Here is a 103,238-nt window from a genome sequence, read left to right as displayed (position 1 = left end):
ATTAATAATTCACATTCCCTAGCTGTCAACTGATAATCCTTCATGGAAATCGAGGCATCTAAAAAATGTCTGAGTTACATTGATAAGTCATCTTGATTTGCCAATTTCCAAGAAGCTACTGTTACAAAGTAAAGCATTTGATAAAGTAGACCATAACCTACTACTAGATAAAGTAGAAAAATGTGGGTTAGACAGCACCACCATCAGATGGATTCGTAACTGGCTGACCAACCGCACTCAACGTGTAGTCCTCAACGGAACTACATCCACATGGAGGGAAGTATGCAGTGGAGTACCCCAAGGCTCTGTTTTAGGCCCAGTACTCTTCAACATCTTCATCAATGACTTGGACGAGGGGATAGATGGGGAACTCATCAAATTTGCAGATGACACCAAGCTGGCAGGAATAGCCAACACTCCAGAAGATAGGCTCAAGTTACAGAAAGATCTTGACAGACTTGAACATTGGGCGCTATCTAACAAAATGAAATTCAACAGTGAAAAAGTAAGGTTCTACATTTAGGCCAAAAACAAAATGCACCAGTACCGTATATGTGGTACCTTGCTCAATAGTAGTACCTGTGAGAGGGATCTTGGAGTCCTAGTGGATAACCATTTAGATATGAGCCAGCAGTGTGCAGCAGCTGTTAAAAAAGCCAACACAGTTCTGGGCTGCATAAACAGGGGGATAGAATCAAGATCACGTGAAGTGTTAGTACCACTTTATAATGCCTTGGTAAGGCCACACTTGGAATATTGCATCCAGTTTTGGTCGCCACGATGTAAAAAAGATGTTGAGACTCTAGAAAGAGTGCAGAGAAGAGCAACAAAGATGATTAGGGGACTGGAGGCTAAAACATATGAAGAACGGTTGCAGGAACTGGGTATGTCTAGTTTAACAAAAAGAAGGACTAGGGGAGACATGATAGCTGTGTTCCAATATCTCAGGGGCTGCCACAAAGAAGAGGGAGTCGGGCTGTTCTCCAAAGCACCTGAGGGTAGAACAAGAAGCAATGGGTGGAAACTGATCAAAGAAAGAAGCAACTTAGAACTAAGGAGAAATTTCCTGACAGTTAGAACAATTAACAAGTGGAACGACTTGCCTTCAGAAGTTGTGAATGCTCCAACACTGGAAATTTTTAAGAAAATGTTGGATAACCATCTGACTGAGATGGTGTAAGGTTTCCTGCCTGGGCAGGGGGTTGGACTAGAAGGCCTCCAAGGTCCCTTCCAACTCTGATGTTATGTTATGTTATGTTAAAGTCATTTAATCAAAGAGAATAAAAGTTGCAAGCACAAAATTAAAAGAAATTAGAATAACTTGGCTTATTTGCAAGTGAAGGGAACTGGCATCTGACTCAGCCTCATTATATTTGCCACCTGCTTTCTCAATAACTCTTAAAGAGAAGCAGAAGATGCAATTTGGGAATACAGTCTATTTTAACTATTTGAAATATAGTCTATTTCAACTCCAAATTAAATAAATGCTTAGAAATCAATATCAAGTTAAGTATATTTGCCATTTACTTTACCTGTACCTTATGAGTCAGAAAGCATGATCATTAGCACATATTGATAAAAATAAATATTGTATTATTATATTCTGAAACGATCGAGATGCTGATGGGATTGGTATTCTTGGCTGCTATTCTAGAGCTCAGAAGTTGGTGTCAAGAAAAAGATAAGGACTCCCACTGATGAAGTGTTGAGCTTCTGGCCTGCTGCTATTAAGATTCCTTGCCAGGTCTCCATAGCAGTAACTGGTGAGCACCAACAACTGTTCAAAGCAGAAAGGCCAATCCATTGGAGGAAGGGGATGGATTTGCCATCAACTTCATGACAGTAAGAATTAAGTGATTAACACCAGCTAATTCTTTTATCATCAGAATGAGCCATTTAGAAACTATGTTCAAGTATCTGATTATGGATGGGGAAAGAGCAGATAGGTGAGAATGACAGAACTGGGAAAAGAAGCAAATATTTTAATATCACTTGGATCTCTATTCATTTTGCAAACAATTTTTCATCATTTTACACTTTTCTAACATATTTAAATGAATTGTTTTAATTTTGGAGATAAGTACTTAGGGCTACCAACTTTATTTCTGTCAGGATAGTGTTCACCAAGAACATAACTGAATGGGCACTATTAGTTTCTACTTTAGATAGAAAACATTTTGTTCAGTCATCCATTGTAAGTGTTAGATATGTAGACCAGGATTCACAGAACTACACAGCAATTTCTTTACCACAAGGATTTTGTTTTTGGATCATAACTCCATTTTCCAATGGAATATGACAAATTACTTTGTAGTTAAGACTCTTCAAAAGATAATTATGAGGATTTCTCATTCAAAATAAAAATGTATAAAACTCATGATACCTGTGTTTTTAAATACATTTAAATTACTCCCTAGATTTAAATATAGAGATATCAGATGAGAAAATAGAAATAGTCCTATATTTATCACATTTCTACTTGTTCAGTTATATTGACGTGAAATTCTTGTACTTTATGGGGGCAATATTATCTCTTCATGTATCCATTTGGGTGGGTTTTTTTTTTCCAGATCTGGTCAATAAATGTGGTAAAACCATGGATTACTTCTGCAGCGCAAATAAATGTCCCCTTTTTATTAAAGTCAAAAGTGGGTTTCTAAGATTTTATTTTTAAAAAATCAAGTCTTAAATTGTCCTGAGGTAAAAGTTTCTAAAATCAACACAGGAAATAAATTTAAATATGGTATCTCCATCATATTGGAAAAGTATTTTTAAGAATAAATGTAGCTGAAAAACAGGATGTGAATATTCTCATTTTCCTAATTAGAAGGAAGAAAAATACAAAGAACAAGAAGAAATTGAAAAAATTATTCTACCTCTGTTGTGGCTTTTAAAAAGTGATCGTTTTTAATCAAGCAACCCTTTTCCAATACAACCTCAAAGAAATCTAGTTCACTCAGAAAGAATGTTGATTTAAATGCTATAGACAGGAAATAATACCATTCAGTGTGGAAATGGACTTCAAAGGGGAATCCACTTTCAAAATTTAGATGCACGTTATTTTTTAAAGCAAGGTGGACAAATGGGTGCCTGTGGATCCTAGTATGCCTGGAAACATTCTCTTTCCCATCTTCAGATTCTTGTCTCTGTTTTGCAAAAGACCCCTTGAATTTAAATAACTAAACATAGGAAGCTAACAGCACAAAGTAAAGATCCAGTCACTAGCATCAACTTCTTTCAACAGATATCCTCTGAGTGCCATTCATAGAAAACTGGGTATAGTCGCAGCAAAAGCCTCACTGACCTTCTCAACTAAAAAAAAAAAGTAGTGATAAGTGGGAAGGATCCTGCATTGTTAGAGAGAGTAACAAAGCAACTTCGCCAAACTGGCATCTGGTAAATGGATGTTTTGTGATCAGCCACAATACTATGGGAATCCTTTTGTGAGAACTCCAGTGACAAGCGTCGAAAATTCTAAACCCAAGTAGCTTTTTTATTCCTACTTTAAAGAGTACTTCTGTACTGAAGAGCCCATACATTTTTCTTTGCCACTCACTTATTTAACAGTTCAAAATCCTTTCTCCTTTGATAGGTAGTGTAAATCTACATATTCATTAATTCACTGGCATTTTCTGTTTAGTATAGGCTTTCCTATGTATGGTCTCTTTCAAATATGTTGGACCTTAGCTTCCATCACCCAGTATGGACTTAGCTAGGGACATTTTGAACATATGATTTTAACACAACTAAATGGCACCAGATTAAAGGAAGAACACTTTGGAAATGCTCCATATGAAGGCTATGTGTATTTCTCTTACAAGAAATGTCCATGATCAGCCTCATGGAAACATATTTTAAAAAGCTGCACGCTTGTAAACTTTTGTTTGCATTTTCTTTTAAAATCTATTTATGCACACACCAAGCTCTTCACTCAATTTGATTTTAATTTAGATATTTTTAATTTTAAAATAATAATCAGAAGCTGGGGTGCTGCAATATCAGCCTCTAATAAGAATGTCCTTAGGCCTTATGGGCATCCTATAAAAGTCCTTAGGAAATAAGGATTGGTGGGTAGCTACAACAATACTGAAAAAGGCCCACCTGCCTAGAAAGGTAGGCTGGGTAGTGGGGAGCAATCTCTCCAGTTGGCTTTCCGATAAATGGGTATTCGGGTATTTATCATGGGTCTCATTCCCAGATGCACCATTTTCTAAAAGTGCCCCAAAGCTTCCAAATGTGTCTCTGAGTCCTCAAAGGTTGTCCCATCTTTCTCTAAACACTTGATCATTAAATTATAGAGTCATTAATAGTATTGTAAGAAACTCCTTCATAACCATGCAACTAATTAGATGGAGAAAACATTGTCATACCACTTTGCCCTTTTCATAATTACATATCCTCTGTAGTATTTGTAAACTCTTAATGTTAATTGCATCTACTCAAAATGGGCTCTCAAAGTCGCAGTTTTGCATCACGGGACATCCTGAACAGAGAATTCAGGATCTATCTATATTCCATTTGAAATCAATGGCAAAATTCCCAGAAATATTCATTGTATTGTCTTGCAGCCTCAAGGCAATTAAGGATATTCCTTGATAATTCATGAGCAACCATTACATCAACTCAGCAAAAGAAACAAATATACAAATTATTTATTTTTCACGGAAAGAAGTATGTTAAAATACATGTCATTAATCTTTAACTTGGGATCCGTTAGGCTTCTTTCTTGTTTTTTTGTGTTCCATTTTGCACAGAAACCTGATATCTCCATTTGACATCACAATCTGTTAGGTTTTTTTTTTTTTGTCATGAGCATGATGTCAAAAAGAAAGGCACTGATGTCACAGGCTCTCTAGTGCAATAACAAGGGATGAAAAGAAATGACAGGGCACCATGTTCCTCCTGTAACTTATTTAAATTAAAATAAAGGTGATATATTCACTGGAAGCACCAAATTAGTCTAACACTGGCAACTGCTACAATAGCCAGTGTGTGAATTCATGCTACCTAAGGACCAAGAAACACACTCACACAAGAAACATGGTCTCTCTTAACAACCAAGATACATATATGTTTTTCCAACACTTAAAAAAATCCCATATATTGGAGATTCAAAGTTGACTTGCTGTCTTGTTTCTTAATGCTAGCAAGGCATGTTGTGTTTCATTCACTATGAGATCCAAATCAAAATCTGGAAATAGGATGTAGAGTAGGAGATGGGACATTAAATGCAAAAAAAGAAGTCATTGATCATAAAAACGTACTTTTTGCTAAAAATAGGGTGGGGAATAAAGCTCAAGAAAAGCCCACAAAAGATCTACCATTTAATGTTGCAAGTTCATGAGAATGTAGGAAGTTCTCACAGGGAAGGACGATTAATTTCAGAAAATGAGTGAAAACAACCCTCTTGGATGGAAAAAGCATTGTGAAGAGCTAGCGAAGCTAAAAGTGAAAAGGATAATGCCCCACAGTGTAGACTTCCTGAAGTAGCTTAGTAATTGTACTGGCGCTGGCATGGTTGGTAGACAAAGTGGCCTTGGGGTTTGGCCCGTTGTGGGCGGCACTCTCTGGCACGGTTCTGCCTCTTCATGACTTTCTGACTCAACTTGTGCTTCTCTGCCAACTGCTTTGCCCTCTGAATCCGACGCACTTGATTGACCTTCTCCAAGATGGCAGCCTTGGTAGCAAGAGAAGTGGAGTGGTGTGGGGGACGGCGCTGTAAACAGTTTTCAGGTATTTCACTGCAGAAAAAAAGGCATACAGGGTGAAGTGGACGCAGCACTTTTGATATGGCAAGCACCTACTTCGAAGGACCAAGGGAATATTATTTTCTCTACATAGCAAAAGAGCAATTCACAAAAAAATAATGTAAGCAACTCATCCATAAATGTGATAAGGAACACAAGCTACAACTCCCACAATCTACAACAAAATGCACAATAGCTGTATGTATAGACCAGGGGTGTCAAACTTGATTTCATTGAGGGCCACATCAGGGTTGTGTTTGACCTCAGGGGGGCAGGTGGACATGAACAGGGTGGGTGTGACCAGCTCGACATTTTGCAGTCCATGCGTGGCCCTCCTGGACTCCGTTTTTGGCTGCAACGGCATCCTTCAGCCCTCTGCCAGCGGAAACGGAGCCCGGGAGTACCACACGCAGCCCTCCCAAGCTCCTTTTTCATTGGCAGAGGCACCACGGGCCGGTCCTTCACTGTTTCCAGGGCAGCCCCATGGGCCGGATCCAGGGGTGAAATGCTCCCGGTTCAGACCAGATCACCTGATCCAGTAGCGATGATGGCAGGTGGTTCAGAGAACTGGCAGAAAAAATCCCTGCCCCCCCATACACAGCTGAGACTCATCATCAGAGGGTTTTTTTGTACTTTTAAAAACATTTGTACTTTTAAAAGCATTTTTTCTTTGGCCGAAAGTTGCCTGAATGTCAGAGGTTTTTCTTTTCTTTTAAAAGCCTCTTTGTTTTGCCTTTAAAAGTAAATAAAACCCTCTGACAATCCCAGCTGAGTTGCCTGATCACCAGAGCCTTTTAAAAGCATTTTTTAACAACTTCTTCGGCCGAAGAGGTTGTAGAAAAAATGCTTTTAAACGTAAAAAAAAAAAACAATTGGCCACGCCCACACAGTCACATTAGCCCCCTCCCACCAAGCCACGCCCACAGAACCCGTAGTAACAAATTTCACATTTTACCACTGGCAGGATCTAAGCACCCCATGGGCGGACCCAGCCTGTGGGCCTTGAGTTGACACCCCTGTTATAGACAATTCATGAAACGTCCCTTCCTCCTACTTTTTTGAGGGGTAAAGTTATGCATTTATGGATCTGTTCAGGCAGGCAATTCAACTATGCAATGAAAACCAAAGAAGAGTGAATGGGGACTGCTGATGGCCTCGTGCAGGCAGCAGGGGACATATCTGAGAATATATCTGCTGTAATGTACATTCACTGTCCTCTATAGGTAGCAAAATTCCTGGGTTATATCATTCCAGCAAGTAGGGAAAAGTACTGATATAAACAGCGTTAATAAGTGTGTCTTGCCTGTCTATATGATTCTATTCACAGAGAGGAATGAAACACCCAAATAGGAATACTGTCATGCTTGTAGGCACAGCTGGAGCTCAGAAATATGAACAGTACTCTATGAAAGTTGAGAATATCTGAATATATATATATATATATATATATATATATATATATATATATATATATATATATATATATATATATATATATATATATATATTTATATTTTCTGAGGTTTTCGCGGGTGTTTGTATGTAGGTCTTTGGTTATTCGGGTTTTCTCCTGCGTAAAATTGGAAGTGTCTTGGCGACATTTCGACGAAGTCTCATTCATCATCTTCAGGCTTCAGCTTCGTGCTTCTGGGAGCAATGTGTGATTGCAGCTGTTTCTTCCTTTTTAACTGCTAGTGGGGGTTTGAACTGATTGGGTGGGAGCTTGGCTGTGCTCTGATTGGATGGGGGGTTTTTTGTGCTCTGATTGGCCGGGACCAGAACTATCGCCAAAACTGAACATTTTAACAACAGAATAATCAGAGAAGCCATCGAGATAGAAAAACACCCACACAGCATGAACAAACGAGATGATACCTCCCGCCTACCAGCCATTTGGAAACCCGCCCTTATTGACAAACGAGTCCTTAACACGAGGAATGACACCAGACCCACACTCACGGGGTCCACACAGGATGTCACCACCACACATCCACCCAGAAAGCAGACCCAAACCCACACTGATCAGGAAGCACGACCAAGGACCAGAAGCCAGACCGCAGCTGCAACATCAGCCATTTCAAACCCCTCCAATCCATACATGCAGCAGACTGACACCCACTACGAAGATGTAGCACGACCACGAACACGAAGCCAAACAGCAGCAGTGCAGCTCACCAGCTCAAATCCCCCTGCAACTCAGACTAATCTGAGCACAACCAAGCCCCCACCCAAACAGGACACACCCCCAGCCAATCAGAGCACAAAAAAACCCCATCCAATCAGAGCACAGCCAAGCTCCCACCCAATCAGTTCAAACCCCCACTAGCAGTTAAAAAGGAAGAAACAGCTGCAATCACACATTGCTCCCAGAAGCACGAAGCTGAAGCCTGAAGATGACGAATGAGACTTTGTCGAAACGTCGCCAAGACACTTCCAATTTTACGCGGGAGAAAACCCGAATAACCAAAGACCTATATATATATATATATATATATATATATATATATATATATATATATATATATATATATATATATATATATATATATATATATATCTACATCAAAGAATCTATTTGGGGGGGTAAACACATTTAACTGGGAGAGTGACATTCCAGCCAGCCTAATAGAATAGGAAGTGATAGTCAAATCAGAAATTAGCAGCATTTGCAAAAATGGAATTCCTTAAGCATTCTTTTTACAACAAATAATATAACCCTGCTCACGTGTACTTTGAGGTAAGTCCCACAGATTTCACAAGCCTTCAAAGAAAGGGTGGAGGGGGGGAAAAGAAGTTTTCCCAAGTTGTTGCAATCCTCCCCTATTTAGCTCCTCTCGTATATTTTACCAGGACATACTTTTATATAAATTTAAATGTATACATACAATATTTTGCTTGTAATGCTGGGAGATATAATCTCAAAACTTTGAGAACCCGCCAGCTCTAGAAATATTGGGCTATATTATATTTAGTATATTTATTCCTAGCTGTGAAATCTCTGAAGGGGAACATAGGGGGCTCTTAGTAAACAATTAGTGAAACAATTAGGCCCTGCCCTGAACTTACTTCTCCTGGATGTTCTCCTCAGGATCCTCTCTTTCCACAATGATGCTGGTGGTGGTGGTGACATATACAGACATGCTGGGATGTTCAATCAAGAGGTCCTCCATGGGGCTGCTCTCCATACTGACAGGATCAGGACCTTCTGCAGTAAAACAGGGGGGAGGGGTAACAAACCAACTCTCATCCATCAAGCAGGGGTCAGGCTGAGAGGGCATGGACCTGCTGACACAGTCACTGAGGGAGTGGGGTGAAGACGTAGTAGGTGGAAGGGACCCATGGCGGCAACGGGAAGCGCAAACAGAATCCTTCTCACCTACCCACTGCTCAGTGCCAAGACTTGAAGCCAAACTATCTAATAAGAGATGGCAGCAATCACCGGCCACACAAAATGGGAACAGCCAGAACAGCAGCAACAATGACACAAACAAAATTCAAAATAAACATCATAGTGCAAAGCCATTCAACAGGAATGCATGGCAGTGCAGGGGGCATACAGAAAGGAAAACGGTGCACACATTCAATATATTCAATGGATGGGAAGGAAGAGGAGGGGAAGGGAGAAGGGAGGGAAGGAGAAGAGAAAGGAGGGGGATTATTAGTGAAAAAGATACCCCAAAAGGCATTGGTGTGACTCGTCCTGAAGTCTCTCCTGATGGCTCAGGACTGCCCCAAGATATTTTACTATCCTGTGACGCCAATACTCAGCGTCAGTTGAGATTGCGGCTGTGTGTCACTCGTGGTGTGCTTTCTGACATTTTTTTGCCACATTGTCAGGTGTTCCAGTTGGTATAAATCTCTCTGCGTGTGCTATTTTATTTGTGGCTGTAAAATAGGTCTACTTCAGTTGCCTGTATAAATAATTATCGAGCTGTGTAAAGGAGGAAGATAAATATCCTGAACAAATCAGACAGGAGGTTATGCTATTGGGTTATTAAACAACCAAACAGACACAAGAGTGAGAAGAACATTTGCAAATAATAAGAATGCCTAAATCTCTCCCAAAGAGTAAACATCAATTGCTGATGAGCTATAGATGCTAATGTCTTTAAATGTGTACTGTTCTAAATTCAAGGAGGTTACAGAAAGATTTTATTTTTGAAAAAAGGAACAAAAAATGATTCCATAAGGAAATTTGGGAACAGGGAGGATGATTTAAAATTAAATGAGTGGCATCTCCAGCAGACACGATTTTTTAAAAAGTGCCTTCCTCAGTAATACTAACCGTCTATCTTATCCTACTAAAATTGACCCACTCACCACGCACTGAGATATTTTTTTTAAAAAATTAAGCAATAATCCTATACATTTTTAGAGAGAGCTCAGCTGCATAATTTTAACAAATATTGCACCAAAAAATTTTGTATAATTTTCACTTGTTTGCAACTCTTGGAAGCAGTGCGGTCTTTTCTCAGGGTCACGTAGTAGCCTCATTGGCTTTACTTAACTTTTCCAGTTTCAGGGAGGGAAATGGGATTGTTTCAAAGAGCTGCCTCAGGTGCTGTGCTTGTATGCCACATCTTCAAGACACCTCTTTGGATTAAATGTAAAGTATTACACATTCTTATTAAGCATGTAAACCTCAAACACTAAAAGCTGGATGATCACCAAGTTTGCATTGCAATGACCTGATTCTCTTCCAGCTCCTGCATAATAACATTTGAGGTCTTTGTAGAATGGGAAAAAATGGCCTGACTATCTAGATGTCATCCTTCCTGCATATGAACTCATACAGAAAGCTGGGATGGTGGCACCCTAGTTATGCAGCTAGACAATTTTTTCTTCCAGCTTGCAACATCAATTGCGTCAATCATTGTATGTTTCAGGAGAGAGCCTTTACATAGGAGATTGGGGGTGTGGGGGGGAGAGAATGGCCCATTTTAGCCCAGAGACTGGGAAGGAAGATGAAGCCTGTTTATCACAGGCAGTTTATATAAGCAGAGAAAACCAAGCTGAACAGGTTTATTTTTAAAAAACTGACTTGAAAAATGGTGGTGAGGTTTGTTGATAAGGTTGCTTCTTAAAATTTACAGTACTAGAGTGTCCAATTCAGGCAGGAATTCCAATTCAGGGAGTGGAACTAGCCAAGAATTCCCACAAACAGGAAAGCAGGCCACGTCTAATCCCTCAGATTTGTCTATTGTCGCAAATTGCAAAACAGACCTTTTGCTATTTGAACGGTGCCACAGCTGAGCTGGAGGAAAATGTGTTTGGCTGTTAAGGAGGGTGATGTCATGGGAACATGGCAGAATGTTGCTATGTCAGAATTGATGTAAACATCACTTGTGGAGAACCCTTGGGAGTAGATTTTCAGGACACAAAGGAAGCTATGGCTGACAGATTTGGGACTGCGTCCCGCACTATATTTTTGCAGAAAGCCAATGCACACAGTGTTATGTATTAACAGTTGTGCCTTTAAATATTTGAGCGGGAAATCAGCACGTTGCTGATTGGACGAAGCCTCCAGCAGAACTGTATAAAAGGAGAGGTTTTTGCCCCAGCCTGTTGCTGGGTTCACCCTATATTAAAGAGCTGTTGTCACTACCCTGGTCTCCAGCCTCGTTACTTCCCGAACTTAACATTGGCGACGAAGGTGGGATTTCGAGGCTAAGGAGAACCAGAACCGAGCTGAAGCACGCTAGTCCCGAACCCAGCAAACTCAGGGCAGAAACGCGGAAATGGCAAACACGCCACCCGCACCGTACAACCCGGGCAAGGAGAAATGGGGAACATATATGACCCGTTTCGAAAGCTTTCTAGAAGCCAACGAACTACAGGGGATCCCTGATAACCGCAAGCGGGCTTACTTCCTAAGCCATTGCGGGCCGGAGGTAATCGAGATTGCGGAAGCCCTGGCAGAGCCAACGCCGATACAATCGGTATCATGGCCGACTCTGCAGACTTTGCTGAAGAACCATTTCGCACCGACGCCGTCCAAATACGTGCAGCGGTTTGAATTCGGAGAACGTAGACAGATGGAGGGCGAGTCCATCGGTGACTACATGGCCGCTTTAAGAAGAGCGTCCAAGGACTGCGGATACCGAGACTTAGGCAGTGCTACTCGAGCAACTCATCCGAGGTCAGGGACATCCGCCTCCGGCGCCGACTGCTAGCCAGGAGCAACCTGACACTAGCCACCGCTCTGGACGAGGCCAGAGCACACGAAATGTCTACTAAAGCAGCAGAGACTCTGCAAAAGCCTCTTCAATCCAAGGCGGCGCAAAGCCAACGCCAGTACACCAGGAGGAGATTCAGTCCGAATCCGAAGGTGAGGCGAGGATGAGGAAGGGTCTGCCGGACCGAGAAACGCGACACTGAGGACCGTGGCGAGTCACGGAAGCTGCGGAGGGCAGCATCAGCGCCAACGCTGCAGGTTTAAAGGCGCAACATGCCGGTGTGTGGGAAGAAAGGACACTTAGCTCAGGTTTGCAGAGCGGCCCAACCTTCCGCCGAAAATTCAAATCGGCCAATCAAAGCGGAACCGGAAAGGCGGCCCGCGATTGGTTCAAACAAGAAAGGCGAAGTCTAACCAAACGACTGTCATTATAGGCGCGCCTCAACCAAAGTGGAAAGAAGATTTTCACAAAGCCCAAGATCGAGGGAGTACGGTGCAGGCTTGAAGTGGACACGGGATCAGCGATCACCATCATGTCCTGGGACACCCTGGCGAAGTCGCTGCCGTCCGTCGCGGCGCCATCTGCAAGCACAGCGGCTACGAGTGCACGACTACCAGGGAATCGCATCCCTGTTCGAGGACCACCTCCGTCCGAGTCGAGTACGGCCCTCACAAAAGACCCTGCCCATCACGATCGTCGAAGGAACTCTGCCCAGTCTGTTGGGACTAGACTGGTTTCGTGCCCTGGGCATGGGAGTGACTGGCATCTACAGAAGTGACTGCAATTTGAAAGACATTCTCTTTAACGAGTTCAAGATGTCTTCAAGGACTGCCTGGGCAAGTACAAGGGACCCCTATTTCCTTCAACTTAGACCCCAGGTAGCCCCATTAGGCTTAAGGCGAGGAGAGTCCTTTGCCCTAAAACCAAAATTGATAAGGAGCTGGACAAGCTCATAAATCAGGGGTTTTGGTGCCAGTCGATCACGCAAAGTGGGAGACGCCAATCGTCACCCCATCAAATCGGACGGGTCAATTAGAATTTGCGCTGACTACAAGGCGACGCTTAACAAAGCCTTACAGAAAAGCGTGCCGGTTCCCGTAGTGCAACATTTATTGCACTCCTTGGGGCAAGGGCAAGTCTTTGCAAAGTTAGACTTGGCCCAAGCCTACCAACAACTGCCAGTAGACGCCCGCACAGCCGAAGCCCAAACGATTGTGACGCACAGGGGGGCATTCAAGTGCACCCGATTGCAATTTGGGGTTAGTGTGGCACCAGGGCTGTTCCAAAACCTGATGGAACGACTACTGCAAGGGATCCCAGGGGTAGTTCCCTACTTCGATGATGTCCTAATTTCAGGGGAAAACATGGAGGAATTGGGGGAGCGGTTAAGAAAGGTCTTGAGCATTTTCCGGACAGCCGGATTAAAAGTCAAGACAAATAAATGTCAGATAGGGGTCGAATCGGTCGATTTCTTGGGCTACCGGATAGACAAGAAAGGAATTCACCCTACTGAGAGCAAGGTTAAGGCAATTAGGAAGGCTCCAGCGCCCAAAAACAAAGCAGAGCTGCAGGCATTCCTGGGATTGGTTAATTTTTACGCGGTCTTTTGAAGAACAAAGCAACTGCTATGGAACCACTGCATAGGCTCTTAGGGAAAAATACTGTTTGGTCTTGGGGAAAGTCAGAAAATAGGGCTTTTGAAGCAGTAAAGAACCTGCTCTCAAGTGATAGCCTGCTCATCCAATATCACGACTCACTACCCCTAGTGCTGGTTTGCGATCGTCCCTTATGGGGTGGGGCTGTACTCAGCCATAGACTTCAAACGGCACAGAAGCCCCTATAGCGTTCTACTCTAGAACGATGTCCTCCCCAGAGAGGAACTACAGCCAATTAGACAAAGAAGCATTAGCCATTGTATCAGGGGTCAAAAAATTCCATGAGTATGTCTTTGGGCGGAATTTTGAAATCGTGACTGACCACAGACCGTTACTGGGATTACTGGCTGGCGACCGGCCAACGCCTGTGGCACTTTCGCCACGTTTGACTCGATGGACTATATTTTTAGCCGCTTACTCATACAAGCTGCAGCATCGACCGGGGAAAGAAGTGGGGCATGCAGACGCATTGAGCCGATGTCCACTGCCAGGGGCGACCGAAGACCCCACTCCGGGGACACCCATCCTCCTTATTGACTCGTTGGACTCTGGCCCAGTCACATCAAAGGAAGTGGCTCGGGCATCATACCGGGACATTGTGTTAAGGACTGTACTCGGTTGGGTACAGAGAGGGTGGCCCGCTGCGCCGGGCGAACGGTTCAAAGAATTTGTTAAGAAACGTGATGAGCTCTCGGCTCAAGGGGGGTGCCTGTTATGGGGTGATCGTGTAATAATTCCTGTTAAGTTAAGGGGCAAGGTATTGGACCTCCTCCACGAGGGTCACCCAGGCATCGTAAGGATGAAGGGGTTAGCTAGAAGCTATGTATGGTGGCCACTCATGGACGCAGAGATTGCTGAGAGGGTAGGGAAATGCCAAGCTTGCCAAGAGTCCAGACCGCTACCCCAACAGCCCCAGTCAGAGAATGGGAAAAGCCCCAAGGGCCTTGGTCAAGAATCCACATTGACTTTGCTGGCCCTTTCACGCCAAACGTTCCTAGTGGTGGTGGGCGCATTTTCCAAATGGTTAGAGATCATACTTATGAAGTCCACCACAGCCGAAGCAGTAATCGCAACCCTCGCCACCTATTCGCAACTCACGGGTTGCGGACACTCTGGTGTCCGACAATGAGCCCAATTCACGGCAGCCCAGTTTGAAGAGTACCTGGCAGAGGAAGGCATCCGACATGCCCTCTCTGCACCTTTCCACCCTGCGTCGAATGGCCTTGCAGGCGTTCCGTCCGGGCGCTAAGGAGGCATTGTCCAGGCTCAAGCCAGGTGACTGGCAAACAAAATAGACTTTTCCTAGCCGTCCAGCACAGAACCCCAAGCACAGCCACGGGAAAAGCCCAGCCGAATTGCTAATGGGACGAAAACTCCGGTGCCCACTTGACCGTTTGAACCCCATTACACACCGAGGGTTACAAGGGGAGCTAGAAAAACAAGGAAATGAGCATAGGCGACGGGTGTGGGCCGAAACTATGGGGACGGCCCGAGTTGGGTCGCCGGACAAGTAACAAAAGTAACAGGGCCAAAATCGTCGTGGTAGAGCTACCAGACAACCGAATGTGGCGGCGCCACATAGATCAGTTAAGGAAACGAATAACTGGCCAAACCAAACCAACAGAGACAGGTAATGACCAATACCACTTTGAATCCACAGCCGACAATGACCGGGAGGCGCAAGACTTAGCTGAGGTCCCAGAGTTCCAGCGACGCCATCAGGTCCCGAGGAAAACAGCAAGGAAAATTCCAAAATTAATCCAAGGCCGGATGGCCAAGAAAAAGAGTCGGCCAATAATCCAGAGCCCGATGGCCTAGAGAAAGAGCTGGGAGGAGAAAACAGCCCCTCCGACCAGCTCAAAACACCACCCAGAACTGAACCGCGCAGGTCAGAAAGAACTAGGAGACGCCCAGGTTATTTGCGTGACTACGTCGAAAAATAACATGTGAATAAATATGTAAATAAGACCAAGTGTTTTCTGGGAGGGGAGGAGTGTTATGTATTAACAGTTGTGCCTTTAAATATTTGAGCGGGAAATCAGCACGTTGCTGATTGGACGAAGCCTCCAGCAGAACTGTATAAAAGGAGAGGTTTTTGCCCCAGCCTGTTGCTGGGTTCACCCTATATTAAAGAGCTGTTGTCACTACCCTGGTCTCCAGCCTCGTTACTTCCCGAACTTAACACACAGTATTTGTTCTTTATTGTATTTGCCTTTATGTTGCCAGTTTCTTCTCTATTGCAGTCATTCCCAATGTGATATTCCAGAAATCTCTGCCACCTAAATCAGAATACTTATGTTGCAATGCCTTTTTCCTTGATTTGTTGGTTTCAAACGTAAGGTTTGGAAGCGTGTTTGCTGACTCGGATCATTGCAGAAAATAGAATATTTTAAAAGTCTGATTTTCACAGTGCTTCTATTAGAACCAAATTGGACTTTTGTATGGCTATCATTATCCAAGCCTATGGGCACAGCACTAAGGTTACGCATTTGCTTTAGTTACTGGGACACTGTGGGCATCCCAAATCAAGTCTCTGGTTAGATCTGCTGACCTTTGGGGAGGGGATTATCTAAAGAAAAATGAAGTGGCTTCTTGTTTTGATCAAACAACAGAGTTCTTTCCCTGTGCTGTTTTCCTAATTCTGAATCACCCTGCCTCAAAGCATCTCTAACTGCAGAAAGAAAAAAGCATTGGCTGCTGTAACAAGTCTTATTCTATCCTCCATAATAGGGAAGGAAAACTTGTTTCTTCCAAAGGGTAGCAGAAACTTCAGAACCACTCCAAAAGTAGCAGTGGAACATAATGTGTTACTGTGACGAAGGGGGAAAACAATTAAGAACATGTGGTGTAAGAAGATTAATCTCACTCAATGGAAGTTTCAATTTAAATTATATCAACTTTTGTTTTTGTCTTGTTTTGGGGAGTCTGCCTTCTAGTGCAGAGTTCACCAACTGTCTAGCTTTGCGGACTGGTTGGGTGGGGGGAATTGGATGATTCTGCATGAATGGCAGGCAAGCATGTGTGTGCGCTCAGCTCCATTCATGCAGGTGGCGGGCACATACACACACCGCTCATGCAAATGGAGCGCACACATCTGCACTTGCCCACTGCTCATGCAATTGGGGACGCATACGCGCGTTCGCCCACCACTTCCACAGCCCAGTTCCAAAGGATTCAAGGCCTCCTCTAGTGTGTTCCTGGGTTTGAAAGCTGGGCATCTCTGCCCTGGTGTAATGGTATGTGGGAGACAGGAGGAGGGAGAGCTGCAGACTGGACAACTGGTGTGTACCTTGGTATCTCACCCCACAAAAGGGGGAGAGTGTGGGAAACTTTTCAGAAGGAAAGTACGGAAGAAATACTTTCAGTCTTGTAAAATTCTGTTAATGTAACCTTATCATAAAGATACAGCTAGTACTCTTAAACGTGCTTCTTGTCTGGACTACTTCACTGTGCTAACATCCGGGCAATCACCACATCTTCTGGAACTCTATGCACCATTTTAGGGTCACTTGCACAAATACACCAACACAGTCTTACTTACACACCATTCTCACATTCCCCTATAAGGATTAATAACAGTCAGTAGGTAATTTAAAACAGGGGGAACATGGAATCCCATGCAGTCACTGTCAGAATTCTGATCAAAACCAAAACTCCCTGCAGCTTTTTCTAAAATTAAATGGAGAAGTCATGGCACCTCACCTGCCTGGCTTCCATTTCAAACAGCAGCAGCAATTCTGAATTCTCATGTATTTGGATACAGGATACAGGAATATAAAGTGTTTCATACATCAAGCATAAGCTCTTTTTCAAAGTATTTAAATTAGGAATTCTCATAGACAACCAGTTGCATACTGTGTGCCAGTGCACTGATCCAATTATCTCATAGAATTTAACCTAGATTATGATTACTTAATCCAGAGGTGTGTCTGCAAATTTTGAAGTACAGGAAATTATCCTAACTGCCTAAGGACAACAGTAGCATATTATTTATTAGCTTGCAAAATATATTGTTTGCAATCTGTCCCTGGAAAGAAACTTCACTGAACTAAATGGCGCTTACTTTCTGCTTCTAAAACAAATTAATTTTAATAAAAGGCCTTGATCTATTGTAATTCATGTTTAGAAACCTGGCCTTAAATTTAATTAGAAATCCAAATCATCTCAGAATTAAATATTACCATTTATTCTGCTTCATGAACTGAGATCTTCTGATAGAAAAAGATTCTTGGTTTCTGTTTAAAATTGTTTTTCTTTGTTCTCTCATTTTCTCTTGGTTAGCCTACCACTTACAATATTAAAAAAGGAAAACTTTAAATTCTTATGATAATCCAATTTATTTGCAAAAACAAAGAAACCTATCCACTAGTTTGGTGTTTAAGCAGATGACATCCTCCCTCTGTTGCAGAAAAATAATGTTTAACATCATTGGATTGCTCATCACAGCTGATGGATTTGAAGGTGGATACTCTGCTGATGTCTTAATAAGCCTTGTGCAATTCTAGTACCAGGAAGAAGGTGATCATAATTATATCCATGATTATCTAGAGGAACGTCTTTAGTTTTTTGTTTTTGTTTCCCCAACCCCCAAGCAACTAGCACTGCATTTTAATTAAGATGTATACAGACCATGGCTATTTTCATATAATCATTACATATAATGATTATTTTGATTTAAACCAATCTTCTCCAAATGATGCCCTCCAAACCGAATCAGTTTTAATTCCAATACCCCCTAGCAATGACTATGTTGGTTAGGAATATAGAAATGAAAGAAACACCAGATTATATAACTGGATGGCATATAAATTTAATAAAGTATTATGTTTTGTAATGGGGGGTGGGGGTGATGGCTCAGTGGTTAAAGACACTAAGCTTGTCAGTTGGAAAGCTGACAGCCTGGGTTCAAGACCTGAGTGCTGCATGATGGGATGAGCTCCCGTTATTTGCCCCAGCACCCGCCCACCAAGCAGTTTGAAAGCATGCAAATGCAAGTAGATAAATAGATATCACTTCAGTGGAAAGGTAACAGCGTTCCGTGCACCTTGGCATATAGCCATGCTGGCCACATAACCACAGAAATGTTTTTGGACAATGCTGACTCCCTCAGCTAGGAAACAGAGATAAGCATTGCCCCCTAGAGTTGAAAAGACTGGACAAGGGAAATCTTTATCTTTATGTACTGTTATTATTATTTATTTCAGGATATTTTTATGAAACATCTATCAGTCTCACCAATGTTAGTTCACATACTGCAATGTGTAGCGATTAAAAATGGAAAATCTGTGGGCCTTCAGGTTTTGCTAAGTTGCAACTGTCAGCATTCCCTAACATTGGCCATTTTGTCTAAGCCTACTGGGACTTATAATTCCAGCTACAAATTTTGGAGGGGAGTAGTGGATTTCAATTTAATATGCTACCAGTTTGCTTGTGCACATGTGCGTGCTCATGCTTGCGCCTGATGCTTCTGCGCATGCGCAGAAGCATCCAGGTGAGTGAGTGGAGCCTCCTGCCACTGCCGCTACCGGTTCGCCTGAACTGGGGCGAACTGATAGCAACCCACCACTGCTGAAGGGCTACAGGCCAGGAAACAGTTGAGGCAAGGAACTATATCCTTTCCTCCAGATGTCTTTCTCTCTTAATGCCACGTTTGTTAAGACCTGTGTCTCTCATGAAAAAAAGGCAACTCTACATTTTCCCTTAGTCAGAAATTGCTGGTTAATGAACATCCTCTACTGGTAGTTCACTTGGTTTCCATTCCTATCACTCAATGCATTCAGGTTTTTTGTGCTTCCTATCCTTCTCTAGGGAGAGGTTATGCGGTGTCCTCCAAAATGTTTTGAACAACAACTACTACAAATGCTCACCGTATGATCAAATGGTGGTATTGAGGGGAATTGTGGTTTGTTATTTTGTTAATTTACATTTATATCCCGCCCTTCTCCGAAGACTCAGGGCGGCTTACAGTGTATAAGGCAACAGTCTCATTCTATTTGTATATTTTTTTACAAAGTCAACTTATTGACTTTATAAATGTAAATTAACAATGGATATAAATGTAAATTAACAATAACAACAAAGAATTGTGGTTTAAAGAAATTTGAAAGAGACTGGTCTGACTCTCCCTGAGCCGTATTGTTTGGCTGCCTCTTTCCTGTTTCTCAACTGTTTCCCACAGTTCACCTAACTAACTTTGAGGCATTTTCATTTGAACTATATTGGGGAAGTTTAAATTCATGCATCTGTATTCTACAGCAAATAATTGATGAACAGTTGAACATTGGGAAGGAGTATTGGAGAAATAAGATTGTATGCTGCCTTGCCCCATTTTCTCAGCCACTCTGTGGGAGAATATGTTGCATCTGCTAATTCTCTATGCCTTATTCATGAGTGTAGCACTCATTGCTTAATGCTCCAGTTTCTGTTCAGAAGTGCAAAAGGCTCCTACTGCATGATGCACAGAAAGCCCAAGTCACAGGTCAAATGCAATCATGTTCTTAAGGAAACAACAGTACTTTTAATCTGAAACCTATTTTAAAGCATACTCCAGCATATGGGCAAAAGTAAAACAGGGAAGTATAATAATTTAGTTTCGTGTCAAGATATTAAAGTGTAATTTAATAAACTAAAGAGGATTGGTAAGGAGAAACAAATTTAAAACAAAGCTGTACACCGCCCTGAGTCCTTCGGGAGAAGGGCGGTATAAAAGTTTAATTAAAAAAAAAAATTAAAAAAAAACAAACATTGTTGACTCGGCTTCTTCACTTAATTTGCAAGCGAACGATTGCCATTGGAAATGGTTGAGTCATATAATTTCCACTTAGCAGCAAGGCAGAAGTCTGGCTGGCCTGAAAAAGTAGTCTGAGAAACACATAGAATTTCAAGCTAAAAATGTAATTGTAAACACATTATTTGGATTCTTGTCAGATTTCAGACATGGGTATGGGAACCAAGCTCTTATAGATGGCTAATAGGACCAGTGATCAAGGACTACCTGTGTATAAATTTAAGAACTGCTGCCTAAGTTTTACTCTTTTTCAATCTCTCCTTGTTTCTTTTTTTCCTCTATATCACTTTTTAAAAATGCAACTAGTCACTCCTTCCATTCTGCAATTTGAGAACGGTAATATGAGAATCCAATCATTTCCTCCAATGTTTCTCACCTGGCAGATCAATAATAAGCCATCCATCTTCTTCTTCCTCTTTAGAAACAAAAGGCTTAGGTTCCTCAACAACTTCAACTGTGCTGCTATCACTGAAGAAGAGGCTGGTGAAACGCTGGAACATGGTGGGAAAAGGATTTCTAATATGGACTTTGAAAGAAAAATGGAAGCACAGCTGTAGATGCTTGTTTCAGTGTGTGTAGCCAGAAGATGCTTCTGTGGTGTAAATTTGGGGAGAAATTGATGGACAAGTCTTCCAAAAAAGCAGGAGCTGTCTGATGCTAGAGTATTTTTCCCCTCTGAAGTCTTATCTGACTTGAGTTCTGTATAGTGCAATCATAAGGTTCTTCACTTGGCTTCAGTGCAAAGGCCTGCAAAGATTAGGGGGGTGGGGGTGGAGAGACAGAGAAGAGAGAAAATAAATTAAATTCTCTTTTAAAAAGCAAACATGCTTTGAATCACAAGGAACTCAGATGATCCTAAGAAAGAAGGCGAATAGAATTCCTGGCATGGATCATAAACTTAATTTGCTTTGATTATGACCTTTTCCTGATGTCTTTTAATTTCATCTCTCCCTTCCTTCTTTGGATCTTCTTTGAAGATCCGCTCAGCCTTGGTGAAGGACTTTTCCTACAGGCCCAGGCTCCTTGCATTAATGTTAATATGTTTTTCTTCATATAAGATGCTTCCTATTCCAAGTCCCTGAATTGGATTTGCTAAGAGGACAAATTCAGGATCTCTTTTGATACTCATATTGCAAGTAATGGTTGATAATTCAGAGTATCAGTCAATTACTTGTCTGTTTTCTCACCCCTTTCTTTCATTCTTTCCTTGTATTTTTTTACTTCAATCAATCCTTCCAATCTGAGGCCATCTCTTGGGATTAAAAAGTTAAAATCTCCCTTCAGTTGCACTCAACTCCAAGTAATTTTCCTTGCTATCAGTAAAGCACATACTGTATTTGTCATTACCACCTTCTGAGATATTTTATTTGGCTAACCCCAATCTAGTCACATCTATGGGATTTCTTGATGGCCTCTCACCCAAGCACCCTCTTAGTTTTTGAGAACTGGCAAGATTCAACGAGGTGTGCTACATGTCCCATATTTGACCATACTAGCTGGAGATTTTAGAAACTGCTGTTTCAACCCAGTGATGAAATCCAAATTTTTTTTACTACCGTTCTGTGGGCGTGGCTTGGTGGGCATGGGGTGGCTTGGGTGGGTGTGGCTTGGTCGGCGTGGCAGGGGAAGGATACTGCAAAATCTCTATTCCCACCCCACTCTGGGGCCAGCCAGAGGTGGTATTTGCCAGTTCTCCAAACTACTCAAAATTTCCGCTACCGGTTCTCCAGAATATGGCAGAACCTGCTGGAGTTCACCCTTGTTTCAACCCCTCTGTAAGGCACAATGTTGGGAACATTAGCTCAATATATCCTCACATCTGATCTTAACAATTCCAATATTATCATTGTCCACAATACGGAATTATAGCATGTTGCTGTTGTTTAACCCAGAACCCTCAATTATGTTACCTCTTTTTCGCCATCGATTACCTTCTTTAAAAATCCTTATTAGAAATCCTTTTCCCACCAATCTTTAAAAATCTTATGATTTATGTAGCTCAGTGATATAACTTTCTTATTACTTCATTCTACTGCATTAGGCTTTATAATATATATAACCACAAGTTTCTTTGTGTGGTTTTCTGACTTAGATCCTTTTATAACAGAAGTTTGGCAGATATTTTTACTAAAACAATTCGCAAAACACCTTAGCACATTTTACTTGCAGACATAGTATGCCACCACTAGTCTCTCTTGTATTTGTGTTTTTGCTTTTTCCCCAAAGTCTATCTTCCCAGCCACAAAAAGGCTTCCTGCAATTGCTATAAAGCACTAGGCATAGTTGCTAGCATTATTTTATTGTTGTTGCTGTTAACTATCAGCTTGCTATGCTAAGTCTAGAAGCCAAAAACAGACTAATAAAAGTTCATTAGGTCAATCTATTCCAATATTTTTTACTGAATGCCCCTAAGTGAGTTGGACTACAAAACCAATGACATTCCAGTCATCTTGCCCATAGGACATGATCAGCTTTGCAGTCCAATTTACTAGTGGGTTTTAGGTTGGGGAAAATAGGTTGCTCTTACAATTCAAGAACTCCAAGGAGAAAAATCGTCCTAACCCTCTCCCCACAGGCAAATATTTCAACTATTACAAGATTCCCTCTACCCCAAAGAACTAGTCTGTAATTTCAGTCTGACATTTAAACCAGTGTTATGCATTTCTGCCTTGCAGTTCCTCAACAGCTTCCTTCTAATATGAAACAAATTTTTTGTTTTTCTATCTTATTTTCAGAGAAATTGAAAATTTCTTTCAAATTTTTCTTAATTTTTAAAAAATGTTATCTTATTGCTTGAGATGAAAGGCAAGGCTATTTTTGGGATTGGGGTTTATTGTTATCCCTCATTCCATCTTCACGAAGCCTCCATAGCTGCTTTCGCATCCTGAAAAAGCCAAACAATGGGGACATCATTCCCTTAATGTAAGTGTGGGAAGTCAAGAAATTTAAAGAGACTTTGAGAGACAGGTAATAGAAATAGGACATTTATACATCTCTTTGCCACTGCAGTCTACCCTTGAACACTTCATTCACATTCTTCTCAATTGAAAATATTTTTAAGACAAATTTTCAGCTATCTAGATCAGTATGTCCCAGCCAGCACACAAAAGAAGTTGAAGTCCATTCTGGCTGTGGAGTTCTGAGAATTGAAGCCCACCCATCTTAAACTTGCCAAGGTTGAAAAAAGTTGAAAAACACTGATCTAGATTTGATGAAGATTGGTAGAAAACTAATGCAAATAATTTTGTGGTACAGCAATCATTTAAATCTACTGTTCCTTTTACCGCTAACTTCCATTAAGTTCCTCTCAGCCAAACCTAAAAGACCAGTATTATTTTCATGCTTCCTATCCTCACAGCAACCTTGAGAGAATTTATGCCAACAATCCTTACAGCAACCCTGGGATTACAACTGACAGAAGGTCACTTCCTCTGCTGAAGAGAGATTTGAAAATAAAAGTCCAGCATTCTTAATTGCTACTCTGAATTGGCTCTAAAGTTATTCTACCCTTAGTAAATGAAGCAAAAAAGGTTGCTTTTTTCCATCTTTTCAAGTACTTGAACCCAAGCAATGCATTCATCCAAACTGATGGAAGAACATCAAGAGCTGGTTCTCCTCTTAACTACTAAAGAAGGATTGATCAGAACTCTGCTGCCATTTCATGGTAGGAACATTTGCAATTGTTTGCTAAAGCGTTTTTTTACACTGGTACCATTAAGCCAAGACTTTGAATCAAAAATCCAGGAATTCACTTGGTAGAGAACTCTCCGATACTGCCAAGTTTCAATTCCACTTCCAAACTGAATGTAGTAGAGATGCTGAATTAGCAATTTTACTTCTTAATTAGTAATTAAACAATTACGTAAGGTACTCATTTTCATTTTCACCTAAACTACAGGTTTTCAGTAATGTCCAGTCTATCATACCAACAGCAGAGTAGATAATGAATAATTGTATCCATTTGTTACACATTTATTTTTTCAAAAAATATATCTATGGAACATTTTAGGCCAAAGCCCTTCCAAGAAAATATACCTACACTCAAAATGCCAAGAGATCTATTTGAAACAGCAATTCAAAAGTATTTACAACTAATTTAACAACTGAGAAAGATAATTTAAAATCAAGGTGCATTAATATTGACCCTACAAAAAGGTTTTTTTAAAATCAGCTCAGTTTATCAGTTCAGTGTAACACATCTTCAGAAGCATTTTTATAGATTACAATTACGCAAATCAGGTTTTCTGACATTAGCTCAATCAAATTATCTTTGCCAAATATTTGCCTAGTAGTGAGATGATTAGTAACAGATCCCTACAGAATTATAATTTTCTTCAAATTGTAGTGAGTATGGAAGAAATATATTTAGTTTACTCTTAAATGCAAGTTTATTTGGTTTCCTTTTTTTAAAAACTGATACACAATCTAATTTTTCCCCAATCATCCCAAATTTCTTTATAATTGTCAGTGCAGTTCATTACCTATTTTTAAAATGTGCTTTCAGGAAAAAAGCTTTGGAAAATTGTTTATATAAAACTAAATAGTTCAAGAAATTTGCATTGAAAATACAAATTTTAGTCTCAATTTACAGTATTAAAAATTCTCAATGAATCACACTTACGGTATTTACAAAAACAAGGAACTGGAGGAAAAAAATTTTAATGGATAGAATGGCCAAGCCATAAGACACGGGGAAAAAATTCAGTTTCCCTACTGATTGTGTGGCCAGAACTTACATATCAATTGGCACTGTCTAGAACAATTGGCACTTTTTCTAGAAATATAGCGATGGGGGCAATTTGAAAAAAAAAAAAAACACTTGAAGGGAGAAATACAATTTATAAAATGAAACTGATAAAATGAAAATGATAAAGTTTATCCTAGAGGGAATTCTGGAGTGAAGAATTTAGGAAAGGAAATTCTGAGTCAGAACTGGTATGATGTGATTTCCCAGCCAAAAATGTTCTTCATGTACTCTAGAAGTGTTCAAATGAGTGGACATATGGATCACATCTTACAGAAAAGAGGCATTTTTCCAGTTACCTCCATCACTTTTGCTGTCTACAGAAAGTCCACTTGATTCATCCTAATGTGTCTATCCAGTTTGCACAAGAAGATGGTTTCACTCAGCAACAGATGGTTGCCTTTCTTTCCTTCATGATGACATTTGTTCTATCCCAAGACTCTTCTGGGACCTATCCATGGCAAGGTTGGCTTGAAGCAATTACCTAAGGAGGGAACTTCAATGGAAGCCATTATGATGCCAGCAAACCTATATCTAAGGTGACACCAGTAAATGAATCCAGTAAGAGGAGTAAACAGCACAGGATAGGTCTCAGAAGACAATGAACAGCTTGAAACAGGAATCATTTATCCGACATATTTATGAAGTAAGTATACTGGCATTAACTCATATCTCCAATTTTATGTTTTGTTTACTCTTAAGAACAAAGCCAATTTATTTCAACAGACTTCTAGGAAGAACATTCCTAAGCATATATACATTCCTAGGCAGAGTCACTGCTGTGAGATGAGCAGGCACATAAGTTATTTAAACAAACAAATAAAATATGTGCTCCAGTGCTCCTATCAGATTCCCATCCAGTAAACATGTTTAAGATCACGCTATTGGTTTGTAAAACCTATTTCCTATGTGGTCAATGGAGTATCCATTCTTAGTTATTCATGTATAGTGGAGGTCTTGTATGTTCCAGGCTCAGAAAAACCTGGATTACATTTTTGAGCAGATGGTAGGCTTATTCAATACAGCTTTAGTCAGATACATTTAGAAGCTGGCCTGACCATTAAGTAGAATGAAGTAGCTGTCTCAGGCATCCAATTTGGTAGCATCGTATTGCCTAGTAAATATTATTATTATACTGCCTGGAGTGGAGGTGGGGGAGGTGCAATGGAATTATTTTTGCCTTACAACTAAAATAACCATGTTTGACTCGGAGCCATGGCCTTTGGTGCTTCAGAAGACGCAAACAAAAGTCTTTCCAGCCTCATTGATGGAAAAAAAGGAAAGCATTTCTGTCATAAGACTGTTGTTCTGGGAAAAAGTATTAGTAGCACTAATGTGCTATTAGTTATAGTGCTAGCACAGTGCTCTTCTTTTGAAAAATAGCAATTTCTGGAACTCATGAAATACCAAACAGCACAGAATTTTTAAAAATTGGTCCTGGATATATGCTACTCCCAAGCATGAAGGTCCTTGCATGATACTCTTTTCCAATTCAGTCTGTGGAGGAATTCTCATTAAGTGGAAAGTAAGGAAGATGCTGTTTGCACAAGTCCTTGTTTTATAATCAAGTACCTGAATGTTACTCTCCCAGAGTTCCTTTAAAGCCCCAGGAACTCCAGTCTTGAATGTCTACGGAGGTTCTCAGTCATCCAGGTCATGGTTGTCCCAAAGCTGCTTCTTGGATGAGACGCGAAACCAAAAACCAGAAAGTCCAGTTGTCTTTTGAAAAAGCACCTTTGGGACATCCAGTCTTGAATGGAGCCCTACAAAGAGAAGTTCAGCTAAGAAGGTGATGATCTTCTTTAGCCTTTCCATCAGCAAATCATTTTGCAATTTAGTCCCATTAATGACACTGAAAAAAGAACTGACAAGAGGATTGGATGGGGATGAGGGTCCATTCCCATCACATAGCAGGGAAGTGCTTGAGAAGAAGGAGTATGAAAAGCAATCATGGAACATGAGTGTCCCATGCACTGAGACTGCCATGCTAGCTGGGAATTCTGAGTACTGAAGCATTAAGGCAGCACAAACTCAAGAGAGGCTTCAGAACGAGAACAAGAGGCAAGGGAAACAGAAGTTTATCCAAAACAAAAGGCTGGTGTGTTTTCTAATAACAAAGCATTGCTTGCATCTTATTTTCACAATAGTAAGTGGTAAAAGGCCAGCTTGCTTTTTTCTTCAAAAGAATGGTGCGTTTGTGGAAAAAGTAGTTACCAAAGTGTTAGGCTAAATATTAAGGAAGAAACTCATGAATTCCTGCACTGAGCACGGTGTGGGATTCCGTGACCTTAAATGGCTCCTTCCAAATCAGGTCCCACAATTATGGGATGTTTAGCAGGCCTTTTGTCTTACAATCATGCTCCCAGCTCATGGGTTGCAAGGGCTATTTGACCAAATAAGGGATCCCAGAGGAATGGTGGTGGTCACATACTCTCCCACTGAGGGAGAATTTGTCCCAAGACAAATTCCTTGTGTGTCCAATCACACTTGGCCAATAAAGAATTCTATTCTGTTCTGTTCTGTTCTATTCACATCAAACGAGACCTGAACAGAGCTTATTTTTAATAATTGCAAAGTGGCCAGAGACCACTTCAATGGCCCCCGCATTAAGTACAAGAGGACTTTGATTTGTAAAATGTTTGTGTTTATATAGAGAAGAAGTGTACAAGCTTCAGGACTTTTGGATGGCTCCAGAAAAAACTAGAGTAAGCTCTTTGAGTCCTCCTCAGTGCACCAGAAAATGGCAACTTTGAATGTGATGGGCAATCATATGACCAACTAATGAATGATTTAATTCAGGGGTCTCCAACCTTAGCAACTTTGAGCCTGGTGGACTTCAACTCCCAAAGTTGATGGGTAAAGCAAAGCTGGCTGGGGAATTCTGGGAGTTGAAGTCCACCAGGCTCAAAGTTGCCAAGGTTGGAGACCCCTGATTTAATTAATCGTTTTCCAAACCTATCTTAGTTTTTCTATAGACTTTACTCAGGTTTTGGCTTTATTTATTTATATATTATTCCACCTTTTTTCTCCTGCCATGTTGAGAGAGGCAGACAACTCCTGCCTCAAAGGCCAATGTAGTTTTTAGTTTTTTTAAAAAAGAAATACATACTCTCCAAGGAAACAGTTTGTCCCAACTGCTGTGAAATGTGTCCTGTTTTAAAGGATCATTGTTTGCCACTAAAGTCATTTTGAGCTCTCAGAGCCTTAGAAGCTAATCTCCCAAAATTTTACTCCCCAGAGCACAACAAAGCATTGCATTGATTCATATTTGTAATGCAAAGTTGCTCTGTTCACCAAGCTCTCGTGGTTACTCAACCCATTTTTAGGTTCATATAACTGTAAGATTACCATATTTGGGCTTCTTCAGACATTAAGAAAGAAGCATTTCATTGCTGCTGTTAATGGTAAAGCTTTTGACAGACAGGGTAAAGTTCTGGTAGCCCTAAAATGTACTGAACAATAGCTAAATGGACTGAGTGTCTGTAACAGGGGTGTCAAACTCAAGACCCAGGGGCTGGATCTGGCCCATGGGGTAATTAGATCTGGTCCATGGGGCCTCCCTGGAAATAGTGACAGACCAACCAGTAATGCTTCTGCCACTGGTGCTTCTACCAGCAAAACGGCCTTCCCAAGCTCCGTTTTCATTGGCAGAGGGTTGCAGGAGGCCGTGTGTTCTGTCCCCCTCCCCACTTCACAGAGAATACGCAGAGCTGCGTGTCCCACAGTCCTTTATATTTGCAACAGATCTGATTTTCGGTAGTGAAGGAAAGACTTGGCAGCTACAGTGCAAAAGCCTGCCAAGTTCCGAGTTCTTTATCTCTTACGGAGACAGAAGCCCACGTGTCCAAGATCCGTTGCCAAGAGCTCACAGAAAGAAGGCCTTTGCACAGTCCAGGCCTTTAACTCCCAAATGACCAATCTGCAGTTCGCACTTGGTAGCTTTTTGTCCTTCACAAGGGCCAGATGGCAACTCCACCCGCTTTTATCCCCTGTGGGATGTGGCTCAGTGACTCAGCAATCTCTGGGCCTGCCATACCTCTTCCTTTGCTGCGCACACCTATCTTTTCATCACTGCTTCGGGTCAATCCAAGATTGATCTTCCGTAGCTGGCACCTAAGGCGTTGCCAGGGAGGAGGAGGGTCCGGGGGAGGGAAGCCTTTTCAGCTCCTCCTCCTGGCCTGCAGTTGGAACCTGGGGCGGTGCCAGGGAGGAGGAGGGTCCTGGAGAGAAAGGCCTTGTCGGCTCCTCCCCATCACTCTCAGAGTCATCCTCCTCCATGAGGACAGGCTCGGCGGCCGGAGTCACAACACTGTAGCAGCTGAAAACGAAGCTTGGGAGCCTGTGTTTGCTGGCAGAGTACTTGGGCCTTCACAGGCGCCCCCAACAGGAATGACGTTGAGCTGGCTATGGCCCCTCTAGCCATACTCAACCCAGCCCCCCCCCCCCCCGAGGTCAAACACAACCCTGATGCAGCCCTCAATGAAATTGAGTTTGACACTCCTGGTCTATAACATATTAAAATGCAGAAAACAGAAAAGATACGATAATGTATCGTGCAAATAATGCAAATGTATTTCCTATGTTTTGAACCGACCTGGTTCAGCATGTTGCATGAATGCACCCAATTTGTTGTCTTTCTTTCACTCGTTTTGTTACCAAGAGCTATTTTTACAGCTATTCCCTTACATAGCAGCAGTCAGTCCATGCTGACTAACAGTTCCTTCATCCTGGACCAACCAATCACAGTTATGTAACTACCATCACATCAATCCTCAATCTGTGTTAGTGATGCTTCACTAAAGCTTTCTCTCAGTATGGCTTGCAGCAACTAAAAATGAACTAGTCAAGCTTTTTAGGTGACTATAAAAGTAAAAATACTTCCACATTGAGTCGACTTCTGGTGACCGCATAGAAACAAAGAGCTTTCTTGTCTTCAGCACAGAAAAGTTTGTTACTGCTCTTTTCTGAGAAGTCTATCAACACTCCAGTGAAGCCCTCATTCCTGGTATTTTTTTATGGTCTCCCACAGAAGTGCTAAATAGTCATTATTTTTTGTAGCCTCTACGGTCAAACAGGCTTGTGGTATTAGCTCATCTGGATGATTTTTCTCTTGCCTTTTTTTTGAATGAGAAACTCTGGAATATATGTTTATTTTTACATACTCAGTTACTTGGCTTCCTTGCGATTGCTCATAGCAATCTGACTTCTAGGGTAATGTTTCTTAACCCTGCTATGTTTTAGATGTGTGGACTTCAACTCCCAGAATTCCCTAGCCAGCAACATTGAATAACCTAGAATGTTAAATGGGCTGAAGGATACCATACGAAACTCAGGATTTCAGTATAGAAATTCCCAATAATGAAGCTCTGAAATTCACTTGATGCTTTCATTTATTATTTGACTTATTTTCATTTATTATTTGATGAATCTAAAACTTGCATGATCATTTTTTTCTCCATTAAAAAGGGAAAGTAGAGCTCTTACTATCATATCTTTTGATACACTTCTGGTATTTATTAAGCAGAGAAAATATAGTTCCATGAACCGTCTGCCATGTGAACTCTGGAGAGTTGTTTTTTTAATTAAATTTCAAAGAAGTGAAGAAATATTAAATCACACACAAATAGGAGTTATATTTTAAAAGGAACTGGGGCTAGGAAAAGAATTCTAAGAAATCTACATCAGAAGTGAAGGAATGACGGATGTTAACAGAATAACAGAGTTGGAAGGGACCTTGGAGGGCTTCTAGTCCAATCCCCTGCTCAGGCAGGAAACCCTACACCATCTCAGTCAGATGGTTATCCAATCTCTTCTTGAAAACTTCCAGTGTTGGACCATTCATAACTTCCGGAGACAAGCTGTTCCACTGATTAATTGTTCTAACTTTCAGGAAAGTTCTCCTTTGTTCTAGGACTAGTTTGTTTCTTTCCTTGATTAGTTTACATCCATTGCTTCTTGTCCTGCTTTCAGGTGCTCTGAAGAATAGTTTGTCTCCCTCTTCTTTGTGGCAGCCCCTTAGATATTGGAACACTGCTATCATGTCACCCCATTCCTTCTTTTCATTAAACTCGACATATCCAATTCCAGCAACTGTTCTTTGTATGTTTTAGCCTCCAATCCCCTAATCATCTTTGTTGCTCTTCTCTGCACTCTTTCTAGTGTCTCAACATCCTTTTTACACTGTGGCAACCAAAGCTGGATGCAGTATTACAAATGTGCTTTTACCAAGGCATTATAAAGTGGTATTAACACTTCACATGATCTTGATTCTATCCCTCTATTAATGCAGCCTAGGACTGTGTTGGCTTTTTTGGCAGCTGCAGCACACTGCTTGCTCATATTGCATATCTGGAAATAAAACCAACAAATAAGACAATAACTGTTGTTATTGCCAAAGCTGTTACTTGTCAAAAGCCACAGCCTTTCTACCAGCTTTTATTACAATGAAAAACATATGGATGGCACATGGAATCTGATTGAAATCCATGGTCTCCTGATAGAAAGTGCTAGAATTCAACGGAACATTCTTTTACGAAGCCATCTGTAAGATTTCACTTCACAAACACAACATGATACATTTACTTGGAATGGTAGAAATGCACATACTCTGAGCCACAGAGATTCATCATATTTATGTTGAATTTGGATCAGAGAGATGTATTTAAATTTAATTTGGATTGAAATTACATTATCTGGTGGGGTGAATCCTTCCATTTCATCATTATTTCAGTGGCAAGGCTTTTATCAAGAGATCTTACAAAGTTCCATCTTAAATTGGAAAATAAAATACACTTGCAATTCAAAGGGAGTGGATTAACATCTGCTAATCCTGATAATACTGTTATGTGGACCATTCGAAGTGAGGATGGGGAAAAATGCAGATTGAAAGAGATAAAATCACATCTGTACAATAAAAATATTAAAACCAAAGATATTAAAATTAAAAAAACCTGGTACCATAACTAAACTCAGCTCATTCTGTTCTAGAGCTTGTGGGGGGGGGAGTTGTGAGTCAGGGGTGGGTTCTAATTTTTTTTGCTACTGGTTCTGTGGGTGTGGCTTATTTTGTGGGTGTGGCTTGATGGTCATGTGACTGGGTAGGCGTGGTCAACTCAATGTCTCTCATGTCAAGGGGTACCTCGCCTGGCCCCTCCCCTCCCAGCCATTCCTTGTCACACCCAGCCTCAACGTATCTATAGTTCTGCAAAAATGTTGTTCACCTTTTTGCAACTTTATTATCTACATACTATAGATCAGGGGTCTCCAAACTTGGCCACTTCAACTCCCACAATTCCTCAGCCAGCTTTGCTGTCTTAAAGTCTTAAAGTGGCCAAGGTTAGAGACCTCTGCTATAGATGCACTTTCATGGACGACTGAAAGGAGGAAATGGCTCACATGCTTTGCCCAAGAGTGTGATAGGCAACAGGCTTTTAAGGGGCTGCCAGAAAGAAGGGGGGAGGAAGTATTTTCCAAAGCACCAGATGGCAAAACAAGAAGCAATGGATGGAAACTCAACAAAAAGAGAAGCAACTTAAAACTAAGGACAAACTTCCTGACAGTGTGAACCTATATAGGTTTCAGTCATAATTTCACATATAAAATAGCCATTCATGTAATACAACCTGCATATTGTTCACTCAGGAGGTGACACGAGGCTGGCTCCAGGCGATTACGAGTGCTTCTTTGGTGGAGGGTGTCTTTCCGGCCGCCTTGAAAGAGGCGGTGGTGAGGCCCCTCCTCAAGAAGCCTTCCCTGGACCCAGCTGTTTTAGGTAATTATCGTCCGGTCTCCAACCTTCGCTTCGCGGCGAAGGTTGTAGAGAGTATGGTGGCATATCAGTTTCCCTTACACCTGGATAAAACTGTCTATCTAGACCCGTTCCAGTCCGGTTTCCGGCCCGGTTACAGCACGGAGACGGCTTTGGTCGCGTTGGTGGATGATCTCTGGAGGGCCAGGGATAGGGGTTGTTCCTCTGCCCTGGTCCTATTAGACCTCTCAGCGGCTTTTGATACCATCGACCATGGTATCCTGCTGCGCCGGTTGGAGGGATTGGGAGTGGGAGGCACCGTTTATCGGTGGTTCTCCTCCTATCTCTCCAATCGGTCGCAGACGGTGTTGACAGGGGGGCAGAGGTCGGCTCCGAGGCCGCAGGGATTCTCTTGTTCAACATCTATATGAAGCCGCTGGGTGAGATCATCAGTGGTTTCGGTGTGAGGTACCAGCTGTACGCGGATGACACCCAGCTGTACTTTTCCACACCGGGCCACCCCAACGAAGCTATCGAAGTGCTTTCCCGGTGTCTGGAAGCCGTACGGGTCTGGATGGGGAGAAACAGGCTCAAGCTCAATCCCTCCAAGACAGAGTGGCTGTGGATGCCGGCATCCCGGTACAGTCAGCTGAGTCCACGGCTGACTGTTGGAGGCGAGTCATTGGCCCCGATGGAGAGGGTGCACAACTTGGGCGTCCTCCTGGATGAACGGCTGTCTCTAGAAGATCATTTGACGGCCGTCTCCAGGAGAGCGTTCTACCAGGTTCGCCTGGTGCGCCAGTTGCGCCCCTTTCTAGACCGGGATGCCCTATGCACGGTCACTCACGCCCTCGTGACGTCTCGCCTGGATTACTGCAACGCTCTCTACATGGGGCTCCCTTGAAGGGCATCTGAGGCTGCAGTTAGTCCAGAATGCGGCTGCGGGTGATAGAGGGAGCCTCGTGGCTCCCGTGATGACACCTATCCTGCGCAGACTGCACTGGCTACCTGTGGCCTTCCGGTGCGCTTCAAGGTCTTGGTAACCACCTTTAAAGCGCCCATGGCATAGGGCGGGTTATTTACGGGACCGCCTACTGCTACCGAATACCTCTCACCGACCCGTGCGCTCTCACAGAGGGACTCCTCAGGGTGCCGTCAGCGAGGCAGTGTCGTCTGGCGACGCCCAGGGGAAGGGCCTTCTCTGTGGGGGCTCCCACCCTCTGGAACGAACTACCCCCAGGACTTCGTCAACTTCCGGACCTCCGAACCTTCCGTCGCGAGCTTAAAACACACTTATTCATTCGCGCAGGACTGGATTAGATTTTAAATTTATGGGTTTTAAATGGGTTTTATTTTTTATATTGTTTTTAAACATTTTAACATTTTTAAACATTTGGCCTTTTAGAATAAGTTTTTTAATTGTTATTTTACTTTGTATTTATGTGTTTTTATTTGCCTGTGAACCGCCCTGAGTCCTTCGGGAGATAGGGCGGTATATAAATACGATTAATAAATAAATAAATAAATAAATAAAACAATCATTAGTATTATGGCGGATGTTTTACAGCAAGCCTAAAATCCCCATTCCCTCCCCACTCCAGGGGAAGGTTACTTCAAAATCCCATTTCCTCCCCACCCCACTAACCTGTTCTGGGAAGGAATCAAACTCCCCCCTCTTTATTTCCCAAATAAAATATCCCAGATATTTAAGGAATAATCAAGCTGCTAGCAAGGAACCTGCCTGGAATTCCACATTCCTGCCAGCTGCATAAAGGAAACTTTGTAAGCAGAAAACAGCTACCGGAAGTTCGGCTCCATTTACAAGCAGGCAGAAAACTCATTCAAGACAGGATACTTCACAATGGAAATCGCCCAAACCTTTTTAGAAACACAAAGCCCATGTTGCACCAACCCCAAAACTTCAAAAACATTGAACCATATAAGAACTCCTTCTCTTATCCAATTTATTGTTCAGCTGACTCAGAACGGAGCTTCTAGCCGCTCTGTCAATTTAAAATGACAGCGTTTCCCCCCCCCCACTTCTTCTTTGCCAAGCGATCTCCTGGCTGAGAAGCAGCCAATCAATTTAAAGGGAAGGTGTCTTGTTTTTTTTCCTCTTCTTTGTCAAGTGAGCCCTGAGTTTTTTCCTTCTAGCCGATCAGCTGGGAGTCAGGAGGCAGCAATAGATTGGGGGCGGGGCCAGGCAGAATTTTTACTACCGGTTCTCCGAACTACTCAAAATGTTTACTACCAGTTCTTGCGAATTGGAACAACCGGTAGCCACCCACTACTGTCGAGAGTGCTTTTCACAATTGTGGGGACCTGCCAAATTTCAGGGGGATGGGCGCTTCATAGCATGGTGGTTGCCATGTAAAAGGAAACTTCCCAGATCCCATAGAGGGCAACACTTATGGGAAGAGACTTGCATAGGCCCATCCTATTCAGTCTAGTAGAATGGGCTGATGTTCTTAGGGAGAGGCAGTTTCACACATAACCTGACTCCATGTCATATAGGGCTTTAAAAATAATAAGCAGCATTTTGAACCGCATCTGGAAGGAAACTAGGATCCAGTGCAACTTGCACAACAAGGATGTAATATGGGTAATCCTAGGGATATCATCAATCATTGCATGTGCTGCCACCCTGTAGATCACTTGTAATTTCCAAATGGTCTTCAGTAGCAGCTCTTTGTAGTGTGTGTTGCAGAAATACAACTGGGAAGTGACCAAAGATGAATAACTCTGAGCAAGGCCTCCAGGTCCAGAAAAGGGTGAAATTGGCACACGTGACAAAGCTGAGAACAGGTCCTGCTAGCCAGAGCTGCCACCTAATACCTTAAGCAGGAGCTGTGAGTCCACAAGGACTCCCAAATTGCACACCAGCTTAGTCCAGGGGATGGCCTCCTTATCCAGAGAGTCAAAAATGACATATGACCTGGGCTTGAGGGGAACCAAAGATCCATGGCCACAAACACACAAACACACACACACACACAAACAAACTAATGCTATTAATTAATTTATATACACAATGGATGAGTACCAAATTTAGTTCTAGACCTAAAGATACTCACCAAGATAAATGGCAGCACCTGGCTTCTTTATTTAAAGCTAACCAGTAAACTCAGTTTATTTATTATTTATTTATTGTTTATATTTATATACTGCCCTATCTCCCAAAGGACTCAGGGCGGTTTACAGGCATTTAAAAGCAATAAATACAATTCTAAAAACAGTTAAAAAACTTATTCAAAAGCCTAATAATTAAAAATATAAAAAATTAAAACCCAAGTTAAAACCCACAAACTAAAATCTAACTCAGTCCTGCGCAGTTAAATAGGTATGTTTTAAGCTCGCGGCGGAAGGTCCGAAGGTCCGGAAGCTGACGAAGTCCTGGGGGCAGTTCATTCCAGAGGTGGGAGCCCCACAGAGAAGGCCCTTCCTGGGCGTCGCCAGACGACATTGCCTCGCTGACGGCACCCTGAGGAGTCCCTCTCTGTGAGAGCGCACGGGTCGGTGGGAGGTATTCGGTAGCAGTAGGCGGTCCCGTAGATAACCCGGCCCTATGCCATGGAGCGCTTTAAAGGTGGTCACCAAAACCTTGAAGCGCACCCGGAAGGCCACAGGTAGCCAGTGCAGTCTGCGCAGGATGGGTGTTATACGGGAGCCACGAGGGGCTCCCTCTATCACCCGCGCAGCCGCATTCTGGACTAACTGCAGCCTCCGGATGCCCTTCAAGGGGAGCCCCATGTAGAGAGCATTGCAGTAATCCAGGCGAGACGTCACGAGTGCGTGGGTGACTGTGCACAGGGCATCTCGGTCCAGAAAGGGGCGCAACTGGCGCACCAGGCGAACCTGGTAAAACGCTCTCCTGGAGACGGCCGTCAAATGATCTTCCAAAGACAGCCGTTCGTCCAGGAGGACGCCTAAGTTGCGCACCCCCTCCATCGGGGCCAATGACTCGCCACCGATGGTCAGCCGCGGATTTAGATAGAAGACCAGGAAAATGTCAGCGGCAACCCACATCAATATTATTGCCAAAAGAGGTACACGAATGTGCCCTTGAAGTGAGTAGAAAGAAAGCTTGATTGAAAGAAGGTATTTTCCTTTTTTTAAGAGTAGATTCATTAAAATGAAGGTTCACAGAATATTAAAAAATATTCAGCAGTGGAAAAAGCCTCCAAAATAGCAATTAAAGACTGAAAATCCTGAGATTTTCAAGCATTAGAGAAGAAAAATGGAAACGAACATCAGCATTTGAATGTGATGTGTGTATGAAAAAGGCAAAACAGTGGCCACAACTAAGCAATTGAAGCACCACTGTCTCCATTTTTGTAGGCATTGAATAATATACAGTGACAGAAACCATCTTGATTTTTTGATCCTTCCCCACAGATCCCTTGGAATAGAGTACTCTGATGAAAGCAGAACTGGCTGAAACACTAACAAAAGCCTTATACAATTGCTGCATTTAATTGGAAGTTCCATCTGTAGCAAAATAAAATCAATCATAAATAGGTAGCAGCTACAACCTTCATTTTATGCCAGCTCTTCCTTGCTGGCCCGAAGAATCCCCACAAACTGCATGACATATACTCGTGAACATCTAGATAGAAATGCATAAGTGCCTTTGGGATCAGAAATATTAGAAATTTGACTTATGCTGGGGCATGAGCAAAATAAATCTGCTGAGTAGACATCTGTAGATGACCTAGTTTTGAAAGCATCTGCCCCAGGATAAGGCTGGATGGGGGAATAACCATGTGCATCCCCCTTTCCCTTCCAAGGGGGAGGAGGAAATGATACCACTGGGATTATGGGTCAGTAAGCTTAATAGCCATCTGTTGTCAGGGAGAGGAGATTAAACTCATGGGACTCAGTGACTTTCCTCTCCTTTCCAGCATAAGGACCACCAGTTACAGCCTTCCAAACTCTGGTATGGAATTTAAAATACACTGGGTAATCTCCTTCACCAAATTCCAAATCTTTCAGACACAACCAATCCTTCTAAAACATTGTTCCAGAGGAAGATCTTCGGTATGTAGTGGGAAACAACTCATTTAGATAGTTCTGCTTGCCCACACTGGTGTCTTGTCAAACTCTGTATTGTCCAGTTTAACTTAGAACCATAGTTTTAACATAGAATCAAAACCTTGCAGACTATCTAGCCCTGGAGCTCTGGAACCGCATGTGGCTCTTTCACTTCTCCACTGTGGCTCCATCACTCAAAGTATGCGTCACAACCGCCAATGTGTGACACCTGCTGGCACGTGATTTACTGAGCTTTTCAACCCCTGGTAGGCCAACCATGGATAAATCCAAGAAAAGAAAATCTTCAGAAGAAAACAGAACGTTTAATTCAACTACATATGCTAGTTTTGTGGCCACTCAAGAAATAGTCATGCATGGGAAGAGTTTTGTGGCTCCCGGTGTTTTCTTTTCTGGGTCCAAATGGCTCTTTGAGAGTTTAAGGTTGCAGACCCCTGATCTAGCCCAATCTTCTTTTTAAGGAAGGACCAGCAGGCAGGGTGTTCTGTTTGACAAAAGACCCACCCACCTCTGTTTGAACAGTAGTGGGTAAGATCTGCCTTAGCAAGATGGTTCATTTTGAAAAGGCATATTGCTCTTCTCTTTTTTAAATTAAATTTTATATTAGACATGTTGCTCTTCTTTGACGGAGACAAAGTAAAGCCGATGTGCCTCAGGTGACTGATCCATATCACAATCATTTCTATCTGTATGCAAAAACCATTGTCTCAAGGGAAGGAAAGCCACATGGTCTCTTCACTGATTGGAAGCAATTTTCATGGAAGCTTACCTAAGGGACACACCCCTTGAATCACCACCAAAGCATAATGCCAGCTTTATCAGCCCAATTATACAACTTGAGAAATAGAAAACCATCAGTAAAGTCTGTTTTTCTATAAAAGTAGAAAGGCTTTAAAACTTGCTCTGTCTTTTTCTTTCTACTGTTTATACAACTTTACCATACACTGCTTCTAAATCTTCCTTCCGGTTTGCTCTCAGCTATGTTTACATGCATCTCTCACATTAGGGATAATTTAATTCCTCCTTGTCACAAATTTATGTGAGCATCACTTCCCTCTCCCTAGTCAGCAATTGATCTAGGCTTATGAGTAAGGTGGGAAAAAGCTTATCCTAAGTAAACTTTTTTGCATATAAGAGTGAGTGCCTCTCTTAACTTTAACTGAAAAAGTGTATCTAATTAGCAGCAATATTAATTGTGGCTTACAGCCAAAATTGAGACGGGAACTTCCAGCATTAAGAATGTGGTAATTAAGTGAATCATGCCCCGTTTTACATTTATTTATTTTTTGCTGTGGTTAATCACATGGTTGTTAAGTGAATCCAGCTCCACTCATTGTCTTTGTCAAAAGCTGGCTGTGAAAGTTGCAAATGACAATCATGTGACACCCCCAGGATGTTGCACCATCACAAATACATACAGGTTACCAAGTACCTGGATTGTGATCACCTGACTGTGGGGATGCTGCAACAGTCATAAGTGTGGGAACCAATCATAAGTCCTTTTTTTAAAGAGCTGTTGTAACTTTGAACAATTGTTAAACAAATGGTTGTACATAGAGGACTACCTGTACCGATAGCAAAAAAGAAAGAGTTGTATGCAATACAAATTCTTTTTCTTTCGAGGGAAATTTTGTGGAATTACAATATTCACATACTTTCCTAGCTCACTTTTATTATCCTTAATTTCTACCTTATCTGGTAATTTTGAATGTATTAGATTATCTGTTGGCCAGGACAAAGATGTAAACTGTAATTCTAAATAATCAGATAGCTGTCAGTGCTTATGACCAATACACTCTGAAATCCTCTATTAAACTTTATCAGAAAGATATTAATTTATACACAAAATGTTCTCATATTGCTTGATTGTACGAGGCAATAAACAGGCCAGGTTTAAAATCTAACACCAATATATACTGCAAAGCTTCTTAGTGTGTAAGAAAATGGAAATGCAAGATATAGTTTCATTCACATTATCAATTGCACTAAAAGTATAAGAATGCAAAAGTTGATATCACCCAGGAAAACATCTATTACTTATTATACAAGCAACAAACAAACAAATGACAAAAGCTGAACCAGCTATTGGAGAACTAGACTACATACACAATTTTCTTCCCCTTGGTACCTTCAGAAAAGTGGGGATTGCAGTTCTCACATTTCCTAGCTAGCCTAATTGAATCCCAATATATTTGTAGGCTCTCAGGCTGCAGAAAAGGTATTTGGTACATAATTTAGACAGGAAATCAATTTCTTATTTCATTTTGATTACACTTCTATATTTTTGCCCTTGAAAAATTGGGAGAAAAAAATTAGGAAAGAATATTTGGCAAAGAGATACAAAGGTTAAGATAACCTACCGTGTTCGGAAGCTGTTATTACGTGACACCAAGGAGAGAGAAGGAGAGGGAGAGAGAAAAGAGATTTTTCTGTTTAGCATTTTAAGATCTCGAAAACTACACAGCTTGTAGGAATCTTGGTATCAGTATAGTAACAACTTTGGAGGATAGGAGCTTATCTTAAATATTTACATAATGATTCCTTATCAAGACTAGCGGTGCCACCCAAGCGGCTGGAATTCTGTAAACATTTTCCCGACAGTTCATGGTGTTGAGTTTAGGGCTGCTTTTTTCTGACTGCATAATATGAATGGATAGAAGCTGTAAAGTTTTCAGAAAAGTAAATCGGTTAGTAGAAATCCAATCTCTCACTTTTAGTAGGAAATGAAATCCATCTTAAAAGAAGACCGTATTCAGCATTTTAATTTTTTTTTTAAATATTGATCAATTCTGTATTGAGTAGGCAACATTTTTGGCAGAGGGCATATTCTGAATTTTGTTAAAATTATTAGGTATACAGGTAGTTATCAGATTACAGCCACAATTGAACCTAAAATTATTATCTCTCCTAAGTGAGGCAAATGTTAAGTGAGTTTTGCTCCGTTTTACGACCTTTCTTGCCATAGTTAAGTGAATCACTGCAGTTTTTAAGTTAGTAAAAATGTTGTTAAGTGAATCTAGCTTCCCCATTGAGTTTGCTTGTCAGAAGGTCTCAAAAGGTGATCACATGATCCTGGGACATTGCAACCATCATAAATATAACTCAGTTGTCAACCATCTGAATTTTGATCATGTGATGGTGGGAATGCTGCAACAATTCATAAGTGTGAAAAATGATCATGTCACTTTTTTCAGTGCTGTTGTAACTTTGAACAGTCACTAAATGAACTGTTGTAAGTCAAGGACTACCTGTAATTATAAAACTTTTGTTATAGAAGAATTATCTAGTCACAAAATAATTATGCTAGAAATGTGGCCACTTATATCTCTATATTTCTACATTTATCAGAAAGTAAACTAGCCTCTCAGCATGCTCTCTAGCTTCCCAACACTTATAGCTCCCCCAAAAAATCATTGGAGTAAATAAATATGAGGCTATCAGGTGGCACTCTGGTTTACAATGGGCCACCTTTCTATTTAATTTTGTTTAAAAAAACTTTTAAAAGTTAGATAGACTATGAGCCTGATGAGGACCAAAGAAAGTGCTGGGTATGATATGCTGTGGACACTACATTGTCTATTTTTGTTCTATATAATCTGACTCTAATGCTTTAAGACCTTGCCATCACCTCATTCAGTTGATAGAGCAACCAAATTCTCTCCATTACGGTACTCTTGTGCTCTGGAAGATGACATCAATACCAATTCTATAAAAAAGGGCCAGCACTATGTTCTTCTGGATTTCTCCTTTACGGAATTACTGGAAATTTGTTTCATATTTCAATGGGTTGCACATTGATTTGAACATTTCAAGCCACAGCTTAATTCTTTTCTGAGTTCTGTTTTACAAAGCCCAGGCTTTCCAAAATTATCCGGTTAGATAAGAACATAGGATGGGAAAAGAATGATACAGGAAGGAACAAGTAGGTCTTGTTTTGGTAATCAGCCAAGTCAGAGTTTTTAAATCAAAAATATTTTTCGAATGAAGACTTTTTAGTAGAAACTTCAGAGCAGAGTAGCCACTAATGGTTGCTAAGGAAAATTGTACAAAACATACCTAAGAATACTCATAAGGTCATCATCACAGTATAAAAAACATTGTGCTTATGAAATTTGTGGAATTCATCAGCTTCTATTCAGATAGAACAGTTAGTGCAAAAAAAAATAAAAAATAGCTTCACCCCTCACTTTGGTATCTCTATTCAACTGTATTTCTTATATCAAGATATAGACTTTACAATCTTTGTCTATAGCAGGTACATATTTTTCTTAAAATGAGATGGATTTAAGAGACTGCTATCAAACATAGCTGATAGCTGAACTCCATAGCTAGAAGAACATGAGTAATGTCACAGAAATTCTATTTTACATTTACAGTTTACAATCACAGCTCATCTTTGAGATACCTGGTGTGTCCAAATCCATCATTTGTAATTTCATGGATACAGATGAACTTCTGAGTACTTTCCTAGTCCATACAGCTGCCGAGCAAAACTTAGAATGTTTATACTTTTATTTTATTACACAAGTGGTTTACTTTAATATAGCAATTAATATATTACCAAATCTCTTAGCATTATTAGTTCATCTACTATTTTAGACATCTTGGAATAATATGTAATCATGTGCTATAAAAACAGATGGCAGCCAGATCAGATGAACATTATAGAGCATATGATGCCATACATGTCAAAAATGTTGACATTTCAGCAAAACCTAGACTATTTGTGGCTGTATTTTAAAAGTTACACTTCAGACTTTCACAATCTGTTATCTTTCTGATGTGCTAGAATTTGATTCTAATAATTCTCAGCCAGAATATCAAAATCAAAAACATCTGCTTAAATATTTAATCAATGCAGAGATGAAAACAAGGTCTTTCTGTTCAGGAAGGCATCCTTACTGGTTAAATAATATTCAGCGTAACAATGACATCTCAAAATAAATACATCTGTTCCCCTGCCTTCCTCTCACACAGAGTAATGATTTCAGGCCTAGTGCTGTTTAAATGTAAAATAACTTTTTAAATTCCTGACAAAAATAAGAAAACATAGTGACAGTTTGTGATTAGGGAATGCCCATGGAAATCTCAGACACTGAAAGGGCTTCTGAATAAGATTAAGTGGAATAGGATTTTAGAGTCATAGCTATTGCTGTGTGCCATTGAAAGTCTGCCACATAATAGAACATAAGTGATTTTCTGATTCAGAGCAGTTTATAGTTTTATAAAGTGCGTGTGTGCATACATTTCAAATTACCCATTTACCATGAGTTGTCATGGATAGGCAACTTCATTAAAAGAATTATATTTCAGCTAAGCTGGAAGGACACAAATAGGGCACGCAGAAGCATAATTTGCCCTTTGATATTAATTGTGGCAATGTCACATTTTAAACCAGCCATGATTAATTATATCCGAATTTCCCACACACCCCCTTCCATTAGCTTTCTGAAAATCCCACATTTGCAGATCCCATTTTAGCAATGCATCGAAGATTTGACTTGCCAGCCACTGGTATCATTAAATTGTGCTTGCTAAAATATGAACTGAAATATGAACTACCCTGCAAAGCTATCCGTAATGAAGATAAGTTGATCTTGATGTCAATCCTCCTCAGCCTTCCACTTGTCTTTTACTTGATACCATTGCCAAACCTCTTTTTCCAGCGATACCAAAATAAAAAGGTGACATTGCTCCCCGTGGGCCTTTGCCATCCGATTATCCAAGGCCCAGGCCCAAACTCCAGCACTCCAAAACGTGACAGCCCATCCACCCAGGTCAAAAGAGGACAGCTTCAGCATGCGTAGGTGGGGGGGGAGGAGGGAGATTGAAAAGGGCTGGCCTTGGTGACGTCACAATGTCATATGCAAATGACGAGACCGTCAACACAGGCTTTCAGTCCCAGGCAGCCAATGGCAACAGAAACCAGTTTTTAATCTTAATCCGTTGACGAAGAAGAAGCGAATAACAAAAGAAGACAGCAAGAGAAGACAAGGGGGATGCGAGAAAGAGGAGAAATCAAAGTGAAATTCACGAAATTACGCGATTGTTCTCTCCCCCATTCAGAGCTGGATCTAGAAAGTTGTCATTTAACACGATTGCTCCCCTTCCCTCCCGCCCCACCTCTGTTTCATCTTCAAAGAGAAAAAGACACCCATTCTGCTTTATTGTATCTGACGTACTCGGGTTTTAATTCAGAGCTGATGTCACTCAACAGTCAAGTCCTTTCAGCACCCGCAAGGCCCTGCCTGGTCTTACCCAAGGCTACTCGCCAGGGATCTCAAAAGAAGGAGTTCCAGATTCTTTTCTTGCCAGCTCTCCACCTTACCCGAGTCCGTTCAAGGACGCGCCTGAAAACCAGAGCAATGCTGTTGGTACTTCTTAAAACCCAGAGGCGGTCCGACCAGTCCCTTCGCCCAAGCTCCACAAAAGGTGAAATCGCCAGCGAAACAAAACAAACGGAAGGAAGAGACCGAGCAAACCGGGCCAACAAGCAGCCGCCCTACATCTAGCTTGGGCATTAGCTGTAGGGACCCATCCCACCTCCCCACCTAGCGAGAGAGAGAGCCGGCCGGCCGGATTGCGGTGCGTAATCCCTCTCCCTGGCAGAGCCTACGGGTAACCTGGCGCTCAAGGCTACAACTGAACGCAAAGTCCCCGCTCTGAGGATCTGCAGCTAATTTACGATGAACCCTTTCCAATTCGCCGGCAGCGCCTGCTATGACCTCAATGAGAGGGAGAAGAGAAGCTCCGCACCGACAAGGCGAGGGATGGGGGGGTTTTTTTTCCTCCCCGTCTCCTCTCTGCATCTTTTCTTCCTTCTCTCCCCGAATTTTAGTCGTTTCTGCGAGTTGGCTGCGCCTCTTCCTGATGGTTTCCCCCAAAGAAAGTCAAAGACAAAAGGCTCTTTTTGCACCATCGATCGAGGAAGTCCAGTCAACGGCTCAAATCCCGAGCTCCCCGCGGGCTACTTCTGACATTTCTCCCTCCCACACACACAGCCTTTTGTTTAATAGCGATTCCTTTCCCGAGTGAACTAACACTATTTATCGTGAAGTGTTATGAAGCGGTTTATCAGCGCACCTGTTTTTATACCTGGAATGTCTCGTAAACCTTAACACTAATACGATACGCGCGCACATTTTTCACCCGCAAGTGGTTTAAAGTAAACAAGATACCACCAATAGCCTCTCCTCCCCCCCACCCACGCGCCATACCTAGCGAGTCTGGTTTCTCAACTCAAGACAAAGATCTTGATCTATTCTGCTACCGCCGAATAAGGCTGCTTGGTCTCTCCCTGCTAATCCAGAAGACGAAACCACAACGCGTCCATAACAACATACTAAGAAATCTACAACGAAGCACCAAGGCGCAAAGATGTACTGACAAATACAAAGGACAATTAAAAATGTCCCCCCAGAAAGAAACTAGGTATCGAAACTAAACGCCAAACGCTACTGCGAAAAAGAAAATATGCAGTCATGAACCAAAAGAAACAGAAAACAAAGAAACAAAGACCCGAGCAACATCTACAGCATACAATTCTCTATCGCAGGTGGTTTCTTTCCCACAAAGAGAGGGTCCCCCAGTTTAAAAATAAACTGTCGGAGAGAGGGAGAGCATCACTTACCTTCACTTGCCTTTTAATGTCATCAACTGTTTTGTAAATCACGCCACAAGCACACACATATAAAAAAAACCTACAAGTTTTTTTTTTTAAAGCACCAGCTTTAGGCGAAGTCTGTGAGGTAGTTTTAATAAAAATCAACAACTAAGGTTCATAATAGAACTGAGGATTTTTTTTTTAAAAGACACCCCACCGAAAAATATATATCAAACATTAGCAAGAAAAGGAGTTGGTTGCGGCGGTAGTGTCAATTGTGTTCTCTGGTCTTCTCAGAAGATATGCAAACACTGCAAAATACATGCAGATGCCCTTGCCTCCGGACGCTCTCCCTCCCCAAATGTAGTTTTCGTATTATTATTTTTCGGTTATTGCTGAATCCCCAGTTGATCTTGGCTCAGAAATTGGAACGTTCAAACAGCTGATTGTGGCGTCACAAAGGAGCCCGCCCGCCGCCGGAATGGTAACCGCTCGCACCAGCCAATAAGAGACGGCCAACGGCTGAAAGGCGGGGCTTTTTGTGCCTCGGTGGGGGGAGTTCTGAGGCTCCACGTGAATGTTGAGACCCGTGGTGGAAAGAAGGGCTGGGCTTGCGACGCGGTAGTAGAGGTAGGTCTCTAATACAAAGTAGATCCTTGTGGTCAGTTCGTCCGAGGGATATGTGAGGCAGGCGGGGCGAAGAACCAGGGGAAAAAAAAGTAGGGGGGACACCCCTCTTAAGGGATCGCTTTAGAATCCGGTGAAATAAAGAACTTTTTCTGTATCTGCTCCTGAGGTCTTTGTAAGGATCTTTAAAAAGCTGCTCAGTTCGCGTTCAGATTTCCAAAGGATTACCCCGTCAAAAAAACAAAACCACAGATCCGTGGAAGTGATATTTGTAATAACGTTCGGCAATCATGTTGTGTTATCTAATGTGCGTCTGCCACCATCCACGAATGCACAGTAATTGTTGCACTTGTTTTGCATAAGAATTGTGTGGTTACATAGCCTGCATTTCCTTCCCATTCTTAGATATGCACATTGGGTTTTTTTTCTTTTTCTCCACACATATCTGCCAAATGAGATGGTGTTTTGCCCATTTCGAAGCAGGCCCTTGTCTTAAAAAGTTTAGGGTACAGTATGATTTATTTTAGATCTTTCTCTTTTTACATAAGAAGAATGGCATTCAGTTGAAACATAAGCAAGTTGTTTTACAGTTTTACTTTAATCACTCAGTCTTTAGTTATGGTCACAGACCAAGATACAGCTTTAGTTTAAAAATGGCAACCCCTTTGAATTAAATAGCACCAAAAGCATTTATACTAAGGTTGAAGGACACTATGAGAATGTGTACTGTGTGAGAAACACTCTTGAGTGAGGCTTCTCTTTCTAAAACCTTTAGATAACGAGATAGGTTTAAAAGATCCTGTAACATAACCTGATGCCTTTTGCTATGTTGCAAGTTGGTAAGGTTAAAATTTATATAATCTATTGGAGGATACTAGATTGAGTAAGGCTGGGTAAGGCTATTGTAACAATATAGGGATGCGGTGGCTTAGTGGGTAAGACGCTGAGCTTGTTGATTGAAAGGTCGGCAGTTCAGCGGTTCGAATCCCTAGTAACAGGGTGCGCTCCCGTTACTTGTCCCAGCTTCTGTCAAGTGAAAATGGAGATTGGGAGAGCCGTGGGCAGCCCTCCTGATCTCTGTTTTCGCTGGCAGAGGATTGCAGGAAGCCGTCACAGCCAAAAACAGAGCTCGGGAGCCTGTTTTCATCAGCAGAGCACTCAAGCCACCACAGGCACCCCCAACAAGAGTGACATTGAGCTGGCCACGCCCACCCTTGCCATGCCCCTTGGCCCCCCTGAGGTCAAACTCTGACGCGGGCCTCAAATGAAATCAAGTTTGACACTCCTGTACTTACTGAATAGAATCTGAAGTAATAAAGATGCTGCTTTGAATCTGGGAGGCAGAGAGTGGGAAGAATTCCCAGAGGTACTTGTGAACTCCTGTTTACATGTCAGCCACATAATACACCTCCAAAGCTATGCTCAAAACTTTGTCTCAGTTTATCCTGTATTTAAAAATCCAGGGTTTTCTTTTTGTATTGTGAGATTGTAAGGGCATGCCTAAATGCACCTGCGTGCCTACCATCCCTGTCCTAATATTCCTTTTTACTTACTCTTTTCATGTATCCAAATTATGTTTATACTTTTACCTGTTATCTTATATATGATTGACAAATAAATAAAAATAAATTCTTCAAAGATCAAACATTGCCAAATGCATTTTCCTTTCTTTATGATCTTTTTGTTACATGAGCCTTCGTGGTCCAACAGGTTTCACAGCTTTGCAAATCTTTGACTTTATTTGCATTGTGCGGTGGTAAACTGTAAATCTCTCTTACAGTAGTTCTTCCCATGACCTCCTCCCACAAAATCAGACATACTTCAGAATATTAATGATCATGCAAACAAATCATGCCCAAAACATTTGCTCATAAACTGCTCCTTAAAGAGCTGGAGCGGTCCAGCAGACTTATTGTGACCTGTTTAGATAAAGTGACTTCTATTTCACAAGTCCTTTAGCCTTTGAGGTGCCTAAGAGGCTCTTTATTGCTTTTGTTATAGCAAATTAATCTAGCTGCCTGCATCCAAATGTTGCTCTGTCTGGTAAAGTAGGGTTCTTATCATAGTCATACTGAATGTGGTTTCAGTTGAGGAGCCACGAAGTAAAGGAAGAGCTTAAAAAATGCAGCTTGTTGGCTAAAATTATAGTATAAAAATTACTAAATGAATAAATTGCTGTGTTATAGAGACAAGTCTAAGAATCTTCCCCCACTTGCATTAATTGCAGCAGAAAAATGCCCTTGGCAACAGTTTTGTTTTCTGTTATGTCCTCATAACATGGCCTTCATCTTACTCTCAGGCCATGAATGAGATGGCCTTAGCTTGTCCTTAGATGTACCAGATTAATATTTTCCTCTTTCTTCCAGTGCTCTCCAAGGGCAGCCTGAAGGTTGGCCAGATCTGTTAGGCTTGGTCACCTTTATTTTGGAGGGAGGTCAGGTGACTGAAGTGATTTGAAGCAGCAGCAAATTGGGATCGGCAATAGGAACAAATAGGGTTATGCAGGCAGTGTTTAATGTCTACTTAAGGATGAGTGGATAGCACTTCAACTCAGCAGTGGAGAAAAGCCCTGTGAAGGCGCTACTGATCTTGACAATTCGGCTGTTTAAATCTGAACCTTCATTTTAGACTTGTTTCTATACTATGTAGTGTAGAGTAAACTATATTCAGAACTCAAACAGATGACCTATGACCAATTTGATCATCTTTTCAGAGGTATTTCTTTATTTAATAAAGAAGCAGAATAATTGTGGATGGGCAAAAATCAGTGGGAGTGGGAGTGACTTTTGACTTCCTGCTGGCTTCCCCAATGACTTTGCTTGTGGGAAGCTGGCAGGGAGCACTGGATGTCAAGATCATGTGACTATGGCTGAGCCCAGTCACACTGCAATGGCCACAAGTTCATGAATACAACTGTTCTGAAGATCCTTAAAATTTCAATTCCATGGGAGTAATGGGCCTTGGATTTTGGACTCATTATTTAAATTAGCCCATTTGAGGGACTTTACTTCAAAAATGGTTGCCCTGTGATGCATAGTTTGGGCTAAAAAAAATTTGGAGAGTTTTAGAGTCATATAAATTAAACCATTTTGAACACTTACTTCCAGCTTTTTGATCCAATTGTTGTGAAATGAAAATTTCACGCTAGTTTTAACAGCCTAAGATAATGTATTCAAGAATTATAGAATTGTCAATCTTGCATAGCAATGTCTGTAATTAATTCTGAAGTTCAGCATATTTCTTTTGACTTCCAGTCTGGTTTACATGGTGATGGAATATGTGTTAAAGGAATACAGCTTATTCTGTAAAAAAAACATTTGAGTAAAACATTTAAGGAGACATAATTGGATATTTGTTATATCCCATTATTAAAATCCCCATGTGAACTCATGAATGTCAGGTGTTGCTATGCAGTTATATTATGCAGTATTATTTTCCTTTTCCTTTTCACTTTCACAATCTTTTTAGAATGGAATTTTTTGGTTTAGAAATGTTACATTGCAATACCTTCCTGATGTTTATAGATATTCCTTTTTTTTCTCCTTTTTTTTTAAACAAGGAAGCAGGGGATGGAGTCAATGATCACAGCACTGAAGCAGCCAAAAAGTTCAGAGATGGAAGTTTCAGTATAATGGAAATCTCAGTATAATTATGCAGGTGAAGAGAGATAACCTGTCAGTCAGATCTCATACTGTCTTTGGCTATTTTTTAGCCCTGGAAAACTTTATTATTATTATTTTTTATTTATTTGTCAAGAACGTATTAGGTAATTTATATAATTAGGTAAAGGTAAAGGTTCCCCTCGCATGAACGTGCTAGTCGTTGCCGACTCTAGGGGGCAGTGCTCATCTCCGTTTCAAAGCCGAAGAGCCAGCGCTGTCCAAAGACATCTCCGTGGTCATGTGGCCGGCATGACTCAATGCCAAAGGCGCACGGAACGCTGTTACCTTCCCACCAAAAGTGGTCCCTATTTTTCCTACTTGCATTTTTACGTGCTTTCGAAACTGCTAGGTTGGCAGAAGCTGGGACAAGTAACAGGAGCTCACCCTGTTACATGGCAGCACTAGGGATTCGAACTGCCAAGCTGCCAACATTTCAATCAACAAGCTCAACGCCCTAGCCCCTGAGCCACCGCGTCCCCCAATATATATAATTATAAGCATGAATTGAATACGTAAAGTAGATACATGTAGAGGAAACATCAGGACAGTGACGGTAGGCACACTGGTGCTCTTATGCTTGCCTTTTACAGACCTCTTAGGAATGGGGTAAGGTCGATAGTAGACAGGTTAAAATTTTGGGGGTTTTGAGATGAAATCACAGAGTCAGGTAGTGTATTCCAGGCATTGACCACTCTCTTGCTGAAGTCATATTTTCTGCAATCGAGTTTGGAGCGGTTCACTTTAAGTTTGTATCTATTGTGTGCTCGTGTATTGTTGTGGTTGAAGCTGAAGTAGTAATTAACAGGTAGGACATTGTAGCAGATAATTTTATGAACTACGCTTAGGTGATATCGAAGACGGCGTAGTTCTAGGTTTTCTAGGCCCAGAATTTCAAGTCTGGTGGTATAAGGTATTTTGTTGCGAGCAGAGGAGTGGAGGACTCTTCTTGTGAAATATTTCAGGGCACATTTCATTGTATTAATGTCGGATATGCAGTGTAGAATAGAATAGAATAGAATAGAATAGAATAGAATAGAATAGAATAGAATAGAATAGAATAGAATAGAATAGAATAGAATTTTTATTGGCCAAGTGTGATTGGACACATAAGGAATTTGTCTTGGTGCATATGCTCTCAGTGTACATAAAAGAAAAGATACGTTCATCAAGGTACAACATTTACAACACAATTGATGGTCAATATATCAATATAAACCATAAGGATTGCCAGCAACAAGTTATAGTCATACAGTCATAAATGGAAAGAGATTGGTGATAGGAACTATGAGAAGATTAATAGTAGTGCAGATTCAGTAAATAGTTTGACTGTTGATGGAATTATTTGTTTAGCAGAGTGATGGCCTTCGGGAAAAAACTGTTCTTGTGTCTAGTTGTTCTGGTGTGCAGTGCTCTATAGCGTCGTTTTGAGGGTAGGAGTTGAAACAGTTTATGTCCAGGATGCGAGGGATCTGTAAATATTTTCACGGCCCTCTTCTTGATTCGTGCAGTATACAGGTCCTCAATGGAAGGCAGGTTGGTAGCAATTATTTTTTCTGCAGTTCTAATTATCCTCTGAAGTCTGTGTTTTTCTTGTTGGGTTGCAGAACCGAACCAGACAGTTATAGAGGTGCAAATGACAGACTCAATAATTCCTCTGTAGAACTGGATCAGCAGCTCCTTGGGCAGTTTGAGCTTACTGAGTTGGCGCAGAAAGAACATTCTTTGTTGTCCTTTTTTAATGATGTTTTTGATGTTAGCTGTCCATTTTAGATCTTGCGATATGATAGAACCTAGAAATTTGAAGGTTTCTACTGTTGATACTGTGTTGTCTAGTATTGTGAGAGGTGGAAGTATGGAAGGGTTTCTCCTAAAGTCTACCACCATTTCTACGGTTTTGAGTGTGTTCAGTTCCAGATTGTTTTGGTTGCACCACAAGGCTAGTTGTTCAACCTCTCGTCTATATGCGGATTCGTCATTGTCTCGAATGAGACCAATCACTGTTATGTCATCTGCGAACTTCAGTAGCTTCCTGATCAGATGATTCATTGGAGATGCAGTCATTGGTATACAGAGAGAAGAGAAGTGGGGAAAGCACACAGCCTTGGGGGGCTCCTGTGCTAATTGTACAGGTATTTGATGTGATCTTGCTTAGCTTCACCTGCTGCTTCCTGTTTGTTAGGAAGCTTGTGATCCACTTACAAGTCTGTTCCGGTACCTGTAGCTGGTTTAGTTTAGTTAGAAGAATGTCTGGAATGATGGTATTGAATGCTGAACTAAAGTCTACAAAAAGGACCCTTGCATAGGTCTTTGGAGACTCAAGATGCTGTAGGATGTAGTGCAGTGTGGGTTCCAGACAGATGAGCTGTATTTGAGAATTGGTCTAGCAAATGTTTTGTATGCTCTGGTTAGTAGTGTGATATTCCCAGAGAAGAACGTGAAATCTCTTGGTAAGAACTGATGGTTCCATTTAGCCATCTGGGACCAATCATAGCATTTCATCAGGATTTGAGTTTCCCACCTGAGGTTTCTGCTGAGATGATTCTAGAGGGATTTCATAAGACCTGTTGAAAACATTGCTTCTTGCCTACTCTGACTAGTGTGGCTGGGCCAGCTTTTCCAGTACAGAATGAGTTGGGCAGAAATAGAAACAAGAACAGGCAGATTATACAGGAAAGGAGCATTGGGAAAGCAGCAAGAATTTGTATCTTCCAAAATCAGCACACTGAACTTTTTTTGAGTCATCATTAGTGATGGACATGACACTTTCCTATTTATTCAAGGCTAACCTGAGTTATATATTGTGCTCCCAACCGATTTTATTTCTGTGATTGGTTGTTCCTATAATTGCTTTTGGATGGCAGCTGTGGAACCTTCAAAATAAAGCAAATCAAAAGAAGTATTCAAAACTTTGTGAGATAGTGAAATATTATGAGATGTCAAAGTGTTAAAAACCAAGCAATTTACATAATTTTAGGATAAATGCCTAAATCTCGTATGTTGCAGAAAAATGCCTAAATCTCGTATGTTGCAGAAAAACACGTGAGATTTTGTCATTCAGATGGATTGAGGTGGACAACTATAGAAATTGGATGAATGAATAAATAAATGAAAATAAACAGTTCTGAAATTGTGAAAGATTGTGGAGATTTGACAAATTTATGAGGTTTCACCTAGTCTGATGGACTCTTGCGCAAGTTTGGACAATGGTGAAAAAGTTATAATTCCTACTGAACTACATAACCTGAAATGTGTATCCCAACTTCTGTTATACCAGTACAGTGTCATGCAATATAATTTTAACATTGGTTTGGCTCTGCAACCCAATAAGACAGAAACAGACTTCAGAGGATAATTAGAACAGAAAAAACAATTGCTACCAACCTGCCTTCCACTGAGGACCTGTATACTGCACGAGTCAAAAAGAGGACTGTGAAAATATTTACAGGCCCCTCACATCCTGGACATAAACTGTTTCAACTGCTACCCTCAAAACAATGCTATAGAGCACTGCACACCAGAACAACTAGACACAAGAATAGTTTTTTCCCAAACGCCATCACTCTGCTAAATAAATACTGTCAAACTAGTTACTAAATCTGTACTACTATTAATCTTCTCATCGTTCCCATCACCATCTTCTTCCACTTATGACTGTATGACTGTAACTTTGTTGCTTGTATCCTTACGATTTATATTGATATTGATTGTTTCCTGATTGCTTATTTGTACCCTATGACTATCATTAAGTGTTGTATCATTAAGTGTTAAATTTGTACCCTATGACTATCATTAAGTGTTGTACAGTAAGTGTTGTACCTTGATGAAGGTAGCTTTTCTTTTATGTACACTGAGAGCATATGCACCAAGACAAATTCCTTGTGTGTCCAATCACAATAAAAAATTCTATTCATCTATCCATCACATTATATCAAGGGTGAAATGCTCCCGGTTTGGATCGGATCGCCTGATCCAGTAGCAATGGTGGCGGGTGGTTCGGAGAACCGGTAGCAAAAATCCCTGCCTCCCCTCCATGCCCAGCTGAGCCGCGCGATCATCAGTTTTTTTTTTTACTTTTAAAAGCATTTTTCTTCAGCCGAAAAAATGCTTATAAAAGTAAAAGAAAAAGCCTCTGATGATTGTGCATCTCAGCTGGGATCATCAGAGGCTTTTAAAAGCATCTTTTTACAGCCTCTTCGGCTGAAGAGGTTGTAGAAAAAATGCTTTTAAAAGTTAAAAAAAAAATTGCCCCCCCGGCCACGCCCACAGAACCGGTAGTAACAAATTTTACATTTCACCCCTGCATTATATGTTTTATAACATAAACCAGGAGACTGAGTTCTAGTCCTGCCTTAACCATGGAAACTGGCTGGGTGACTTTCACCTCACAGGGGTGTTGTTATTGGCAAAAAAAGGAGAAGAAAGAAGGAGTGTTAGGTATGTTTGCTGCCTTGAGTTATTTATAAAAATAATAAAGGCCAGATAAAAAATAAATACTGTAAAATAAATAATAAAAATAGGTTTGTTTGCAAATAAGTTTGTTTTAGCAATCAAGAGTTATTTTTGTCCTCCATTTCTCAAAGAATTGGGCAACTTTTCTTTAAAACAATGAAAAGGATTTTCTTGAAATGCTAAGGATGCTGAATAGCAGGCTGGCAGAAATATGAAGTCAGGCTGAATGAGCAGGTCTTAGTTAGGGTTACCATATCAGAGTGGCAAAAATATAAAGAACTACTAAGTGGCAGGAAAGAGTTTTAAAAATGCTAAGAGTCTGCTTCCATCTGGTGACATCTAATTTTTGCAATCCATATATAATATCTCCAGCCTCGATGAACATTGCAAAGCAAGAATTATGTTTTTGCTGAAAATAAAAAGTTCTGTGTCAGACATCATAATTGAAAAGACTTGAATATTGGTCACGCAAGCTGGATGTATACTGTGCTACAGGGAGGTTTAGAGTGCTTCCAGCCACTAATAATCAAAAGCAACATGCAATTATTTTTTTCTTCATTTTATTAAAGATGTTTCTTCAGATGCCAGAAATTAAAGTTAAACTGTGTCCTAAATTTGTCCCCTTCCATATTTTAACAGCATTTTTACCAGCCCTCGTATTCAAAAGTAGCCAATAGAATTCTGGAGGCCTGAAAAACAGATCTTTAGCTTTAGCAGTTCATGTTTGTTTAGAACAGAAGAGTCTAATAATGTCTGAAGATTGCTGGAGTGTAATAGTTGGTGCCCAAACCCTGCTGGTTGGTTTGTACATAATTTAGAGTGTTGCTTTGAGCATTATACCATGGCAACTTAATGTAAAATGAGGCTTCCTGTAACCACATCTATTTCTCAGACTCTGCATGCTCACAAAGACAAATATTCTATCCTTGATTTCACTTTGTATGTGTGTTTTCTGACCTTCATGTACAGCCAAAGTACATAACTTTTTCCATGCAAAGGGATATTCTTAGCCTTTGAGCGTTGATTGAGGCTCAAACTCCCAAAAATGGTAGGTGATTGATTGGTAGGTGCAATCAGAATAACATCTAATATTCATTTTATTTCATTGTGGGGGTATTTAAATACAAAAGTTATATTCTATGGAAGACAGATTTCATAAGGTGAACAGCCCAAAGGAATAAATCAGCACAAATGTAGAGGCTTCCAGAAGAGAAAATTGCTTGACAATACCCTTGTCAAGAGGCCAGTCTTTTATCACCATATGCTTCTGATAATCACAGAATACTATTTGGCATTTGAGGCATCAGAGGAAGAGAGCACTGGCAATTGACGATCATGGCTATTTGCCTCATGAGGCAATAGTCATTTTGCTCTTTGCATGCTTCAGCAAGATTTGATGGGTTTAGGGAAATTAAAACCTGGATTGCTTGTCCGAGCTGGCATTGGCTCTAGTATTGTAAGACAAGACCAGAAACAATGGATGAAAACTAATCAAGGAGCGAAGCAACCTGGAAGTAAGGATAAACTTCCTAACCAAAGGTGGTATTCAGCCGGTTCAGGCTGGTTCAGGCAAACCTGTAGTGGAAATTTTGAGTAATTCGGAGAAACAGCAAATCGCGCCACCAGCTGGCCCCACCCACCTTGCCCCACCCTGCCCTATACATCTTGCCTTCGCCACGCAGCCCAGCTAATCTTCGCGCCTCACCTGCTCTGCTCACCAAAGGTAAGCATGCAGCCCACTCACCCTTTGCCTTGGGTCGGGGCGCGGGGACCCGCCATTCCCCAGCTCCAGCCTTGCCCCGGAGCCTCTGCCTGCCTGGGTTGGGGAACATGCCATTCTCTGGCTCCGGCTTTGCCCTAGAGCCTCTGCCCACCTGCCCACCTCAGCCGGGTCAGTTAACGCACCATTCCCCCCCTCCGGCCTTGCCCCAGGCCTCCCACAGCATGCTGCGGCCCCCCTCTGGGTCTCAAACCGCCTCCCCGAGCTGAAGCAATTTATTCGCCCTACAGCCTGCTGTGCTAGGCTAAAGGGCCGTGGGGGGTGGTGTGGGCACAGGAGGGTCAAAGTGGTTTGGGAATGGATCGGATAGTTCTTTTTACCTGCAAGAAGTCCCATCTGGAAAGCACTGCAGTGGAGATCTTGCAGCCACTTCTTCCATCCCTTGCCGAGCCTTGTCTTCTCGTGGAGATGCTCCATCTGCTCTCCAGGTTGGCAGCTGCTTCAACATTGCTGCTGCTTCTCTGTGCCACAGCGCTGTCTGGATGAGACTTAGAGGAAAGCGGTGGTTCACAGCTGCTAAATTACACAAGACGCTCTCCCAGTAGAGTGGAGAGAAGCAGCCACTGTCCCAGAGAGCAGAAATTGAGGGGACCAGGCCCCAAAAGGCTGCTTGGTCAAGTCTTGCCACGTGGTGGAAGCCATGTGTGCACACATGTGTGGAAGCCGCACATGCAGTCTCACATTTTCAGCAAACCGGTGATGAAATTATTTGAAACTTACCACTGTTCCTAACAGTGAGGACAAATAACCATTGGAACAGCTTGCATTCAGAAGTTGTAGATGCTTCATCAGTAGAGGTTTTTAAGAAAAACCTGGACAGCCACCTATCTGAAATGATATATGATCTCCTGCTTGGGCAGGGGATTGGATTAGAAGATCTCCAAGGTGCCTTCCAACCTTTTTCTGATTGGTTTTTCAACTATGTCTTCTGAAGAGGAAGAAAAAGGAGAAGTACATTTGTATGATCAGTTATGGTAGGAGGCAATGGTGGAAGGTGTTGTGGGGTTGGGGATCCTAAATTTACTACTGCTTTCTTTCCCCCTGGGTGGGAAATGGGAGGGGGGAATGGGTATTTCTTAACTAAGCCGTTGTGGATTGCTTTTTCTTACCCTGTTGAGAGCAGGGATAAGCACAGGTTGATGTGGGCAGATGGCCAGCTATTGTTCCAGGGTTGGGATGCTAAAGTGAAGCATAAACATCATTGATTTCTGGATCATTAAACTAGAGCAGGGTTTAATGAGTCCTATAGCCACCGGGAATAGCTAAGAGCAAGTGGCAAGGAGAAAATATATATTGGAAAGATTAAAGGCAAGAAATACCATCCTGATGATGTAGGCAGGAGGAGCTATTGTGGAAAAGTTGGCCCTTTTGGGAGAAGGTTCACCATTAATCCTGTGCTCCCCCTCCCCCTCCCCCTCCCCCAAACTCTTCTTTTGCCTGTTTATTAGATATAAGATGATGACCTGGTCTATAGCTGCAGCTACTTAATGTTGGGAAGAAGTTAGTGGATTTCTGAATAGAGTGTTCAACTAGAAGATTTGCAAAACTTTTGTATTTCCTACATTTATATAGGAAATCATTTTCAAATTATATACAGATGATCTACCTACCTTCCTACTTACCCCCCTTCCATTTCCCACCCAGGGGGAAAGAAAGCAGTAGTAAATTTAGGATCCCCAACCCCACAACACCTTCCACCTTTGCCTCCTACCATACCTGATCATACAAATGTACTTCTCCTTTTTCTTCCTGTTCAGAAGACATAGTTGAAAAACCAATCAGAAAATGGTTGAACGACACCTTGGAGATCTTCTAGTCCAATCCCCTGCCCAAGCAGGAGATCATATATCATTTCAGATAGGTGGCTGTCCAGGTTTTTCTTAAAAACCTCTACTGATAAAGCATCTACAACTTCTGAATGCAAGTTGTTCCAATGGTTAATTGTCCTCACTGTTAGGAATGTTTGATTACTTACCTAATCAAACGTTAATTACATAAGATCAGGTTAAATTAATAATACATATCAAGTAACCTCAAATTTAGGACATATGTATCAGTTGACTCCAGAATGGGCTACAAGTAGTGATTGCTTCATTTAGCAACTGTTCACAGTTACAACAATAATAAAAAAAGTAACTTTAGAACTTTACAGATATGAAGAAAAACTCATCTTCATATTTCACAGATCTGTAAAGCAAAGGAAAGCTGAAGTAAGGACACAGGCACAGTTGTGGTTTTACTTAGCAACTGCTTTGCTTAACCGCTGATTTGCTGTGGCTAATTATAGTCACTAAATGAAGACTACCATTAATAAACTAAATATAATCTTGAACGAAAATAAATAACATGAATGGAAGATCACTTTTTATTGCTCAAATGTTGTATCAAATGTCAATAATTTTGACATCTTAAATAATCTTCATCCTTTCATCTGTTGTCCCCTTGAATTCCTTGCTGGAAAATGATCAGGCAGATGAGTTCATGATAATTCTGAATCCTAAATTAGAATCAATCAGAACATTAGCTTTATTACATTTATCTTCCACCTGTAATTCCCCTTTTCAAATTTGCCAAGTCTGTTTAAAGTCTCCAAGTATACTCTGTGTCCTCCCTGGGGATCCTAATACAGAACTGGACTTGTATTCTCCAAATTGCCTTGATAAAGTGCTAAATTTAGAAGACCAAGTCGTTCCCTAACTGGTTTACAGTATAAATAGCAAAAGGGAGGGTTCTTTCTTGCAACCATTGCAATCTCTGCTGGTAATTTTTCTTTTCTTTTCATCATACTAGAATCATCACATAACCCATAATATGTTAGCCTTTGAGGGGAATCATCTTGATAATTTAAACATTTCAGCCAGAAATCAGTCGACACATTTTTTGTCATAGTCTTAACACCACAGGAACTATCTGTACACGCAAATTTTTAAGAAGAGAATTTGATTTGGTCCAACATATCTATATTTGAATGCAGTGAAATATTTAACTAATACTTCATATTTATAATGTAAATAATGCAGATACCTGCTAGTGGATTCATTAAGGCCAAGAATGTCATGGAGTTCATTCTGTTTAAAGTTGACATGCATCTTTAACCAAAGAGGTAAATCTCTTAACCTCTTGTTTCATTTTTACATTGCTAATATTGACCTCAAAACTTTTTCCACATATGTTTCCATGTATTCCATCCATGAACACATCCTTATTTATAATGTGAGAAAGTTTGGAAGCTGATATCAGGTTTGGTTCAACATTATCTAAGTTTCTGCACACCTTAGAATTTTATAAATATGCTAAAACTAGTTTCATCTGTCTATCCCCGTGATGGCGAACCTATGGCATGTGTACCACAGGTGGCACGCAGAGCCATATCTTCAGGCACACGAGCCGTTGCCCTAGGTCAGCTCCAGCCAGCTGATTTTCGGCTGGCCTTGCCCATGCCTACTGTCCCAGGAGTCTCCATGCAGCCCGTTTTGGATGCCAGGTAAGTACAGGGCTTGTGCCGAAGCTCTGGGAGGGCAAAAAACGGGCCTCCCAGAAGTCTGGAAGTGGGCTGTTCTGGCCTCCGGGGGGGCTGGGGGAGGCCGTTTTCGCCTCCACAGGCTCCAGGAAAGTCTCAGGAGCCTTAGGAGGTTGAAAAATGGGCCTTACCAGGCCTACTGGAAGTATGAAAATGGCCGTTTCTGGCCTCCGGAGGGCCTCCAGAGGGCCAGGGGAGGCCATTTGCACCCTCCCCAGGCTCCAGGAAAACCTCTGGAGCTTGAGGAAGATGAAAAACAGGCCTACCGGAAGTCCACAAACAGGCCATTTCCGGCCTCCGGAGGCTTCAGGGAGGCCTGCTAGGCCCAAAACAGGATGTGGGGGGATGGGGCAGCACGGGAGGGTCACACACGCATGCGCAGGGTGTGGGGAATCACAGGGAGTTGCATGCACATGTGGGGGGGCGTGGCGCGTGGGGAGCACTTCATTGTAGGTGTGGATACATGTTGTACTTTCGGCACCCAAGGAAAAAAGGGTTCACCATCACTGATCTATCCCATTCTTCTTGTTTGCTTAAAATAACTTTGCATCTTTCATATACATTAGCAGAGTCAATTATGCTCAGGAGTTATAGTTCTTCATTGCCATATTTTGAATAATATCTACATCTCATGAAAAAGAAGCTTACACAATTACTTGATTTTATCTTTCCAAAGATAGCAACTGTTTTGCAGTGAAATCATTTTTGTTTTAGTTAGGCTATTTTCTTGGCTACATTAATTCTGTTTTACTTCTTAATTTCATTTCTCTTTGATTAGAGAATAAGACCCTGTTCTTAATGGGACATCCTTAGAACATTCCTTCATAGTAATCTTGTTGGTCTCTGAAACAGACTGTCTGAAATGTGATCATCTTACTAAATATAATTTTTTTTGCAGTATCTCATAAAAAAAATTGAAGGCGTTGGCCCACATATGATTATATCATATGAACAAAGAAAAATATCCTTCTTTATGATAACAGTGGTACTGTGAAATATGCATTATTTACCATAACAATTACTCCCTCCTCTTATTGGTATTATTATTGTGATAATAACTTGCCTTGTCCACTGAGAGCTTCTTCACTGGAGACAAATTCCTTGTGTGTCTAATCCCACTTGGCCAAATGAAGTATTCATTCATTCACTGATCTATATTCAAGTTGATCCTAACATTGTGATTTCTAGATTCCTTGGCATTCAAAGAAATCAATCTCATTTTTCTGTGATTTTGTCTAAAAAATATAGTAGTTTATTCTTATCTGTACTATTAGAACTTTCTGTTAAATAGGAAAATATCCAAAGTGACTGATAAAAGTAAACATATATGGAACTTTTCAGTAGCTCTGATGTTGAAAGCCCTGCACATTTGAAGATACAGATTTGGCTGATCTGCTGTACAAATGTTATTCTACACCTTCCATCACCATGTTTTTCTGCATCGACTAGGTTAGTCTAGAAACTGGTTAAGTTCTGTTTTCTCCAAATCAATTCATTATAACATTTTAAATCTTTTCTCTTGCCCTTTAGGAAGTTTCCTTTCCTTCCTTTCTTCCTTCCTTCCTTCCTTTCTTTCCGACTGACTTAATCTAGCAATACTCTTGTTGGCATCATGAGTGTTTTTGTATTGTACCTATTATTTGATGAGCAAATGAATTTTACCATCAGGGAGTATGTTGGCAAAACTGACTTTTATCAGGATTGGCTGATGAATCTGTTGTCCGGGAAATTATTGTTGATGGGCAAAATCATGCCCCAGGCTTACTATTTTTTTATTAAGCATAAACCAGCATTTTGACCTCTATACTGTATATAGAAGAGTGTTTTTTTTATGAAATAAGATACATGGCCACATTAAGAATCACTAAGAGAAAGATGGATTATTTATGGTACCTGGCCTCATATCAGAAGCCTCTCGAAGTGATAAATTAAGATTTCTAGGAAAAACTAAAGGCATTTGAATCATACTAAGCCATGATTTGTGCTTCATTTTAATTTTGTAGGTTTTACAACCTACATAGTGTACAAATAACCCAGTTATTTGTAAACTATAGGTTATTGCTTATTTTGCTGTGCAAATGCAGTCAATTGATTCAACAAACTATAATAAAGCAAATTTCAGCTGATTTTTCCCCTTTTTTCTAGAGGTGTAGAAAGAAGTCATAGAGATGTTAGCAATAGGTGAGGCCAATGCACACATACAATTTGCACATTGATTTCATACACCCCTTTTTTAGATGCAGGTCTGACATCAAGAGACATACAGTGTGGTGGGCTTTAATCCACAGTTGTGCCTATTCCCCCATTATGGACAGCTCTGCTGATCAATACTGCCATGTTAAGTTTTTAATATGGGACTTTAGGATTTTGTGACAAACATCTGTTAAGGTCATTACCTACAGAGATTTAAGAGAAATAACACATGTTCAAGTTAACTTAAGGACAAATCTAAATTTAACAACCTAGTAGACTTAGGGTTGTATTGCTCTGGCAGAGATAACTAGGACTAGAAAAAGAAATGTTTACTTCAGTTATTTATCAGTGCTAAATTTCAGCAATAATACCCATGTTTAACCTCCTATTCAGCAAGGCATTCTTTGCCCAGGGACTTGCTCATTATTGCGCCTTCTTAATAGGGTTACTGTGAACATAATGTGTGTTTGTGTATGTGTGTGAGAGAAAGGAAGAATTCTATGTTCACTTCAAACTGTTTTGGAAGAAAGGTATGAAAAAAAATGTAACTATGTGAGTTAATACATAACATTTCCAAAGTACAATATGTCTATATGCGTGGATATTAGTAATCATATCAATAATTGAGCCACAAATTGAGGAATCTTATATGATGCTTTGTATATGTATCTCGTATATACAGTATACACACACAAACATAGTTTTGTTACTTGGAGAAGCAAAGCTAATAGCTACTTTTGACTGCCTTTTTGTTAGAGGGGATACAGCAGGACATTTTGTCAGAATGTTGTATATTCACTTTGTTATTTCTTAGATTATTATCCTGACCACTGATTCACCTCTACAGTATTATGATCTCATTGTGCATTTTCTCTTTTCTACTTTGAGCAAAATTTTGGGATGGATGGATGGATGGAAGGAAGGAAGGAAGAAAGGAGAAGGAAAGAAAGAAAGAAAGAAAGAAAGAAAGAAAGAAAGAAAGAAAGAAAGAAAGAAAGAAAGAAAGAAAGAAAGAAAGAAAGAAAGAAATATTTCTATGGCTACAGCTCAGTGTTAAAATCTTCTGCACACAAATGAATTTCATATGCATGGAATTTATCTCCCACCATTAGTGACAACAACCACATGCTTGTGAAGGGCTGTGGGTCAAAGCCTATCTTGGTTTGATGTGCTATCAATCATTTTGCAGGCATCCACAGCACACATTCAAATCACTCTATTAATAGTGCATTGGCAAAAACAGTAGGCGTTGACATGCTGACACAGATAACTGTCTTTTTTGGGAGATGGAAAAAAGACTCCTGTCTGGGTTACTCTGAATGAGAAAACTGTTTATGATAAAAATTTCCTTTTGTGCTGCAAACAATAACCCAATTAAGATTAACCTGCAAAAAAAGAGGCAGGTTGTTGACTGAAATGACATTCACAACTGCAGTTCTTTTCATCAATATTATTATGGGTACATTCTATATACAATAGAAGCACATACAATGCATACAAACAAACACTTTGCAAAGCAATGTGAATCAAACTCTTATTTCAGTTTTGTTTGGTCTTTGTGGGCCACAATTTTTATTCAGTTTTTTTTTTTTAATTTACATTTATATCCCGCCCTTCTCCGAAGACTCAGGGCGGCTTACAGTGTATAAGGCAATAGTCTCATTCTATTTGTATATTTACAAAGTCAACTTATTGCCCCCCCAACAATCTGGGTCCTCATTTTACCTACCTTATAAAGGATGGAAGGCTGAGTCAACCTCGGGCTGGGCTTGAACCTGCAGTAATTGCAGGCTGCTGTGTTCTAATAACAGGCTTCTAACAGCCTGAGCTATCACGGCCCTTGTTTGAGATTGACCAACATTAGAAAGGAGAGTATTTTTTTACATTATTTTCCTTTCCCGTTGTAATAAAATAAAACAAAGTGGGGGGGGGGAAAACCATACTGAAAGGAGGAAAAAAACAGTACAACATCAATAGCAAAGAATCCACGCAGCAGGCTAGAGTGGGAATTTTAAAAAATGCAGGAAAAGATTAATTGCAAACCAGTTACATATCATTTGCAAGAAAACTGCTTTCCATGTCCATGTCATTACGTATCAGTATCAGTTTGAAGACACTTTATTTTTTTTTCATTATACGTTTCCTGATGCTTCTAACAACTGGTCCAACTTGCTTCACCTGCATAGCATAGTTAAATGCTATGTCATCTTCCACTGATTCTTTAGGATTGTGAGCTTTATTGTTTGGTACCAATACTTCTGAGTCAAGCAAATGTGGTTGCAATGCTGTATTACTATAAAGCAGGTGGGCAAGATTTTTGTCAAGAGTGGCAGAGCTTAGTGCCACTCCCTGCTGTGTCTCCAGTCTCTGCTAGCACATGACCTGCACAATCCATTCTGTTGAGCAATATCACAAGTTTATGCAGCCGAGAAATACAAATACTGCAATAGAAACATAGTAATTGATGTCTGTCTTTATTTGTGAAAACATCAATTTATTAAAACATTTGTCTACAACAAAATGCTCCCAAAATAATGGGATAGAGTAGATGGCTGTGGCAACAGTCAAACAAATAGAATATGATCAATAAGTAAGATTGTGTGTAGAGGGGAGAATAATGTGTAGTGTATTTAGCAACAGAAATTTTAGGCTGGGTTGTCATAAATTGAGGATTACTTTGTAATATGACATCAAACCATCCACTGTGACCAGTATGTGCAGGACTGGTTAACAGTGGTCTAAAACTGAGGTGTGTTGAGATCACAAATTTACTGACTGACTTTCAATCATTTTCAGTGTAACTACTTAGTCTTGGAGTAAAAGGGAGAGAGATGGGTAGGCTATAGAGGGCTTGGACACAGATCATGATATGAAGATAATAATAATAGTTTGAAGCTGATTTGTTAAGTGAAGCTCATTTACATTTGGCAAGCAAACACTATAAATATAGGATTGAACAAGTGTTTAAATATGAGTTTGCTCATTGCTACACCCCTCAAGAGAGAAATATTGGATCTGTATAATATTTTAATCTGAATGTCATCTGTGGTTTTTTTCCCTAGTGTGTTTTATGAATATAACAAATATGATTGTGAACTGGGTTGATGATTTAAAGGAGAAGGTATTTTTTCATGACTCAGGTCCCCAGTTAACATTTTGGCAGGCTGAGATCCAGAGTGGATAGATTTTATCAGGCCTCAAATATTTTTCACTGATTTCCTTTATATAGCAATTTGTCTGCCTCAAAATGGTGGACACAGGCTTGTAATTTTCAATATCTGAACCACTGAATTGTAGAGTAAGAGCTCCTGGTTCAGTTATGGCCCTAGAAAGAATAAGAAACAAGAGTGTCTTATTCAGGATTCTTAGTCAGGAACAGTGTGTGAAACTATTCCCAGGTTTGTTTTTTCTAATTCCAGTTCCCCCACCAATGAACCCCATGGATGGTTTCCAATTCTTCATAGACTGCAGCAGAAATGAATCAAAACTGCTTGAGCAGATATCTAAAATTATAAAAAGAACTCATGAGCTGAAGAGCAGGAAACAAAGCAGAAAAGTGTATTCTGGTTGTGGAAACTGAGTGATTTATGTGTGTGTGTGCTTGTCTTTCTTCTTGGTATTTGGATAGTCATCTAGTTATGATAGTTAGAAGAAGCCAGATGGTCATGTTTGATTACCCAGGGCTTTTGTTTTAATCTGCAATGAAACCATCAATCAATTACTGTAACCACACATTAATTGGTTAATTGCACGATCAGTTGTCAATGCCTTGTGTTGTAGTATTTCTCTGTTGAATCCTTACTGCTGATCAGTAAAGGAACTCAGCATTGGGCACACTATCCCAGTTTAAATGAGGACGGGAAAGAGAAGTGCAATGTCTGGGGACTAAACCATGTGACAACATTACTGAGCTGCTCTTTTAAACAGGCACTTGGAGATTGTAATGGTAGGGGAATGACCTTGAGAACCAGAAGAGCCTTAGACTAGACAACTCTCATACAGAAAGCGTCCACAGAGACAAAGAGGACATGGGAAGCATTTCAGAAGAGACTAGACTCTCGTTAGTTTTCCAGAGAGTAAAAGGAAAGGAGGGAAGAATATTTTCAGATTTGCCAAGAATCTGTTAATGTAATCTTTCAATAAAGGAACTGATATTCACTATTGTATGTCTTGTCTGGACTACCTCAAAGGGCTAATATCAATCTTGCAAGTCTGAAAGTATTCCTTAGCATCTCGATGAGTGGCAATAATGGCCAGTCTTTTCTGGGATTGAAAACTAAACTGGGCTTGGTGGATATTTGGAGGAGATGTTACCAGAAATCCCAGGGATGTAGACTACATTAAGAAGCAGAAAACCTCTCAGAGTAAGGCAATAGCAAACAGTGTCCAATCATCAGTAGCCAAGCTTGGTTTGAGGGCAATAGTACTTTTCCTTTATTGTATAATATTGCAAAATAAAGATAAAGATCTTTCAGTTGTGACACTAAGCTGTGGCATGAAAATGTAGGCAGAAAAATGCCTCCTATCCAATATTGCAGTTCCCAGTCATCCATTGAAATGAAATACTCACATTGCACATGGATTCTTTCTGGCTTCCTCCAAGGAACAGATTTTACACCAAAGGTGCCATTTATGCTTTTTACCAGTAGAAAAGTTGCTTTTATTAAACATTTCCTCATTTCTTGTGGCTCCAGTCTTGCGCTGAAATTCCAAAGTTTACTCATTTATTTTTTTTAAGCATGCCTTTTAAGTTGTACAAAGCAGCAGGACACAGGAATACTTTTCTTGATACTGCCAAACAGCACTGAACAGGAAGAAGCTGTCATCTATTTTTGCTTGTTGATCTCCTTGGGTCAATTACTGGCTAGACAAATATGCTTGTGTAATCCCATGGTGTGATGGGGGAGCAGAGAGGTTGCAAATCATTTCATTAATACTGGAAACCTGGTTGGCTATACATACACGCCTTGGTTCATGTTGCTTTGAACTCTTTTGAGGGGACACTAAAGTTTCTACTAATCCCTTCAGATACCTAGGTCTGGTGTAGATCACATCTTTAGTATTAAATGTTTAACACTAAGATCTCTGCACTGATTGCAATGACTACCTGAAAGATGACGAACATAAATCCTTGGCATAAGAACGCTGACAAGCCCAGCCAAATTTTACAAATTTGTGAAATCTCTAGTGAGATACCAGTGATGTTAACAATAATCTCTATCCTATAACAACCAACTAATACAGTAAGTGCTTTCACAGTATCTGGATCAGTGGTGGGTTCTAACTAGTGTTACCACCGGTTCGCTTCGCTCACACACTTTGCGTGTGATTGGCATGCCAAACTTGTGCTTCGCGCAAGTGCATTAACTGGCTGAACAGCTGAGGCATTACAGTCTGCTCAGCCACATCTTTCAGCTGGGCTAAAAATGGAGGAATAAAGGTAGGTATAGCGCAGGGGCAGGTGGGAGGGCCCAGAATACAGTATGAGCCAACCGCTTCGCTGTCACTTCAACATCTCCGCTACTGGCTCCCCTGAACCGGGGAGAACTGGTAGCAACACACCACTGGTCCAGATGCTGTAGGGGCTGGGATGAGGAGAACAAGCTCAAACTAGCAAAATTAAATGGCTCTGGACTTTGGAGGCTTCCTAGATCTGGGAACTAACCTTTGGTATTGAATAGAGTGGCACTTCCCCAGAAACAGTTGATGCACAACTATCGTGTTTCCCCAAAAATAAGATCTGATCTTATTTTCTGTTGACCTACAGAATAAGTGCCAGGGCTTATTTTGGGGGGATGTCTTAATTTTTTTTTGATGTACCCTTCAGGGCAGCTCAGCATCCCAGAGAAGCTGAAAATGGCGCTTAGGCTCCAGCCTCTGTTGCTGCAAAAGGCATTGCTGGTGCTCTCTGAGCATACTTGAGGCCAGCAAGCAGGCGCGATTGGAGCCACAGCTGCAACTGTGCATGCGTGAGTGGCGATACCACCACGAGGTTGATCCCATCGTGATGAGCCTTGCGGCATCCTGCTATTTGCGGCTACACTGACAGGATGAACCTTGTGACACACAATGGCACAACAAACCTTGCAGCATCCTGCCGTGAGAGGCTGCACCGGTGTACCAACCTTTGCAAAGACTCATTTCTGGTGGAGTTTGGGGGAGAGAAACAACCCAGGAGGTCTGCTGCATTTGCTTTCCTTGTGTGCAGCTAAAAGTTGGCAAAAGGCAGGAAGGTGAAATGCCAAGCTCAACCCATACCCACACCTTGCATATTTACCCCACTTTCTCAGCCTACTACCCAAGTGACCTTCCCCTCCTGTTGAGGCTTTAGGAGTACCTCACAAGCGAATTCACCCACCATTTTGCCGTGAGCCATCCCACTCCCAAATGAGGGCAAAGCTAAAGCAGGTTATATCCGGTTCGGGTGAACCAGTAGTTCTGGTTGTATGGGAAGTTCTGTCCACCTGCCCGGACATCATCATGTCCTGTTTTTGATGCTCTGCGCATGCACAGCTCTCGAGAGCACCTGCACACACGCACTTATATTTGCGAACCGGTAGCAAAGGTAAGTGACTACCACCCCTGGCTGCTGTGCCATTTTGCTGGTTTCCCATCTCTCCTGGCCTATGGGAACTCAAGAGCAGGCCATGGATGCTTTGCGAGTTGACAGCATATTTTCAGGGCAGGTCATATTTTCGGGAAAACACTGTAGATGTACAATTTGCCTCTTAATCCTTTATACAAACCCATTTCATCTGCCAGTTGCATTCATTCCTAGATTGAAAGTCTTTACTCACTGTCAATCATGTTTTACCTCACTTCAAATTTTGGATTGTTGCAAAGTGATTTATATTGGGCTGCCCTCTAATACCATTGAGAATCTACAGCTGGTCTAGAATGCAATAGCACAGGAAGCTAGTGACTATAAAGCCCCATGACACAGGCCAGGTCTTATTTATTAATTAATTAATTTATGTATTACCCAGAGTCATTAGGAGTCAGATGCATTATCATCATCAAGACTATTTGTCTGCAATCATCTCTGTTCATTTCACAAAGTTTAATGATGAGCATGATCCCTATTAAATAATGCTATCTAATACAACTCAAGAATGTGGCTTTGCTATTGTGGTGCCTGTTCTATAGAACACTGAATATCTGAGTCTTCCCCCATATATTGGACCAGGTTGTGGGGTAATCCTGTTCTAATATTCTATTGACATCTGTGTTGAGTTTCTCCTGGTGCATTAGAGTGTTTTAATTGCTTTTAGATTTATTATTATTATTTTATTTACACAAAATGACAGTATACACAGCAAACGAGACAACTATGTTGGATTTTGTATCACAGAACACAAGTCGAACACTTTCCAAGCGTTCAGGACTGCGTGATGTATCAGCGAATTATGCAAGCAGATCCCAGTAAGGTGGCCTTCTGAAGCTGACCATTATTATTATTATTATTATTATTATTATTATTATTATTATTATTATTATTATTATTATTATTATTATTATTGCCTTCTGCAGCTGACCAATGGTGATCTTGTCAGCACCAATTGCTTTTAAGTGCTTGCCTAGGTTTTTAAGCACAGCTCCCAGTGTGCCGAGTACCACTGGAACCACCTACACTGGTTTATGCCAGAGTCTCTATTATTATTATTATTATTATTATTATTATTATTATTATTATTATTATTATTATTATTATTATTATTATTATTTATTGGTTATTGGTTATTCTGTTGCTTGTGAGCATTGAAAAATATGTCAAGTGGACTATCATAATTTATCAGTCTCCCTATTCCATCTACTCTGCCTATTAGGAGTATAGGCAGTTTTGACTTCCAGAAACCGCACTATACGCTTATCTTGTAATCTCATCAAAGAATTTATGGGAGCGAATGACAAAAAGATCACCTATAAACTTTGATATATGTCAGGAAAAATGAAAGAAAGACTTATAGCTAAGCTTTCCTCATCTGTAAATTTTTTTGAACCATTTCCCATACTGATCAGGAATTATCAATTAATTATATACCTGAAGACTGTCTGATTTGGGAAAACCATTGTAACCCTCTCTTTTCTCACAAAAGTCCAAAGACTTTTTCAAGATCCCTTTTCTATAGAAATTTCATTATGAATTTTAGGAATTTCCCCAAAGTCATAATCTGATCTTGATAACAAAAAGTCTCTTTCTGTTTTTATCTGTATAAAAGTTCTTCCCAAGCAATTCTTTGTTCCAGCTAGTGTCTGTGAAGGTCAAAGTGAATTTCTAAAGCACGGTCTATAAATAGTTCACCTGTAAACACTGCATAAGGCTAGCTAAATTAGATTTAACTGTGGGTAAGATGACCTTAAATTGGTAGAAACCTCTTTCATATCAACTCAGCTCACTTGCTCATGTAGCTCAGTGTTAATTGACTGGTTGGCTTTTCAGGGTCTCAAACAGAAATATTTTCCATCTAACAGCAAGATCGTTTTAATTAAGAAATGGGATTAAATTTAGGGAGTTTTCATCTGTGCTACACCAGATGTATTTTTGCTCCCCCTTAGTGGAAACTAGTGATGGGTAAATCTGAAAAGTTAAAATGCTAAATTTTGAACTGGCCTTGGGAAGCTCAACTTGTTTCATCTTCATTAAAATAAAAATAGAATTAAGTGAATCAAATATCAAATATTAGGATTATTTCTCATGTAGTTAATATTTAAGTGATGCAAGTTGTTTACAATTTTTTTGATGAACTTTGCAGCCTTTGGATTGGGAATTCCTATTGTATGGACCCTCTGGGATGTGAGGGTGAAGGAAGGGTATGATCCTAGCATTAATGGAATTTGAATTAGAAAATTAATCCTAGAATAATTCTAGAGCTGTCAGGCATATATATCTTTGCTAATAAAGGGATGATTGATTATTGATTGACATAACTGAAAATCCCCCAAATCCCCAATGAATTACATTTAAAGTCTTCCACCTCTGATTCTGTGTCTCAGATTGAAGCCACCATATTCTCCATCAGTGGTCCAGAAAACCATGGCAACAAAACGTGGCATTTTTTCTTTTGGAGTTGCCTACATTTGACAATGAGTTACATGTTCATTTGATTTTAGACTGATTTTAGACTGAGGTCTATTCTTGGTTAAACAACAGTATAAAAAAAAGCAAAAATAAAATGTCATTAAAATTTAAAACTAGATTGAAAATGTGATTAATTAATGAGTTACTTCTGAGATATTAAGCAACATTTCTCTTTGGGTTACAGTAAATACTGTGGTATTTACAGTAAGTTTTTGAGAAGCTTTGGGGTTCACTTTCAATAGTGCAGAAGTGAAACTACAGTTTTGGTTTCTAAACTCAAAGAATTGTTTTTGGCTGACTCCACACGCATGAACTTCACCTGCTGTCTCATGAATGCATTCCCAGCTGGATTGCACACATAGAGGGATTTGATTTCCTTTCAGCCAGTGCTTGCTTGCTGTCTTTCATTTAACTCAGCTGTTTGTCTCACTGATCCAAAATGCCAGTTGGTATGTCCATGGTCCTGCTTTGGAAAATTAATCACCCTGGAGAAAGGAGGACCAGGTGGGTAAATTTAGTGACTGTCTGAGTTATTTAAAGACCAGGGGGAAAAGAAAGAAAAAGTTAAGGTGAAAGGTATTTCAGAGAGTTTATTGTATAGCTACCAGGAATTCTACATTTCCACAGTGCTTTCTTTAATGTGATTTCAAAAATGACCAACATAAAATTACAGCTGCTGTCCCATGAGGGCATTAAGTGAACTTCCTAGCTTCAAAGTGAGTTCTCATACAGTCAGAAGGTAGAGGTTGGCAGATTTTATAGGAAATAGCCAAAGAGTTTGGTGAGGATAACATGGCTAAAGCTTCTATTTATTCTCAGCATCCTGAGTAAAACTACACACCCGCTTGTAAAAATAAGGCAGGAGGAAGAAGGGTGTGTTCTTTAATAGCTAGGGAAAGTCTGGTCTGCTTTGATATGAAAGGCTCTACATCTCAAAATAGAAGCAGGAGAGGAATGGGAACAAAATCATCAGCTCAGTGAATTTGATAATGGCCGTAAGTGTCTGAACATGATCCTTTTTCCGTCTATGTCCTTGGCATTAAATTCACAACATGTGTCATTTTATTTTGGAATCAGTATTTTGCATTTAGCGTACAAGTGTTCGTCACATTTTGGAATTAATTGGAAAGCTACATGACATTTCAAGGTGAAAATTTCTGTAAGGCTATTCCCTGAAGAACATTATCTCCTTTTTCCTGTCTTCATAACAGTAAACAATCTTCAGAGTTCAGTCAAAGGATGCAGTCAAACTGCATCCAGTTTTGGTCGCAACAATGTAAAAAAGTTGTGGAGACTCTAGAAAGAGTGCAGAGAAGAGCAACAAAGATGATTAGGGGACTGGAGGCTAAAACATATTTATTTATTTTATTTTATTTTATTCAATTTTTATACCGCCCTTCTCCCGAAGGACTCAGGGCGGTGCACAGCCAAGTAAAAAATCACAGTATCAATATTAAAAGAGATTAAAACAAACATATTATAAAGTGGCCAGATTTAAAACGAATTAAAATATTAAAATATAAATAACCCACTAAAATTTTAACCCAATAAAATTTTAGGCCAGTCCCGCTTGAATAAATAAGTGCGTTTTCAGCTCACGGCGAAAGGTCCGAAGATCAGGCACTTGATGTAAACCAGAGGCAAGCTCATTCCAGAGCGTGGGAGTTCCCACAGAGAAGGCCCTGCCCCTGGGGGCCGCCAGCTGACATTGTTTGGCGGACGGCACCCTGAGAAGGCCCTCTCTGTGAGAGCGTACGGGTCGGTGGGAGGCAAACGGTAACAGCAGGCGGTCCCGTAAGTACCCGGGTCCTAAGCCATGGAGCGCTTTAAAGGTGGTGACCAAAATCTTAAAGCGCACCCGGAAGACCACAGGAAGCCAGTGCAGACTGCGCAGGAGTGGTGTTACATGGGAGCAATGAGTTGCCCCCACTATTACCCGCGCAGGTGCATTCTGGACTAACTGCAGCCTCCGGGTGCACTTCAAGGCAGCCCCATGTAGAGAGCATTGCAATAATCCAGGCGGAAGTTACGAGGGCATGGTGACCGTGCATAAGGCATCCCGGTCAAGGAAGGCGCAACTGGCGCACCAAGCGTGCGGTGGAAGGCCCTCTTGGAGACGGCCGCAAATGATCGTCAAATGACAGCCGCCCATCCAAGAGGACACCCAAGTTGCGCACCCTCTCCGTTGGGGCCAATAACTCGCCCCACAGCCAGCTGCGGCTGCAGCAAAACCATTGTAACCCTCTTTTCTCACAAAGTCCAAAGACTTTTCAAGATCCCTTTTCTATAGAAATTTCATTATGAATTTTAGGAATTTCCCCAAAGTCATAATCTGATCTTGATAACAAAAAGTCTCTTTCTGTTTTTATCTGTATAAAAGTTCTTCCCAAGCAATTCTTTGTTCCAGCTAGTGTCTGTGAAGGTCAAAGTGAATTTCTAAAGCACGGTCTATAAATAGTTCACCTGTAAACACTGCATAAGGCTAGCTAAATTAGATTTAACTGTGGGTTAAGATGACCTTAAATTGGTAGAAACCTCTTTCATATCAACTCAGCTCACTTGCTCATGTAGCTCAGTGTTAATTGACTGGTTGGCTCTTCAGGGTCTCAAACAGAAATATTTTCCATCTAACAGCAAGATCATTTTAATTAAGAAATGGGATTAAATTTAGGGAGTTTTCATCTGTGCTACACCAGGTGTATTTTTGCTCCCCCTTAGTGGAAACTAGTGATGGGTAAATCTGAAAACTTAAAATGCTAAATTTTGAACTGGCCTTGGGAAGCTCAACTTGTTTCATCTTCATTAAAATAAAAATAGAATTAAGTGAATCAAATATCAAATATTAGGATTATTTCTCATGTAGTTAATATTTAAGTGATGCAAGTTGTTTACAATTTTTTTGATGAACTTTGCAGCCTTTGGATTGGGAATTCCTATTGTATGGACCCTCTGGGAAGTAAGGGTGAGGGAAGGGTATGATCCTAGCATTAATGGAATCTGAATTAGAAAATTAATCCTAGAATAATTCTAGAGCTGTCAGGCATGTATATCTTTGCTAATAAAGGGATGATTGATTATTGATTGACATAATTGAAAATCCCCCAAATCCCCAATGAATTGCATTTAAAGTCTTCCACCTCTGATTCTGTGTCTCAGATTGAAGCCACCATATTCTCCATCAGTGGTCCAGAAAACTATGGCAACAAAACGTGGCATTTTTTCTTTTGGAGTTGCCTACATTTAGACTGAGGTCTGTTCTTGGTTAAACAACAGTATAAAAAAAAGCAAAAATAAAATGTCATTAAAATTTAAAACTAGATTGAAAATTTGATTAATTAATGAGTTACTTCTGAGATATTAAGCACATTTCTCTTTGGGTTACAGTAAATACTGTGGTATTTACAGTACGTTTTTGAGAAGCTTTGGGGTTCACTTTCAATAGTGCAGAAGTGAAACTACAGTTTTGGTTTCTAAACTCAAAGAATTGTTTTTGGCTGACTCCACACGCATGAACTTCACCTGCTGTCTCATGAATGCATTCCCAGCTGGATTGCACACATAGAGGGATTTGATTTCCTTTCAGCCAGTGCTTGCTTGCTGTCTTTCATTTAACTCAGCTGTTTGTCTCACTGATCCAAAATGCCAGTTGGTATGTCCATGGTCCTGCTTTGGAAAATTAATCACCCTGGAGAAAGGAGGACCAGGTGGGTAAATTTAGTGACTATCTGAGTTATTTAAAGACCAGGGGGAAAAGAAAGAAAAAGTTACGGTGAAAGGTATTTCAGAGAGTTTATTGTATAGCTACCAGAAATTCTACATTTCCACAGTGCTTTCTTTAATGTGATTTCAAAAATGACCAACATAAAATTACGGCTGCTGTCCCATGAGGGCATTAAGTGAACTTCCTAGCTTCAAAGTGAGTTCTCATACAGTCAGAAGGTAGAGGTTGGCAGATTTTATAGGAAATAGCCAAAGAGTTTGGTGAGGGTAACATGGCTAAAGCTTCTATTTATTCTCAGCATCCTGAGTAAAACTACACACCCGCTTGTAAAAATAAGGCAGGAGGAAGAAGGGTGTGTTCTTTAGTAGCTAGGGAAAGTCTGGTCTGCTTTGATATGAAAGGCTCTACATCTCAAAATAGAAACAGGAGAGGAATGGGAACAAAATCATCAGCTCAGTGAATTTGATAATGGCCGTAAGTGTCTGAACATGATCCTTTTTTCGTCTATGTCCTTGGCATTAAATTCACAACATGTGTCATTTTATTTTGGAATCAGTATTTTGCATTTAGCGTACAAGTGTTCGTTACATTTTGGAATTAATTGGAAAGCTACATGACATTTCAAGGTGAAAATTTCTGTAAGGCTATTCCCTGAAGAGCATTATCTCCTTTTTCCTGTCTTCATAACAGTAAACAATCTTCAGAGTTCAGTCAAAGGATGCAGTCAAACTGCATCCAGTTTTGGTCGCAACAATGTAAAAAAGTTGTGGAGACTCTAGAAAGAGTGCAGAGAAGAGCAACAAAGATGATTAGGGGACTGGAGGCTAAAACATATGAAGAATGGTTGCAGGAACTCGGTATGTCTAGTTTAATAAAAAGAAGGACTAGGGGAGACATGATAGCAGTGTTCCAATATCTCAGGGGTTGCCACAAAGAAGAGGGAGTCGGGCTGTTCTCCAAAGCACCTGAGGGTAGAACAAGAAGCAATGGGTGGAAACTGATCAAGGAGAGAAGCAACCTAGAACTAAGGAGAAATTTCCTGACAGTTAGAACAATTAATCAGTGGAACAACTTGCCTCCAGAAATTATGGATCCTGCAAGTTTAAGAAGAGATTGGACAATGATTTGTCTGAAATGATATAGGGTTTCCTGTTTGAACGGGGGGTTGGACTAGAAGACCTCCAAGGTCCCTTCCAATTCTGTTATTCTGTTTTTCTGTTTTAAAGGATGTAACCTATTATTATCTCATTTACTGAACGATGTTAGTTTTGCAATTGGCCATAAGTGGGCTCCCTGGGCCCCTAGGCAAACCTCTCAAATGCAGCCCCAGAATGCGTTAAGATTATTTGGCTGTTGAGCATGCTCTGGGCTGCAGCAAATGAGGATGGGTGGGAGAAAAGGTCCTTTGGTCACTTTTTTCCGCCTTCTGCTACTGCGTCAGCTGCCGCCACAGCCTCAGAAGAAGAACATCAAGAGCCAGGAAAGCCACAGGACTTTGGGGAGCTTCTCCTGCAATATCTGGACCCCTCAGCCCACCTCCATGCAATCCAACTGATCAGAGAAAGATAAGGAGGCTGCCATCTTGGGTGCTGCTCTGATTACTGCTGTTAGCTAAGGCAAGAGCTGACATCAGTGGCAATAGAGAAGATGATAGGCAACAGCAATGGATGTTCCCTCCCTTCCTACTGCTCCGCTTATTGGGACTTTATGCATGCACATTTGTTGAAAGTTGAGACAAGAGGGAACATGGGACTTCCTGTTCCTGCAGGTCCCAAGTCATCTGCCTCTCCTGCCTTCACTGTTTGCATATCCCTACTTGCAGTGCAATCTTATTGAAGTCTAGTCCAAAGTAGCCTGGTTTCATTAAGAAAGCTTACTCCCAAGAAAATTAGCATAAAGTAACAGTTGTAAAAATTAGAAGGTATCATTTTTCAAGCACAGAAGTGACACGTGGATTCAGCTTTAGCACATGTTATCATGACAGCAAATGAATACAAGATTAAAATATTGTGGGATTTTTGAATACAACTGATAAAGTTACGGCACATAATAATACACCAGATTTAACTGTGGTGGAAAAGAAAATGTGGATAATTGATGTGGCAACACCGGGAGGCAGCAGAATAGAAGATGAAGAAATGAAGACCATCACAAACTATCAAGAAGTTGAAAGATGATGGCATAAACCAGCATGGTGGTTCCAGTGGTTAGCAACACATTGGGTGATCTTGGGTGGCACTTGGAATTTTGTCGATGAGCATATTTTCTATATGTCAGTTAGAAAAGGCCACACTGTTTGGATCTGCACATATATTCCACCAATACATTACAACATCCTAAGTTTTGGGGAAGAACATAATGCATATGAAGACCAATACCAACTAAGGGGTTGGGAGCCATGATTTCACATTGTTGTGTATAATATAATAATTTATTAAATTGTATAGCTCCTAACTCCCATCAATAATTAAAGTATATGCAATGTAATTTTGTTCTCTTTGAATATTTCTGTCATCCTTGTATCCAAAAGCCTGAACTACCAAAGCTGGCATTTGTTTCAGAGGTGGTATTCACATAATTCACCTATCGGTTCACCCAGCAGCAAAAATGTGAGCGCTCACGCACCTTTCGCGCATGCACCCAGCCTCAAAAAATGCCTAAATAAGACAGCATAGAGCCGGGCAGTGGGCAGGCCGACCTGCGATTTCCACTACCGGTTCACCCAAACCGGTCTGAACTGGCTGAATACCACTTTTGATTAGCTTATTAAAATTTTTAGACAAACTAGCTCCAAAGGCTTAGAATTACTCAAAGCTCAAAGTAACTACTGTATCATATGAAACAAATACATAAAATATCAAGTAAAATGTAAATGTGTTACAGTATTTTCGTTTCTCTCATTTTTCCCAATACTTACTTAATTCAAACATATTTCACCAAGTTCACCTGTCCCATCCGTAGAAGTATTTGCAGGAAAGGTGTTTCCCATTTGGTGTTTCCCATTGTTATAATAAAGTCATAAAGAAGGGATGGGTAATGTTTTGGAAATTTTATATTTGATTTTTACTCTGGTACATTAAGTCATTTTTGTTGTTGCTGCTATAAGGTAGGAGAAAGCCTCTCATTTCTCCTTATTTTACTCATGGCCATCTTAGTTTAACTCTGTATTTCCTTTCTCCTTCTTCCACTTCCTTTAAATTTCCCTCCCAGCTTTTCTATTGTTATTACAATACCTCCTCTCTGTTACTAGCTTTTGTCCCATCACTGAAGATATTAAATGTCTTCCATGGAGCTCAACTACTTTTACCTAATTTGAGGGATGCATTACTTCAATTTCTTCCTGTTTTATATTTGCAAGCCTTTGGTTAAGTGCCTGTAATTTAATAAATATTGTGACGGAATATGTCCAGTTCTATCCTTAATTGCTACAATTAGTTCAATTTCCTGACCACAGAAGCCTATGAGGGTGCCAATGTTTCTATTATTTCCTATCCTTTGTATTGTCCTGTTGACCTTAAGGCTTATCTATGTACAAGAAATTTTGATACAAGCTTGTATCAAAATCAAATAAAAGAGGGGGTATAGCAAAGCAAGAGAGTAACATAAGCCTGTGATATAATTAGAACAGAGAACATAGAATAATACAGTTGGAAGGAACCTTCCCCAGTTTTTGGAATTAAAAAAAAACAAAAGTGCCACTGCCTTGGCACTATCCATCAAGTTACCTAATTTTAATTTTTGAAGTACTGCTTTCCTGTAAATTCTGTAAATATACTGGACAATAATTCAAATATCATAAAGCAACAGCCTCATCTCCTTCTCCCCGGCCTCCAAGAATGTGGCAACATTCAAATCAAAAATTCAAGTGGCAACTTCATATCTCAACCAACAAATGCTCTGTCTTACACATTGGCAAAAAAAAAATCAGAACATAAAATACAAGCTGGATGGACATGACCGTGTAGATGACCCTCACTCTGTCAAGGACCTGCTTGGAGTACTAATCTCTAATGATCTAAGTGCCAGAGCCCACTGTAACAACATTGCCAAAAAGGCATTAAGAGTTGTAAACCTAATCTTGCGTAGCTTCTTCTCTGGTAATATTGTACTGCTAACTAGAGCATACAAAACATTTGCTAGACCAATTCTCGAATACAGTTCATCTGTCTGGAACCCACATTGCATATCAGACATTAATACAATTGAGAGAGTCCAGAGATATTTCACGAGAACAGTCCTCCACTCCTCTGCTCGCAACAGAATACCTTATGCCACCAGGCTTGAAATTTTGGGCTTAGACAACTTAGAACTATGCCGCCTTTGGTCCGACCTAAGTGTAGTACATAAAATTATCTGCTACAATGTCCTACCTATCAATGCTACTTCAGCTTCAATGACAATACACGAGCACACAATAGATAAAAACTTAAGGTAAACCGATCCAAACTCGACTGCAGAAAATACGACTTCAGCAACAAAGTTGTCAGTGCCTGGAATGCCCTACCTGACTTCTTCCCCAAATCCCCAAAACTTTAACCTTAGACTGTCTACTGTTGACCTCACCCCATTCCTAAGAGGTCTTTAAGGGGCGTGCATAAGTGCACCAATGTGCCTACCATCCCTGGCCTAATGTCCCCTTTTATTCGTATCCATTTCATGTATTCATAATCTTGTTTATACTTATATCTGTTATCTAATATATACTTGACAAATAAATAAAATAATAAATAAATAAATAAAAATGCCTCCATATGGGCTCAGAGTTTCAGCTGGAAGTATCTCTTCCTTCCTGAAGGACTATCACATTAGTGACTTTTTCAGGTCGTAATAAAGAAGTCTCTATTGAACCTTTATGTTGAAAATCTATTTAGTAGATTGAAACTTTTGTAAAATAACAAAAGAAGGCTTCAGTGCAGGCAAAGGGACCATGTTACTTCATTTTTAAGACCCCCTTAAGCAAAGCTTAAAATCTTAGTGTCATTTTCTTGGCAATAGCACATTTCTTCTTCTGGGATTCATTATCTGATTTATAAACTGCCTTGTTCCAGAGGCTCTATGGAGTAACAAAAATGGAATGCAAAATAATTCAGTGAAAACAAGTTTGTTTTACTTTCTAGTCTAAGGATTTCATGGTGGTCTCCAGAATTGTCCATGGGGTATGGTTAAAAAAAAGCTAGTTGGCAGCTGAAAAGGTACAACTGAAGCTTCACCTATTTCTATATGTGTTGGACATTGACATCTTAAGTACTAACCAGGTCTCATTCTGCATAGTTCTTTCTACCTTATCCAATATTGGCTAGACTTTTCTCCTGTTTAGATGCCTCACTTTTATTAGCATTAATCACTGATCATTTCAGATAATTAATAATCCATAGAAGATGTGAAGTTTTTCAAAAGTGACACACAGACCTTGAATATTGCATGATCCAATCCAATGATGGGATCCTGCTGGTTTAACAACCGGTTTGGTGATCGTGCGCTTTGTATATGAGTGCGCAGTTTTAGAAAAACTTACCTTCCGCATTACTGTTGAGGAGTAACACAACTGAGGCGTGGCAATCTGCTCTACTGTGCAAATCGGTTGAGAAGATATAGATCAGTAAAGTGCAGGGGCAGGCAGGCCCACCTGATCATTAGAGCAAACCGGTTCGTTCCCAGCTGATCGTCAGAGCTACCAGTTTGCCCAAACTGGTCCAAACTGGTAGAATCCACCCCTGATCCAATCTCACCATAACCGCGTAATCCTACAACTACATAATACAATGGAAGTATTTCCAGATGTTTTAGCAGGTAGTTAGGTAGCAATCTCATTAATTTACATTTCCCTATGTGGGATTAGCTCTCATTGTCAGTTTGGCACACTGATGAAAACTATCCTATTAGGTTGCCCATACTTTTCTGTCGGAATTTCAAATGGCGATATTAGTCTAAAAAAGTTGTGTGTTCCTGATCTAGGCCTTCATCCTTTTGCTGTGAAGAGGCAATCTTGTTAAACATCCCTTTCAAATGACTTTCCAACTGTAGCCAGAAAATTCTAGTGAATTAAAACATCTGATTTCACAAACTGCTATTGTTATGAAATATTAAACATAGAATACACAGTCCAGAGACATGGATTCTTGTAGCTGACTCAGAAATCTCTGTATTAAATAGGTCATGCAAGACCAAGTCAAACAAAAAAGTATTCACAAAATACTCATTTCTTCTGTTCTTTGACTAATTCTAATGCCTGCTGAAGATCAGGAGTTGTCCAAAGCTAATGCTAGGGCAAACTGAACAACAAAGGAGCAGAAGATGGGGGTAGCCGTTGGTTGTCCAATCTTTGGAAAAAACATGTTTGCTTGCCATGACAACTCATGGCAACTCATGTTGGCTTGTTTTGCTCAATAAAAATGTGTCTGTCGTTTTTTAAGCTTCTGGAGTCTCAAATAAAAAATTCCCTATTAGAATTTCCTCAGACATCCCATTCTTTGCAAGAAAATAATTTCTATACAACTTTAGTTTGTCCATTAGGGTAAAGACATGGATGGAAAGTCATGTAGGTGCCAGCTGAAGGACACTAACAATTGTAATTCTTTCCCTATATTACTACTACTACTAGAAGTACTACTACTACTACTACATATGTTTATCATCAACATATGGTCTCTGATAAGCCACAAAAGCAAAGAAAATATAATATTAAAATGTATAATCATATATAGAATAAAAATATATCTCTGTGTGTGCACCTTCAGCCTTGACTCCTGGATACTGTCTGAACAAATTTATGTAGTTTTTTCAGCAAGACTTTTTGCAGTTTGCCATTGCCACCTTCTTCCTAGGGCTGAGAGACTGGCCCAAAGTTACCCAGGCATAACTTGGATTCACAATCTCCTTTTTCCTAACTTAGTGCTTTTAACTGCTACTCCAAACTGGCTGCCTAAAATATATAAATTATATAAGAGTAATTTTCTCTCTAGTGGGGAAGAAGCCATAAACCATAAACACTAACCATAAACCATAAACACTTCAAACTGATGTTCAGAATCATGTGTGGTCACATCATGTGCAAAATATCAGCTATAGAAATACGTTGTGCCTACTTTACCATCTCTATGTGTAACGAAATAATTGTGCAAGCATTTCTCATTTTTAATTGTACGGCTATTCCACATCTGATGAAACTTTGCATGATTAATTAAATAATGTATTAAGTTAGTGCAAATTTTCATGTGACTCTCATTTGTTTTGAGACTATAATAATACACAATACTCTTCAGTTGAGAGAAATGGAGAATATGGAATATATACCATCTTTTCAATGCATATCATTTTTTGCAGAACAGGAGAATAGGTTGCCATGCAACTCTACCCTGTAATTAAAATTATTTTTCTTATACCAGACAAGTCAAACAGGCATTTAGTTTAGTTTGTTATTTATGGGTCAGTGTTGAATGTAAAAGTGCCCAAGAAATAGCATCTACCATTAACTATAGCTTCAGTGCCCCAAGACCTTGCTATCACTCCAGTAATAGTTCCTCAATCCCCAGAATTACTATGGCAAAATGATAAGGCAGTTGCAGCCAGCTGTTTTGGCATTTCCATCACCATCACAACCCTTTGAGAAAAGTAATCCCAGCAGATGGCAATTTAGAGCTCCTCTTGAGTGATTTGAGGGTACAGTGAGGGAAGCATAAGCAAATTTGGAGTTGGTCAATATTGGGTAGGAGACATCCCAGACTCTCTGCTAAATTGGAAAGTTGGGAAAATAATCCCGGGGAGGCAGTAGCAAAACCCTTTCTTATTGTTGCCAAGAAACCTTCCTGAAGTTGCTCATGAAACCATCAGCTTAATTTAACAGAATAATAGAGTTGGAAGGGACCTTGCAGGCCTTCTAGTCCAACCCCCTGCTCATGCAGGAAACCCTATACTAGCATTCCCCAACCTTTCCAGCTTTGTGGACCAGTGTGGGTGGGGGGGGGAAGAAGAGGGAATGGTTATGCGCAAGTGGTGGGAAACCATGCAGCTCCATTTGCACAAGCGGCCGGCACACATGCCTGCTGCTCGCGCAAATGGAGCTGCGTGTGTGCAAGTGGGGCTGCGCACATGCACATGCTCACCTGCTGTTTCCGCGGCCTGGTTCCAAACAGGCCAAGGCCCAGTACTGGGCCACGGCCTGTGGAGTTAGAGACCCCTGCCCTATGTCATTTCAGATAAATAGTTGCCTAATCTCTTCTTAAAAACCTCCAGTGTTCGAGCACTCACAACTTCTAGAGGCAGATTGTTCCACAGATTAATTTTTCTGAATGTCAGGAAATTTCTCCTTATTTCTAAGTTGCCTAAGGTAGTCTTTCCACTTAGTGTTTTAAAAAAAGTGCTATTACCTACCATGGCATTGCCCTATTGTTGCTTAATATGTTTGCTCATTGTGTTCATAGCTGCTACTGTAGAGTTGATGGGGTCTCCAGAATGTTTTCCTCTAGACCTCCCCCCCAATTCTTTAACTTACTATTTGCGTTGCTGCTTAACAGTGGATATATTTGATGGAAGATAGTATATGTTGTAAAGATGACTGATATTTTCGCATATTTGTTTATCACATATTTGTATTTATGTTTTATGTATTTATTTATATTTATTTGTTTTCTGAGGTTTTCACGGGTGTTTGTATGTAGGTCTTTGGTTATTCGGGTTTTCTCCAGCGCAAAATTGGAAGTGTCTTGGCGACGTTTCGACGAAGTCTCATTCGTCATCTTCAGGCTTCAGCTTCGTGCTTCTGGGAAGTGTCCAATACACTTGCTCCCAGAAGCACAGCTGAAGCCTGAAGATGAATTCGTCGCATATATATGTATGTGTATATATATATATATATATATATATATATATATATATATATATATGTCTTTGGTTGTTCGGGTTTTCTCCCGTGTAAAATTGGAAGTGTCTTGGCGACGTTTCGACGAAGTCTCATTCGTCATCTTCAGGCTTCAGCTTCGTGCTTCTGGGAAGTGTCCAATATCTTCTATCCCGATGGCTTCTTCTATCTCGTTCATGCTGTGTGGGATAGAAAAACGCCCACACAGCATGAACAAAAGAGATGATACCTCCCGCCTACCAGCCATTTGGAAACCTGCCCTTATTGACAAACGTGTCCCTAACACGAGGAATGACAACAGACCCACACTCACGAGGTCCACACAGGATGTCACCACCACACATCCACCCAGAAAGCAGACCCAAACCCACACTGATCATGAAGCACGATTAAGGACCAGAAGCCAGACCGCAGCTGCAACATTAGCCATTTCAAACCCCTCCAATCCATACATGCAGCAGACTGACACCCACTGTGAAGATGTGGCACGACCGCGAACACGAAGCCGGACAACAGCTGTGCAGCTCACCAGCTCAAATCTGAGCACAACCAAGCCCCCACCCAAAGAGGACACACCCCCATCCAATCAGAGCACCAAAAAACCCCCATCCAATCAGAGCACAGCCAAGCTCCCACCCAATCAGTTCAAACCCCCACTAGCAGTTAAAAAGGAAGAAACAGCTGCAGTCACACATTGCTCCCAGAAGCACGAAGCTGAAGCCTGAAGATGACGAATGAGACTTCGTCGAAACGTTGCCAAGACACTTCCAATTTTACGCGGGAGAAAACCCGAATAACCAAAGATCTACATACAAACACCCACGAAAACCTCAGAAAACAAATATAAATATAAATATAAATATAAATATAAATATATATATATATATATATATATATATATGAATGATTATACTGATGATGATTATGTTTGTATGTTAGCACAATGGACACCTAGAGAACAGATTGCTCAACATAGAAATGGAATGTATGATATAAAAAAAAATATTTCTAAAAAAAACAGTGTATATATATATTATAAATATATCTTCTTATCAGAAAGATCCAATTGTATTAAGTACCATCTGACAATTGAGGGCAGACTGGAGAAATAAAATTCTCCTGGAGATATGTTAAAAAAAAGTGTTAACCTAGAAGGACCACATGAATCTGGGGGCTTTTCCCAAAGTGGTGTTTTCAAGTGTTTGCCCAACAACTAAGTTGTCATAAAGTGATTAGGGTTATGAAAGGTGCAAAAGAGGAACGATATTTTTCTGAAAAAATAAAATACTTAAAATGCTTAAAATGTGCACGAACCATCTACATTACTTATTTCTAGTCTCCTTATAATGTTTTGGTTGAGTAGATAATATTAATCAATTTGTTTAACATTTGACTTCTTTTTCTGAAAAAACAGTCCTTGAGAAGGAGTAAGTGTGCTGCATAAAAAACTTGTTTTATAACTTTCTCATTTTCTCTTCAGGGCAAAAGACACTGTGGAGTCCAAGTACAGGACAGGATAGTATTTCTGAAGAGAGGCATTGAATTCATTGTCAACCATTTTTGGTAACCTCAGTTAACATGATGACATAATAGAGGGAAACATCTAAATTTTCAGCAGTTTTCTTTTGTTTAGTTTTTGTTTTTCCACTTAGAATACAGACGATCAAAGACGTGGCTACAGTTCTGACTGTTTTGATCATACCCTGTAGAGATCCCTGACTTCCCTCACTGCTAATTTTACCGTTAAGTGTAAAGCAATTTTATGTTATAAAAAAGAAACAGGCCTGGCACTGGTTGTTGAAGTGCATGCTTCAGCAATTCCACTGCCAGTTTTTGGACTCTCCTGACATTGATTTTTGTTCACTGCCTGTTTATTTGGCTGCTTGAAAGATGGAGGGCAGGGATAGATTGAGAAGTAACATCTTTCACTCTTTGCACTTAAGGATGGAAGTAAAATTCATTTTGTCTATTGTAGATGAATTTACCCAATTTATCTATCTATCTATCTCTGTGTGTACTACATAACTATAAATAAACAATTGCATGTGAGAAGTTTATGATGCAATTCACTGCTTAAATTATTTCCACAACATACTATTTTCCACTCCACTGATCCTTTATAAAGCAATTTGAATGAAGCCAATTTGTTCTTGGCTTCATTTCTGAAGATCTCAAAACATGGAGAATACTCAGAGAACCTCATGACTCAATTGGTGTGCCTACCAGTGCCCAAGTACAGGCCACAAAGCATGGAATTTAATTGGTGCCACATCTTCTGATTTGCTCCAAAGCCCAAATAATAAAAATGTCCTTCCTCATGCTATGGAAAACTGAGACATGTGACTGGATGCCTCCCACTCCCACCTCCATGCTTGTAGGAAGGAAGGCATGGAGGCAAAGTTCAGTGAGGGAAGAAAATGGAAACTTCCCAGCTGTCCAGCCACCGTTCCTTTGTTTTGCTGACAGATAAATGGGATGATATGAGCAGTTTTGCAACCAAACAAAGGAGACAGGCCTAAACAACAAGCTTTAGGAACAGATAGTCCAGGATGCAGTTTGAGCAAGAATGCCCATCAAATCGAAAACTGATCAGCCTCCGCTTCCAAATTATAGCATTTCAAAGAAATCACATCTTTGTTGCTGTTTCAAAGAAACACATTAGAACTAGAAAAGATAGATCTCTGCTCTCAGGAATACATGACCTGATGCAATTACATTGGTTCCAAAATGGGGCAATACCCTCAGAAGGCCAAGGGAAAGTTATAAAAAAGACACATTGAAGGGAAACACATGCATACAAACATGTATATTAGGGGGAACTGTTCACAGAAACATGCATGTAAAAATTGACTATCAATATTCAACTGGCGTGGCATCCTCGACTGCTCGGGAGTTCATGGCTTCCATGACGGCCATGGACCTGACTCAATTAGTTGATGGCCCTACCCACATCGGGGGAGGCACCCTAGACTTGATTTTTATCTCTGGCCAGTGGCTGAATGATCTGATTTTAAATGATTTAGTTGTCGAACCTTTGTCATGGTCAGATCATTTTCTCCTTCGTCTGGACTTTCAGACCATTAACCACCACCGCAGGGAGACGGAACCAATATGTTGGTTCCGTCACAGGTGCCTGATGGAACCAGAGAGGTTCCTGACGGAGCTTGGGCTGTTTCCCGAGAATCTGGCCCGCAGCACGACTGAAGAGCTAGTCGCGGCCTGGGAACAGGCCGCAGCTGGGGCTTTGGACCGTGTCGTGCCTTTGCGGCCTCTGACCCGGCATCGGTCTCAACCAGCTCCTTGGTTTTCCGAGGAGCTGAGGGAGATGAAACGCCAGAGAAGACGCCTAGAGATGCGAAGCGTTCCTACGTTTCCTCCCTCATTGCATCGGCAGATAACCGCCCGGCCGCCCTGTTTTGGGTGACCCGCTCTCTCCTTCAACAGGAGGGGCGGGAGGACCCATTACAAGGGCGTGCCGAGGAGTTTAACGGTTATCTATACGATAAAATCTTTCAGCTTCAGGACGGATTGGATCAAAATTGGGTAGATCCAGGCGAGAGTTTCGAGACCCGTCTTGTTGAGACCGTTTGGGATAGTTTTGACCCTGTGACTCCCGAGGACATGGACAGGTTACTGGGAAGGCTGAATGCCACCACATGTTTACTGGACCCGTGCCCCTCCTGGTTGGTGCTGGCCACGCAGGAGGTGACACGAGGCTGGCTCCAGGGGATTACAAATGCTTCTTTGCGGGAGGGGGTCTTTCCCGCTGCCTTGAAAGAGGCGGTGGTGAGACCTCTCCTCAAGAAGCCTTCCCTGGACCCAGCTGTTTTAGGAAATTATCGTCCAGTCTCCAACCTTCGCTTTACGGCGAAGGTTGTAGAGAGTGCGGTGGCATGTCAGCTACCCCAGTACCTGGATGAAACCGTCTATCTAGACCCGTTCCAGTCCGGCTTTCAGCCCGGATACAGTACGGAGACGGCTTTGGTCGCGTTGGTGGATGATCTCTGGAGGGCCAGGGATAAGGGTTATTCCTCTGCCCTGGTCCTATTAGGCCTCTCAGCGGCTTTCGATAGCATCGACCATGGTATCCTGCTGCGCCAGTTGGAGGGTTTGGGAGTGGGAGACACCGTTTATCGGTGGTTCTCCTCCTACCTCTCTGACCGGATGCAGACGGTGTTGACGGGGGCAGAGATCGACTCCGAGGTGCCTCATGTGTGGGGTGCCGCAGGGATCGATTCTCTCGCCTCTCCTGTTCAACATCTATATGAAGCCGCTGGGTGAGATTATTAAATATGTAAAGCGAGGAGTGGGCAAGGATGAGGCAACAGCAACAGAACAACAGACTTTATTAACCAGCACAACAGGTGCTGAACTGTAACAACACTTACTTCAACAGCCGCGCGGAGAACTGGCTGAGAGAACTCTGACAGCTCTTAAAATAGGAGGCTGTCAGGAGGCGGTTCTAAAAAGACGCGCCTCGGTTTTCCCGCTCTTTTAGCCGGCTCGAGCTTAAGCCAATCAGCAGCCGTCTGCGGATTTGATTCACATGTCGCCGCCATTCGTCCGTCTTCAATCGGACCCTGTAAGAACAGGGTCCGGTTAAACTACTATGAGGCCGGCCACCCCCTGAGCACCCAGTCTCGGACCTGGGAAAGAATAGGGTCTGCAGAAGTGTCTCTAGCTATGTCAGAGGCCGATATCGGCCCCTGCCACTCATCAATGAGTAGTACCGTGGAAACGGGCGCTGGGTCGACCGCCGCTGTGGGAAGCGGGCAGCGGCTTAGGGCGTCTGCGTGGCCTATTGCTCGGCCCGGACGGTATACCAGCCGGTAATTGTATGCCGCCAAGAACTCGGTCCATCGGGACATGCGGGGCGAAAGAATGGGTGGAGTCTGGCGGTCGCCGGCCAACAAGCCCAAAAGGGGCTTGTGGTCTGTGACCAAAAGGAAAAAACGACCATAGACGTATTCATGGAATCTCTTGATTCCAGCCACAGCCGCCAATGCCTCCTTGTCCAATTGGCTATAATTCCGTTCGGGCGCTGATAACGTCCTGGAATAATAGGCAATTGGAGCCTCGGAGCCATTGGGTAGGACGTGGCTCAGAACGGCGCCGATCCCATAGGGAGACGCATCACAGGACAGAGAGAGAGGCTGCAGTGGGTCGTACTGGACCAACACAGCCGAAGATGTGAGCAAGGATTTGACAGCTCGGAAGGCTGCTTCCGCGGCCCCAACGCCATGGGGCTTTGGCATCCAGGAGCCTATGTAATGGCTCCGCTACGGATGCCTTATGGGGCAGGAAAATGGCATAAAAATTGAGTAGCCCCAGGAAAGCCTGCAGTTCGGCCCTATTGGCCGGGGTTGGGGCGTCCCTGATAGCCTCTATTTTCGATGGTGTGGGGTGTATGCCCTGGGAGTCCACAAGGAATCCCAGGAATTCCACCTAGGCACCCCCAATAAGCATTTTTGACGTTTTAGCTTAAGCCCCGCCTTCCTGATTCTCGACAGGATGGCGCGGAGCTGGTCTAGAGGACTGGCAGAGCTGGCATTTCCCTATCCACAGCTCTATGTCGCTGTCCAATTTGGGCCACCACACATAGCTGCGGGCCAGGGCCTTCATCCGCACGATGCCTGGATGGGCATTGTGAAGGCTGTTTAAAATTGGCGCCCTAAGCGCCGCGGGTGCCACTACCCGGTTTCCCCACAATAGGCATCCCTTCAGCGCAGACAACTCATGCTGTCTGCGCTGGAATGGTAGGAACTCCGGGGAAACGGCTGAGGCCGGCCACCCCCTGAGCACCCAGTCTCGGACCTGGGAAAGAATAGGGTCTGCAGAAGTGTCTCTAGCTATGTCAGAGGCCGATATCGGCCCCTGCCACTCATCAATGAGTAGTACCGTGGAAACGGGCGCTGGGTCGACCGCCGCTGTGGGAAGCGGGCAGCGGCTTAGGGCGTCTGCGTGGCCTATTGCTCGGCCCGGACGGTATACCAGCCGGTAATTGTATGCCGCCAAGAACTCGGTCCATCGGGACATGCGGGGCGAAAGAATGGGTGGAGTCTGGCGGTCGCCGGCCAACAAGCCCAAAAGGGGCTTGTGGTCTGTGACCAAAAGGAAAAAACGACCATAGACGTATTCATGGAATCTCTTGATTCCAGCCACAGCCGCCAATGCCTCCTTGTCCAATTGGCTATAATTCCGTTCGGGCGCTGATAACGTCCTGGAATAATAGGCAATTGGAGCCTCGGAGCCATTGGGTAGGGGCTTACCGTTAAGTGTAAAGCAATTTTATGTTATAAAAAAGAAACAGGCCTGGCACTGGTTGTTGAAGTTCATGCTTCAGCAATTCCACTGCCAGTTTTTGGACTCTCCTGACATTGATTTTTGTTCACTGCCTGTTTATTTGGCTGCTTGAAAGATGGAGTGCAGGGATAGATTGAGAAGTAACATCTTTCACTCTTTGCACTTAAGGATGGAAGTAAAATTCATTTTGTCTATTGTAGATGAATTTACCCAATTTATCTATCTATCTCTCTGTGTGTGTACTACATAACTATAAATAAACAATTGCATGTGAGAAGTTTATGATGCGATTCACTGCTTAAATTATTTCCACAACATACTATTTTCCACTCCACTGATCCTTTATAAAGCAATTTGAATGAAGCCAATTTGTTCTTGGCTTCATTTCTGAAGATCTCAAAACATGGAGAATACTCAGAGAACCCCATGACTCAATTGGTGTGCCTACCAGTGCCCAAGTAGAGGCCACAAAGCATGGAATTTAATTGGTGCCACATCTTCTGATTTGCTCCAAAGCCCAAATAATAAAAATGTCCTTCCTCATGCTATGGAAAACTGAGACATGTGACTGGATGCCTCCCACTCCCACCTCCATGCTTGTAGGAAGGAAGGCATGGAGGCAAAGTTCAGTGAGGGAAGAAAATGGAAACTTCCCAGCTGTCCAGCCACCGTTCCTTTGTTTTGCTGACAGATAAATGGGATGATATGAGCAGTTTTGCAACCAAACAAAGGAGACAGGCCTAAACAACAAGCTTTAGGAACAGATAGTCCAGAAGGCAGTTTGAGCAAGAATGCCCATCAAATCGAAAACTGATCAGCCTCCGCTTCCAAATTATAGCATTTCAAAGAAATCACATCTTTGTTGCTGTTTCAAAGAAACACATTAGAACTAGAAAAGAAAGATCTCTGCTCTCAGGAATACATGACCTGATGCAATTACATTGATTCCAAAATGGGGCAATACCCTCAGAAGGCCAAGGGAAAGTTATAAAAAAGACACATTGAAGGGAAACACATGCATACAAACATGTATATTAGGGGGAACTGTTCACAGAAACATGCATGTAAAAATTGACTATCAATATTCAACTGGCGCGGCATCCTCGACTGCTCGGGAGTTCATGGCTTCCATGACGGCCATGGACCTGACTCAATTAGTTGATGGCCCTACCCACATCGGGGGAGGCACCCTAGACTTGATTTTTATCTCTGGCCAGTGGCTGAATGATCTGATTTTAAATGATTTAGTTGTCGAACCTTTGATCATTTTCTCCTTCGTCTGGACTTTCAGACCATTAACCACCACCGCAGGGAGACGGAACCAATACGTTGGTTCCGTCCCAGGCGCCTGATGGACCCAGAGAGGTTCCTGACGGAGCTTGGGCTGTTTCCCGAGAATCTGGCCCGCAGCACGACTGAAGAGCTAGTCGCGGCCTGGGAACAGGCCGCGGCTGGAGCTTTGGACCATGTCGTGCCTTTGCGGCCTCTGACCCGGCGTCGGTCTCAACCAGCTCCTTGGTTTTCCGAGGAGCTGAGGGAGATGAAACGCCAGAGAAGACGCCTAGAGAGTGCCTGGAGATCCAGCCGTTCTGAGGCTGACCGGACACTAGTTAGGTCCTATAGTAGGACCTACCTAGTGGCATTGAGGATCGTTCTTCGTTCCTCCCTCATTGCGTCGGCAGATAACCGCCCGGCCGCCCTGTTTCGGGTGACCCGCTTCAACAGGAGGGGTGGGAGGACCCGTTACAAGGGCGTGCAGAGGAGTTTAACAGTTATCTATACGATAAAATCGTTCAGCTTCGGGACAGATTGGATCAAAATTGGGTAGATCCAGGCGAGAGTTTCGAGACCCGTCTTGTTGAGACCGTTTGGGATAGATTTTGACCCTGTGACTCCCGAGGACATGGACAGGTTGCTGGGAAGGCTGAATGCCACCACATGTTTACTGGACCCGTGCCCCTCCTGGTTGGTGCTGGCCACGCAGGAGGTGACACGAGGCTGGCTCCGGGGGATTACAAATGCTTCTTTGCGGGAGGGGGTCTTTCCCGCTGCCTTGAAAGAGGCGGTGGTGAGACCTCTCCTCAAGAAGCCTTCCCTGGACCCAGCTGTTTTAGGAAATTATCGTCCAGTCTCCAATCTTCGCTTTACGGCGAAGGTTGTAGAGAGTGCGGTGGCATGTCAGCTACCCCAGTACCTGGATGAAACTGTCTATCTAGACCCGTTCCAGTCCGGCTTTCGGCCCGGATACAGTACGGAGACGGCTTTGGTCGCGTTGGTGGATGATCTCTGGAGGGCCAGGGATAAGGGTTATTCCTCTGCCCTGGTCCTATTAGACCTCTCAGCGGCTTTCGATACCATCGACCATGGTATCCTGCTGCGCCGGTTGGAGGGTTTGGGAGTGGGAGGCACCGTTTATCGGTGGTTCTCCTCCTACCTCTCTGACCGGATGCAGACGGTGTTGACAGGGGGGCAGAGATCGACTCCGAGGTGCCTCATGTGTGGGGTGCCGCAGGGATCGATTCTCTCGCCTCTCCTGTTCAACATCTATATGAAGCCGCTGGGTGAGATCATCAGTGGTTTTGGGGTGAGATACCAACTGTACGCTGATGACACGCAGCTGTACTTTTCCACCCCAGGCCACCCCAACGAAGCTATCGAAGTACTGTCCCGGTGTTTGGAAGCCGTACGGGTCTGGATGGGGAGGAACAGGCTCAAGCTTAATCCCTCCAAGACGGAGTGGCTGTGGATGCCGGCACCCCGGTACAGTCAGCTGCAGTTGCGGCTGTCTGTTGAGGGCGAGTCATTGACCCCGATGAAAAGGGTGCGCAACTTGGGCGTGCTCCTGGATGGGCGGTTGTCTTTTGAAGACCATTTGACGACTGTCTCCAGGAGAGCTTTTTATCAGGTTCGCCTGATCCGCCAGTTGCGTCCCTTCCTGGACCGGGATGCCCTATGCATGGTCACTCATGCTCTCGTTACCTCTCGCTTGGACTATTGCAATGCTCTCTACATGGGGCTCCCCTTGAAGAGCACCCGGAGACTCCAGTTAGTCCAGAATGCGGCTGCGCGGGTTATTGAGGGAGCAGTTCAGAGCTCCCATGTAACACCTATCCTGCGCAGACTGCACTGGCTGCCTGTTGTCTTCCAGGTGCGCTTCAAGGTGTTGGTTACTACCTTTAAAGCGCTCCATGGCTTAGGACCGGGATATCTACGGGACCGTCTATTGCCATCGTCTATCTCCCAGCGACCGGTGCGTTCTCACAGAGAGGGACTCCTTAGGGTGCCGTCAGCCAAACAATGTCGACTGGCGGCCCCCAGGGGGAGGGCCTTCTCTGTGGGGGCTCCTACCCTGTGGAACGAACTTCCCCCTGGACTTCGACAATTACCTGATCTTAGGACCTTTCGCCGTGAACTTAAAACTTATTTATTCCGTCTTGCTGGACTGGCTTGAATTTTTAAAATTTTAAATTGATTTTATGGGTTTTAAATTTCTGTAAATTTTATAGGGAGATATTTTATTTAAATGTGGCCAATTGAATAAGTTTTTTAAGGGTTGTTCTTAGTATTGTATGTGTATTTTTTGTATTTTATTCTGCTGTGCACCGCCCTGAGTCCTTCGGGAGAAGGGCGGTATACAAATTAAAATATTATTATTATTATTATTATTATTATTATTATTATTATTATTATTATTATTATTATTATTTATATAGGAGTTGCCCACAGAAAAATAAATGAGCAAAGGTAGACATAAAATTCAGATGAACATAAACATGCAAAAGTTAAAAAGATATTCCCCATCTCTACCATCTCCTCCTGGCCATAGGTACAAAGCCCATACCCAATTTGTAAGGTAGTCCTTGACTTAAAACAGTTCATTTAGTGACCATTCAAAATTACAACGGCACTGAAAAAAGTGATTTATTACCATTTTTCACACTTATGACTGTTGCCACATCCCCATGGTCACTTGATTTACATTTTGGATGCTTAACAACTGACTCACATTTATGATGATTGCAGTGTCCTGGAGTCATGTGATCCTCTTTAGCGACCTTCTGACAAGCAAAGTCAATGGGGAAACCAGATTCACTTAACAACCGTGTTATTAATTTAAGAACTGCAGTGATTTGCTTAACAAATGTGGCAAGAAAAGTTGGTAAATGGAGCAAACTCACTTAACAAATTTCTCACTTAACAACATACATTTTGGGCTCAATTGTGGACGTAGGTTGAGGACTGCCTGTACAATTGCATTAATATTTTTTGTTGTTGAAAAGTATCATAATGGGACAGAAAGAGAGCAAATACATGTTTATAATGCAGTGTAACAAGGTTATTTAAGCTAGTGTAACTATAGAATGGCTTGTCTATCTGGAGAATGCACTATATATAGCCAATATATATAGCCAACTGGCTTCTGCTACAGTTCTTTCTTTCTTCAGTCACATAACTAAATGTCACTTGCAAGCAAACCACAGCTATCTTGCATTCTTTATGCATACACAGTTATAAAAAGGTTGGCTCAGCAGTTCAGGAAAAGACTAGGGCATATTTTTATCATCAAAGAGCCCATGGGATATTGTAAATGGTAAGCTGTGAATGCAAGTGAGAGAAGAGCTCTTTTATTACAGAAGGCTGTTACACAGATGGTGAACTTGATTGGTAAAAGATAAAATAATTTCCATTGTCCATGTTTACTAGGTTTCCACAGAGGTCAAAACTGTGTGCAACCCAAATGAACGGAATAAAAAAAATGCTTGCTATATTCAAAAACTGTAAACAGATGCAGAAACCTAGCTGATTCCATTATTTCTTTGTTTAAAAAAACTTTAAATAGCAAGCCCTTGGGTCACATGATACATGTCATTCTCAAATATTGTGCGAGATATCTTGATACCTTTTAAATAATTAAACTCAGTATTAAAGTATTAATGAAATATTAATGAAATAACATTTTCCTAGGTGTTTCATTGTCAACACTGGCAGGGGCATCTGCAAAAAGATTTTAGAAAGTCAAGGTTGCTGTCAAAATCACATGACTGAAGCCTCATTCATTTTTACAGGTAGTCCTTGATTTACAAATAGTTCATTTGGTGAACCATTTGAAGTTACATTCGTCCTATTAACTTCAATATTGCCCTGTTCTGAGCCCCTGTGTAGTGTACAGCAACACCAATCAAATAAAAAATATTATAAATTGGTAGCATTTAAACTAATTAACAGCGAACTTATTTTTAAAACAGTGGGAATCCTTTTGATCCTCAAAGCAGGTGCCCAGTCTCTTAATTCCCAAACATTCAGCAAAATGACAACTTCACTTTTTAAAAATAATTGTATTGGCTTTAGAATAACACTGAGAGCGTATGCACCAAGACAAATTCTTTGTGTGTCCAATCACACTTGGCCAATAAAATTCTATTCTATTCTATTCTATTCTATTCTATTCTATTCTATTCACGGTATAAAGCTCAGCAAAGACGGAACCATTCTTCACGAGGGATTGGTTTTCAGCCTGTTATGCCATTACAGAGAAAATCTAATCAAGCAGTACTTGAGGGACTGCTGTTATTCTGTGGTCCCAATTCTTCCCCACCCATACCCAGCATTTAAATCTATGTCAAGTATAGTTTCCAAGTGGTCCTCTAAAGAAGCTCCAGCAGAGCATGTTAGAGAGATGATAAGGACACAAGTCAACGTCCAAGTGTTTCCTGATCCACAATGGCTGCCGTGGGTGCACCTTCTGTATCTGGGCAGGACCTCTAAGTTGCAGACTTCCTTGATATTGGCTATCCAGAGTGATTGGAGGAACTGGAAATCAAGGTGTTTATTTACAAACAGTTAATTCCATCTTTCTGAGGTTCAGTTATCTGAACAATAACCTTTAATCAAAGTAGTATGTTGGATTATAAAATCCCTCCTTCACAGCCAGAAGAGATGTAATCAGTTTTCTCAACATAATATTGAAATAGTTGATTAAACGTCATCTGCTTCATCTTCATTTTTGCTTACCACACAACTAGCAAAAAAAGAGAAGAAACTTTGCCAAGAAAAGAAAAAATACTTGGCAAATTTAGAAAGGATCCGTTCCATTTCCTAAGACTTGCAAGCCAGTAAGCTATCTAACTAAATTACTTCATTCAGAGCGATCTAAGACCATGTCGGGATAGAAAGGGAGGCAGAGGGAAGGTCAAGTCCCATTTCTTGTTTGTTATTACCAATTTTGTATTTATCATTCTGAGTAAAACGTAACTATGTATTAAATATTGTCATAATGGAGACCTTGATTTTAAAAAAATAAAATTCTATCTCAGCTTCATATTTTGCAGTCTATTCATTTAGAGACTTGTCCCCATAGCCTTTTGTTCATATTATTGATATCATAGATCCTCATGGAGTCTTTAGGCCTCTGTGGCTAGGACGGCCTTACTTCCTCTGGTAAGTGCTCTGGGTGGAATTGAAAGTAGAGGAGTAGAGAGTACAGACTAAGAGTCCAACTCAGAGTTTTTCAGAAGACTAAGCTCATATGTACCCAATATTGGACTTCTTCAATGAAGCTTGCAATAAAACAATGGTTATGAATTTTCTACGGTTTCTCTTAACACGTGCTCAGACCAATGTTTGACCTAGACTCTTGACTCACTAATGAGTTTGGACAGATTCAACTATTTTAAGTATTTACTCTTATATACACACTAAGATGCTTAAATTACCTACTAGTATATCAAGGAAGCTAACAGTAGAGCATCATAATCTACCTAATATGCAGAACCCCTCAGGTCTATTATTGCTTGGTTGAAATACACACCCAAAGGTATACCTTTTATTGAGTCAATGGCAGAGATTAATGATGTTTAAATTACAGGAGTTCAATATATTAATCTTAGATCTTAACAATTTACTGACAGGCTTTTCATTTATTTCTTAATAGGGCCATCCGGAGGTTCTCTTTATTCATCTTAATTACAAAAAGTAAGTGGTAGGGGTTAAGGCATAAAGCTAAAAACCAAGATATTGTAATCCCGCTTTAGGCATGAAGCCAGCTGGATGACCCTGAGTCAATTACCTTTTCTCAACCCTAGGAAACAGGCAATGGCAATCCACTTCTGAAAGCTTGCCAAGAAACTAGTCTAGGCAGTTGCCAAGAATCAATAGTGATTTAAAGGAAAAGAATAAAGAATAAAGAAAAGAAAGGAAAGAAAGGAAAGGAAAGGAAAGGAAGGAAGGAAGGAAGGAAGGAAGGAAGGAAGGAAGGAAGGAAGGAAGGAAGGAAGGAAGGAAGGAAGGAAGATCCTTTAAATGATTTCAATTTCTTTATGAAGAAAGGTAACTATGATTTTCTGTGATCTGGTGAGTATTTTTTCAGAATTCCGTGTGAGGTACATAAGTGTAATTGGATTGCAATCTTAAATTAACAATATATTACTACCTTCTACAATAGCTATGCTGTTGTTCCTGAAGGAAATTATCATAATTCGTTAAAAAAATGAGAATTGCAAGCTATACAGAAAAGATTTCCCCTGAATTTGTTTTTTAAAACGTGAATGATGGTGCAACTATATTTTCCTACAGTTGTTAAAAAATGTCTGTTTGTCACTAAGACTTGTTTGATGCATTTTTTCTGAGTTTGAGACCTTATAGTTTTATGTAATGTGAAAAAGACCATAATATTGCATTAATATTACCAGTGAAAACCAGAGAACAAATTGTATAGCAACAAGACTTGGATTTACAAAGATGACAGTCTTTGTGACTACATTTCTATAATATATTCTAACTCTCCTTTATGCAATGTTGTTTGTTTCTATTAAAACTTCATTAAAAGTACAGCATTGCTTACACAACCATGACAGAGGCACACCTCATTCTTCAGCTGGAGCACCTTGTAATTAAAATAAGAGCCATAGCTGAGGAATATGGTGGGGCTGTCGAGCAAGTTTCCAGTTTAACTATAGAGATTCATAGAGTTTCATTATGTACTAAATTACTGTCCAAATGAGCAAAAATGAGACAGGTAACTAGCATGTTTATGAAAGATGTATGGAACACCTTCTCAACAACTTGAAAAATAAAGTATCTATGAAAAGATATATTGTTCTTAAATTCTGTGATCCTAGATCCTTCTTCCATTATCATGATGATATGGGAGTTACCATGATTATTTTCCATAAACTCAGTTCATGTAAGAGATCCTTCTACTAAGGTTTCTTCCCATGCCAATATTCTCTGGAAGATTAACAATGAAGCGGAGAAAAGTTGCAAGGTATATCTTGTGAAGCTTTTCATGTTATACTGGAGAATTGGATGCTACAACAACTGTTCCCACAGTGCTAGATCAGTATAAGAATGGGAAGACATACAATCTCATACAATTCCTAGGCCTTTTAATATTTTTTCCAATCATCTGGCTTGATATTTCTGAATGAGAAGATGTAAAATATGTTTTACTTAAACTTATTCTCACAAGCAGATGAGCTCCAAAGTCCCTTCTAACTCTTTAATTCTTAGTATATTGATGCCTCTACACACCTTCCCTTGAAACCCTTCATGTCCTTCTCCCTCCTAGATAATCTCCTTCAGTGGTTCTGATATTGCTGAATAGCAGGTACACTGACTGTATTCACAAGACATATGGAAAAAGGGACAACACAAGATAACAAGATTCTGTTGTAGCCAATCTCAATAAAGTTAATTTTAGTCTTTCTGTAAAGTTGATTTTGTGGTCTGGTCTACCCACTGGTAGTGCTCACTTAATGACCACAATTGGGATGGGAATCTTGGTTGTTGAGCAAAGTGGACTATCCAGGTAACTGCTTTGCTCAATGACCACAATCCTGGCACACCTGGTTGTGGGCATTAAGCAATTATGTGGGTGATTAGCCCTCTTGGGGTGGGTCAGAAGGCTCTGGGAAGGTCTACTTGGGAGCTGAAGATCCTACTGAAAACAAAGAATTTTCAGCCCTGGAAGGAGAGAAATGAATGTGCATCCTCTACTGGGCTTCCCAAGATCTCCTACACCCTCTTGAGCACCCCATGCTCCTTTCCGTACCTCCTTTCAAAAATCCTGGTTAAAATTCCTTGGCATGTACAGTAATAATAACAAAGGATGATTTGTACACAGCTTCACCACAAAACATAATGCTTCCCCTACTCGGGAGGTTTATATGTTGAATGACCGATGTGTAAATATGTGCATACCCACTAGGCCTCTGACCTTACAATTAATATAATCCAAGGAAGAAAAACCTTTGCACATTAGCACAATTCATATTTTATTAATCATCACAGTAGACATTTAAAGACATGATATTCTGTTGTTTATAGTCCAATATAGATTTCCAGATAGGGGGAAGTCATTCTACCCAAGAAAATGTCGTGTAGAAGTTTTGCAATAAACGAGTTGTCTACATATATTACTTCACAAGGTAACTGCAGAAAGTACGGCTATTAAGCAACTTGTTCAGTACTATATTACAAGATGTCTAAGTAAGAAACTGAAACCAGGCCTTAATTTGCATAATGTCTCTCTCGTTGCAAGTTTGACTTTGAGTTTATATTTAAACTTAGTTCTGCATATGTTTTAAAAGAATGTTTGCTTTAGAATAGAATAGAATAGATTTTTTTTATTGGCCAAGTGTGATTGGACACACAAGGAATTTGTTTTGGTGCATATGCTCTCAGTGTACATAAAAGAAAAGATACGTTCGCCAAGAATCATAAGATACAACACTTAATAGTCATAGGGTACAAATAAGCAATCAGGAAACAATATCAATATAAATTGTAAGGATACAAGCAACAAAGTTACAATCATACAGTCATAAGTGGAAGGAGATGGGTGATGGGAATGATGAGAAGATTAATAGTAATGCAGACTTAGTAACTAGTTTGACAGTGTTGAGGGAATTATTTGTTTAGCAGAGTGATGGCATTTGAGAAAACTGTTCTTGTGTCTATTTGTTCTGATGTGCAGTGCTCTATAGCGTCGTTTTGAGGGTAGGAGTTGAAACAGTTTATGTCCAGGATGTGAGGGGTATGTAAATATTTCCACAGCCCTCTTTTTGACTCGTGAAGTATACAGGTCCTCAATGGAAGGCAAGTTGGTAGCAATTGTTTTTTCTGCAATTCTAATTATCCTCTGAAGTCTGTGTCTGTCTTGTTGGATTGTAGAACCAAACCAGACAGTTATAGAGGTGCAGATGACAGACTCAATAATTCCTCTGTAGAACTGTATTAGCAGCTTCTTGGGCAGTTTGAGCTTTCTGAGTTGGCGCAGAAAGAACATTCTTTGTTGTCTTTTTTTGATGTTATTTTTGATGTTGGCTGTCGGTTTAAAGATTAGAATAGATACAGTGTATATTAAAAGTCATGGAACCCTCCAGCAAGTCTAACAATGAAAAGTTTATGTTCTTTTTTAGTGTTACACTCTTACTAAATTCAGCATTAAGGCAAAATACCTAGCTCCATGAAATTCACCTTCCCCCACCCTCAGACTATCCAGGTTAGTTAGACATTTGCTGGAAGTTATATAATTGTAGATTAAAAGATCTGAATGGCACCAGCGTGAAAAGGTTGAGTATATATATATAGGACAACTATTTTGACTAAAAATTCATAAAAAATTAGAAACCAAATGGAAGAGGAGGAACTATAGCTTCATTTCAGTTTGTTCAGTTGTTTCAGATGGGTTCTGTGCTGTATATAAGAGGAACAAACCATTGTAAAGAAAAACAGTTTTCACAAGTGACATGACTAATTCACCATTTACAACACGAGGCATTGTTCAAGAAGCGCTCATAACATTCACACAATTTAATTCCATAAGACCATATGAAGAGCAATAAACACAGTGCCTGGGAAAATTTTCAATTTCCCTTGTAATAAAAGTGTACGCTTGGAAGGCTAGAAAAGTATATATACCGTATTATCTCTACGATGGGAATATTATTTTTTAGAGATCAAGTGATAATTTATATTAGATTTCATTCTAGTTTGATATGAAAATATTTATAGATTTATAAGGTTGATTCAAACATTGAAACAACCATAAAATAACTCAAAAGATTCTGCATCTTTCATCTTGCTATTTATTCTTGTTTCATTTTCACACCAGGGCAACATTCAAATTTCATCGGAGGAAACAATGGGAGAAATCTGAAGTAGGAGGATTGTTTTCAAAATCAAAATTCTGTGGTTTTATGATTTATTGTACATGGATTGATTTCTAAACACCTGAAAATGTGCTAATTATCAGAAGTTATTATAGATTTGTCAAAAACACATTTTGCCAGATTAATCTTTTATCTTGTATGATAGGGTATGGTTCTTAACAGAGGTTTGGGATGCTGTAGACCAAGGGTGTCATGACTTTTTTCCCCTTTCGCTAAACCAGGCATGGGCGTGGCCAGTGCGTGATGCATCCGGCCCGCGGACCGCGAATTTGACAGCCCTACTGTAGATCTACTGAATCGGACAAAGTAGTACATAATGTGCAAATTATCAGCTAATTAAGTGTGAGTTGAATGTCATGACAAGTGGATTTATAGCAAGCTCAACAGTTATATTTAAAAAGTGCTCATCACCACCAAATTGGAGATCAGAATCAGGTAGGGTGCCACAACAATCAGTATGGGGCCTCTCCGCCTTAATAACTTCATTAGTTATTTGGGCAAAGAAAGGAACGCAATTTGTAGATTATACATTATCCGGGTGCATGACTGAGGAGGCTTCCTGCTTTCTTTAAAATGTTGAAAGCAATGACAGGCTGTTCCTGTGCAAACTCCACCCTTCTGGAGCATGTATGCAATGTCATACTGCATGTGCAAAGGGCTGGGGCTTGCATTGCAATGGCACAAGGCTGAGTTTGTTATGCTCTTCTTGACCTCCATTAGAGAGACTGCTGTTTGCTAATAGCTATTGTTTAACAGTCATTGGGTATTTTTAGCCTTTAGAAAAGATGGTGAATGAGACAAGGAGAGGAAACATGATAGCACTCCTCAAATACCAGAAAGAACTTCAGATTAAAAAGTCAGGACCTGTTCTCTCTTTTTCCAGAATACAAGAAAAGGAACAAGGCGTTTAAATTATAGCAAGGGTTATATGATTGAATGTTTATAAAACCCTTTAATGATAGACATTGGAATGAATTGTGTGGGCTCTCTTTCATGTACATAAGCAGAAACTAGACAACCATCTCTCTGAGTTCAAATTAGACCTAAAACAGAACAGAGGTTAAACCTAATGACCTAAATAACCCTTTCCAATTCTCTGATGCTAAGATTATTTGATGTTGAAAAATGTAGAAAATTTCCAATAAAATATTTTTGCAAAATTTCCTATGTAAGGTTATTGATACCAATAGATGAGAATATGTGTAGTTCACAGTTGAACTGTGAGGTCCTTGGTGCTCTCTGAGCATGGTTGTTTTCTTGCAGACATTTCATTACCCAACTAGGTAACATCATCAATGCTGGCATATAATTATTGAATCATCATGTGTGGGGGGAAATTGACACAACTAAGGTACTTACCTCACATCTTATGACACTAGTAATAAGTTTGCCAAAGATCCTTATGATACATCTTTCATTTTGATGTCATCATAGTTGGTTATAGATGCTGCTGATATGAATTCTTCTATTGTAGTGATATTATTTTCCTTCTGTTCACTTATATCTGATTCTTGGAGGCTGCCTGGACAAGTCGCTGCAGCTCTCTTAGCAAGGTTTTTCAGAAGTGCTTTGTGATTGCCTCTATTCTAGGGCTGAGAAAAAATGGTTGGCCTAAAGTCAGCCAGCTGCTTTGGACATAAGGCACAACTAGCAATCATGTTGTCCCAGTATCTAGCCTTATAACTTAACCACTATACAAACTGGCTCTTGGTAATAATCTACAGACTGTGTATTATGGGAATAAAGGGCAACAATAGAAAGAGAGGAGGAGAAAAATATTTATTTTATTGCTATACTGTATTAATTCCCGCATATTCTATTTTGGAAGAAACTACTCAAATGATATAAAAATCTGCTTGCTTTTATGAGATATGATATAAATGATTTATAAATCATATTTCCATGCCAGATGCCTTGGGATAAAGAATTGTGCCCAATCATTCCCAAATGCTGTGAAGATCACAATTTCCATCTTAGAACAACCTATTAGATGCCTCTTACCCACAAAAGAACCTAAATTACTTTCCTCCAATCCCTTTGGCCTTCCAGACGGCTGTTAAAACCTGGCTCCTCTCCCCTTGCAAATATTAGGATCAGGATATTAGGGCAGACAAAAGTATATTTCTGTCTATAGATTTATTACATCATATTATATGATACTCTATTTTTTTTAATAAATTGGGATTTCTTATATTTTTCTTGTTTGTATTGTTTGCTGCCCAGATTATGTGTGTAAGAAGGGTGGCTATGAAAATGAAATGCTCCCAGATCAGACTGGATTGCGTGATCCGGTAGCAATCATAGCTGGTAGTTCGGTGATCTGGTAGCGATGCTGGAGCGAAGCTACGCCCACCCGCCCAGATGTCAT

General features: G+C 41.0%; 1 protein-coding gene and 1 long non-coding RNA gene across 8 annotated transcripts; one reads left to right on the top strand and one right to left on the bottom strand.

Annotated features, from left to right (window-relative positions):
- Positions 1-593: 593 nt before the first annotated feature.
- Positions 594-45,941, bottom strand: TP53INP2 (tumor protein p53 inducible nuclear protein 2). Of its 7 annotated transcripts, none has more exons than XM_058177122.1 (5): positions 45,536-45,939; positions 20,742-21,112; positions 9,124-9,162; positions 8,814-8,949; positions 594-5,741 (listed from the first exon to the last, which is right to left on the bottom strand). In XM_058177122.1, exons 2-5 carry the CDS (start codon positions 20,863-20,865, stop codon positions 5,492-5,494), a joined length of 549 nt encoding a protein of 182 aa, XP_058033105.1. In that variant the 5' UTR covers positions 20,866-21,112; positions 45,536-45,939; the 3' UTR covers positions 594-5,491. The 7 variants fall into 7 exon arrangements, with proteins under 7 accessions (XP_058033105.1, XP_058033104.1, XP_058033107.1 ...); XM_058177121.1 differs by having other exon boundaries at positions 595-5,741; positions 8,814-8,952; XM_058177124.1 differs by lacking the exon at positions 9,124-9,162 and having other exon boundaries at positions 595-5,741; positions 45,536-45,937.
- A 30-nt stretch (positions 45,942-45,971) lies between these two features.
- Positions 45,972-85,260, top strand: LOC131195323 (uncharacterized). Its single transcript, XR_009154412.1, has 3 exons — positions 45,972-46,138; positions 69,091-69,161; positions 84,877-85,260. It is a non-coding gene; the product is annotated as an uncharacterized LOC131195323 (long non-coding RNA).
- Positions 85,261-103,238: the final 17,978 nt, after the last annotated feature.

Source organism: Ahaetulla prasina, chromosome 3 (assembly GCF_028640845.1).
Source record: "Ahaetulla prasina isolate Xishuangbanna chromosome 3, ASM2864084v1, whole genome shotgun sequence".
In the NCBI taxonomy this organism is placed as follows: Eukaryota; Metazoa; Chordata; class Lepidosauria; order Squamata; family Colubridae; genus Ahaetulla; species Ahaetulla prasina.
The sequence above is the reverse complement of the archived record's forward strand: the minus strand, read 5'-3'. Positions and strand labels throughout refer to the sequence as shown.

Bases quoted from the DNA above. Each gene is read 5' to 3' on its own strand.
- TP53INP2 (XM_058177117.1), bottom strand. From the start codon at position 20,865: ATGTTCCAGCGTTTCACCAGCCTCTTCTTCAGTGATAGCAGCACAGTT. The intron at 9,163-20,741 runs GTGAGAAACATT...ATCTCTTATTAG, and splicing joins GCTTATTATTGATCTGCCAG to ATAGTTTGGCTTCAAGTCTT. The intron at 5,742-8,813 runs GTAAGTTCAGGG...TTTTTTCTGCAG, and splicing joins GAGGAGAACATCCAGGAGAA to TGAAATACCTGAAAACTGTT.